The sequence below is a fragment of the Poromitra crassiceps genome (genome assembly GCF_964638095.1).
Source record: "Poromitra crassiceps genome assembly, chromosome: 7".
Taxonomy (NCBI): domain Eukaryota; kingdom Metazoa; phylum Chordata; class Actinopteri; order Beryciformes; family Melamphaidae; genus Poromitra; species Poromitra crassiceps.
Genome location: NC_139628.1, coordinates 35,889,643 through 36,033,821, shown reverse-complemented (window position 1 = coordinate 36,033,821; position 144,179 = coordinate 35,889,643). Strand labels below are relative to the sequence as shown.

Here is a 144,179-nt window from a genome sequence, read left to right as displayed (position 1 = left end):
TCCTTCGGAAAAGACTAAAAACACACCTTTTCAGGCTCCATCTGGGCCCTTCTTGATCTAACTTCTTTCTCTCTTTAAAAAAAAAAAAAAAAAAATCTAAACTAACCTAAGCTAAATTTTTTACCACTATTCCTTCAGAAGTTGAAGGTATCATAGACTGTGTTACATAGATGATTGCTCTATTGCTGACAAAAATGTGTTATTGTAAGTCGCTTTGGATAAAAGCGTCTGCCAAATGACGTAATGTAATGTAATGTAATGTAAAATAACATGAGGGGGAGCCAGAGCACTGAAGTCATGGTGAGATGACAAAGTAACACAAAAGTGACCCTGGATTTAGCAAATGTTTTCACACTGTCTCCAGATTAAAGCTTTAATAAGCAACATTTTCTGACCACTAGAGGGCGAGCGAAACCACAGCACATTTGTAAATACAACACAGCAAAGCCACTGCGCTACAGTGGCCTACCAGGACAAACACTGCAAAGCACCATGCATAAAGGCTAATAGTTAAGCTAACCATAGCTAAGTGTAATCTGTCGAGACAGACTTTCGACTTGCATTGAAACTGTCGGCAAGCTCTGTGAAAAGCTGTGTAACAGCGCTCGTAAGGGGCAGGCTCGTAAGGGGCAGGCTCGTAAGGGGCAGGCTCGTAAGGGGCAGGCTCGCATGCTGCGCTTTACGCAATCAAAATGGAGTGGACGTGACCGAGAGTCGACTGGTGTGTAGTCAAAACCTACAATTTTCAGTGTGTAGCAAGTTGCTACTTGCTACTAGCAACGAGCTAGAGTTGTTATTGTTGTTTCATAGCGACGGAGGGATTTGAGCGCAGGGAGCTGAAAGGAAATCTATAAATGGTCAGAGCCGGTCGGTTGGAGCCAATGGCAGAGCTTGCAGGGAGCGGAAAGGAATTTTGTTCCGCCCCTTGAGTTCTGTTGATTCAAACATTGAAACGAGCCTGCCCCCAGAGGTTTATAGAGATTTTCTTTTTTTTTAACCGAAGGCTATCATCGGGAGCGGGTGCGTCGTGTGTGTATTTGGCATTGCATAATGGTGACTGTGTGTGTGTGTGTGTGTGTGTGTGTGTGCGTGTGTGTGAGAGAGAGAGAGGGGGGGGGGGGGGAGAGACAGCGCGCCACAGCAGCGAAAACCAGTGTATCTGAACAGTGCTCTCTTTCATTAACTATATTTAAGGTGGGCTGAATGATTCACACAGGATCAACTCGTGGCTTGAAGGAAAAGGAAACATTCCACCTTAAAGGATGGGTTTTCCGTGGGGAATATGAATATATATTAAATCTCACGCCCCTAAGGTTTTCGAATCCGTTGAAATTTTTGAAATTGGTGGTTTACTCACAGAGATATCAACCGGAATCCACTCTGTGTGTGGGGGGGGGGGGGTGGTGGGGGGGAGGTGCGGGTGCGGGGACTCGAAATACTACATTTCCCACAATGCACTGGGCTCGCGTGGCCTTCGTTTTCATGCCCACCCCTCAGGCATTTGGCTGATATCAAACTCCAGTAGGTGGCGGTAATGCACATATATGTTTGCCAACCGCCATAAAACTCAAAGAAGAAGAAGAAGAAGGCTTCGACAATAAAAGATACAAAGAAGAAGAAATAAATCGAAAATAAAATTGCCTCCAAATTGCACCAAATGTAAACGGTAGTATATATGTCGGGAGATGTCTTCATAAAAAAAAATTCATGCATTTTCGTAGGAGTTACGCGCATCTGATGTTGTAACTATTTTCTGTAAAAATGTGTAAAAACGGGTACATTGCTCAGCGTTGATTTCGTTACTTCAACCCACCTACTACTAGATGTAAAATTTGACGATCTTTCCAATGCCGCCAGTCCCGTGTCTATTAGTGCTTCCGTTCCCGAGATATGGTCTCTTTGCAAGGAACTATGGGAAGCTAACCTAGCTACAGTAGGCTAGTGGTGGAAAAAGATGGCTGCCTTTTTGTTTTTGTCAAGGCCTCTGAAGGGGCGTGGAGGACCTCTAGAGGCGGGACCATGGCCAACAACAGTTGTAGTTCATAGGTGCACGACTTCCGCAAGGCGGGGGGTGTCGCTCTGACGCGTTTTGCGTCAGAGCGACATGGAAATAATGTGATAGATGCTTGATAGGCATGGCAGTGAATATCCAATTTCAAAAATTTCAACGGATTCGAAAACCTTAGGGGCGTGAGATTTAATATATATTCATATTCCCCACGGAAAACCCATCCTTTAACTAGCTACAGCGCAGGGGAAACCTCAGTTTAATAAAAGCTATACTGAAACATACTGGCTTTTTCAGCATCAAAATATTTTTTTTTCCACCAGTACCTCACTATAACAAGTAAAGATGAAAAAGGCAGCCAAACATCCTTTCATTTTTCGGACCAGCTGCTAAAAAGGTACGTTTACAAGCATGAAAAAATAAGAAACAATGTTAAAAGCGTGTTTCTTTTCAACGCGGTTGAATCAAAAGTTAGCGTTAATCACCCCATTGCAATTTGCATCGCCAGATGCCAGTTGCCTTGTGCAACTTGTGTGATCGCTGGTTGAGAGATTGTTTAGCTGTTTGTGTTGATAACTGACTCTGCTCTGCTGTGCCCATATACGTATTTTAGTTTCAGAGCTGCAAATGTCACGGGCTTCTGCAGTGTTTATAGAGGACACAAGTTAGTCGTGTGTCAGTGACAGTGGTTTGCAGCACTTGAGGTGTGTGTTTGTGTGTGTGTGTGTGTGTGTGTGTGTGTGTGTGTGTGTGTGTGTGTGTGTGTGTGTGTGTTTTGAATTAATTTGCCATTTGCTCAACTGTGATATCTCTTGAGCAACCGTGATCTTATCTTTCATCTTTCTTAGTTAAAATTGACTAAGTGGCGGTGGGCGGTGTCTGGGTGTCTGTCTGTCAGTGTTTAGCCAAGATGAATTTCCTCTGTCTTTCTGAAAGAGGAAAAGGGTGATGGTGTGCACTGCTATGATTTCAGTGAATATTGATTGATTGATGGATTGTTTGATTGATTGATTGATTGATTGATTGATTGATTGATTGATTGATTGATTGATTGATTGATTGATTGATTGATTGATTAGGAATGGCAACATGGATAGAAGGTGGGAGGACTGGATTGCTCCCAGTGGACCACCAGTCTGAAATCTTACCCTGGTCCCTAAAGTGGACCTGGGTTACACTGTAATTGGCATAATGAGATAAACAATATTTGTTTGCATTCCAGATGCATCTTCTTGATCTGATATATGTATCAGATGTTAATCATGCCTTTTTTCTGCGTGGCACATGAAAAAACGGAGACATGACTTTCACATCAGTGAACAAAGATAGCCTACAGAGAGAGCAGGGTTTCAAACAGGAAGTCACATTGTGTTTCTTCCACCGCTCATAATTCAGTTTCCATCTCTATAAACAACATCATCCACTGAAAGAGACGGATGTAGAAAAGGCCCTCTCATAATCAATCAATCAATCAATCAATCAATCAATCAATCATACTGACTGATGAGACCATGCACATCGGAAACACCCACGGGCCGGATGCGAGCCCGCGACCTAAGGATCTGATTGATGTCATGGACTTGACCACCGTAATCGGTGTCACTCCACTGTCAGGCCATTGATGATGTTGCTGCAGCTGTGAGGTCATCAATGATGTCACTGCAACTGTGAGGTCATCGATGATGTCATAAGTGATACATGCCAAGATATAAAATAAGTGATGTTTCACTCTCTACTGTCGCCGATTCCCTGTTGTTCGACTGCCACGTACTTGATCTGCTACCTTACGCCTGTGTTCCTCCAATAAAGCTTGAAGGACATCTCCGTGGTTCTCATCGGTCATCTCTAGTTCCTATTTAAATAATCCAGCACAAAATAAGTGGAAGCTACAACTTCCCTACAACGGATTTGTGCTTTGCTTTTCAGAAGACAGAATGATGAACACGACTTGTGAACCACTTAAGTTGGACTTTCCACAGAAGTTCCTGCCTGCTGTTTACATCTTAGTATTCATCGTGGGCCTGATAGCTAATGGTTTAGGATTGAAGTCGTTGCTCCAGAACTGGAACAAAGTTAAGATCATCAACATTTTTGTTCTCAATCTTGGAATCACAGATATTTTGTATTTGCTCACGCTGCCGTTTCTGGTCGTGTATCATTTATTGCTAAATGAATGGATCTTTGGAGATGTGTTCTGCAAGATAACAAGATTCTTCTTCAACCTGAATCTATATGGCAGCATTGGGTTCCTCACCTGTATCAGTGTGTACAGGTACCTGGCCATTGTCCACCCAATGAGAGTGATGGGAAGAATAACCATCACCCACTCTGTGGTTATCACGATAATGGTTTGGGTCTTGGTGAGCATTCAAATCCTCCCAGACATGTTCTTCACCAAGACATATGGAAACAAACAGAAATGTTACGATAGCACCTCTAAGTTCTACGTTGAGGATTACCTGAACTACAGCCTTGGATGGACCATCACTGGATTTTGCATCCCTTTCCTCATCACACTGGGCTGCTATGGAAATGTTATTGTCATTCTCTGCCGCAGAAACACAATTGATAAGGTACTGAAACAGAGATGCTTGAAGTTGTTGTTCATTTTGATCATACTCTTCTCTGTTTGTTACATTCCGTATCATGTATCGAGGAACCTCAGCCTCAGGGAGAGAATTTTGATCAACCAGGGAGTGTGCCCTGATAATAACAGAGCCTACATTGCTAAACAGATAAGTCGTGGACTTGTGTGTCTGAACAGCGCCCTCAACCCCCTGGTTTACCTGCATGGAAATGAAGACCTTCCAGCTCAGTTCAGACAACTGTTCCAGCAAGCTCGTCAGAAGGTCACGCGATCGTCCATCACTCACAGACAAGTTACAATGGTGGAAAATCACTCAGACTGCAACTTGTGAATGAATAACATTTTGACAGTCCTTCTCTTAATACGCTCATGCATCTTTGTTCAGGTGTCAGAGGAGGTGTCACTCTGTCTCATGCCTTCTGGTTCTGCCCTTCACTGACGGGATTCTGGGCCAAAATATTTGACTGGTACTCTAAGGCCTACAAAATTAGCCTTCAGTCGGAGGCAGAACTCGCCATCTTCGGCTGCTCGGAGACCTCTCTGGACTTCCCCACAGCTGTGCAACAGTCTCTGACACATGGGCCAACTGTTGCCAAAAAACTAATTCTGAAAGAATGGAAGTCCCCCTCTTCACCTTCTTTCCAACTGTGGTTGACGGACATGATCTCTGTTATAAGGATGGAGAGGCTCAGATCCTTGAGAACCAATTCACTTAAAAAGTTTCTAACTATTTGGGAGCCGTTTCTGGCCTACCTCGATGAGGTTAGGGGCGGTGGGTGACTTGCCTGGCTGGTTTCTGTTGGACGCCTTGCGTGGGACCCCATGCGCAACATCTCTTACAAGTATATAAGCACCTTATATGGATAGTAGGACCACATTATGATAACTGCTGATATATGTATGTTTTTTGTTTGTTTGTTGTTGTTTTTTCCGTTACTGTGTCTGAGCTTGTTCATTTTTGTTCATATATATTGTTAAAATATATATATATAAAAAAAAATATGCTCATGCATCTTTGTAATATATATTTCTAATAAATAATACATAATATATTTCTAAACAAGAATACATTAACTGTAGTGGATTTACATTTACCGTACTGGATTTTTGCATTTGGCAGATTGTGGATCATGTGGAAAAAAGCTCAAATAAAAAAATGCATTCAAGTCACAATTCTTGTCACTGATTAATCTCTGAATTCTGACTTTAAACTTTAACTGAAATTAACAATGACTTTTTAACCATTTTAGATCACATCCCTGGTCATAGTTTGCACCCATTTAACAATGTATGTGGGGGGGGGGGAATCACAAAAATCCAATTTCTTTCATTTTTCACATCAAAAGTCAACCATTCATAACAAAATCTACAGTGTGCTTAAATCAGCTAGTAGTAGCTACTATCACATTTCAACCCAATTTCAATCAATAATATTGTAGCGATCCAGGTAATCCAGGTAATTACAGGTAATGTGGTGTTTCCGTGTTTAGCTAGGAACTGATGTGTGGGGGGTGTGTGATGGAAAAATTGCTGCAATGCCCTGCTGATTCATCAATAATGAGATATCCGTTTTAAGTGTTTTTACCAGACCATGCACATCGGAAACACCCACGGGCCGGATGCGAGCCCGCGACCTAAGGATCTGATTGATGTCATGGACTTGACCACCGTAATCGGTGTCACTCCACTGTCAGGCCATTGATGATGTTGCTGCAGCTGTGAGGTCATCAATGATGTCACTGCAACTGTGAGGTCATCGATGATGTCATAAGTGATACATGCCAAGATATAAAATAAGTGATGTTTCACTCTCTACTGTCCCCGATTCCCTGTTGTTCGACTGCCACGTACTTGATCTGCTACCTTACGCCTGTGTTCCTCCAATAAAGCTTGAAGGACATCTCCGTGGTTCTCATCGGTCATCTAGCTAGTTCCTATTTAAATAATCCAGCACAAAATAAGTGGAAGCTACAACTTCCCTACAACGGATTTGTGCTTTGCTTTTCAGAAGACAGAATGATGAACAGTCTTGTGAACCACTTAAGTTGGACTTTCCACAGAAGTTCCTGCCTGCTGTTTACATCTTAGTATTCATCGTAGGCCTGATAGCTAATGGTTTAGGATTGAAGTCGTTGCTCCAGAACTGGAACAAAGTTAAGATCATCAACATTTTTGTTCTCAATCTTGGAATCACAGATATTTTGTATTTGCTCACGCTGCCGTTTCTGGTCGTGTATCATTTATTGCTAAATGAATGGATCTTTGGAGATGTGTTCTGCAAGATAACAAGATTCTTCTTCAACATGAATCTATATGGCAGCATTGGGTTCCTCACCTGTATCAGTGTGTACAGGTACCTGGCCATTGTCCACCCAATGAGAGTGATGGGAAGAATAACCATCACCCACTCTGTGGTTATCACGATAATGGTTTGGGTCTTGGTGAGCATTCAAATCCTCCCAGACATGTTCTTCACCAAGACATATGGAAACAAACAGAAATGTTACGATAGCACCTCTAAGTTCTACGTTGAGGATTACCTGAACTACAGCCTTGGATGGACCATCACTGGATTTTGCATCCCTTTCCTCATCACACTGGGCTGCTATGGAAATGTTATTGTCATTCTCTGCCGCAGAAACACAATTGATAAGGTACTGAAACAGAGATGCTTGAAGTTGTTGTTCATTTTGATCATACTCTTCTCTGTTTGTTACATTCCGTATCATGTATCGAGGAACCTCAGCCTCAGGGAGAGAATTTTGATCAACCAGGGAGTGTGCCCTGATAATAACAGAGCCTACATTGCTAAACAGATAAGTCGTGGACTTGTGTGTCTGAACAGCGCCCTCAACCCCCTGGTTTACCTGCATGGAAATGAAGACCTTCCAGCTCAGTTCAGACAACTGTTCCAGCAAGCTCGTCAGAAGGTCACGCGATCGTCCATCACTCACAGACAAGTTACAATGGTGGAAAATCATTGTTGAAAATGTTGTTGTTTTTTCCGTTACTGTGTCTGAGCTTGTTCATTTTTGTTCATATATATTGTTAAAATTGAAAAATATATATATATAAAAAAAAATATGCTCATGCATCTTTGTAATATATATTTCTAATAAATAATACATAATATATTTCTAAACAAGAATACATTAACTGTAGTGGATTTACATTTACTGGATTTTTGCATTTGGCAGATTGTGGATCATGTGGAAAAAAGATCAAATAAAAAAATGCATTCAAGTCACAATTCTTGTCACTGATTAATCTCTGAATTCTGACTTTTAACTTTAACTGAAATTAACAATGACTTTTTAACCATTTTAGATCACATCCCTGGTCATAGTTTGCACCCATTTAACAATGTATGTGGGGGGGGGGGGAATCACAAAAATCCAATTTCTTTCATTTTTCACATCAAAAGTCAACCATTCATAACAAAATCTACAGTGTGCTTAAATCAGCTAGTATCACTAGTATGTTAACACATTCACTGCCAACAGTTTTTTTTTTACTGTAGGTAGCTTCTGCCAAGGTTTTTTTTTGAGGATTCTGGCTCATCTTTCAAGAGCCGAGGATTATTTTCTGCTAGGAATTTGTGAACACAAAATATCTCAAAAGAACTAATAGAATGTGTGCTTTCTCTCTCTAAAAGAGTTAGTTTGTAGAGTTAGTAGTTATGTAGGCATTAGCAGTTGAATACAGCATGGTTTCAGCATCTGAAAAGGAAAGTTGAGATAAATGCCTTTTTGTGAAATTCGATAGAACAGTCACTTTAACCATTTATTTTTGGCATCAGTAACACATCAGACATCTAAACAATAGTTCTGAACAGTAATTTCCTCCATAACACCACCCCCACCCCCCTCTCCTTCAAACTCCTCCCTCCGTGTGTGTTCTCCTCCTCCCTCCGTGGCTCTGCAGCGGGTGTGTCACAAGCGAGTTTCTGCTGTCTGTGCTGCCTGGCTGCTGGCGGCCGCTCTTTGGGCGAGTCTGGATGGGGCTCGTTCGTTTCTGGGTTTTCGGTTGTGAGCTCAGCTGGAATGAAGCTGCGTGCGATTCTGGGCTTTCTGCTGGTGTTTCAAAGTGTGTTGCACCCAGAATCTATTTTTGGAATGCCCCACCGCCAGCTCCCTGCGCAAAAGCGAAAGCGTTTTCGCCAATCCATTTTCATGAGAATGGCTTCCTCACGCTGCTGTTTTTGCTTGGCTTTCTCTCGTCTGGAGAGCACTGTCGCCACTTATTGGGGCGGTAAAATAGGTTATACACATTCAATAGCTCCCATATTTTTATAGGAGATGTAAAAGGGTTAGATCCACGTCCCACCGTCAAAAAAATAAATAAAAATCCAGACTTGCCCAGCGGCCGCCAGCAGACAGGAGCAGCAGCAAAGCAGCAGCAGAAACGAGCTTGTGACACGCCCGCTGCAGCCAAGAAGAACACACACGGAGGGAGGAGTTTGAAGGAGAGGGGTGTTTCCTGCTGTTATGGAGGAAATTACTGTTCAAAACTATTGTTTAGATGTCTGACATCTTACTGATGCCAAAAATGAATGGTTAAAGTGACTGTTCTATCGAATTTCACAAAAAGCTATTTATCTCAGCTTAAATTTTCAGACGCTGAAACCATGCTGTATTCAAGTGCTAATGCCTACATAACTACTAACTCTACAAACTAACTCTTTTAGACAGAGAAAGCACACATTCTATTAGTTCTTTTGAGATATTTTGTGTTCACAAAATCTTAGCAGAAAAGAATCCTCGGGTCTTGAAAGATGAGCCAGAATCCTCAAAAAAACCCTCTGGCAGAAGCTACCTAAAGTAAAAAAAAAACGGCTGGCAGTGAATGTGTTAACACATTCACTGCCAACAGTTTTTTTTTTTTACTGTAGGTAGCTTCTGCCAAGGTTTTTTTTTGAGGATTCTGGCTCATCTTTCAAGAGCCGAGGATTATTATTATCGTTATTTCGAATCCCACATAGGTTACGCCAAACCCCACATAGGTTACGCTAAAACCACCACCGCAAAGCGTCCTACCTGTCGTTGGCCAGTCGGCAGGAAAGTATCGCGGGACTTCACGAGACTTGGTGACCGAGATCACGTTTGAGGTACGGTAATTTGATCCCTGTGCGACTCCAGGAAATGGCCTGGGGCGAAATATCACTGTGGTGGATGTTGAGGGATCAGATTATGACAATATTTGGGGAAAACAGGAATAAAAATAGCTATTTAGATGCAGGAAAGACAGGCTCACACTTGGCCCCAAATCAGCTCCATTTTACAACTGACTTGGACGCTATTGATCTCAAAACAACGCTAGGACGGCCAGAAACGCCGCGGACATCACCGGGTGAGTGGTCAAATCATAATTAATGCCAGGAGATGGGTCCAGGTTAAAAAAAAACGAAATTCTCCTTTAAAGGAGCATTCCGTACTTTTAACAAGTTACTGTGATGGATGCATTATGGGTTTAGTTGGGATGACTGCTGCACTTTTTGTATTCTGTTTATAGTGTGAATGTTATTTTATATTGAATCTAATTGAAGAGTTTACTGCTAAGTACTTTATTATTTTTGATATTTTATTTAAAGGGACATTTCAAAATTTAAATAGAAACTATTACAGACATTACAGATTATAGATATTCATTTTTGATACAATGTTTATATTAATACTGAATGTATTTTCATGAGTATAAGACCGAATGGTTTATTGAATGGAAAAGTGACAAGTATTCACATTGTGTGTTTTGAACTGTTATAGAGCATTCATGGTTATATCTCTGAAGTCAAAGTCTAAAGTCTGAAGTCAAGTCAAAGTCATTTGTCAATGTCATTAGTTTAAAGTCATGATCAAGAAAATTATACTGTGAAAAAAACATATTGTGTACCGTTGGTAGAATAAATCCTGCGGCAAAGCTGAAACAAGCCAAACAACGTGTCTCTCTGGTTTTATAACTACAGGACAGGATTTATCCGCACTACCCTCCTGGCCACCCCTAGGGCCACGGGGGCAACATGTACCCCATTATTATATCACTGATGACATCATCTGTGTGTGTGTGTGTGTGTGTGTGTGTGTGTGTGTGTGTGTGTGTGCCCCCCTATGACATCACTGATCAGTCTTGTCACAATGCCTCCTTGTGTGTGTGTGTGTGTGTGTGTGTGTGTGTGTGTGTGACATCACTGACCTTGTCATAATGCCTCCTTGCGTGTGTGTGTGTGTGTGTGTGTGTGTGTGTGTGTGTTTGTGTGTGTGTGTGTGTGTGTGTGTGCCCTTATGACATCACTTTTGACATTACATTACATTACATTACATCATTTGGCAGACGCTTTTATCCAAAGCGACTTACAATAACACATTTTTGTCAGCAATAGAGCAATCAACTATGGAGTACAGTCTATGACAACTACAAATTCTGAAGGAACAGTGGTACGAGTTTAGTTTGGGATTTTTTTTTTTTTTTTTATATATAGAAAGAGAGAGAAAGAAGTTAGATCAAGAAGGGCCCAGATGGAGCCTGAAAAGGTGAGTCTTTAGTCTTTTCCGAAAGATCGGCAGTGATTCAGCAGTCCTGACCGAAGGTGGAAGCTCGTTCCACCATTGGGGTGCCAGGGACGAGAAGAGTCGAGATCGGGATGAGCGACTTTTGAGCCCCCGTAGCGAAGGAGGGGTGAGGCAACCTGCACTGGTGGAGGAGCGAAGGGAGCGCTGAGAGGTTTGGAACCTGACCATATATTGCAGGTACTGTACAGGGGAGCTGACTGGTGTACTGCCCTGTAGGCCAGTACCAGTGTCTTGAATTTGATGCGAGCTGAGATGGGAAGCCAGTGGAGGTCCCGGAAGAGGGGAGTGACATGAGAGAATTTGGGTTGGTTGAATACCAGACGGGCTGCAGCGTTCTGAATGAGCTGAAGCGGTCGGATGTCGGTGGCAGGTAGGCCGGCCAGGAGCACGTTGCAGTAGTCCAGGCGAGAGATGATAAGTGACTGGACCAGGAGTTGAGTCGCTTCTCTTGTGAGAAAGGGACAGATTTTGCGGATGTTGTAGAGGGAGAACCTACAGGAGCGTGCTGTCGCAGCTATGTTGGCTGAGCAAGACAGCTGGTTGTCGAGGATCACCCCAAGGTTCTTAGCTGTTTGGGAGGGAAGTACAGTGGTGTTGTCGATGGAGATGGAGAGATCTGCGAGAGGGCAGTCTTTCCCTGGGAGGAAGAGTAGCTCTGTCTTACCAAGGTTGAGCTTGAGGTGGTGGGCAGACATCCAGTCACCAATGTCTTTGAGACATGCAGAGATGCGAGCCTCGATTTGAGTGTCGGAGGGGGGGAAGGAAAGGAAAAGCTGGGTGTCATCAGCATAGCAGTGATAAGAGAAGCCATGAGAAGAGATCACATAGGCAAGAGATCTGATATAGAGAAGGAAAAGTAAGGGGCCCAGGACTGAGCCCTGGGGGACACCGGTGGTAAGAGGGCAGGATCTGGAGACGGACCCTCTCCATAAGACCTGGTATGAGCGGTTCGAGAGATAGGAAGCAAACCAGGATAGTGCAGAACCTGAAATGCCGAGGTCAGACAGAGTGGAAAGAAGGATTTGGTGGTTGACTGTATCGAAGGCAGCAGACAGGTCAAGGAGGACATGAATTAGTTAATGATGATTAGCTAATTCGCCTAATTAAAAAATCCGGCTCTGTCAGGTCACCCGCACTGGTGCCCTTTACACCCCCTGAAAGTTTCAGCCCGATCGCACTTAAAACGGCATAGCTGTGGCCGGATACAGAACTTGAAACAAACAAACATCGCCCACATCATGAGATGACATCATCACTGATTACATCACTGATGACATCATCACTGATGAAATCCTATCCGTTCCTGACTGAATGAATGGGTTTCCTCACCGAAGGCCGTCGAGCAGGAAAGCAGATAATGTGGTGGTCTGCAAAATCCCTTCACATGGTGGGAATTTGACATTTTTATTTTTTGACATTTCCATAAATTAGAAACTCTCTCCTATATAACTTTTTGAATGACTGAGACAATAATAGATGCAAAACTCATTTTCAACCTTGTTTTGCTCATTGCCAACAATGTGCAGCAGCGACATATGAAGGTTTTCTGCTGGCCACCACACATATATAGTATCATTACATCTCAATGAAATCGCCACATAGCACTAGTTCCTTTCAGGATTGGTCAAGGTTTGATATCACTTATTGCAGGTTTAATTTCTCAGGGAAGACATGTTGCCTATTTTGGCAGTGATGATATGATCAGAAGAGCATTATGAGCTAAACATCACTGTTGGCACAGCTACTTCGTGACGCTAAAGACTTCTTTGTGTGTCGTTATCAAAAATTCAAAATACACAAAGCTTACAGTAACAACAGCTGCCAATGCTTAATGACAACTGTCACAGAGTTAGCACACTTTACTCTGCTTTTGCTTCTGCAAGATATTTCTGCTGAAACTTTTTGAGTGCTGGAAAAAGCAGTATGTCAAAAAAATGTATTCCCCATGACAAGAAGCCTCTTCTAGTTTTAGTTTTAATCGGAGAGAACTATGCCATACCCGGGAGCCACATAGCAATGAGGGGAAACGCGTCCTCTGCTTGGGAGACTTTTGCATATCTGCCACTGAATTCACGTCAAAGTGTATCGATACCTCCGAGACCGGGCGCAAAACATATAAATGCCCAATTATAGGAGCTTCAAAGAGAGACGTGTTTAAAAATGTATAACAGGCGGCACCGTTACATAATTCACAATGGTCGGTTATATGTGTGGCACAATTATGGAGAACAGATACGTGTATTGCCTCTTAACCAAAGTGTGTGTGTTTGTGTGTATGTGTGTAAATGGTAAATGGCCTGCATTTATATAGCGCTTTTATCCAAAGCCCTTTACAGTCAGTAGGTACATTCACCCATTCACACACCGATGGCGGCAGGCTACCACGCAGGGTGCTGGCACACCAACGGGAGCAATTTGGGGTTCAGTGTCTTGCCCAAGGACACTTCGACATGCAGACTGGAGGAGCCGGGAATCAAACCACGGACCTCTTTTATCCAAAGCGATTAGTGGACGACCCGCTCTACCTCCTGAGCTACAGCCGCCCCTGTGTGTGTGTGTGTGTGTGTGTATGCGCGAGCGCGCATATGTGTGTGCGTGTGTGCATGCGTGCCTGCGTGCGTGTCTGAGTGTTTGTCTGTTTATGCGTCTTTAGCATACACTTGCTTGCTTCTGCCGGTGTGGAAGCACATATACTGTATAAGTGTGCCTGTTTCTGAAAGGGGGGGGGGGGTGTACAAAGGGGACAAGACAATGTTGAAGCCAGCCAACAGTCTCCCTTCAAGAGCTCTGAGTTGCTCTTATGTCAAGGTGCTTTCAGTTTGCCTCCCTCCCAGTAGATGTCAACCCACTCCTGTCTCCTCGCTTCAATTCAGCATCAAGACTGCGCGCTCTCTGATGTATGAATGGCTGAGGCACGGCGCGGCATTTCCCTCTGAAGCCTATTATACTGTGTAAATAGAGCATATCCCAAACCTTGATGAATTATCCTCCCTGCTCGTGTCTCACTGACGCAGGAGAAGTGAATCCCAGCCTCCAATTTGTGAATGGCCACAGACAGTAAGTAACGTGTGTAGGTGTGTATAGGTTTGAGACTGTCAATACGAGTCCACTTTTTAAACGTATCTCCTGTGTCCCAATGACAAAGGGATCATTTTATACACAGCAGTCTGCATGGCTTCCCACACAAGGAGACAGAGGTGGGAAGTAACTAAGTACAAATACTGTACTTAACGGGATACGCCACTTTTTCGGGAGTTTAGCTCATTTGCCATATCCCCCCCCACATAACCAAGGTACACCATGCCTTTACCGTCACTGTCCAAGCAGTATACAGTGAGCTACAGTCGTGAAGTTAGTAAGTATCGCCATAGAATGGAGGCCAATGGTACACCCGTTCAAAATAACCAAAGACACAGATCTAATAGCGCCAAAATACATGTTGTACTCACCACACAATGAAATACGGTATTCATCCAAATGCAGAGAAATTATATATTTTTTTAAGGTAAATAGATAGCCAGAATTACTTTCTAAACATGGCCGCCAGGCATGCGCGACATACAGTGCATGTGCTGTGTACATTGGAGGCGCTCTTTACAGGCAAACAAGGAAGTAACTCGGTGTGGGGATTTACTCCGAAAATGACGTTTCACGTAACTATGGATTAATATTTCATCTCTTTTGCTTAGAAGGGCATGGGGGTCAATCATGTTGTAGGATTTGGAGTTGTGCGAGTTTATACACTGCTATCTCTTCTAAAACTTGCATGCAAACCCCCCAGACTGCCCCCCCCTCCCTCGTGTTCAAATTTAAAATACACAGTGCTCTCTGAGACTGCTCCCTATTGCCACACTGTCTCGAGGGACGGGTGCTATGCTGCTTGTTGATAGCCCGAGCAACCAGTCCTGACAGTAAGAAAAAGCATGGGGACCTCAGGGTGCAGCATACTCCCTCATGGTAGCTGAAAATATACATTGCTGCAAAGCTCTGACAACACAGCCAAACTAAGTCTTTAAATTAAGCGTGTCCCTTTTATAGTGCCAACTTTTCCCTTAAGAAACAATCCAGATAGGAAATAAAAACAAAGGGCTCTATGCTCTATGAATAAGTTCTTAATTAGTCCAAATAAAAAATGGGTGCATGTGGTGTTCATTGAGGTGCAAGGTGCGCAGCCTGGTGATGTCATCAGTGTTGCCATCAGAGCCAAACTTGGGCTGTTGAAACGGTGATGATGTCATCAGTGATGATGTCATCAGTGCCAAACTTGTGCTGTTGAAAGATGTAGTTTCCTCGAACTTGTTATTGATCTATCTGACTTTATGTGGGAAAGGAGTCTGTCTGTGGTACAACTCTGTTCAGTTAATAGTAGACACCAGCTGATCCAATTTAAAGTTGCTCACCGTCTTCACTAACCTGACGCTGCCAGATGGACGGTTTAGCTCCACATTACATTTCACTAAACCAGTCGATCTGGGAATGCAGTAACCCGAGCCGCTGACGGAGGCGGGCACTTTTTCCAAGCTACTTGGCAGGTGATTGGATGACCCATCTGTCTATCACCGCTGGTGCGTGTTAACTTCAACCAATCAGATCGCCATGCCTCTGACGTCACGTTTGCGACCGGAGGAAGATGCATGGCCTGTGCATGTAAGAGTGATTGAGTCCTCACCGTCCTCATCGTCGTAAAGTTGCCTTCGAAGCATGAGGTTCAATTATAACGAACTAGTTGTGTGGCTTAGCCTTCCCAAATGTTGAGGGTCATTTTTTAGAATTTAATACATAGAATTGGGAACGTTACATTCAATTTCATTCAGACTGCCTGTCACTTCCGTGGCGGCCGCCATGTTGACGAGTGAAAAGAACTACAAAGACCATGTGCGTCACACAGAAAGCCCGCCTAAGGCTGCCGCTGATTCGTCGAGCCGGCCATGGTTCGGCCAATCATCTTAACTGCCTGTGCATGACAAGATGGATTACGTCGAGAGAATCTCTTTTGACCTCGCGAGGTTATCCATCTTGCAAGCAAGGTTATGTCTTCACTAATCCAAGCATAAATTACATAAGATCTTCCCTTCTGTCTCACCACTGTGTGACAGGTGTCAGGTGTCAGAGGGCACGCTATCTCATGCCTTCTGGTTTGCCCTTCATTAACGAGTTTCTGGGCCAAAATATTTGACTGGTATTCTAAGGCCTACAAAATAGCCCTGCAGCCAGAGGCAGAACTCGCCCTCTTCGGCTGCTCTGAGTCCTCTCTGAACTTCCCTACAGCTGTGCAGCAATCTCTGATACTGGGGACAACTGTTGCCAAAATACTTATTTTGAAGGAATGGAAATCCTCCTCTTCACCTTCTTTCCAGGTGTGGCTAATGGACATGTTCTCTGTTATACAGATGGAAAGACTCAGGTCCCTGAGAACCAACTCATTTGGAAAGTTCTCAACTATCTGGGACCCGTTTTTAACCTACTTTGATGAGGTTAAGAATGACTAGTGAGAGGGGTGATGGACAGCTTGCCCAGCTGATTTCCCACAGACCCCTTGTATAAGATCCCATACGCAATATCTCTTAGAAGCACATAAGCACCTTATGCGGCTGGTAGCTCCACGTTACAATGTTAAATGTCAAAGATTTTATATTATTATCGTGTTGTTGTTTTTTTACTTTTTATTATTATTACTTCTTTTCCTGTGTCTGAGCCTGTTTGTCTTGTATGTTTATCGTTCTATAAAAGATTGGGGAAAAAATGTAGTTTCCTCGAATGGGCTTGAGTTGCATGAGGTCGCCTGGTTGCTACATCACGCACACGTGGTCCTGGGCCGAAGTTGCCCTTGTTTTGCGTCAGTTTGCATATTTGCCTTCATTGCATTCCTTGGCTTTGCCCATTTCCGCTGGTTTTGTTTCATTGCTGCCATTGGTCCATTTCTTCATGAATGCTGATGGTAGGTGCGCGTGTGCAAGTGATGAACACCAGTCCACCTACTTTAACTTGAATCATTTGGAAATAGCCTTTAATTCCCACAGATGTCTGCATCTGAATTATGAGCACCTTTGTTTTGACCAAGGGGGGGGGGGGGGGGGATAGCAGAGGGTGTGAATTCAGACAGCTCAGGTCTGACCCAAATCCATTTAAGCTCTTGTCAAGCTAGAAAGGTAAGAAACCAGTTTGATCTTTTGACTAAGGATTACAGACTGACTTTGGAGGGGGGAGATGCGTGGATAGTGCTCTACTTTTGGGGGTAGTTTCTCTTTGAATTGCTTAAAGGTTCTCAGTAGTATGATACAACTCTTAGGTAGTAATTGCGTATATGTTGATGTCTTCACTCCTGGTTTCTTGGAAAATCTCCCATTTAAATTAGCAAAGGACCGTCTCACCTATCTTGGCCTCACCATACCCAGAGATCCTAAATTAATATTTAAGTTGAATTTTGGTGACTTTGTTTTAAGATTTAAACAATGCATAAAAAGCTGGAAAATTCTCCCTTTGTCTATGATTGGCCGCATAAATTCCGTTAAAATGGTGTCCAGGTTCCTCTATTTGTGTCAAAATCTTCCCATTTCCCTCACTTCTGCGTTTTTCAAAGAGTTGGACTCTATCTTACATCTGGAATGATAAGAATCATAGAATCTCGAAAAATCATTTGCAAAAACCCAGGCTTGAAGGCGGTCTGGCCTTACCAATATTCAGGCACTACTACTGGGCTGCTAACGTTAGAGCCTTGATGTTTTGGCGACAGGAGACTCCTGACAGCTTCATTCCTGGGACCCCCTTTGGCTAAAGATGGAAGCCAGCTCTATCACAGACTTCTCCCTGTCAGTTATTCTCTAAACTAGAAACACCAGGGGCTCTCAAGAATTTAAGTTTTGTGGTAAAAACTCAGTCAAAATCCTGAACCAGATCAGAAGAGTTCTTAATATACCAGATGCTTCCAGCTCATATACCAATTCCAATTTGTTTTAATCACACCTTTTTGCCCGCGCGGTCAGACAGAACCTATCGTGCCTGGAGTGAGAAAGGGCTTTGTTCAATCATAGCCTTATACATAGATGGCCATTTTGCCTCTTTTGATCTTCTGAGGAGGACATTTGAGTTACCCAACACGCATTGGTTCAGATATCTACAAATCAGCGATTATGTACGTTCTAAGTTTCGAGACTTTGAAGTTCTCCCAGACGAACACACTTTTTCTGAGGTCTTGTTGAGTCCCCCCCACTCCAGGCACCTTATTTCTAGACTAGTACATTTGTTCGATAACTATAACAGGGCCTCCACTGAGAGGATTAGAGAGGCATGGCAGGACGAACTCGGTGTTGATCTGTCGCAGACTATATGGGATAGGAGTTTGTCTATGGTCCAATTTTGTTCAGTCAACAGCCGACACCAACTGATCCAATTCAAAGTTACTCACCGTCTTCACTATTCCAAATCAAAATTGCACAAGATTTACCCATCTGTCTCACCACTATGCGATAGGTGCCAGGTGTTAGAGGGTAGGCTACACTGTCACACGCTTTCTGGCTTTGCCTTTTAATATCCGGATTCTGGGCTAAAGTTTTCAACTGGTACTCTAAGGCCTACAAAGTAACTCTTAAACCGGAGGGAGAACTTGCCATTTTTGGCTGCTCGGAATCCTCCTTACTTCTCCCCATGGCTGTGCAGCAATCCCTGACACAGGGGATGATTGTCGCCAAAAGACTTATTTTGAAAGACTGGAAGTCCCCCTCTCCACCTTCCTTTCAGCTGTGGCTGACAGACATGGTCTCAGTAGTGCTCATGGAAAGACTCAGGTCTCTGAGGACTAACACAATCAGGAAGTTCTCGATCATCTGGGACCCGTTTCTGGACTACCTGGATGAGGTCAGAGATGAGTAACTTCCACTTCCTCTCATGGACTCCCGGTGCGAGATTTTAGATACAGTGTCTGTTGTAAACAGTAGTTATATTTTACTTTATATTTTAGTAGGTTGGTAGCACCATGTTGTAAAGTTTTTTGTTTGTTTGCTTTTTGTTTACACTCCCCCCCCCCCCCCCCCGTTTGTTTGTTTACTTGTCTTGTCTTGGTTTCTTTTGTTTCTTTTTGAGAAAAAAGAGAAAACAAAAAGTAATTGGGTATATCCTCAGTGACAACAGTATAAAAAAGTACCATAATTTACTTTAAATGAGGATGGAATTGATGTGATAATTGAAATGGTAGCTGCAGTAGTATGGAATGGATGGATGCCATCCATGGATGCCTGTAAACAGCTACATACTGTCCCTTACCTGCTACAGGGAATACTGTAAATATTCTCCTAATCTAAAGGGCATGTCTGTTTGGTAAACAGAAGCTTTTCAGTCAGAAAAAGAAAAACCCTGCAATGGTTGACTTCAGCATGAGAAAACATTTAGCCTGTCTGGTGGAGCGGTAAATCCCCGGTTACTTGCTACATTGACTCTATTGCATTGCAATGAAATCCCCTCTAGCAAGAGGTATACGTTATTATCACATCGACTCATGTTAGGAAAAACTGTAGCGAGCATGGCTTCAGGATTTGGCATGGAAATGACTTGGACCATATGTAGGTCCATAAGAAGTTTGAAACGGCACAAATCACCAAAACGTAACCATGTTGTTGTCCTTACAATATTCACGGTTGTGTCTTATGCTGCGCAGCATGGGCTGCCACTACAGATACACCCTGGATGTAATCGCCTTGTAATTAGGCTTGGTCTGGATATACCTGCATTTAGGTTTTTATCTCACTGCTGAAGTGGACATATGTGTTTTCCTTATCCTTTGCTTATGCTGCAACCATACAGCACCCTGTGGAATATTGCTTATTAAACAGCCCTTTCCAGCACTCAACATTTATGTCATTCAACTTGCAGAAATAACACAACATTCTCTCTCTTTCTTATCATATTCTGAGCTTTAAAAATGTATTTTTTCTTTAAGGGAATTTAGACCCTCCCCTCTGCAAACCTCAGCAAATCCCTGATGGGTCCCAGAGACATCCTCGCCCCCCACCCCTTCCTCCTCCAGAGAGTGACTGTGATTCCAATTATGAAGAAATATGTACAGGAGATGGGCGACTGTCACAGGTCCCATGGAAATCTCATTTTAATTAATCTTGGGCAGAAATTGGCAGCTCGGGCATCACGGCACTCATCAGGGCTCCCTGAAGTAGATCCAATTTTCTGTCTCAATAGGCATTAAATTAGCAAGAACATTTCCACCGTCCTCACCCCCTTTGCACGCATAACAAATGAAATGCATTTGGCCATGTGCATAATGGAGTGCTAACAAATGACTCGCCACCGCGCGGGCAGACGGACGGCGGCGGCAGGTGAGTCACGTTTGCCAGCAGCGCCTCGTCCCGTCTGGGAGTTTAAGAGCAGCAATGTGCAGAGAGGCAGATTTGGGACGGTGGAAATGGGGATGCAGACTTTTCTGCTCTCTGTGTGGATTTCTTCCTGCGCGCACGTTATCAAGGGACATTTCTGGGCTATACTCCTGAGAATGCTGGGAAACACGAGTGAATGATGAGCCTGGCGTGTTTCCTTTGAGATTAGCCCAAATGCCTTGACTCGTCTCGTGCCACGATAGTGGGAACATGCAAAGCTTGACAATGTTTGCCCTCACGTAGCATTTGGTTCCATAATGATAAGCATTATAGCCTCTGAAGTTTATGCATGCGTTTATCTCAGGTACATTTGATCCCATTAGCAAGTCGTCTATGGCTGACTGATCCATATTGCGTTTGATTGCCTTCATAAATTCAATCTGCTTGTGTCTGCCAGTGTTATCCCCCCCCCCCTCCTACACCACCAGCATATCATTATTCCAGAGGAACCATTCATTGTTGTTGTGTTACATGGTTGGACTGTTAATCAAGGTTTCCCTCAGACCCAAAAATGTGTTGCATCAACAGATCATTGCAAATCTATATTGATCTTATATCTATATTATATTATTATCTGGTATATCTATATTGAATCTATATTAATTTCCTTTAGAGAACTTGAAGGTAGGATGCACTTCTATGCGAGAAGAATTATTCACTGTGGGCACTGATTAGCATGTTGCCAAATGCACCTCAGTAAAGTCTGTGAAAAGTTGGCATCAGTCGGAGAACTTTCATCGTCCTCAAAGTGACACGGCACAAAGAGAATATGACAATCTCATACTCTTCAAATATGACTGTAATCAGGAGAGAGAGGGAGTCGGGAACTCGTTTCAAATGGATTATGTGTTTCGCGCATGTGTCTCTCACAGTGACAGGCAGGGGGGGCTGCTTCCATTTCTGAAAACGCCACATCAGGGGCTGGCTCTCATCCACCCACAAGCTGAGGCGATATTGCTCCATATACTCTGAATGACACCACATACAGTACCTGCATCTTAAAAAAGAATCTGTCTCTGGCCAAGAAAGAAAAAGTCTGAAATGTTCGAATAAAGTACATTGTCTATATATTGGTGGTGCCTGGCATGTGTCCGGAACCGGCTCAGTAGAATCCAGGTAAGGGAATTTACAAAGCCTTGTCCAAGGCCTTTGATCTCCTGTCTCTTTCCTCCAATCCCTTTGTTCATGGCGTCTGGGCTTTAGCTAGCTGCCGCGAGAAGCCACCTGTGAGGGGACACCTAATGAGGGTATCAGCAGGACCGGCGGTATCAGGAAAGACAGGCAAGGTGTATATGTTGTTCACCTCAATATAGGGGTCGCGTAAAATGTTTTGCGACAGCAGACAAGTACTTTGTTTGGTAAAAGGCATAAACCTGCAAAAAATGATACGCGTTTGCTGAGATAGTGAGGTAAAATAATGTCTCAGACTATTTTCACTGATGGAAGACTACTTCTCCTAATCAATGTCTGATTAACAAATCTCATTCATTAATCCATTGTTCCTTCCATACATCTCTCTCTCCCCCTGCAGCAACGCCCTGTTCAGGTGACATCACTCATTCATAAATATGCACGCCGTCATTCCTGTCCAATCAATGTCTCCCATGCTTTCCCATGCTCTCCCTCTCTCTGGCCTGCTGGCCAAGCACCTAAGTGGAGTTCTATATCAGTTCCCTCGTATTTTAGAGTGTTGTAAGTCACTTTGTGTGTCTCCCCTCACTCAGTGATGGTCTTCACCATAGCAGTTGCTTCGCCCCACCTCCTCCCCTGAACACCACCAATGTCATGACTCCTGTAGAATTACCTATGGGGGATTCTCTATCCTATAAATCACTGATGTCCTCCTCATGTCTCAGAGGAGCGTCATCATACCATGGAGTCATAGGCCAAATCTAAGTGTTGTTTGTTGCATCATTAAAGTTTATTGTACTTTCCTTCTAGTCTCTCATCATTGAAGCAAGTTCAAGTTAAAAGTTAAAACAACAGACAGAGAGGGATAGAAATTGTTAAAAACAAATTAACCACGAGTTGTAAAACACTTAAAACGCAAAGTGAGATATAAGGTTGAAGCAACGGCACATTTCTGACCCAAACAGCGATCTGTGGCGTAATACAGTGCAATACGGGATGCGTAGGAATACATAAGTTCTACGGTTGAGAAGATGTAGTGCCAAAGGAAAGGGCTGTTTGATGGCAACGTAAAGTGCTGAAAAATTTACGATAAAACACTTAAACTGATATGGATTTGTTTAGGTGGGCCTTCTTTTAGGTGCTGCTAAAATACATTTTGCTACTGGCCTCACTCACAGCAGTTCATTGCTTTGCTTCTCCAAACTGGGAGCGTGCCGACCACAATCTACTGTACCGTAATACCCTGACTATCGATAAGTACGTCATACAACCCCACGTCGACTAATCTGAACTATCCCTTTAAATTCCACTGAGTTATGTTTCTGTTCATTCATCAAATATGACTTTATACTACTGCTGATTGTGGCTCACTGGTCCACTGAGTAACCACAAGTCCCTTAGCTTTCCCCTAACCTTTCCCTTAGCTTAACTTGAGAGCACACTATTTTCCAGCACGGCCTACCTACATCCCTGTCATCACCCTGCTCTGCTCCCTCTGGCTTCTTAATTGGCCATGGCTGGCACAACCTTCCAACCAGTCATTCCCCTAATACATCCTGGAGCAATGCTAATATTGCTCACTAATTATCACGACTGTCTGCAATGATCAGCGAGACAACCGGCTCCCATTGAAATATCCTCACCTCTATCACTTTCCTTATCAATATCCTCCTTCATTTTCATATAGGCTATTGGGGGGGGAATTTACGAGGTCGAGTGAGGGATTGACTAAAAAATGATGCCCTTTCAAGAGGCGCCCGCAAGACTAATGACTGTTAAAAAGCAATCAAGTGCTAGCAGCAGTCTGGGCGGTAGATCTCTGTACTTTATTGCTAACGCCCGGTCATGGCACCTCTGCTGTTTAAATTATTGCTATGTAAATCACCTGAAGTGCTTTGGTATTGGAAAGCTGCAGATTTAAGATGCTTGTGCATGTGCTAAGTAGACAGTATCCCAATAGTCGAGGGGGCTTTCGTTTGAGGGGCTAACTCTCGCTATTCATCAGCGTGTCAGTGGACCTAGAGCTGCCACACTACATTCTGAGAAGTTCCCTGGCGGAACAAATTAAGTTCTCTCTTCCTCACATACTTAAAATGCTTATTCTGAATTTCTGCAAACTGCTGTGAAGTGAAGTGCCTCAAAGTTCTCAACTAGTTAGTGGAGGAAACACTTTTACCTTACCTCGGCCTTATTGCTCATGCTTCCGAATTTCTCATACTTAAAATACTAAAAAAAAAAAAAAACTTTGCTCACTTCTTACGACGAGAAATATTTTTTCTTTTTGACACGTTGGTATTTGCAATGTAAAGAAAGAAAACTGAACATTAATGTGCAAATGAGTCGTTACAGCATTCGTAATGGTGGTGTTGTGTCCTCTGTCCTCTGTGTCCTCGCACTCCGATCTACCGGCTTTGTTTACATAGTGATTTATTGGATTTAAGACATTTTTGAACTCTGCTTAAATGGTTTGTCTGAGCTTTTGGCACAAGTTTTGACAGAATGTATGCTAAACATGAGTTTCCATTTACTTTAAGACTATAAAAGTTGTGTTGACATTCATGATGCTTGTAAACCAGGCCGTAAAACAGGCATATTTTGGATAATAATTGGTTAAGAGAGTTCTTAAAATCCTACCCATTTTCAATTTTTTCATCCACAAGTAAAATTCTTCAACATAATATGTGAATCTAACTAAAACGTATGTGTGTAGTGTGTATGTATAATGTACAGTATGCATAGTGGATGGATCCCTACCCTGGATGGCTGTGAAGTGGGTACAGATCTTTACATAAGCTATCACTGTCCTCTGCTGGTTAAAATATTGTATTACCTTTGGCATCTACATTGTAGAGGTCTGTTTCTTGGTGTGTTCATAATTATGTGTTTCATGTTTCATGTTTTATTTTTTGTTTAGCACCAAATGTTCATTATCTGGGTCTATTTTGATGTATTGTTGGTCCCTCTGCGCTCAGTGTGACAGGATTGTGCAAACCATAGTGCCAACCTGCAACATGATTACCCAGGGGAACTATTTTCTGATGGAACTTGTTACTGTTAATATGCTTATCACAGAAATAAACTCTGAGAATGAATTGTTTTATTGTTCAAATAGCTCTGTTGTCTTGCCTAGCAGACAGGCTCGTCATTTTTCCAAGACAAATGTGTTCCCTTATTCCCCCTGCTTATTACTGCCGTGCCAGATATGCTGTGAAACTTAATGTTGCTTTGGTATTCAAGGAGGCAGACAGATTTCTTATCAGCACAAATATATGGATCAAGCCCATTGCAAAGAAGAAATACTGTCAATATGAATACATACAATATACCTCAGGATAATAGGCAGGAAATATATATATATATATATATATATATATATATATACATACCGTATATATACCGTATATATATATATATATATATATATATACCGTATATATACCGTATATATATATATATATATATATATATATACCGTATATATACCGTATATATATATATATATATATATATATATATATATATATATATACCCCCTTGTTTTTGGCCCACGGTGTAGTCTTCGAGTTCCAATAAAACTTAATTTACGGTATGAACTTCCAACATCAGGCTGGCATGATTGAGTTGTATTTATAGAAAATAGTCTGGCACAATTTCAAGTTATGATATGCATGCAGTTTTGAAATCTCTGCAAATGTGGTATTCACGTTGTGAATGAGTTTTTGGCTCAGTATTAAATGAGATTTCCGATCACCTACGTGTTTTTTGTCTTCTGTATAACCTCCATTCCAAGAAACTTGGGTAAATAGGCTCCCGCCGGACAGATTTCCTCGCGGGCCCACAGTGCGTCGTTGTTATTAATGGTCTTCTGATGACTATTGTCTCTATGCAACCGTGCACTGCAGGGACTTTGGGAGTCATAAAGTGAGGATATGAAACAATAGCATTCTGTGTGCAGGGCAGACAGGGAGATAAGACCTTCTCCCTTCCCCTCAGGGCTTCGGTCATGAGCTTGCTTCATTCCGTCGGCATCCCGCAGGATCGCCCTCCTCCGTTCACTTCCAGCCCCATTAGGAAGTGAACGCTCCTCAGAATTCAAATATTTTCCCATGATAAGCTTTTCATTTTCAGTTCAAAATGGAGTAATTACCAATATGTTATTTGGAACAAGATATCAAGTGGCAGTTTCAAATTGCGTTTGAATTGAGGGAATTGGAAGCGAATGGAGTCCATCTCTGGTACGCTGTCTCAATTTCACAGTGAAACTAATATAGGGTGATCTTTATCTTTACCCATCTTTCAGATCATTACGGTCTGTTTAAATTACATCAGTATTTCATCTGTTTTGCTGTTGTTGTTTTGTTTGTTAGTTTTGTATCTGAATCAAAGTTGTTTATTTATTTCTGATTTCCCCCGCATGAAATAGGCCACGCCCATCACGGGGGAAAGCACTCCATTCACTCCCATACACCAGCATCATTTTCCTTCAATTAAACATAGCTAAAAGCTGTTGTGTGGTGGGCTGCGCAGACAACAAATGTAAAAACAAGGAAGCCATTGAGAATTGGCGAGAAGAAAAATGTGGATCTAGCTGTCAAGGAAGTAAGTTGGAGTGTTCAACATCCGTATATACGATCTTTGTGTGCAACACGCGACCATGCACACGATGTATGGAGAGCGCTAGGATTGGAGGGGGGTTTCTGTTTTCCCCCGTTTTGGGCGTGGTTTCTGAATGATGACGCGCTCCGCAGTGTCTCTATTTTCTCCCCAGTTGTACTTGGCAACTGTCAATTTCCCCCTGCTGCCCCGGTCGCCGCTCCACCCTCTGCCGATCTGGGGGGAGCCGTAGCGCCATGCTTCCTCCGACACATGCGCAGTTGCCAGCCGCTTCTTTTCACCTGACGGCGGGGAGCTTCACCGGCAGGACGTAGCACGTGGGAGGATCACGCTATTCCCAGACCAGTTCCCTTCCGCCCCGAACAGGCGCCCCAACTGACCAGAATCAAAGTTGTTTCAATAATGAGAGACTAGTAGAAAGTATAACAAGCTTTAATGATACAACATTAATTTTGGCGTATGACTCCATGATATGATGACGCTCTCCTGAGATGATGAGAGGGCGTCGTCAGTGAAGAATAGGATAGGAAATCCCCCATAGGGAATTCTTCAATCAGGAGTCATGACCGATGGTGGTGGTCAGGGGAGGAGGTGGGCCGAAAACAACTGCTTCAGCGATGATGATCAGCAACTGAGAATGACACATACACAGCACATAGCAAACAGAGTAAACATGGACCCTGATATACTACGCTGATTAGGTGATTGGGATCAGCTGGAGAGGAATACCTTGGGCTGATTGGTTATTGCCACATGTGTGGTAAACTGTGAATGGGTGAGGAGACAGCATCAGAGAAAGGGGGCGAGCCTAACAATGAATGGGTTATACATCCTCAAAGAAAGGGGGCGTGCACTGTGATATGACGAGACTGGGCGTTGGCTGTTAAGTAGTCTTCATTATTGAAAATAGTCCAAGACTTCATTTATGTATGGCCATTGGCCACATTCTTCTGTTTTGTAGATCATTTTATAGAACAAGTCTTACACATACACCACAAGGTTTTGTCCCCCCCCTCACTTTTACCCACATTTAGTAAGAAGCAAATGCACATGATGATAAGCAGGAAAGTAGTATAAAGATGGACTGCGAATGGAAAGAGAATGGATAGCGACAAGGACTAGCAGGCATGGTCTTAGAGAAGAGGAGAGGAGAGTTGAGGAGAGGAGAGTTGAGGAGAGGAGAGTCATATGAACGGCGCATAGATCTCCCTCCTAATGACTCCCACTGTGCCATTTTGACCAAAGGCAAGGATTACCATTAAGCCCCAGTCACATCTTCTCACATGATCCTCTATCCTGCCCAAGGTTTATTCACATGCATGCATGCGCACAGACACACACACGAGCAGACACACACACACACACACACACACACACACACACACACACACACGAGCAGCCACACACACATACACACACACACACGAGCAGCCACACACACACACACACACACACGAGCAGCCACACACTCACACACATACATACATACATACACACGAGCAGCCACACACTCACACACACACACACACACATACATACATACACACACACACACACACACACACACACACACACACACGAGCACCCGCAGAATAGTAGTGGTGCAGAGCGGGGGGGGGGGGGGGGGGTGAGGGGGTAGCGATGAAGAGAAAGGTTGCTTGCTTGGTCGGTCACGGGACGTATGCATGACATATATACACGAACACGTGTGGGACGCTAGCAGAATAATGCAATAGGTTTCACAGCAAACATGAAGAAAACGTACCTATCTTTGTACATGAGTATACACTAATGTGTGCATTTGTGTGTGTCTGTGTGTTTGCATTTGTGTGTGTGTTTATGCAAGGTAGACTATGAGTATTCTTGTTGGTGTTTTTCACATGTCCACATTCATCCATTAGATTATCATGTGAGAGGACCTGACCACTGACCTTTTAAATGTTGTAGTGTTTACATGGTTGACCTCACCTAACCCTAAGCTTATGTTTAGTTTTGTATTTGACCCAAAATTATCTTTTGGCCAGTGTTTTCACAGACCAAATATATTGCTGAAATCTCACAATCACATGACAACAAAGTTTTTTTTTTAATATATAGCTGTCTATCTCACTGTATTTGCAAAGAGTGCTAGTTGTACAGTAGTGGAATCAAAATAGGTTTGTATTAACTGTATATCATATTAAAGTACACTCATTTGACACATTTATGGCCCAAAGTGAACAAAATGGAAATTTGGCAGGGAGACGGTAAACATAAAAGCTTTGTACAGACATAATCAAAAGATAATCACGAAATAGCATGGCTGCCCCTCTTCTGAATATGTGACCTTACAAAGCCTGCAAATGCATGTTCAGCTCAATAGCACTTTAAATGATTAAATACATCATGCAAGACCATTCCACTGATAAATCATATAAATTGAATTCAAGGCCACTATAGGACTAGAATAGGGCAAATGATTGCTTATGGCAAATATTACAGTATTCCTCATCAAGAAATACATATTACAATAAAATAATTTTTAAATGGATGTAAATTCAAGATAAATGCTGTTTAAATGATCGTAAAAATCTCTTTAAAAGCGTGACAGTCTAATAGGCCTTCCACTGCTCCTCAAGGGGAAGCTGGGAACGTACAAACACCAGGAATGTGGTTGTATTTTCAAATGTATTTCATGAGAATGAGCTTAGGGCTAGCTTTGTGTAAGCCTCATCGTCACGCCCCAATTATGAAGCGATACATCCAGCCTGGTATTATGATATCCAACGTGAAACACATGTGACTGGGTTAACCCATTGATACCTGATGCAGCATTTGCGTGTATGTCCCTCATTTGTGTGCGTATCCCTTTAAGACCGCGAACCGCGTTAACGCGGTTCGCGGTCTTAAAGGGATACACACACAAATGCTGCATCAGGTATCAATGGGTTCAGAGTCCTTCCTTTCCACTATGTGGAAACACAGGTTCGAAAAAGACACATTTTCGTCCAGTAAACTGCTGTGAAACGTATTTTCTGTGATGTGTCTGTGGCGTACAGTTAGATTATAAACATGGATGCCTTTTTACATCCAAATCATTCATATATTGGCCACATCTTTTCGTTTGTGTTCGCCACAGTTTTGTTCCAGAACTAAACTATTCACTTTTAGAGCAAACTGCGCCAAATATATCACAAAACTATATTTCCTCATTTGAGCCGTTTAACTATATTGACATTACTTACTGACATTACATTATTATCCTAGTTCCTGCTTTGCCATGTTTAAGGAATGTCACTTCTCGGCCACTCTGCTCTTTCAGAAATGCCTTGGTCTTTTGAAGTGAAAGCAGACACAAGCAGACACAAAGCTATAAGAAAACCTGACATATTGACCTTTTTCCCTCTCCCACAAGAACTCAACTGTATTTCACCCACCATCGTTTCGAAGATGAAGCAGCTGCAGCCGCTTGCTAATTAATGGGAGCTGATCCCCCTCGAGGATCGTTGGTAGCCTACTGTGCACATCCTCATTGTTATGAAATAATAACGAGCAATTAATGCAAACAAACAACTATCGTTTGTAGCATCAAATGCCCTCGGTGTAACCCACTGTAAAGCTTGCAGCGTATTATGGAATGAATGTAACTGCTATCTCTAAAACTTTGGGGGTTAAAAAAGAGGCTGCTTTGCTGAACCTGCCCTAGATTCTGACCCCTTGGGGTTATATGGTTTGTCAACAATAACAGTGAATCATTATTTGTTTGTTTGTTTATTTATTGGTTGATTGATTGATTGATTGATTGATTGATTGATTGATTGATTGATTGATTTGATTATTTATTTATTTGTTTGTTTGTTTGTTTATTTGTTTATTTACATTTTCACCCGAATCCACCTGAAAAAGGTTGAAGCAAATAAGCAAACAGCACACATGTCTCAGTGTCTGGAGGGAGAATTCAAATGAATGTTGCGCAAGCAGTTCATGTAAAAAGTGAAGCTGACTGGGAACTCTTTTTATATTGTTGTAATTGAAAGCTTTTTTTTTGTCCTGGCTGACTCCACTTCCAACTGACATTCATCACGTTGGATTAACATATTGTAAAATATAAATGTGATTGGATAATGACGATACCGTTAAGTTCACGAGCTTTTTTGAACAATATTAATCCTTCTTAAAAAAAAGTGTCCACTTTGCTAAATATTAAGACTTGCCTTGGCTGATATTGGTGCAGTAACCATAGATAATTTGTAAGATGGAGAACATTCATAAAACACCCTTCATCAGTTTTCTATGTAAATCGACGTACTCAATATGCCTCTAATATTGCTTTAGAGTCCTTTCTGTTGTTCCCCACAGTATGTGTTAAAAACACAGTAGGAAGTACACTGGGACAGTCTACACTGTAGACTGTTCCAGTGTACTTCCTACTGTGTTTCCAGTGTACTTCCTACTGTAGACTCTACAGTATGCAATATGCAAAAAGTTTAATACAGGAGAAGAAACCATAGAAGAAATTCTCCATACCTAGAAGTCCAGTCTCTTTGTGGAACACACACAGCCCCTCCTTGTTTCCAGGCCTCACGTGCCGGGGCAGCACATAGCTTGAGGTTCTTTGCTGCTCACAAGGAGAAAGGATTGGGATGGAGGAGGTGGTGGAGAGAGAGAGAGAGAGAGAGGGGGTACATACTTAAGAAGTCAAATGACCTGAAATATGATCACATGGACCTTGGACGGAAATTCAAGTAGCCTAGATTAAATTCTGGGTATTAAATAAAAAAAAGTGCAAGGAATGACTGTGGACCTTTTTACATTCAGCATGACAGAATATTCACCAATAGCCTACATTGTAAAAGTTTACAGTACTTACAATATGGAATGCTGTACTGTAAACTATTCCCATATTGTGTGGCTGAGTGAGTAGCAATAATTCGATTATTTAAGTGGAACCGACAAACACCTATAGTGTGCCAATTGCCTCACTAGCCTAGGCTATTGGCTACTTCATGAATTTTATTAATGCACTCATGGCATGTTAAAATGTAACAACACAATAGCACACAAATTAAAGTTTATTTATGGATAGGCCTTCTTATTCATGTCTGATTGTATTATATTATAACACAATTCTGTGGCCCAATTGATTACAATTCTTAGAATGTATACATCTATAAATTTGTCAGATTCAGTCCACTACAAACCTCGAGCAACACTGCATGACTGAATCACACTACCTACTGTAGCCCTCTTTCAATTCTTGCCCCCGGTAGGAAATATGATGTTATGAGATGGGATCACGCGGGGGGAGGGAGTCAGAAAATCTGGGTAGTCATGCGCTAATCCGGTATTTAAGCTTGGGGCTTCAGTGGTGTGGCGCAATTAGAACCAGGGGCCCGAGCGCATGAGAGGGGAAGTTTTCTATCCACTGACTTGAAAGAGAAAGTAGCCTAATTAGTGATGTGATTTTAACTGGGGAAAAGGCTTGAGTGTACAGTTGCAGCAGAAATCGCAATTTTGGAAGTGGAACAGTAGAGTGCGTAAATTGCGTGCGTAAAATTTGGCGACTGTTTTGGACACTATGTGGAAGTATGGGTTTCTGGTGGTGCTGGGTGCGGTGGCCGTGAGCGCTCAGTTCCCGCGGGAGTGCGTGGCCCCGGAGAGGCTGCGAAGCGGGGAGTGCTGTCCATCCCCTCTCGGCCTGGACAACGACCCGTGTGGCTCCAGCTCGGGACGCGGACAGTGCGTGTCCTTATCGGTGGATACGCGCCGGCACGGTCCCCAGTACCCCCACGACGGACGCGATGATCGGGAAAGATGGCCCATCCGTTTCTTCAACCGCACCTGCCAGTGCAATGGGAACTTCAGCGGCTTTAACTGCGGTCGGTGCAGACACGGGTGGACGGGGGTGAACTGTGACCAGCGGGTCGCCGTTGGTAAGTGCAGTGCACGTTCTCTTGTGTAGTTTTATTCTTAATGAGTGTGGTTACTGATTAGAACAATCTGTCAAAATTGATCAATTGACACAAGGACATGGCAATAAAACAGCCATAATATGCATAAGTTTAATTGGCATATGGAGGGGTGAGAACCAGGGGCATACAATTGACAGGAGAGTAACAACAAACAAACAAACAAACAAACAAAAAGCGGGCTACTTTGTCCTGACTTTATTGAATTCAATATTTAATATGAGCATTTCACAAACATTAGGATGACAATAGCCAAATTCTGGCATTCAAAAATATTGTTGTTTGTGTTTTATTTGGAAGAAAGTCATCAGTTCATTGTGTTCAGTTTGGTCTTTTGTTTTTTGATGAACAACTCTGGGTTGGTTTAGAATTCACATCTGCCCTTAAGGGCAGTAGAAAGAGCTCATCAAGAGCTTTATTCATTTGATAAATATAACTCATTTTCGCCTAAAATGTCACTTACGCCCCTCTAGTTCCCACTTCCCACCCCTCGATATAGGCCTGTCTTTTCTTCTTCTTCTCCTCCTTCCTTTCCTGTCATTGAAACTCAGCCTTGATTAACGCATGACTGGTTAGTTCATCTCCTTTTTTTCTCCGGTAATCCCCCCAGTAAGGAGAAACGTGATGCTGCTCAGCGCGGATGAGAAGAGGGCGTTCGTGAACGCGCTGGACCGAGCCAAGCGCACGGTGCACCCGGACCTGGTGATCGCTACGCGACGCTACCAGGAGGTCTTCGGGCCCGACGGAAACACTGTGCAATTCGAAAACATCACCATCTACAATTACTTTGTGTGGTCCCACTATTACTCTGTCAGCAAGACGTTCCTGGGCGCGGGGCAGGCCAGTTTCGGGGGAGTGGACTTCTCCCACGAAGGGCCCGGCTTTGTCACCTGGCACAGATTCCACCTGTTGCAGCTGGAGCGAGACATGCAGGTGAGATAGCCAGGGGTGTAGCACCCTATAAGCCATCTCTCTGTGGGTCCCCCTTCCTCTCTTGATCGCATTACAGTCTTTTTGAGGGCACTCCTCGCATTGGGGCCCTGGGTAGTCAGTCCCACTTTTCCGCCCCTGGAGATAGCGCCCTCTAGAGGTGTGGCACTTGCCCTAAAACACCAAACGCCAACTTTTAGTAAACTGAGAAGTGGCCCAGTTTTCAGGTTTACTCACCTTAGGCTGACATAAATTCATAGTATAGCCTACAGTAGTAGCCTATACATCTTAGTATTGTCAAATTGATTTATGTTATATGCAGATAAGTGGAGAAAGAAACGCATAAATAATGCTTTGTCAATCCACTGGTGGCTTCTCTGGCATGTTTGTGTTCTGCCCTGCAGCTGTATTGGCTAGGAAATCATAATTGACCATACAATTTCATGCAATAATATGCAAGCGATGCACAAAATGTGATTTTAATCTTTTTATGCTCTGAGATTTAATCAGCACACCAGAGCGCCTGTTGGCCAATTGTTTTCTCCTGTTGCTGCTGACATATTGTCAAATGCAATTAAAATAACTATAATCCCAAAGAATATTGTTGTAATATGCAGATGCTACATTCCATTTATTTTGAATCTATTTGTGCATGGTGAATTAATCAATCTACTATTGAAATTGACTTTAAAGTGAAAATACAAATATGCTAGTCACTGGATTTCATACATAATGACTGCATTCCTGCATACATTAGGCTACACTTTATGGACACTAAGATTGTAACGTGACTGACGAGGCTATTCTTACTCACAGGAGCACTCAAACAAAGCCCATTTTATGTGTAGAAAACATTCCACCATGTCAGCCTAACACTGTGGAGCAGCTCCAGAAAGTGTTGTTTGCTTGGGTCTCTGGAGTCTAGCTTTGGAAAAGCGCATTCACATTCAAATTCAAATTCAAATTCACAAAAAAGTATTTATTGTAACTGTCATTTGATTTGAAACAACCAGGACATGCTGCAAGAGCCATCCTTTGCCCTGCCCTACTGGAACTTTGCCATCGGGGGAAGCACATGTGACATCTGCACCGACGACCTGATGGGGGCCAGGAGCAGCTTCGACATGAGCGGCCTGAGCTCCAACTCCATCTTCTCCCAGTGGAGGGTCCTCTGTGAGAATGTAGACGACTACGACACTCTGGGAACCATCTGCAACAGTAAGACTATTGTGCCCTCCAGGGGCTAGCAATCCCCTTCACTGGTTTCACAGCAATCCTCCGTGGAATTCCAACCACCAGGGATCCCACCAACATCCGACATGAATGTGAGCCAGAAAAATAGGCAAAATGTGTCCACAGCCCTTTACTCTCCCTCTGGGGCTTCTGGGTAGTGGAGAGGCAAAAGCACTCACCTAAGACCGCGGAGGCCCGGGTTCAATTCCCGCCAGCGGCACCTCCGGCTTGGTCAGATGCTCCTACAGACACAATTGGCCCTGTGTGTGGGTGGGAAACCACAGTGGGGTATGAGTCCTATGAGTATGTGGTCGGTCGACGCGCCTGTTAAGGGGAGAGGGCAACTGGGGGGAACAGCATGACCCACCAATGCGCTTCCTGCCGGTGAAACTCCTTGCTGTCAGGTGAAACTCCTTGCTGTCAGGTGAAAAGAAGCGGCTGGTGACTGCACATGTATCGGAGGAAGCATGTGTTAGTCTACGGCTCTCCCCAGATCAGCAGAGGGGGTGGAGCAACGACCGGGACAGCAGGGGGAATTGGCCAAGTACAATTGGGGAGAAAATGGGAGAAAAATCAGGGGGGAAAAATCTTGATCTTCAGATAGTGAATTGTATTATTTTAATTTTCAGCTGAAGATACACTGCACTATGAAGCCTTATCCAATATTTTGATTTCTCCCGCTGTCTGCTCCCAGGCACTGAGACGTCTGCTATCAGGAGGAACCCAGCAGGAAACGTCAACAGGCCCATGGTGCAGCGTCTCCCGGAGCCCCAGGACGTGGCAGACTGCCTGCAGGTCAACACCTTCGACACGCCACCCTACTACTCCACCTCCTCTGAAAGCTTCAGGAACACCATTGAAGGTGCGTGTGTGCATTTATTTCACGAGTGATAGGCTGACAAGTAGGCTGTCTCTCTATTATATCACACGCATTCAATACACACTTCTCATATTGTGTCTGCAGGCTACAGCGCCCCCCAGGGGAACTATGACCCTGTGGTGAGGAGCCTCCACAACCTGGCCCATCTGTTCCTGAACGGGACGGGGGGACAGACTCACCTCTCCCCCAACGACCCCATCTTCGTCCTGCTCCACACCTACACTGACGCCATCTTTGACGAGTGGCTGAGGAGACACAGTCCAGGTATTTCAGCCGAGGGCTGGACAATATGGACCAAAAATCATATCTCGGTATTGTTAGGCTGAATGACGATACACAATATACTCAGTATTTTCTACGAAGTAGGCTAAATGTTCAGTTGTAAGTCAAAGCCACATGTGAGATGTAGGGCTAGGCGATATGGAGTAAAAATCAATATATAATATATAATATTTTTTTACCAAATACCCTGATATCATTATTGTGACAATATTGTAGGGATGACTCTGGTGCTTTCACAAAATATTTACACAATGAGATTTGACATGAATAATCGTCAGTAATGTGGATATAATGAGTAAGTGGGTAAAGTATAAAGTAAAGTAAAGGTATAGAACAGCTAGAACAGTCTGGTAAATCACATCACTTTGCTGTAATGCAAACAGGGATAGGCAACAAATATGCCATATCACAATAGTACGACATCCAAAATCTAAGGCGATGTAGTCGCATATGACAATATATTGCCCAGTCCTATTTAAGCCACCAAATCTAACTTTTCCCTATATGTTCCAAGTCATACTTGGTCAATGTATTTGCCTCCCTAATAGATTTTTACATATACTCGCCAAAATATACACTGAAGAATGAGGTCAATTATAGCAATCGCAGGCACTGTTGTTGTTTTTTTGCTAATGCTGTATTGTTTGCTGTCAAGCTAACTCTACGTTCCCAATATTTTACAGATTCAGTTGTGTACCCCGAAGAAAATGCCCCCATTGGTCACAACAGGGGCTACAACATGGTGCCTTTCTGGCCGCCTGTCACTAACGCTGAGATGTTTGTGACTGCCCCGGAGAACCTTGGCTACTCTTATGATGCTGTATGGCCAGGTAAGGGTGCCGGATTACTAATTAGAGTCTCATATTCTGTCACTGTCTTTGAATAAGTCCAGATGATGATGATGATAGGATAATTAATCGCCGACTTCTGCCTTTCTATAGGCCAAGCTTTGACTGTGACTGAGATCATCACCATCGCAATTGTCGCCGGCCTTCTGATTGTCGCGGCCATTTTCGCTGCCACCACGTGTGCCATGCGCGCCAAGTCTCACAAGATGGAGGGGCGCCAGCCTCTGCTCGGAGATCAGTACCAGCGCTACGACGATGACAAAAGCCAATCTGTAGTCTAGGATCGGCCTTCAAACATCAGCCTCGGCTACACGCCCCTTCTCTTTCCTGAATCTGGGGGTTTCATATCAATAAAGAACATATGTTGTTGAATGGTACAAGGTGCTGATAGAAAGTAATCTTTTTTCAACATTCATATCCCACTTTGACTCCAAATGCAGGGTAGACTAAGGCCTTATACTTATACGTTTATATTACAAATGTGAACAAACTATTCTCTTCAGTATAGTAGTCAATCCTTGTGTTAAGCGCTAGGAAAGCAATTAAGAACTATTTCCTCAGTACAATGAAGATGTACAATATCGCCTGCCAAGATACAGGTTTTTCAGAGTAAAGGTATGCTGTACATCCTTTAAGGGTGCATCTTTACGATGGAAGATAATCCCTCTGCAATTGCCATAGCGCACCTGTCAGTCCAATGGAATGTGTCGTCAATCCAATAAAATTATGACATGAACAAAGGGTGGGTGTTGGGCCATATTGGTGCAACAGGTGGCGCTGTATTGGTGCCAGAGCTGGTGCTGTATTGGTGCCACAGGTGGTGCTGTAGCCGGGAAATGCATGTTCAACCATTTGAAATTGAGCTTTTGGTACCATCCAATGTTGCATTGCATCCAGTCTTGCAGGCCATTATACAGTATGTTGTGCCTTTTAGTTTGTTTGTTGTATACGTTAGCTGTACTTACACAGTGCCTTGATGTAAGAAATGTAGACATTCTGACAGGGATTCAAGATGTTATATTGTAAATTTGTAAACACAGTTCAAAGTGACAGACTTATTTGAAATGAGGTAATACATGCAAAATAATTAAAATCGTAATCTCAAAATCTAGCAATCCTGCCATGTTTATATCACACGCTTTAAGTGTTTTTACCATCTTTAGTTTAGTTTAGTCTAACTGCACAGTCAAAAAACTTGTGAAGCAATAGAATTGTGACAAAATACAAAGATATTGTCCATGTAACGACTAATATTATATTGTAAATACTGTATTTAACTGTCCCCTTCCAGCAAATATGGAGCTGTGTTACCCACAAGGGGGTGCAATAGTTCAATCTCTGAAACTGCCCCATTCCTTGTGGAAAGCTGCACTTGTTGAGTATATGAAAAGTTAGTAATATGCTTTTTTATTATTATTATTAATATGCATTTAGATTGATCTGAACTGTTTAATTGTTTAATGAAGATGAAGGTTAAACAGGGGAAATCCAATCCATCATGGTGACTCAGAAGAAACGAAGCTGCAGACATCCAGAATACTGAGGAGCCTGCAGTCCTGTGACCTCATTGAACTCTGTAGCCTACTCACACAATAACTTATAATATAAATAACATATTTTTTTTTTAAATGAGTTATTAACCTGTGCTATTTTTACATGTATACATTTGCCAAAATGCTGCTGTGTCTGGATGCAGTGGATTAAACTTTTTTCTCCAACTCATGCACAGGTTTATTCTGCTTTTACGCACAGATGTTGAGATGCAAGTATTATCTTGATGTGACAAAACCCAGAATAAGAACAAAAATACATTCATATACATTTCAACAGCATAGGTGTACATGTGTTGTGTAATGTACTTTTTTTTGTTGCTATTTTCATGTAGGTTCATTGTGTTTTTACATGTAAATTTTATGGAATATATTTTCCCTATTAGCCTATATAAAAAAAACATTTAAAATAATATTTGCTGATGTTTTAAAATACAGTATCTGATAGTCCCAGGGTACATTAATGCATTTAGCCTAATTACATTGTTGAAATAGCCTGACATGATATAAAAAAAAAAACACTCATGTCATCGTGCATTCCTTTATAACTGGGGACTGGTAATCTTACGACTTCAAAGGTCATGAGCTGGGCGGTGACGTCATCAGAGCTGGTATGTCCCATTCCAAACTCGTAGGAGTCTCAGCAGCCCCAACCTCAAAAATCCAAGATGGCTGCGCCGCGCAACAACAGTAGTAGTATAATCGTAGTAATGTTGTTTAGCACTTCTGTTTTGTTTGTGTCTCATTAAATCAGCTGTACACACAGCACTGCCTAACTTCTATCTGTGTGGACATGAGGCTGCAGTGTTTGTATGCGCAAATTGCCGCGAAATGCCATGTTGTCAATTTTATTGCTAACAATGGCTAACAATGGCTAGCCTGGCTAGCGACTGGATCTGACCAATGAACAGTGAACTTCCCAGCTCAAGTTTTCTGCAAATGGAACGCTAACAAAACGGATGTGATGTCATTTAGCCTCCACATCCCAGTTATTTTGCGATAAAGGAATGCGCCATCAGTCTCCATCATTGGCCACGCCCATATGGTTTATGGTTTACTTGGCTTAACGTTATTCCTTTATATAAATTTGTATGGATGCTATTTGGCCAGGTGGTGAATATGATCTCCCGGTGTTGAGCCAAAGTTTGCATCTCCAAAATGTTTTTCCTGACTTAACTTTTGTCCCACCTCACCTGGCCTGGTGTCTGGTTACAGGGGAAGCTCCGCTTGGGAGGGTCTAGCGGGCAGCAAAGCACGCTGTCATTAAACTGTCTGTCCCATCTACTGGCCAGACGCTTCAATGAGCGCTCCAACTGAAACACTGTAGCGCTGTAGTGGACCCGTGATCATTTCAAGTGTCTTTACCTGATACAGTGTTGCCGTGCCGTGGACTGACTGAACACTTTGAAGTTGGGAGTAGAGCGTGTTCGGGGCGCAACCTCTCCCAACAACTTGGCTTCTTTGCTCGGTCACTTTTGAAGCTGGTCGTCGCTGGCTGGATACAACGAACGAACGTCTCCGTCCGTCGTCCCCAGCAAGTCCTGGGAGCATTTCCCTCTGCCATGGACGAGGACAGCGTCGTGCACGATTTTAAGGATATTGAGACAAAGTTGGGTCGCAAAGTCCCCGATAGCCTCATACGTTCTCTCGCGGGAGGAAAACATCACGAGAAGTCTGCTGCAGCGGCACCGCATCTCGCGAAGAACCGTGCGAGCTCTGCTGACTTGAAAAGGCTGGAGAGCAAAATGTTATTCTTGAAGCAAGAGATGGTGAGTGGTCTTCTTTCTGATAGACGATCTCACTTAATTGAAGGAGCAGTTAAGAAAAGGTCACAGACAGTAGCTGCTGGTTTTAGGGGATCTAAGCTGCCAACACTGGTCCCAGAGTCATAAATCTGCACTGTATGCTATAACCATATGGCTTATTATATGGGGCGCCGCCAAGAAATAATGTTTATGTTCATTTTCAGCTTTCTATTCAAAGTTCGCCGACTTGTAATTTGAAGGGAGGTCACTGCATGTGAAGAGACTCGCTCTCTCAACTGTCCACGCTGTACTTTGCCTTAAAGCCAAGATACACAAGTAAGGCCTCAAATAAACAGACTAAACTATCATTATTATTTAGTGTAGTTTTATTTCTGGTTGCTTCAAAGTGACCTTCTTGTACTGTAATATATTGCATTCACTGGCAGCCTAACCCTGGGTGCACTGGGCATGCCTAGCTCAATGCAAAACAGGTCTTTGTGTCAACATGTGATAGTAAAATGTAAACATCCAGTGTGGTAAGTGTTCTCCCATAAAGTACTGTGAAACCACCCAGTTGGTGAGAGCCATTCACACCTGCTCACTACAACAGTTCTTTGTTGATGACCCGTCCTCGCCTCAGTGAACCCACCCCCTCTTTCCCTTGTGATTCAAATGCATCTGTGATCATGTTCTGCCTCTATGTTGTGTTCGCCCTTTTCATGATTACATATTTTTATTTTCTAACACACACTATTCAATATTCCACAAATTGTTACATAGCTGAGATCACAGCCTCATTTGACCCATAGTCACAGCCTGACCTGACCCCCATTTCAAGTCTAAAGGTCACTAAAAGGTATTAGGATTCCTGAGCAGATGGCCAAGTTGACCGAGTTTCGCAGACTATAGGAGTGCAGTTTAGTGGCCGACTAACCAACTGAGGACAACCACAGGCCTGAGTCAGACTTTTTGTTATTGTGTTTAGTTTTATATAGTTTTTTATATCAATGTAAGCGCTGAGTGAGACATGAGATGTGGTCACACATCTGGAAGACGCACATTTAGTTTTTGAAGATATAAGAACAGCCTTTGCTTTGATCAGCTAATCTTATTACAGTTTTCATCTTAGAAAAACCCTCAGATCGGATTCGGAGTGTAATTTCCATTATCGGTCTCCTGACGCTGCGCATTGTTGATGTCTAATTTGGGCCATCTTGGGCTTTTGTGCTGCTGTCACTCCTTAAACCTACGTCTTAATCTCTAATCCCACCAGACAGCCTCTCCTCCTCTGGTGTGCATGGTCAGCTTTGGCCCGCTGCCAGACGATCACACCCATAGCAACACTGTGTTGCTATAAGTGCCATGCAAATAATCTGTAGCCTGTCAAATAAGCAAACATAAAATGAATACATTTGATTGAATAAAGTAGTGCAGGCAGCGTCGAACGATATTAGGAAACAACCTTTATTACTTTATATTACCGGATAATAAAGGGATAATCCTAAATAATAAAACATGTCATCTTGGAGGTTCAATATCATTGCCCAGTAGGCGACACTCATATTGACGCAGCACTAATCATGTTTGCTAAGCTCATCTTGTGATCTAGCCACCCACCGGTTCCCTCCTATGAATATGAGACGGCTATTTGGAGAAAGAGTCCAGTTTGGCTCCATCTGCTTGGCTTGCATATGTGCATAAAAAGCGGGTGGCCACGCTCACAAAACAAACACACACTGCCAGGCAGCGCTATGAGGCAAACGGAGGCCGCTTGCAAATCCACTTCCAAGAAAGGCTGTTTTATGTTTGATCATCAAGCCAGCTGTCCGGAACATTATATACTACTGCCCTGTCGTCCCCCATCTGCCTGGTGTGTTTTGACTGCGTTTGGCTGTTGCTACTGTACGTTTTGACAATGGCACCATAGGCTGACCACTTCCACCCTGAATCAATGGCATAGTTGTCATGGTAGGGAGGGAGTTCACTCAATGGCCTTTCTGTCTATAGTGGGCATATCATTCAGCGCCATGGAAACCCTTTACTGGCCATGCCGTTACATGAGGAGTACAAGATGCTAGTCTTTTTCCAGGGCCATATAGTTGTGTGTCTCTTCCTTCCACAGGCAGGCTTGATAGTGTCAGTGAAAAAGAGCATAGGCTGCTGCTGTCCATGAGTGGAATGCAAACAGCACCTTATCTCTTGTCTTCATAAATATTTAAGACTCATTTTCGAGTGGTTGACGACTGCGGTTCTTGGCTGTTACTACTGTCCATTTCCGACACATTTCCTGGGGGTGTTTGCCACTGGCTAGAGTGTTTTCATTCAGTGGCGTCATAGGCTGACCACTCCATCCTCAATCAATGGCGTAGTTGTCATGGGAGTTGGAGCAATGGCCGTTCTGTCTATAGTAGGGCATATCATTTATCACCATGGAAACCCTTTTGCTGGCCATGCCAAGAAGGACAAGATACAAGTCTTTTTCCAGGGCCATATAAATTAGTGATGTCTCTGTCTTCCACAAGCAGGCTTGATAGCGTCAATGGAGAGAGCATATATAGCTCTGCTGCTGTCCATGAGCGGAACGCAAAAAGCAGCTTATCTCTTTTTCTTCATAAATATTTAAGACTCATTTCCGAGTGGTAGAGGTGAACCGACTATGCCTCGCTCGTGCACTTGTCTCCGCAATGACAATAAAGAACCATGATGTTTTTTATGAATGCCTTGGATTCCACTTATAGGGGTTTTGATATGAGAACTTAGTATGTGACCTAATGGAAGTAGCAGATGTGTTAAAAACACTTGATCATCATGCCCTGTCCTGATGTGAGCGTGTGTTCTCTCTCCAACGCCCAGGCGCATCTGCGAGCCATCGACGTCAAGCTGATGCAGCAGCTGCTGTCGATCAACGAGGGCATCGAGTCCATCCGCTGGATGATCGAAGACAAAGGAGGGGCGGCCAGCCAGGAGGGCAGCCTGACGGGCAGCCTGTACAGCCTCTCCGACAGCCAGGAGGACGGCGCGTCACTGCGAGGCAGCTTCAACAGCCTGAACGATGCGAACAGCGACGGCCTGGATGGTATATCTGTCGGCAGCTATCTGGATACGCTAGCGGAGGATCTCCCAGACCAGCCGTCGCCCACCACGGACCTCGACTGTTTTGTGGATCAAAACGTAATCGACGGCGGCGACACTTTCAGCAAATCGCCGCTGAAACTCAGGGTGGAATCGGACGAATACTACTGCTTTGGATAGCGACGATCGGCTCAATGTGGTCGGCGATTGCCGATACTACTGAGATATTTTCCGATGAAAGATTTACGACACGCCTTCACTTTGGCAAATTAACACACTTGACTGTTTTTTGTGTGTTTTGTTTTGTTTTTGTTCGCCACATGCTCCACATTTTTTTCTGTCATTTCACTTTGACACCAAAGTGGGCCGGCAACACTTGCTGAATGACTCGCAGAACTTTATAACTTGAAACCAATTTCCTTAATGTTCCTCATCAAACCATTGCCACTTAATGTCACACCAAATGCAAGGGAAAAACACCTTAATCTTAATGATGTCTTAATAATGTGTTATTGTGCAGATTGATTAAACTGAACAAAAGATGCTCTACGATGCACTAATATGATATTTATTGCTAGGACATTCTTACTCTCCTCCAATACTGTAACGTTTTTCACAATTACTTGTTGGCTTAAAAACATTTAACGAAGAATGGGTTCATGAAAGCATCCATTTCAGTAGTAATAAGTATCACTACAGTGAGATCGTTCCTGCAAACTGCTCCTCTCCTCTCATCCTCTCACACCAGTTCTGCAATGTCAACATCTGTGTGGGACTGCAGGTTCCTTCCTTTATCTCAGATCATCTGTGGCAAATTGAACGTGGACTTTGTAGTGTGGCTCAGCCACAGTCACAATCATCTGATCTCAGTAAAGGATTGGGATTTTTAATTAAGGATAATTAGGATTTAGCAGCCATTTGGAAAATTACAAAAAAAAATCATAGCTACTGTGTTAATCTCCAGGACGAGCTCTTTTAAGTAGCAGAACAAAGTGGTTTTATAGTGAAGTGTTTTACAGCAAGTGCAATTTTGTTTCCATGCCAAATTCAGAGCACCACCTCTGTCTGCAGCTTTTAATTTCTCACTTTAACGTTTTGACTGACGGCATTAAATGTTATACCTCGGTCAACACGACTAGAATTTTTACGACATGTAGTTTTAACTACAAGAGATTAGTTGCTTATTGAAAGCACAGATACTTGATGGATGGAATACCAAAGCAATTTGATTGTATGACAGATAATTTAGGCCTGAGGCAACGCGCGTTGACACCAGATGGAAGATTTGTTTAAGGTGGATGTATGTCAAACACATGTTTGCTGCTTATAGGGGGCACATTTTAAAGCTAGTTCACTGTTGTCAAATGTTTGACTGAAGTTTTAACAAAATCTATTTCTGTACAAAAAAAACAGTTATTTTAAACTTTAAACTCCATTGATGTGTATAGGGAGCCAAAGTGAACGTCACTTCCTGTTTCTCTCAGCGTACCAGCGTCTGAAAAAATATGAATGGTGGTGAACGGAGACAGATGTGACTCTTTTTGATGTGTGTGCCACGGGAGTACACATATCATGTTTGTCAATGTAAACTATAACTTTGCAAATCAAGAAAGTCGCAGTTTGTGGTAAAACTGTGGCACTATGACTTATAAATCAGTTATAAAAAAGTGACGTCTCTCCTGCCAGTCATGTTGTTGATGGTGTGACGTATATTGTGTGATGCAAGAGATGTAGTCGATTGACAAAACTAAACCTTACGTTTCAGTTTCAGGACAAACTGCGACTTTCTTGACATGCATAGTTATCTTTTAAATTGACAAAATGTACATGTGTACCCCGTGGCACAATTCAAACAGAATAAAAAGGGTCACGTCTCTCTCCGTTCACCACCATTCCTATTTATATAGAGGCAGGAAGTGACGTTCACTTTGGCTCCCTATGCCATGTGTGTTGTGTATATGCTGCCTACCTAAAAAAAAAACATGTCAATAATTGCTGAATGGTATGTTGTGGAATGAAATAATATATTGTGACTTTCTTCTTTCTCACGTTGTGTAATTATTTTTTCTTTTGTTCCCAAAAAACACCTACACGTAGTCTTAGCTGTCGGGCAATTGTCAATTTGTGGATATAAAAACGCATTTTTCACTGACGTCATTATGGACTCCTAATGGGACGGAACGTGGACATTGTGGTGCTTTCCTGTCTTGGTGCATTTAAGCTAGAATAATCTTGTAATAATGGAGTTGCAACTTGCGGTGCCTTGTCTAATGTAGCATGGAAAAGTGCCCTCATTATCCCACATCACATCACTGAGAAAACACAGAGCTGGGAAGGTTATTACGAATTCTAAATTCAGAAAATGACTGCTTATTTCACCCTATAAAAATCCCACAAACTATTAGCAGAGGAACGCCTGCACGTCGGCTACTATTTGGGAGGTTTGAGACTTATCACAGATGAGGAATCTGGTTACCGTGTAAAAACCCTTGAGAATCTCTCCTCTGAGTGTGATGCTTGGACCAAGTCAATTAAAACTAACACCAATGAAAAATGAGCAACAGTAGGAGTAGACATAGAGCTCAACAGTCATGTGACATGTCTTGCCCCGGAAGTGAGTTTCCCATTCATTTTCTCTAGATATTAAAAAAAAAAAAAACGTTTTTTTAAAAGGTTTTTCTGGATTTCAGTTTCCTTTAAAATATTTCACTTGGAGCAAAAACAAAAAATAAAGACTGAAGGGGGAAGGGGGGGGGGGGGGGTCAAATCGGAAAATGTGTTTCCCCTTGATGTAATTTTTTATTTTTGCTCCAACTGAAATGTTTGATGGTCACTCACGATTCAGTCGGTCACGGGTTGGCTTGGTTCCTGCCTTAAAACTGGTTATATAAGGATTTTTCTAAATGTCTATGGAGAAAATGAATGTGGGAAACTCACGTCCGTCCGGGGCAACAGATGTCACGTGACTGTTGAGCTCTATAGCAGCCACACAGCCTATTTTATTGGATGCTATTTTAGTTTTGATTCATCTCACTTCCTTCTCTCAGTGTTTCCGGGGATAATTGAAGTTCCAGACAGACCGTTTAAAGGGAAAGTCATTATTGGAAAGTTGAGACCCCCGGTTTCTATGGCCGGCAGACTAACGAGTGGCCATGGGGCGTAGGCTACTGCAGCAGTTCCCAGAGTAGGATGACACCCTCTCTTAGTCAGCCTGACTCGTTAGATTAGCCAGGATTTATCCACCTCTTAATGAGACCTCCTTTTAAAGCTCTCTCGCCTCAGGCTCTCACACAGCAGTTGAGATTGGTATCAGTCAACACACGAATGGATGATTTTGTGTTGTGGCAGACTTCTCGCATAAGATGGAATGCATAAAATACCCACACTTTACTAGTAATGGGCAGACTGGACACAAAAGGACGCTTTATATTATTCATCAGTCCCACGCAGATACGATCATTCTGTTTATCCGGGCGCATTTAGCATACTTGTAACCTTGTCTCACTTGGAAGTGTATAGGAGCTTGATTTGGTTTATGTTGCCTTGCCTTATCTCTCCCTCGCAGAGTCTTTGGCAGGCAGGCTTAAGCTCCCTGTCAAGCTAAACCGAGCCAAAGGCACTATAAAGCAGAGAGCATTGTTGAGTGGCAGCATGACCTCCGTGTCAGCCATTCAATTAAAGGCACCGAAAGTTGTCTCAAAATACTCACAATTCCATGTTTTCACTAATTTAACCATGTAACCGCTGATTATAGCATTGAATCCCCGGAGGAGAAATGTTGAGACTAGACCTACTGGCCCGTGAAGTAATTGGACATCGAGAACAGGTTCTGCGAGTTGATGTTGTAATAACTTTGAGAGTCAGAATTCCTCAGAGCTCCATGGTACGCTACACATGAACAAGAAGCTGCCTCTTGGGTCTTCCTTAGTCTTGGTCTTTTATGCATAAAGAGCAAATACTAAGGCAAATCCATTTAACATCTCTCATATAGTCTTTGTGATGAATGCAAGACCAGATGATCCACTGTCAAGTTTGAAAATATACAGACAGCTTAACAGTGCGTCAGCTGCTAGCTTACTCCAAGCATGGAGTCTCTCTTTTCCCCCCTAAATTGTATTTTCTCCCCAATTTCCCCCCAGCTGCCCCGGTCGCGCTGCTCCACACTCTGCCGATCTGGGGAGAGTCGTAGACTAGCATCCATGCTTCCACCGACACATGCGCCAGCCACTTCTTTTCACCTGACAGCGGGGAGCTTCACCGACAGGATGTAGCACGTGTGTTAAGAATAACATTTATGATTCAAATGTTCACCTTAATATGTCACATTAAATCAGGGGTTCCCAAACCTTTTTGACTTGTGACCCTATTTTGACGTCACAAAAAAATCTAGGGACCCGAGAGATTTCAAATTCAAGTAGACCATCGATAATATCATCAGTGACATCATCAGTGATGTCAAATATGCTTCTTTTTCCCTGCAAAATTCGGACTTTTTTTCTCAAAATTCTGACAGTAACTTTGAATTCTGACTTTAATCTCAGAATTCTGACTTTATTTTCAGAATGCTGATTTTAAGTTATAATCTAAAAGATTTTCACTCACAATGTTGATTGAGGCTATGTCCATTTGGATGAAGCCTTTGCAGTAGTGACATAGAGAGCCAAAGTGAAACGTCACTTTCTGCTTTCTCCCTGTACCAGTGCTGTGAAAAATATGAATGGCGGTGGACGGAGAATAAGGTTACTTTTTTGATCCCGTTTGAATTGTGCCACGGGGTGCCAACGCTAATTTTGTCAATTTAAAACATAACTTTGCATGTCAAGAAAGTCACAGTTTGTCATCAAACTGAAACGTAGGAGTTAGTTTCGTATAAAAACTACAGAGCTCGTGGAAGCTTGTGGCATGTCGCCGGTCTTCAGCTTTGCCGGTAGAGAAAGTGAGGTCACTTAGGCGACAGTGTATGTAGTCTTTCTGATTTATAACTTCTAGTGCAACAGTTTGGCGACAAACTGCGACTTTCTTATGCAACGTTTTGTTTTAAATTGACAAAACTGGCGTTGGCACCCCCTGTGGCACAATTCAAACGGGATCAAAAAAGTAACCTTATTCTCCGTCCACCGCCATTCATATTTTTCACAGCGCTGGTACAGGGAGAAAGCAGGAAGTGACGTTTCACTTTGGCTCTCTATTATGTGACATTAGACTGTTTGGATCTCACCTGCAATTACCACCCACCGCCATAGGTGTCACCCAAGAGAACAAAACTGAAATCTTAGCGATTATCACTTTAAACTCAAAACTTTAAAAAACGGGAAAAAACCACAAGTGTGGTGTAATTTATTCATTTTATTTATTTATTTATTTTAGAAATTTCAGGCGACCCTATTTGAATTCCAGACGACCCCACTTAGGGTCGTGACCATAAGTTTGGGAACCACAGCCTTAAATCTAACATTAAAAAAGTAAACTACAGTATCTTACTAACACCTATACAGCCTCGAGATGAATTACCCAGCTGAACCTGTAGCCAAATCCTCTTCAATCAACATTCTATTCAAATCACCTATCTTGTTGGTCGAGGAATTTTGCCACTGGCGTTGCTGATGTCATTTCAGAGATGCTGACAGAAAAGTCGATGACTCCAAGCAGTTATCTACTGGTATTCCTATCCTCCTGGAAAGCTGACATGTCTGTATCTCATTAACTTTTACAGCGCACATAATTACATTACACATTTTCTGAAATCTTTCTGCCACCAATTATAGTTGGCCTATTCTGAGGGGGAATGACATGCAGGCCTTGTGGAGAGCAAAACAAAGTCGGAGTCGGGCTGCAGACGGTCCCTGGAGTTCAGGTGCAGGGTGCAAAACAATGATTTATTCATCCACATAGTTAGTCCCCAGTTTCTCCCCTTGAGCGCAAATAACTACACTGCCATAAGATTGGCGAGAGGGGCTTCCAGCAGGGATCCATTAGCAAATTAGACACTGCATGGGGTTTGGCCTGGGCCACCAGATGAAGGGAAACCAATACCGTGTGGTATCTGGGAAACTGTCACCATGCTACCCCAGCGAGCACACACAGGATACAGGATATGGGTTACTGGAGTCGATTTTGGGGGGGATCAAAAGAGCCATAGACACAGTGGACCCCTCAGACAGGAAGCCACGAAGTAAATAGACACAATTGTCAAGTTAATTTGGACGGGTCTAATTATGTTCTTCTCTGCGGGCCTGAGGTTTAGCTGGGGGAATTCCGTCTGCTTAAGCTTATGTTGTTTGTGTTCGGTTTCCAACAACTTTTCGACTAAATTAAGATCACACTCGGATGGAAGAGATTGAATTTCCTATACAAGTCATTGCAGGCCTCGAAATGAACGTGGTTGCTATCCGGTCGGTCGTGACAGTTCCGACTAAACGCTGTGCTGTCGTGATAGATGTAGCACATTAGATCCACACTGTGTCAACCTTTATTACATTCCAAGACATGGGCTATAGCTCCATGTTGGGAGATTTATGGAGCCATGGAAAACTTAATAAGGCCTGTCGCCTAGCGCCAAGACCTTGTTGCGTCTTGGAAAAAATACTTAATGAATGTCGAGGTTAGCGCGTGCTGCTAGCTAATGTTGTGGTTCTCGGGAGATTTTCTGCACCGCCGGGGCGATGAGAGCCCCGCCAAAATACTTCACTCCCATTACATTACTACATAAGTGGAAATCCTGCGTACGTCTGCCTCATACGTGAGGAGAACATCCCATTTCGGGAGCTAAACGTCTCTCACATAAGCTCTCAGTTGGCCTCATGCCAGGCTGTAGACCCATCACTCTGTGGACCACCGCTAAACTGCCTCATGAAACCTTGTTGGTCTTGGGGAGCACTAACCAAATATGGCATAAGAAGGCTTTTCTTCCTTTCTTTCTTTTTTGTTCGGTGCAAATAGTGATTAACAACGGTGGTCTCTCGTCTCTTCGATTCCTCCGCTGAGATTTACAAGAACCCCTTGTAAGCTTCTGTATTAAAAGAAGAAGAAGGGGGAGGGGGAAACCTCTGAGAAACCCAGATAGAGAACGGGCCAATCTGACAGTTCAGCCCTCCAATCAGGTCATGCTGCATTCCATTCATAGTTATTTTTGGGAGGGTACAATAAATATACACAGCCAACACTTGATTGATGCAGTGATTATTTAACAGATGCAGTCTCGTCTATTATCAGAAGTAGGCTATTACAAATCATCCCATGAGACTTCTGGGTCTGTTTTCTCTGGTATTTGGGAACTTAATTAAAATGAATCACATTAGAATGACATCAGAATTGTTAAGTGCGCTGGCGCACTGAGCTTCAAGTATGCATGTTCATTGTAAAGTGTACGAAATGTATAAACAAAGTGTACATGTAGAGTAGACATGTACTGTATGTTACAGCTCATGTTTTTAATTCAATTTGACTGTCAAGTAGTAGAGTGTTTTCACTCAAAGGAACAGTTCACCCCAAAAGTAAAATAATGCTGTCATCACATACTCACCCTCATGCCAGTTGAGCAAACTGAATTAGACCAGTCTAACAAAGGGAGTCACCATTGACTTCAGTTGTGCTGTACTGAAGTCAATGGTGACTGGTTTTGCTCTCGGGTTGTTGGCCTGCAACCTCCCTGTGTGTTATGCGGACAAGCTTCACCTGTGTTTCAACTGGCATGCGGGTGAGTGAGTAGATGATGACAAAATTTTCATTTTTGGCCGAACTGTCCCTTTAAAGTCAATGACCAATATTGGCTACCCCTATCTGTGGGAAAAGGGGCTAGAGAAAAGGGGCTATAGGGATAGGAAGGTCGTAGAGAGTCAAGTTCGAGGGGTGGATTGGGGGAGTGGCTGGGGGGATGTGGGTGGGTCAGGGTTTCTATCGGACTCACGGAATTTGCATGTCATAGCAGCCTGGAGTATTGGCCTTGGCGGAGGTCTGCATTCTCCAAGTGTACTTTTAGTTTGGGTCCAACTTTTCAAGAATTCATTTTGCCAGTGTGCAGCTATCTTTAAAGAAAGAAGGGACAAGACAGCAAACTGTCTCCATGAGCTCATATCTAAGTATGGTGTTCCAAAATTTAATTGCTTCCCGAGAGTGAATTATCATTTTAATGATGCATTTTTTCACTTCCTGAACACATCCTAGATTCAGCTGCCAAAACAATTGGTGGTTTTGCAGTGACACAGTCTTTCTATTGAATGCTCTAACTGGTGGAACCAGTATACAGTGTGTGATCAATGCTAATGTCAACATATTTCTCAACTGCTTGAAGTTCTGCCTTTACTAAGGAACTAAGGATCGGCTAATTACTCACTATTAGTCACACACTAGGATGCGACCTTTACCCTCAAGATCAGCGAGTGAACTTTAGTCCACTTTGCTGTCAAAGGTTAAGGGCTAGACCAGTGGTTCTCAAATTGGGGTGCGGGGACCACCGGGGGTCCCTGAGGGGGTTCCGGGGGGTCCCCAGCAAAATGAAGAATCGTCAAACTTCAGCATTATTTCATTTACAAAACGTTTTTTTTTTTAATCTGTTTTGATCATAGTTTCACTGTTATCTCATTATCTACAATACAGACATTCATGGAATTCTAGACAAAATCATATAACAGTAAAAAAAAAAAAAAAACTCAGATTTGGGTCCTTGATATGAAAAAGGTTGAGAATCACTGGGCGAGATGATTCAACACTGATTTATGAGCACTCATATGTTGAATTATAACAGCAGGCTTTAGTGCTTTATATAGTCTTTCTTGATGCACCAGATATCAGGGATCTAACGTACATTATCAGCACATCACATCACACACATGCCATCTATTTTCAAACCCTCTCTGCTATTCTCTTTGTTGCTCTCATCCCTGTTCCATCCCTCGCACCTCTCACCTTGTTGTCTATGGGTTTGTCCTATAATGGCACGGTGGGCAGTGTGTTTGATGTGTGTCGGGAGGGTGGCCTCCCTCCCCTCCCTCCCTCACCACGCTACCACGGGCCGACCCACTGAGCTTCAACAGCAGGCTCCATCAGCCAGGAAGCGTGGACTGTCAGCGAGGAGAGAACAAAACAAGCCTCTATCCCATTTGATCTCCTTTTTCACTCCCTCTTTCTCTGTCTATCCGGGCCTGGAAGCCTTTCCGTGGCTATATTAGGAATCAAAGGGGCCTTCTACATAAGGCGCTGACCCCAGCAGGGCTTTTGAACTCCTGCTGGGCTATTTGACAGTCAACTTGTGAATCATGAGAGAGGGAGAGAGAGAGAGAGAGAGAGAGAGAGAGAGAGAGAGAGAGAGAGAGAGAGAGAGAGAGAAAGAGAGAGAGAGAGAGAGAGAGAAGCATGTGTTATCTGCGTTGCTTTGAAGTATGTTGAAGTTGTGGCTTCCTCAGATTATTTCAACCGCTGCCAATGTGTCTTTGTGGTTATCATGCCATCCTCGAGGTGTGTGTGTATGTGTGTGTGTGTGTGTGTGTGTGTGTGTGTGTGTGTGTGTGTGTGTGTGTGTGTGTGTGTGTTTGTTCGTGCGGTGTGAGACTGGACCGTTTTTACAAAAACGAGAGATAAACAGTCTTCTAAGACTTTCTCACACTTTGTGATTCATCACTGGCCCGGCAAAGTGGATGGGGAAGGTTCCCAGCATATCAGGGCAAAACAAGCAAGAGAAAAGGTCACAAATCTTTTCCCATGTTTCCTGGCATTAAAGCAACAGTGCTGACGCGGCTGTTTGGTCGGCAATCATGGCTGACCCCTGTGGGTCACTGCCGTATGGTATGATCCCCCTAGACACTGACCCAGGGCAAATAAGGGCAGTTGGGGGTCAACAGGCAAACGTAATGACCGACTGACCCAGAGAGGTCAGGAAACTCTGAGTGCCCATGAGCGATCTCTTCTCCTTCTATATCAGTTTGTTCACCATGCTCTGCCTGGAGGTACACTACCAGTCAAAAGTTTGGGGGCGCCACATTTTTTTATATGGAATTCTGCAGTGACCAAAAAAAGTGTTAAAACGAAACTATCTACCTTTGCCTCGATGGTAAGACTAATGCTTTGGAAAGAAATTCACACATAGGTCTACTATTTATATTTCATTTGTCTAAAAAAAACAATAATTTAAGCCTATAAATCACAATGGCTTTAAAATAATAAAAACATAGTACATTCAGTCATGAGTGTCAAAATGTTTGACTGGTAGTATGGATTCCATATTGTTTTATGTTTAAGGGAAGGATTTTCTTTCAATAAACGATATTGAAATTCAAGGATATAGCAAAAAAAAGACCTTCATCTGTGCACATTTGCATTTGTTCACACGTAAACCATCTTTCCCCTAATACATATTTACATTTTGTTTACAGTGAAACAATGCCAGGAGGAAATAATATCCGAGTAGCTGTCAAAGTTCAAATTTCATGTTTACTCCCGGCATTTCCTCTAACGCTTTCAGGCTTTATGAAGAAGCTGCTGCGGAGGAACTGAATCCTTCAGTTAGTGTTGCCTCAAGCTGTGGGATCACAACAAGACTGTGCAGTGCTCTCCTTCAATCTGTCCTTTTCTGTCTCCTCAGTCCTGGATCTCACTGTCTGTCCTCATTAACGGATTAACAGTCCCACCAGAGTCTTGCAGCCAAAAGCCCCGTCTGCTCTCCCTCGCAGACTGTCATCCTTCCTGCCAATGAGATGTGATCCTCTTGGGAACTGCACTCCTCCATCACTGTCCTTCCCAGCCAGAGCCCCCCCCCCCCCCCCCCCCCCTTCCCCAGTCCCCTCATGAGTGACACAGCATTATTTGAAGTGGGAACTTTTTTTCTTTTTTTGCATTGGTTGAGAAATTAGTCTTCTAATCTCTGACATCTCTTCATATTTCTAGCCGTGTGCAGAAAAGCCCCACAGCTGTGCTTGTCTTAATCATATTACTACCTTCTGCTGGCGCTGAGATTGTTATTAGAATTACCAGCAGCAGCCATCTTTATAATCCTGCTGTGGCTTATCAAGACACCTTTTTTGTGTGTGTGCTGTCGACCAGTGTGATAGTGTAATTCCCCCCTGCATCAGTGGTGTCTCGCTCTTTCTAAACCCTCGAGATGTTTCTGTCTGATCTACATGAGATGTGTGTTTCAGTGGGCCCCCTGGTTTGAAGATTCAACACTACCAGAGCAGACAAAGATGTGGTTGTCCGTCCCCTTGTCAGACGTGACAGAAAATTGGGATTCACTGTTTGATTCTGACGCTGGACCACAATGAAATCCCCTTTGTTCGGCCCAGGTAGAAGGTTGAGACTGGGGATGGTTGCAACAGGGGACGGTTGCAACAAGTCTTATTCCTCCAATCAGAAATCATGCTAGGGGGGAAAAAAGGTTGGTCTAGTAGTCCATATACTCTCTGACTCTATAACTGGGAGAAATGCCAAACGTGTTGCAACTGTCCCCAGTCTCCCCTAATGACGGATGGTGCTTCCAGGGCCGTCCAGGTTCAAATCTCAAAACCTGCCAGTGAAACAACTCTTGAAGAAAAAGATGGTGAAACAGAAGCTTGAAGATCTCCCCTCAAGTGCTTTGGTTCAAGAGGTAAAGGACCTCTAATATCCGGGGGGATTAGGAAGCAAACCTGGCAACGTCTCCCTGGCACCCTCTTAAAGCCCCCTCATTCAAATCCAGAGCTTCAATGAAAACACAAGATAATTTCTACTCGAGCGGGATGGATCTGGATGGTGTCCACTGCTGCGGCGCTGTAATTTTGGGAGGTTTGAATTACCGTCAGGCCCCATCTAGCTACCGGAAAGTTTGCACGGCAAAAAAAAGAGAAGTAGATTTGGGGTTTGTTGGCTAGAGTTACCTCTTTATTTTGACATACGAACCATATGATTTTTGAGTTTGATCCATAACCAAGAGAAATAGTAAGCAATATTGAGTAGTTCCCCAGGTATCTTCCTGACATCATCATTTGTCATTGCCTATAGCTGCGTATCAGAGATTGTATTTCTCAGAGGCAATTGTTTGAATATATCCCAGATTTCTAGAAGCATCTACTGTACTGTATCTACAGTCACTTGAAACCACATAATGTGAATTACACACTAGAAACGTATGAACAAAATTGTAGCAGTTGAACATTTTTGAAGTTTAAATAACTGTTCCGGGAAAGTTTTTGAGTTGTACAGCATCATAGCCATTCTGAACGGACCATATACCCGGTATATAACCAGTATTTCTGCAGTATACAGTTTGATTCATTTAATATGAATTATCGTCACGCTCTTACTTTTTTCTTGCTCTCCAGAGGCACTCGGCACACAAAACACTTCGCCCGGCCACTGAACAGTTGGAAACCCACACCAGTGAAATAACACCATGCTTTTGTCTCCGACTTGTCTCTGATTACCCTGGCAGTCAACCTCCCAGCCCCCACATACATTCCCTGTGGGCATAGCCACCTGTCCTGGCTGACTCCTGGGATGCCCCCCTGGCCTAACAGACAGCTCTTTGTGCTGGGGGGGGGGGGGGGGGGGGAGTAAAGCCTCTTAACAGCCTGTTACTGATAGCACTCAGGAGACTTCTTCTGTCAAAGACGAGTTACAGCGCTGTATTCCTAGACTTTACAGAAAAAACAATGCTGATTTATTTTTGCACATACCCGAAAACTGTCAACAGTTTTGCAGGCATTCATTTCGTTTGGCGGTTATTGAGAGTTGATGCCAGTGATGTAACTCATGCGCAAAAATGACATCACTGGCATCAACTTTAACTCAACTCAACTCTCAATAACTGTCAAACTAAAAGAATGCCTGCAAAACTGTTTACAGTTTTCGGATATACAGTATGTGTGAGATCATGTGCAAAATAAATCTGCATTGTTTTTCAGTGTTCTCCTTGAAGAGTATTTTCAAGGTGTACATTCATATAGTATATTTGTTATACTTCAGCTTTGGGGAATCATGAATGCCAAACAGAAAGGCCAACTGAATTTCAGTTATGTGTTAGAGCAGTGAGGTAGACAAGTGTTTCACTGGCACACTCATTTGACCACAAAACTTTTACAGCGCTGTCCAATAAAAAAAAAGGTACAACCAGTGAGAATGACCTCAGCTTGAAAGCACGCGACATATATACTGCCATTAACTGCAGCTTGACCAGGCTGTGCCTCACAGGAGCAGCCGACAGTTGAGGTAATTGCGGTCAGGTGGTCTGTTAATGGTTACCTCTGTACAGGATCATCATTTGCATCACTGGTGCGCTACTCACAGACAGCTTGTCTGCTTATGTAGATGGATCACCTGATTGCCTCTACTTTCAATGCCTATTGTGGGGGTCAGAGGTCAGCTGTACGTTTGCTAACACTAATTAAGACAAATGGCCATGTGGATTGCTGATGTGGTGTAAGTGCTAATAGAGCAGGCTTTCCTAGCCCTAAAACTATGAATCGATTTGGTTAGCGATTACTCCACACACTTGGTTGTAAATTAAGGTTACACTAACATTTCCTGGTCCATTTCCATCTTCCTGGTCCATTTATTAAGAAAAACTCTCAAACCTTCAACTAGATGATTATAACCTTACAGGTATGGTTAAATTAATGAGATGCGATACCTCCCAAATAGCCTATGGGTACATAGGACTTTACTGACCATTTGTGACCAGTCTTTGCAAAAACCTGCACTATATATGATCCTCTTTCTATTCCATCACATCTAGATGGGAAGACTCATGAGATATTGTACTTCAGAAGAATATAGACAGGGCGCTGCCAAAAGTCGATCGAAGCTATTCCCTTTGAGACCCAAAAATGAAAGCTTTTTTCATTGTGTATCAAAACCATTGAGCTTTGAAGCCTAACCCTTCCTGTTGGATTTGAGTGACAAAGCACATGGCAGTGAGGTGAATTTATTGCAATTCTCAATTTGAGATAATATATTGTTAATGTGCTCATGGACTGTAGCTCCTGTGTAAAGAAATGTTGGAATATGAAAAGCATGTGAAATCTCTGAGAGTCTTGGCCAGCAAGGTTACATAGCAGGAATTCCACCAGCCCACTTATGAAAACAGTAGGGGGATAGATGCATGGCTACATGGGTTTGCTAACGGGTTTCTCTGTGTGTCCTATTGAATTATGGAGTATTTCATTTCTATAGAATATACTGTATAGGCTACTTATACTTTTGACATGAGTGACTTGTACTGTTCTACTCGTTCATAGTTGTGATATATTCTTGTTTAGCTCATCCTCTCATCAGATTCATTCAATTGTTTTAATTCAGTTAAGCTCATTACAAGAAAAAGCATTCTGCAAGTTTAATGTGTTGCCTGTACTTGTTAACCTGTAGAAAGCTTCTACCCCGAGCATAGGCTGACAAGCATTTTTAGCTGACCCATAACAGCGGGACATGTGCAAATGTCCATGAGTGACTGAGTGACTGATGAAGTTCCACCATTGATCGGCCGGGAACACGTGATCAGCGGCATTGCATTCAAGTGCGCCTGGGAAATTTGGGCACTTGGTGATGTCAAGGTGTCTTGAATTTTCCATTCAGGCTAGGAATCCAGTTTTTGGCAGAGTGCTGCCTACAGCAGCACTACAGCACTACTGCTGTGTTGCTGATGATTAGACTAGTTACATCTCTGTGTGTGTGTGTGTGTGTGTGTGTGTGTGTGTGTGTGTGTGTGTGTGTGTGTGTGTGTGTGTGTGTGTGTGTGTGTGTGTGTGTGTGTGTGTGTGTGTGCGCACGCACAAAATTCTGAAACTGCTGGAAACCACCTCTCAGTCTAGTGACTTTCTGAGCAGCCAATAGCTACTTTCCTTGGAAAAGAGTGGGCGACACGGCGGGTCAGCTGGGTTTTACCTAGTTTTTTTCCTCTCTAACGGGCTAAATACATTTCAATGGCATTGGCGGAAAAAAGGCCTGGAAATACAAAGAACACTCTTAAAAACAACTCACGATTAAAAACAACACGGAAGACTATCCATTATGTCAGTTACTTGTCGCAAGTCATTACTCACAGTAGTCCTCAACAAGATTTGGCACAATTAGTTTCCTTTTCTGGAGTGGTCCTGTGCATCGGCTTAATTTTACTGTGAAGCATTGACGATTATTTGGTTTGGGTCTCCCGAATGCGAGTGCTACAGTCTGGACCGCAGCTTTGTCAAGTCTGAACAAGAGTCCACGTCTAGACTGAGACCACAGAACGTCAGATACCACTGGAAATCAATACCAAAATTGTGGGAAAATCTTTAAAAAATGGCTATAATAATCATTCTCTTGAGGAGTTTTTCCCCACCTAAGAAAATAATGCATTCTGCAGAAAGTAGTAGGCTACAGTGAGTGTGAGTAGTAGAGTCTGAGGAAGCACTATGATGTGCATGGTGTCACTATGTTGAAATGGAGCCAAAGTCATGTGAAAATGTCCCCTATAATGATGCCATGCGACGCCCTGCAGCCACGTCTTTCAACAAGTACAAATGTGCTGACTTTATTGTTTTCACAACGACCAAAACGACTTGGCCAGCGACCGTATGGATTCAAGAAGCCATTGAAGAGATCCTCCAGGCCGAAGAGCGATGTCGTTTTGGTTCATCTGATTTTATCGTTAGCAAATGATGATGAACGCTGATGCGTCTGTCGTATAGTTTTGCCTGTAGGAAACTACCGCCACATGGCATGACGAAGTCGATCACCCCTGCTGCTGCAAAGTAACAGGCTCGTGCAAGTCTGATGGAAACTTTATTGTGAAGTGAAGTCCTTGAATAGCCTACAGGTTCCATGTGATGAATGCACTGTGGGCCATTGACAGTGATGTGTCCTCATTTCTTCTGACATTTTCCCAAGGATATGCTGAGCAAATCTGCTCCTATAATAAAATGACTCCGAGTGTTTTATCGCACAGCAGAGTGAAGACTATCTTTGTACCTGCACGCAGAGAAGGGCACAATTGTATACACACACTTGGGCATCCGGGTAGTGCAGCAGTAGATTCCCTGGCCTGCCAACACTTGGGTCACAGGTTCGAGCCCCCGTGCTACCTCAAGCTTGGTCAGGCATCCAGGCACAATTGCCTGTGTCTGTGGGTGGGAGGAATTGAGGGTATGTGTCCTGGTCACTAGTGCCTCCGCTGGGTGCCTGTGGGGGAGGGGGACTGGGGGGAATAACGTAATCCTGCCATGCGCTATGTCCTGCCGGTGAAATTCCTCGCTGCGAAAAGAAGGAGCTGGCGACTGCACATGTATCGGAGGAGGCAGGTGCTAGTTTACAACTCTCCCCAGCCCCCAGATCGGCAAAGGGGGTGGAGCAACGACCGGGACATAAAAAAATACCGTTGCATGCGTTTCATGCCTGGTGTAACTTTCCGTTGGTGCGAGGCGGTTCACACTTTGAAATTCCAATCATTGCCTTTCAGTGTTATTGGCATGCCAAACATGCATTCTTTTCCCCTTAGGTGCCTTGGCAGGAGCCGAACCAGACTCAAGCATGTAGACTTATCTATGGAGGCTCCATCACCCAGTGACATTTCTGTCTTTATTACAAATATGACAGACGTCACACACACACACAGACATTTCAGGAAGCTGTTGATGGAATTCAGTGTGAGAGTTTACACATGGATGGATACACTTCTGGCTTTCTTTGCTGTTGTCCTGTCCTTCACTTGGCTTTGATGTGTTGGCAGCAGGCTGCATGCCAGCGAATGCAAGGGACGTGTTGCGCCAGTTTCAACCACTCAATTCCTTCTATGGAGCAGAATCCACTTACACAACACAACGCAACACAACGCAACGCAACACAACACAACACAACGCAACACAACACAACACAACACAACACAACGCAACACAACACAACACAACACAACGCAACGCAACGCAACGCAACACAACACAACGCAACGCAACGCAACGCAACACAACGCAACGCAACGCAACGCAACACAACACAACGCAACGCAACGCAACGCAACGCAACGCAACGCAACGCAACGCAACGCAACGCAACGCAACGCAACGCAACGCAACGCAACGCAACGCAACGCAACGCAACGCAACGCAACGCAACGCAACGCAACACAACACAACACAAGACAACACAACACAACACAACACAACACAACACAACACAACACAACACATGTGATCTTGAGCAGGGGTTTTCAAAGTCTGGGACTGGAGGCCTATTGGATCATGATTATGTTATTTGATCCCATAGACACTCAACAATTGAGCCAAGATAGCCTGATATTGCTGTTTGACATACTTCAGACTACACCAAATACATAGAAATAAATGTGTCTGTCTGGTGGGAGTTATTAGTTTCTACCTCTGGGAAGATGGGAAAAACAGTCAAATTCCCCAAAACGACTGTATCTCTGAACTATCTTTAACCAAATCACACACACTACGCTATTTACGCTATTCTATGTGATCTCCTTTTGATAACCAATGTAATAACTAAAGTCATATTTTTTCACTTTTATTCACTGAGCCTCCCCTGAAACTGCTTGGAGCCCTTCCCCCCTGCGGAGGCCTGCCTCCCACTTTGAAAACCTCTGATCTCGAGGAATATCTGCTAAAATGTGTCATTGGCAGGAAACTTTCGAAGAGCACATCACTAAAGCGGGCCTGAACCAGGAGGACACATTCACCTGTCCAGGAGCATGTAAACATGTTGTAAATCACTCTGAGGCCTGTCTGTGTACAGACAGACTGCTGTTGTCTACAGAACTTTAGAGGCAAGTAGAAGATACCCCGAGCCCTGCGGGGCATCCTCATAAATCAAGCGGAGGAACTGGATCTAAAGTCATGAAAGTGCCAGGTCTTGCAAAGAACAGCCAAAACAGCCATGTTTATAGCTACTGTTGAATGAAAGAAATTGCCTGTTCAAAAATCAACTTTGAAAGTAGTCGGTAGTAGTAGTAGTAGTAGTAGTAGTATTGTAGTTATTTTCTTCTTCTGTAAGGTCATGACATTTGCTCAACCTTTAAAGGACTCTGCAACTCGTCAAAACGAGCTGAAAATCAGCTAAACTTTAGTTACAATGTTATATATTCTATGACAGAAAGGACTTAGATCATTCAATATAGTCCTGTTTCCACCAACACACACACACACACACACACACACACACACACACACACACACACACACACACACACACACACACACACAATCTACAAAGCATCGAAAATGCACCCCAGTGAATTGCGCCAAACTTGAATTCCACAACTTGGTTCGAAATGGCTAAAATAACGGTGCCGTTATTGATTGATTTAGGGGCTTTCTTGGAGTGTGGGAACTTAACTATTTGCTCCAGACCGTTCTTTCTTTTTATGGGTCCGTCTGTGTGAGAACACAGCCCTGTCTGGCATCTTCAAACTATCACTGGAACTCTGCCCAGCAGATACGGCCGTAATAACAGAGTTGTGCAAACGCAAATACCTCGTGGGCTTTTAAGTGCTGAGCCATTCGATTACGTGACAAGCTGAATTTGATGACTCACGATCAGGTCTTTGTTATAAGGCCGATTAGGGGTTAGGGCGAAACATTTTATATGGAAGTAATGGTTACATTATGCAAATAATGACATACAAAATTCAGTAATATGCTACATCAAAGACTATGATAAACTCCATCTGGAATTTTGTCATCAACAATAGCTTTGAACATGACATGGCTTGCTTTCAAGTGTGCTGTCAACTCAAGTCAACTTGCAGTCTCGCCCCGTCGCAGCTCCCATCCTCCGCCACACTTGAACATTTTGCTACAATCGTAACCCGGTCTTAAGTAGAGGTTGTAATTCTGGGATTGATAATAGGCCTTATTAAGGTGTCATTCTTAAAATGATAAATGGGAACACAGCATGAGTCAAAAGTTTGACATTCAAATCCGAGGCGGGGCGTTTGGCCCTTTCAGAAAAGGTTAAGCATTTAAAATTTAAAATTTGACTCTCATTTTTGGTGAAATGGATGGCATGGGCACGTCGCGGCATGAGGATGAACAATGGGCAAAAAGCAGCAGAGAGGCCAGAAGCATTCACTGGCTTGCATCACTGGCTTTTCCATCACGCTGTCAAAAATCAATCGGAGCGGTACAGAGAGATGCCCGTCAATAATACAGCCAATTAACAAGCAACAAGTGGAGCAGAAACACATTGCTGTCTCTAAAAATAGAGCCAGGCCTCTGGTATGCCACAGCGGTTATGCATAGAAGTACTTCTAACTTTGTGTAGAAGAACTTTGTGACTTGCCAGTGGTCAATGTAAACCGAATATTTCAACAATGAAAAAAATAAATAATAATAATAATTTATATATTATATATATTATATATATATATATATGCACAGCACTTGGATTTGATAATACAAACAGTTCAATGAGTCATGAAATGTGGGGAAAAGCGGCTGTAGCTAAGGATAGGAAGGTTGGAGAGAGTCGGGATTCGGGGGGGTGGGTAGGTGGAAGTGGCTGGGGGAGATGTTGGTGGGTCAGGGTCAGGGTTCTGAGCCGACTCACAAAATGTGCATATCATAGCAGACTGGATTATTGGCCTTGGCGGAGGTCTGCCCTCTGAGTGCCCTCCTAACTGTGACTGCATGAAAAAATGGTCTTCTGTTTGTGTTCAACGATTCCTCCAGCCCATACGACCCACACAGGTCATTTTGTTCCTACCCTTCTACTACGACCCGCAGGCGCGGTTCCAATCATGCTGGTTCTGCGTCCTTCCACAAGGTTACGTGTGTGCTCTTATCGCAGCCAGTGCAGGTCTGACTCTCCCACCCTCAGCTCTGCAAACATTTCCCAGGGGCCATTGCTCCCAAAGCAACGACTACACAGCCTTATCGGGGCCTCCGCCACGGTGATGTCATGAGTTGGACACTGTCTCTAAAATGCAAACATGCCAAGGGAAATACGCAAGGTGTGTTTTTAAAGCTTCCGGCTCCCTGCCAGAGAAGCGGCTACCTGTTATCAGCCTGTGGTCAGAGGTTTATAGGGGGAGCGGTAGACTGCGCTTTATGGGATGGGTCATTTACAACTGCCTTCTTTGCTGTGTTGTTAGGGCCCGAGCAGGCACTTTGTTTGTGTTGCAAACATGTAATAACCCCCCATGCTAAAGGTGCGTTTGCGACAACACCAAACATTTATAATCCAAGTGTTTGCTGTTTCCTCATTGAGTGTGGGCTTTTGTTGGCATTGTAAACTCCATCCTCACACTCCACTTTGGGCAAACGTACCGACGACGGTGAGAGAGGAAATCCGATCCCCGGTGATGTCACCGCCGCTTTGGTTACCACCTCGCAGCTTCATTTGACAAGTCAAGGAAGGCTTGGAAAGCTGGGTGAGCTGGAGCCTCTCCCCACGAAGAAGAAAACCTCACTGTAAATCAGCATACCATCCCACTTCCTGCTTGTCAAGTATGGCTCGAACATAATTCTGGGTTGTGGAGTGAAAACAAAGTATTTGTTTGTGATTGTTTACTCTGAAAAATAATGGTTATGCTCTAAATAGAGAAGCATAGTTATATATCTTTATGTTTGTTTGTGCTGGAAACAAGACGCCAGAGTGAGCAAATGGGGACTTGTGCACATTGTACTATAGACGCAGGTGTAGGTAAAAATTGCCTTTTGTTTGAGTAAGATAACTTTTGGATCCTTTCCCATCTGTATTTATCATTAATCATTACATTCATTACAAGTTTGATCACAATCTTGTTAAAAGAAAACAAGGCACGGTCCTAACGAGCAGCACAAGAACAGACGTTCCAATGTTTATTGCTGATTTCATAACATTGATTTGCTATTTATCAAATCAAGATTGAGGTCATTGCTCATTGTCTGCCACAATCATATCAGATGTTTAGGTTTTTCTGACATTGCCAGTTTTGTTTTGTCACCACCCAATTTGTCTATACAGTAACACCATTGTGCTTTGAAGAGCAACTAATATATGCTGATTTAAACAATGCAGAGAGGATTACACCCGCCTGTGATATTACTCTTTTTGACAGCTCAGTGAAGACTAAAGCCTCAAGGCAACACAGTCACCATGCAAAAATCTCAACATATTACTTCAGAAACTTTCCTAAATACTCCTCTGAAGACATTATGTAATCTTCAACACAGCACCCTGTTTAAACTAGGACTTTGACACCGCCTCCACTGTGGAAACTGAATTATGTTTCTGTATAAGCACACGTCATTGTGAGCCCAGTCTTGGAGGGATGACCTTCCCCGACCTTTTCTTCTCTAGACAGAGGGTGAAACCTGATCAACCGGTCATCGTCATGTGTGTGTGATGGTGCATGTGAGACTCTTTCATGTCAAAGAGAAGTCTGATCCATGCGGAAGATAGCACTCATTCCATGACGGTGTCCATGTAAAAGAAGATTCCACAAGACTGATCAGGTTGATGTGGAGACATGATGTTTGAGGCATTTGTTTAACCCGCAGTGTTCACACGCTCAGTACAGATACGCTATAATGTTCTTCTTTGACAGGCATGTTGGGGCAAGTTTGAGAATGGAAGAACGACTTAAAACGCTAGCGATGAAAATTCACTTTGACTGAATCGGGACTGTTGGAGCATTATGCACTGCGTCAGTTTCAAGTGACGACATGCCTATATGAAATGGCTGTAGTGAGCCAGCCACTTTCCAAATGTTATGCTGGCTTATTGTCAGTCATGCAGGAAAAGGATCAAAATCTATCATCAATTAGGAAACTTTTCTGTCTGCTCTGCGCTGCTTGGATAAACAGACTTAAGTTCTCATATTTCAGAGTGATACATTTTCAACTTAAACTGAGCGCAAACGCATTGTATGAAGCCCGTTGACACAATACAGATTCAGAATTAACATAAACAACTTTTGACTTTTTTTCAGACTCATGGCAAATCATTGAATAGTATGTGCCAATAATAATAATAGGTAACACTTTACAATAAGGTACAATAAGTACATTAAGATTAGGGTTAACTAAGTTAGTTAATGCTTAAGCATGAACTAACTCTTAATTAACAGTTAACTAATGTCTCTAGTAATCATTTACTAATGGTGTTCATGTTAACTCAGTATTGATTTATGCATTATTTGATAGTTAATGGTTATAGTTAATAAACATTAACTAGCGGTTACTTAATGCTTAGTAAGCATTGACTAATGCTCATAAATGCTTATTAATGCTTAACCGACCCTTATTGTAAAGTGTTACCTAATAATAATAATAATAATAATAATAATAAAACATTTGCCATAATTTCTTCGATACATTGATCTAGTGGGTGGCCAAATTTCTCTATACTGACGCCATGTCGGGTAACAAGTTGTTTAATTCAAATAAATCCACTGCCAACCCCGAACAAAAGACTACAGTGCTTATCTGTGCTTTGAGTTCTCTGTTCAGAATTCAAATAATTCCCTCCTTCTTCTGTGGTATTCAAACAATGCAGCAAAACCTCTACTTGCAGTCAGTTGGGCACACGCGTTGGGCCAAGGTGGCATGACGTATCCCAGCATGTTGGATGACTCATGGAGGCCCACTCATTGGCTACAGGTTTGTGTTTGCTTAACCCCTCGATAGGCAGCGTGTAGTTAAACTCAGCCATGATGGTTTGTGTTTGCTTAACCCCTCGATAGGCAGCATGTAGTTAAACTCAGCCATGATGAATCGGATGATGGGAAATGTTTGGACAGGCGGCGACAGCTTGCTTCACAGGCCGCGTCTAGAGCCCGTGGGGTCAAACACATTAGTTATGGGGCTGACATTTTGTGCGCGACAGGACATAAAAGAGTGTCATTGTTATAACTCTGCTTTACGAGGCTCTTGGCCATGGGAAAATCCATCTAAAGTGTCCATAGATCCCCGATTGACGTCTCGATAATTCAACCCCTTTAAGTTGATTTTCGCGTCGCGGCGCCATTGTCCCTGAAACGTTACACCATCCGCCTGCAGTCAGTCAAGCACGACCCAGTGGCAACATCTGAGCTCACATCTAAAAGACTTGTGCAGACAAGCCTTCTGTAAACCAACCAAGCAGTGTCTGCTGAACCTGGAAAGAGGCTGCATGGTAACCCACACAACCCAACAGACCAATTAAAACAACAGGTGCCTGGGATAACTCAGCTGTCTCGTGCATGTGGTATCTAGCATGTGCTGTAGCAGCTGTAGGCTAACAATGCTGCCCACATGGAGGAAAGTCAGCGGGTGCAATATATGACCCTGAGGCACGCCGCACTGTTAATACACAGATTTAAGCCGCTGTTGCTGGGAAGTGTTCTGTTATTCCTGGGGAGCTTTTGGTTGCACAGGCATTGGATGCGATACTGTACCCACCACTCCACAGGGTGGTGGGTACATGGGGGTCACTGCTTGCCGACACAGGGGCTTGAGTCAGGCTAAGCCACCCTCTTGTCCTCCTCCATTCCAGCATGCTGCGGCCCCACACTAACTTGTCCCTCCGAAGTTCTTTAAAGAATCATTTATGCGGAGCTCTTGGTTATTTATGCTTTTAACTAATAATTAAGAACCTTTTAATATCACAAAGAACCATATGTTCCTTATTAAAAGCGTCAGAAATCATTCTCAGGAGCATCACTCCGAAGAACCATTTTTGGTTCCAGTTTGCACCTATATTTTTCCTGTGTAATTTCTACTTCTAAGTAGATGCCTATGAACACACTGGACACTTTAGGTTAGCTTCTTTAGGTTTGCATCTGTACAATAGTCCACTGAATCTGCACAAACGCTGGATCTCATTAGTAGGGATGTCACAATATATCATCCCACAATATATCGCGATATCAAAAAACGTGACAATATGTATCGTTGAGATGAAATCTCATATTGTGAGAAAAAGAAGCTGAACATGGTGGCACTGATCTGCATCTGATTGCATGCTCGCTCTCCTTTTCATTGCTTTGTTTGAACAGACGAGGGACGTTACAGACGTGGAGGATGAAAATGGTGAAATTAGTCAAATTAGCGTGGAGGATGCCCCCTCAACTTACAAATCGATCGCAAAAAATGATTGTTAAAATATCGTATCGTATCGTTATCGTGAACCCAATATCGTGTATCGTTTCGTATCGTGAACTGAGTGTATCGTGACACCCCTACTCATTAGTAGTCAAAAGGACTTGCCCTTTTGAACGCCTTGCTTGACTTGTGCGAATAATTGGTAGCCCCTAAGTTTAGCTGTAAACGCACTGGAGAAACACACTTCATGCATGGGACTTCACACAAACCATGTGATAGTCTGTGAAACAGCTGCGCTTGTCATCATACAGACAGATGGGATGCCATATATTAACAGAGAGCTCTCTCTCTACCCAACCTTCATTGAGTCTCAAATGACAACAGAGAGTCTATTCAAGCAAGACCATACGTGCTGCACCGCATGGCCTTATTATCCCACATCTAGCTGACGATAAATCTCAATTCATTTACATTTGAGCTCAAAAGTCGTTTCAACTTGTATGTGACTCAGAGACCCATTGCTTTTCCTCCAGCGACATTAAACATTACATTCATCTGAGACCTCTCCCTCATAAACCAGGAATCTAGATAATATAGCACACATGATGTATCCTGTACATGTACAGTATATGCCCCTGAGCCTTCAGTAACTAGTGGTTAGCATCAACACCAGTTGGCACATGGGAGACTGTGTTGTATTTTACAATGCAATATTTGCTGGACTTTAACCATCTGATTTTGTTGGTGTGATTTAATTGTGGGTAGTCATGTTTTAGTGTCGACGTGCGTATTTGGCCATTTACTATCAACTACACGGTGTAAGCAAAAAGAGAAGATGCTAACTGCTTTGAGCATGCAGTGAATGATAAGATATTTAAAGAGAGTAAAACATCAATTAAGACTCAATAGTGAGTTTGAAGGTCACTTTTATTCAATTCAGTGGGTGAACAAATTCAATACGGTCACTTGGACAGTACGAGGGCCACATTGTCGCTGATAAGAATGGAAACAGAGCCTTTTTTGTGAAACTAGATGATATGATACCTGTCTAATCATTCGGATCACACACACTGAAGAGGACTTTGTAATCAGTCCTCAGGCCCGTACTATAATCCATAGGACAAGTTGAGCAATTAGGACAAACAAGTTGTCGGGTGAAAGAGTGAAACAGGTCCTTCCTTTAGTTCTCTGTACACTTTCATGAAGTGAACATTAAATAATACTTAAAAATGTCAAAAAATACTGTGACATAATACCTCATACATCTGCTTTAGCAGCACTACATTTCAGTGAGTAGCTCATGAACACACTTATTGGTCTAACGACCAAGACATCAACGATTTAACACCTTTCCCTTCGGAGAAGTTTTAACATATTATCACACTTCAAGTCTTTTAGACTTTCAATTGCTCGTTGTCTCATGGCTACCTTTGCTAAAACAACAGTGACGTTACAATCTCGATCAACAGCAGTTACAGCAGCATCAGCTTTCCAGGAAAATACGTATGGTGAATTGTCGACAATAGCGCCACATGAAAGACAGAAAATGTTCTTGTCCGCTAATATAGCCCTTAGCTAAATCATAATATAGCCCATAGCTAAATCATAATATAGCCCTTAACTAAATCATAATATAGCCCTTAGCTAAATCGTGCTAATCTGTTAATTGCCTCAAGGACATTTTCTTGCCCTTTAATAATGCTCTGAATGTAATGGAAGTCAATATGTAGATTTCAGACTGTAATACATGTTGAAAAAGTAGGCCTTGCCTCTCTAAAAAAAAACATTTTCTGATACTGCCTAAAATCGCTCTCAATCGCAAAATAATCCTTCAAATAATGATAACACAACCCATACATCTGAGTATAGAAAACTACAATATTAAATATTTGAGCCACAGTGTCCAGTGAATACTTCAGTCAAGGAGCCATGGAATGTAGGGATGAGTTTCCCCAAGTTCCGTCCAGAACTATTTACAAACTACTTCATAAAACACCTAATCAACACTATTAAAAACTCTAGGACAAACTATTGGAGTATGCGTACATCTACCTTAGATACTGCTTTAGTGATATAAGCCCTTTTATCCTATGGCTCTTCTTCAGTCTAGTGGGCTTGCGTGGTACGAATATGGATCACAGTGTTCAAAGATATGATGAGCAACAAGCTTATTCATAAATATCAGTGTATGGTTGTTCATATTATTTCAGTGTGCATATTTTTCACAGATGTACGTCTGGTGAGTTCAACATAATTATCCAAGTGTGACATAGACGTGATCACACACACATGCAAACTGAACTGCTAGTATGCAGTATCTGTGTTTGTATCTACGGGTTGACTTGGGGTGTAGTGGAAGGAGTGCTTGAATGTGCACGAAAAGTAGTGACTGGATATGCGTGTGTGTGTGTGTGTGTGTGCGCGTGCATTTGTGTGAGTACGTGTGTCTATGACAGCACAGTGAGTGTGACAGTTCCTTTGGTCCTTTTCAGGATGCCCACCGCCTCTTCGTGGGTAACGTTCTCCAGAGTCTGCCCGTTCACAGCCATGATCTGGTCCCCTCGCTTCAGACGCCCGTCCTCTGCAGCTGCCCCCTACACACGCACGCACGCACGCACGCACGCACGCACGCACGCACGCACGCACGCACGCACGCACGCACGCACGCACGCGCACACACACACACATACACACACACACACACACACGCACACACAAACACACACGCACACACAAACACAAACACACACAAAGGATGTCTGTCAATGCATGATAATAATGTACGCAACACTCTAAAAGATGTGTTTTCTCAACAATGAAAAAAGAGGAATTCATGTAAACTCACTGCCTATTTAACTCTGACTGTAAATTCACGTAAATTAATATTTTATGCCTACTGAACACTCCTCCACTCGTGTATATGTTGTATATATTGGACTGCACTTGCAATGTTGTGATTGTTTTTTTGTTATTTTTCCTTTTTCTTTATCTCTGAATGTTGACATGACCGCTACGCTGCATAATGACATCAAGACAAATTCCTCATTATGTAATCTTGCATACTGTGGCAATGAAAGTGATTCTGATTCTGAACTATTGAGGCCCAAAATGCTTCCAGTAAAGTTGCAAATTAAGAAACGGTGAATGCCTCTAAGACCCCTTTTACACCAAGCGTCCAACCAGGGTTATTTCCAGGTTGATTTTGGTATGAAAGGGTTAACCCGGTTTGCCCTACGCGGCTTAGGGTTGATTTCGGTGTGAATGGCACCACCCAGGTTGCTATGTGTTATGCTAATAGCCTATGCTAATAGTTCTGCATCTCTCTCAGGTTGTGACCCGGGTCCTATCTGAATTGTCATGACCAGAGATGAACCCATGTTGACTAACTTGGTGTGAATTGACAAAAGCAGGGTTGAACATGAGTCAAGTAACCCTGGTGGTTCGTCGTTGGTATGAAAGTGGTATAAGATGAGCCACATGCTCACCTTCCCGAAGACGGTTTTTACATAGATGGGCAAGTCTCCGTGTGGGCTGCCGTACCCTCCAACTATACTGAAGCCCAGTCCGTCTGGTCCTCTGTCCAGGGTGATGGTCTTATACTGAGGTGGGCTGGTGGACAGACGGAGGCAGACAGTTAGACCGGCTCTGACATTGGAGTGAGTAACGCACAGATGTTACGGCACAACTGGATATGGTCTTGGCAAGGTAACCAGTCCGTACCCCAGCTCATCTTGGAAGATGCAGCTGGCTGTGAGACCTCCAGGCGCCTGCTCCGGAGGGGGACCAGTCACCGTGGTGTCACCGCCTGCTACTACCTGCACGCACGCACGCACGCACATACACACACACACACACACACACACACACACACACACACACACACACACACACACACACACACACACACACACACACACACACAGAGTTATAGTCAATGTCATATTGAAGACTTGATATGCTGTCAAGATGAAGCGGATTGCTTCGCGAAGAGCGGTAGCGTCATAATCTGCCCCTTGATAAATGGCTTCTACTGTTGTGCTGGGAGAGCAGTTTACATATTTCAAAGTCTAGGACTTTGTCTTTCAACTGTTCTTTTCAGGTGAAAACTGTGTACACAGATAACATAAACAATAGCATTTTCCTTTTGAATACAGATTATCAAATAAATCCGTATGCTTATATGATAGTGTGTGTGTATGTGAGAAAGAGAGAGACAGACAGAGAGAGAGAACGAGTGTGTGTGTGTGTGTGTGTGTGTGTGTGTGTGTGTGCGTGCGTGCGTGAGAGACCTGCAGCTCTATGGTGCCAGTGGCGTTCTTGAGCAAAGTGACAGCCTGTGTGTGGCTCATGCCTTCGGTAGTTGTACCACAGATGCTGACGATCCGGTCCCCTATCTGGAGAAGTCACAGGATAATACAATTGAAAAGGTGACATACTAGAGAAATGACTTGGCACACTCTGAAGCTGCCTTACCAGGGATCATCTTAGCCATTAGTGGGGTAATGGCAGAAGTGGCTCAATGCCGGGTTACTTTGCCCGGCTGCACTTAGCTCAGGTTTGTGATACATCAGTGTTTGGACTGGGAACATAGCAACAGCAATAGAAAATAGCAAAACACTGCAAAAGAAAACCTTGTGAAGTTACTGTAGCTCTGCTCCCTCTTTTGGTACACTATTAGAATCTTTTTGTAAGGAAAAAGTTTTCAAAGTTTTTCCCCCCATTACAGCAGTAGACATTTTTTGTAAGTTCTTGCTGATCTCCTCTTGAAATGTGGCTCCACAGGGTTGGGAGAATCCTGCCGTATAACCCAATCATCCACATCTACAAACAATGGCCGCCACTGTAGCTGAGACATTCATTCACTAATACAAATGCAAAGCTATGCATGTGTTGAACCGAGTTAAGTCATTATGTGACGTTCTCATCGCTCATTCTCTCTGCACATGATAAAGCATCATGCATATATACTATTCAAGAGTCCCCCTATTCACTTCAATGAGCCCTTCTATTCTGTTGGCTTAATGATCTGAATGCAAGAGTGGGAGATTTATTGTCCAAGTTGGCGATGGCTATTGTCCTCCTCCAGTCTGTCTCACACAGAGCTTCGGTTGTCGGTTTATCTGTGGTTTTACTGGGGGCTGGAGGTCACTGCTAAAGGCTGCACACTCTTGACCTACGGAAGGACTCGAGATTCACCAACTGAGTAAAGTTGAGTGGGACGAGCTGGCTTGTAAATAATTCTGACGTGCATGAAATCCCACACAAGCATTATTTGCATGCTGAACTTTATGCTTTGCATTCTGTTGGATGCAAACAGAAGGTTGGTGAGGGGGAGGACGGCTGAGATGAAAAGCGGTGAAGGCCCACCTTGAGCTTCTGCGTCTGGGCAGCGAGGCCGGTGGGGTTCATCATGGCGATGAAGATGGGCACGTCGCCCAGAGGGCTGCCCACCCCGCCGGCTATACTGATGCCCAGAGAGTCCGTGGGGCCTTTGCTGAACTCGACCGTTCTGACGGCCTGCTGGTCCAGCGCTGTTTGAGAAGCAAACGCACAACAAGGTTACGACATCTCCTTCCATCTTGTTGACTGCTTAGCCTGGTCAAAAGCATCCTGATCATGTGATCTCACGTTCTGTTTCGCTTGCTTCGGGCAGCCGCCACACTGCTTTTGCCAGTGGCGTACCCGATTGGCCGGTTACGCTGTCAACTACGAGACAGGTCCCTGATTGGCCCCCGAGTTCATGTGATCAGAATGGTTTACCAGGCTAGTATTGATTGTTACCTATGCTGGTCTAAATCAATACATGCGTGTTCTACCTGGCTATGAGTTACTCAACAGTTGGATGATACTTACATTCCTGACTCCTGCTTTGTTGGTCAAAGTCGCCGTGAAGGTTTCCGGATGCTGAGCGTGAGTGAGGAGCCAACTTGGAGCTGCTGCCCGTCTCACTCATCTGAAACAAAGCCATTCAATCCTGTCACATCAAAGGAAGTCATATTCCAGATTAGAGCGATAGGGTGAGAAACCAGACACAGGTTGGTTGGTTACCTGACTGCTCTGAGACAGTCTTCTTTCGGAGTGGAACGGTCCGGCTTTAAACCTTCCCACTTCCATGTTTATGGGCCCCACGCAGCACTAAAACCAAAATACACAACATTATCAACAGTGTTCAACTTGTTGCCTCAACAAAGACAGTGTTTAATTAGGCTGCAAGTAGTCTCGCTGGCCAGCCTCCCCTCCCTACCGTGAGACGAGTCTGGCGGCGCAGGTCTCCATTGTGGGGTTGCGATGGGCGGCGCTTGGCGGCAGTGGCCTTGGAAAATAGTTTCCAACAATCCAACTTGCCATTTTCAGCGTGTAGCAACGAGCTAGCGTGTAGGTTTCTGCCGTTGGTTTGCTAGCTAGTTAGCGTTGCTGTTTTCACTGAGGCGGCAGGGGACTATTTACAGCGACACACAGGGAGGAGGGAGCGGAAGCCGCTCTGATTGACATGGGTCGGAGCCAATGACAGAGTTTGTAATAAGCGGGGAGCGGACATCCGGCAGCGACTGAAACAGTCGCTCCAATGGGAGAGCAGCTGTAGAGCAGGGGAGGGTTTATCCCAGTTGCCTGTTTCCGTGCCGCCAGACACTTCCCAGTGCTGGCCAGCGAGACTAGGCTGCAAGGCACAGAGGGCAAACATACATTTTCCAACAGCTAAGGAGCTCTGCCTGTACATTTGCTTTCAAACCGTCTGCGACCAGCTCAACTTGTGACACTGTGTGTGGGGATGGGAAGATGTACCTTAAGCAGAGCGGCCACGGCCTCCTGCGTGGCCGAGCGGACGTCCTCGCCGTTGACCGAGAGGATCTGGTCTCCCTGCATCAACCTGGCGTCGGCGTCCACCACGCCTCCCTTCACTATATCGGACACAAACACGCCCGTGTCGTTCCTGTGAGGGGAGGTGGAGTGAAAAAGGTTATGAGCGTGTGCACGACATGGAGTCATGAAGAGGAGGTCACATGGAGTGACAAAGGTTATGAGCGTGTGCACGACATGGAGTCATGAAGAGGAGGGTCACAGTTTTAGAGAGCATGTATATGATATTATTTACTGTATGCGTGTCTGTCTCTCATGCTGGCAAGTAGTAGTAGTAGTCGTCGTCCTTGACAGGCCGCTCTCAAACTCTCTGAGCTCGAGTTTTGGACGCGCGTGACTGATGGGTGCAGTATTGATCGTGCCATTTGAAAAAAAAAAAACTGTCTGCTCAGTTAGGTAACTGTAACCTCACAAATCCATCTCTTTCCGCCTCTCTCTCTCTCTCTCTCTCTCTCACTTTTTTTGGACTTTGCAATAGCGATGTCCCTAAGGAGAGATTAGGGCAAAATTGCACTTTGCCACTAGACTCCTGTGAAGGACACACTGCAGGGAAAATAATTATACATTTTTCAAGCAAGCTACTGCAGTAGATACGTAATTGTCCCTTACTTCTATATGCAGAACACAGATTTGTGTTGTCAGCGCAGTTCTCTGGACAGGGTTTCTAAATAACCTTGCATGGTATAATTATACTCAGGGTGTTTGGGCACAGGTGTGAGTCTTGCTCTTTAAAAACAGCTGATCAACAGATGTGATATATAATATACGGAGTGTATTTGCCGCACGGCTGTTACTCCATTACCCGGGTTTTCCATCTTGCATCCTGCATGTGCTTACTGTTGCTGCCTTTTTCCAACTGTACATCACTATTGTGCAGTCTGCATTTGTGAGGTGCCAAATCTCCACGTGGATCAAGACCAACACAAGTTGAAGTGACGAGGCGTGGCAACGTGATCCCCGCCCGATCCCCAAAGCGCCAGAGATACTTGGCTGTCACAACTCCTCACCACTAACTGCTAGCTTGCACGTTCCATTTTAGCCACGGGTTTGGCTTTTCTGTTATGTTACTGTCTGTTCCCTCCGAGAGCGCTCCCAGTTGTTTTTCCGCTTGTGTGGCAAACCATTGTGATATATACCGAGACAGAGCCAAAAGGTTAAAAGTTAATCTACCTACTCTTGGACAAAGTGTACCAAAACTCAGCTCCAACCCGCAGAATAGACACAGTAGTGCAAATATTGCTCTATCTTCAGATTCTTCTGATAGATATTCACTCAGCCTCACAAGAGCAAACACAGACACTCCAAGATGGGGAACAAACGTCTAAATTTACACACTTGCACAAACCCAGACAGCAGAAAAAGACATTGTTTGTACAGCTATCATAGTGAGGACATTCATTGACATAATGCATTCCCTAGCCCCTAACCCTAACCATCGCAACTAAATGCCTAACCCTTACCCCGAACCTAAACTTATTTCTAACCTAACCTTTAAACCAAGTCTTAACCTTCAAACAGCCCTTTGAAGGTGTGTGAGAACATGTCCTCACTTCCCAGGTATAAAACTCATATTGGTCCTCACTAAGATAGCTATACACAAACAGCAGTGTACAGTATGTGTATGTACTGTATGGCGCTGGGTGTATCACTCATTCCTGAGGGTTATCCCAGGGGTCAGATCACCCACCATGCTCCACACACAGACTGGTCCAGTCTGGTGACTGACAGCACCAGACGGGACCAGAGGAGCAGGAGGACAAACAGAGACGGGGAAAACATGTGCAGGGAAGTCCCTGTGGGCTACATATGGTTTTGTATGCGTTTGGACTCTGTAAGCCCTATGTGGCAGTTGGAGCACTGGTATGTGTGTGTGTATGGGTGTGTATGTATGGGTAGTGGGTAATTCTGTTTGTTTTTTTGGGTGGAACTGTGTGCAACTCCATTCCTCTGAAACCTACATGAAAGGGTTTTTGAGCACTATTTACCTGTGGTCCCGTGATCTGCATTAAAAAAAGGAACACAGACATTATATACAATCTCTAAAGGACAATCGCACTGAGCATTACTGTTAGCATACTGTTAGCATACCGTTAGCATACTGTTCAGCAAGAGACTAATGTCATCCAAAGTCTCGAACAAGTGACTTGCACAGCCAACTGCAAGCGTGTCTTTATTGAAAGAGCACACTGCTGTACAACTAACTACACGTGTAAAACACATTTAGGGAGCTACTACATTTGATGTTAGCGCCCAGATTTCTAGATCTATCTACTCCATGCTAACCTATGTGACAGGAAAAGGAACTGGTGTTTTAGGGTAACGAGTAGGCCCAAGGTCATTTTTCAGTTTTTACAGATTATTAAAGTCCTTTCAAATGATATGTCATACATTGAAATCTGAAAATAATTGAAGAAGATAAACTTATTTTAATGTTTGTACTCCTAAAAGCAACATTCAGAGAAAATAGCCCTGAATGTTGGTGAACACGGCTTGGCTTGCCCTGAACAAGCTTAATTTGCTTACTAATCATAAGTATTTAGTGATCCTACACCTGTTGTTTTTATATTGAGTGCGTTCTTCAACATCTAAACTTGCGTAATATGGGGGGGGGGGATCTTGATTTGTGCGGTTTCACATTTGTCTAAGTATTCCTCCTTTTACCAGGCCGTGTCACATATTGTATACTCATTTCCTATGTAGGATGTGAGTCAGCTGTATGCATGGTGAAGACAGTGCAGTGAGATCCCTGTAACCCCTGGTGCACACTATAGCTTTGAGCGTGATGGTAGACCTCCCTCACCTCCTCCCTACAATGCTGAGGCCCAGGCCCTGGCCGGGCTTCTTGTGGAGCTCCACAGTGAAGGCGTCCCACAGGTCCTCCTCCTTGTACTGGGCCTCGTCCCTGTACACGCTCAGCCGGACGCTCTGCGGCGTCTGCCGCAGCACGTTGATGGCCTCGTCGTGAGTGGCTGCACGCAGGTCCATGTCGTTCACCTGGGAAGAGAGAGGGAGACGGAGATGTCTTGTATGGGTTTTGCTTCGGCAATATCAGGTCGTCCTATTGCGCTAATTAATCACTTTGTGAAATAAGCGAGAGCAACGTGGAAAAATGTACTCAGAGAAGATGAGGTGAAGAAAGAAGCAGGGATATTTGCTTAGTTTCTGGCACCACGATGATTGTGTTCGAGATGTCATCGTTTACTTCGCCATCACCTACCACATGGACCTCTAGTTTGAAGAGAGCGCTGTTATCCAATACACATCCAGAGCGCCAATGCAAACAGTCCAACCCAACGAGTGAATAAAATATGCCCTTTCAACACAATAACACCCACAATGCAATGGGGCCTGCCTACATACACTTTTCCAATTACCACTGCCTGAAACTTGCGTTTATATATATATATATATATGCGGTTACATTTCTCCTTTAGAAACTCAATCTGTTGAGGCGTGTAGATATAGGACGGCACTAGGAGAACCACAGAGCGATGTTAGAAGACTTGGATTGTAGCAAAGGGAAGTAGCTCCCACCAAAGTGTGTGAGAGGAAGCTCTACTGGTCCACGTTAGCTTGAGGCTTGTTGTCCAGCTTTGGTCCACATTAGAGGAGGGAAATCGCCCTTTAGCTTTAGCCATGGACACGTAGTGGCTTTCTCCCATAGCGGGGAGAATGGCTTCCTAATGGCATTGGTTCTGCTATAGGCGCTTTCACTTTTCCTCTCTGACCCTAGTGAATAGTAGAGGGCAATTAAGTCGTGTGTGTGTGTGTGTGTGTGTGTGTGTGTGTGTGTGTGTGTGTGTGTGTGTGTGTGTGTGTATTCAGATCCGTTGATTGAGCTACCGTAACCGACCTCCTGCGCTCCACCCCTGCCCTCCCTCTATGACAAAGCCAAGAGGTGAAAAGTTCAAAGTTGAGCTGGGCTACTTGAGGTGTCACTCAACAGATCACAGTCTGGATGCAAACCACTGGTGTCTTCACACTATTCATTCTCGCCGCCAACAAGTCGTTGGTTTGCAACATCCACAAGTGTGTCGTAGCGTTGACCTTGTAAACCTCGCATGTAGCTACAAATACATTTGGAAAAGGTTTCAACTCTTTGAACTACTTCAAGTCGCCGTGTTTGAACTTGACTGAACAAATAGCTTCAAAAGTGGAACTGTTGCTTTCATGTCAAGCTAAACCCCCTCAGGCACCCCTCGGTTATTTGAAACGCGCTCAACCCCTTTTTATCTGGGTCATATGTGATGCTGATGATGACACTGTGATGCTGAGGACACTGCAGCACACCTCCAGGATTTGGTCTCCCGCCCACAGCCTGCCGTCTTTGGAGGCTGCTCCTTCTTCATAAACCTCATGGATAATGATGGCCCCCTGGGGAGAGAGAGAGAGAGAGAGAGAGAGAGAGAGAGAGAGAGAGAGAGAGAGAGAGAGAAAGACAGAGAGAGAGAGAGAGAGAGAGAAAGACAGAGAGAGAGAGAGAGAGAGAGAGAGTGAGTAATGGACAGGGGGGACAAGGGAGAGGGGAATTGCGTGTGAGACAAAGTGAGGAAAGCTCTAGCCTGGCGAGGGAGAGGAATGGAGATGGAAGGTAAAAAGGGACAATAACAGGTTATGATGGAAGAGACGACTGAGGTCACTGGAGAGGGAAGTGGGGGAAGACGGCGAGTAGTGGAGAAGAACGCCATTGAAAAACGATGATGAAGTAATGGCACAAGTGGTCTGCTGGGAGAGGAAATCACACCGGGGGCAGAGACAGATCTAGAGGGGGGTTAAGGTGGGAGGTTAAAGAAGTGTGTGTGTGTGAGGGCATCTGGGTAGTGCAGCGGTAGATTCCCTGCTGACCAACACACGAGGGTCGCAGGTTCGACCCCCTCGCGTTGCCTCCGGCTTGGTCGGGCGGCCATACAGGCACAATTGGCCCTGTCTGCGGGTGGCAAGCCAGATTAAGGGTATGCGTCCTGGTCGCTGCACTAGTGCCTCCTCTGGTCGTTCTGGGCGCCTGTTCGGGGGGGAGGGGAACTGGGGGGAATAGCGTGATCCACCCATGCGCTACGTCCTGCGGGGGAAACTCCTCGATGTCAGGTGAAAAGTGGCACATGTATCGGAGGAAGCATGTGCAAGTCTACAACCCTCTCCAGATCGGCAGAGGGGGTGGAGCAATGACCGAGACAGCAGGGTAATTGGCCAAGTACAATTGGGAAGAAAAACAGAGGAAAAATCCATAAAAACAACAACAAAAGTGTGTGTGTGTGTGTGTGTGTGTGTGTGTGTGTGTACGTACGTACGTACACACACACACACACACACACCCGTACACACGTACGTACATACGCGTGGACAAGTGTGCGCGCATACTTGCCCACTTCAAATGTGTTTACGTGACTGGGTATATGTGTGTATGTTGCTGTTTCTGGCTTCCAGTGCACATGTCTCTGCGTTCCAGTGTGAGTGTCATTTGGGGTTCAGAGGTTACATTCCAGGGCTGGATATTGTCTGCTGCGGCCGAGGCCAGACAAAGAGCGACTCCCCCCAAGCCTGACTGAGCAGACAGAATAGATGGGCTGAGGAGATGAGAGGGGGAGGAGAGAGGAGGAGGAGAAAGACTCTGACAACATCATTTCCTACATTCCTGAGCCTCCACGGCTATTTCAGAGCCGCGTTATACCACCACCACAGATTCCAAGTGGGTGGCATAGCCTTGTGGCTTGTGTTATCATGTCAAGTGTCAACTTTTCAGGCAAATGGTACCTTGAGCCCACATGAGGTGACTTATGTTACAATCACATACACTACCAGGCAAACGTTTGGACACACCTGATTGAATGATCATTGATCTTAAAACCATTTTGATCTAAAGGCGTATGTTTAAATGCTTGAAATTTGCTTGCTAGACAAAATAAAAAATTAATGCCTGTGTGTGTGTGTGGGGGGGGGGGGGGGGGGGGGTTTCTGAGTGAATCTGGTTGTGTATGTGGTTGTATAGGTTTTATGTAAATGTTTATGTTTTGTTTTTTGTATTTTTCTTTCTTGTAATTTTTTTTGACTTAATACAAAATTTATAAAGAAAATGTAATGCCTGTGTCTGACACTTTTTTGGTCACTGCATGGTTCCATTGTCTTATTTATATAGTTTACTATTATTCTAAAATGTGGAAAATAGTAAAGAAAATAAAGAGCAATGTCCAAACTTTTGACTCGTAGTGTAAATGATATAAATGACTACTTCAAGTATATATTTTTGCAAGCAAGATTAGAGATTGTAAAAAGTGCAAACATTTTCTTTACGATAAGCTAATTTAATACGCGTTGTTGAGTCGAGGTCATACACCTCAACCAGCACAATGTGTTTAGTGACTACTAGTGACAGTAAGCCCCTTTACTCAGAGCAGCCCTTTGATCCAGTGGGGCAGCCCCATTAGTGGCTTGTATATTCTTTGTCTCCTACCAGCAGGGTGTCACAGCCCCCCACGATGCTGAGGCCCAGGCCCGTGCGGCCCTTGGAGATGTCGATGGTGGTCTCACAGCCGGGGATGATGGGGCAGGTCGTGGGGTCGGAGGCCAGGGTGGCCGGGGTGGACGAGCGGCTCAGGCCTAGAAGAGAGGCAGCGAAGGGAGTGAGATGTAACTACTATACAACACAGTGTATTCACTTCTATAGTCACTACTGTGCAACACAGTCTGTTCACTTCTGTAGTCACTACTGTACAACATAGTCTGTTCACTTCTGTAGTCACTACTGTACAACACAGTCTGTTCACTACTATACAACACAGTCTATTGACTTCTGTGTTCACTACTGTACAACAGTCTGTTCACTTATGTGTTCACTACTGTACAACACAGTCTGTTCACTTATGTGTTCACTACTGTACAACACAGTCTGTTCACTTCTGTAGTCACTACTGTACAACACAGTCTGTTCACTTCTGTAGTCACTACTGTACAACACAGTCTGTTCACTTCTGTAGTCACTACTGTACAACACAGTCTGTTCACTTCTGTAGTCACTACTGTACAACACAGTCTGTTCACTTCTGTAGTCACTACTGTACAACACAGTCTGTTCACTACTGTACAACACAGTCTGTTCACTACTGTACAACACAGTCTATTGACTTATGTGTTCACTACTGTACAACACAGTTGGCTGTGTCTGCCGATGGGAAGCCAGATTAAGGTTATGTGTCCTGGTCGCTGCACTAGTGCCTCCTCTGGCCGGTTGGGGGGCCCCTGTTCGGGGGGAGGGGAACTGGGAGGAATAGCATGATCCTCCCATACGCTACGTTCTGCCAGTGAAACGCCTCGCTGGCAGGTGAAAAGAAGTGGCTGGCGACTGGACATGTGTCGGAGGAAGCATGTGCTAGTCTATGGCTCTCCCCAGATCGTCAGAGGGTGTGGAGCAGGGGGAATTGGCCAAGTACAATTAGGGAGAAAACGTGGGGGAAATCAAAAACAACTTCATAAAAAAAGAACAAGCCAGTATAGATCACAATACTTACATCAATCATTTAAAATGAATGTTAACGTGTTTACATGCTACCAGTTCTTACAGTTAACCGCATGATTTTAAGTCGACTTACTCCTGATTGGCTCTGCCTCCGGCTGGCCCTGGGTAGCCGTGGCAGTGGTAGGCATGCTGGGTAGGCCTCCATCAGAGCCTCTTCTGTCCTGGCTGGTGAACTGGGGGGAGGAGGAGACGGAGGTTTCTTCTGAGACGGAGGTTTCATCTGTAGAGAAGGCTAGCATCACTTCACCTGTGGCCTTCCTCAGTAGAGAATTGACCTGCAGTAAAAGACGTTGGAATATCATTACCTATCTTTGGGGAGTGGTTGTTATTCTTCCTAAGAGCAACAAATGTCCATTACGATGCACAGACTCTTTGATCATTTGAACTCCTAGCATTTGAAGGGAACAAAAGATGGCGAGTAGAATTGATTTCCAAAGACAGACTGTACCTTTTCCACAGAGTAGCCCAGCACTGATTCACCATTCACAGATAAGAGTTTGTCCCCTGCTTTCATGCATCCCTCCTGCATGGAGAGGATCATAACTTTGATTAACAAACTGACGTGTAATGTACTGTACTTGTAAGGGCCAGTATTTCTTTGTTTCTATGCAGTGTATCTACATACTTTGTTTCTATGCAGTGAAGGCGACATACTTTGTTTCTATGCAGTGTAGACGACATACTTTGTTTCGATGCAGTGTATACTAGATACTTTGTTTCTATGCAGTGTATACTAGATACTTTGTTTCTATGCAGTGTATACTAGATACTTTGTTTCTATGCAGTGTATACTAGATACTTTGTTTCGATGCAGTGTATACTAGATACTTTATTTCGATGCAGTGTATACTAGATACTTTGTTTCTATGCAGTGTATACTAGATACTTTGTTTCTCTGCAGTGTAGATGACATACTTTGTTTCTATGCAGTGTATACTAGATACTTTGTTTCTATGCAGTGTAGATGACATACTTTGTTTCTATGCAGTGTATACTAGATACTTTGTTTCTCTGCAGTGTAGATGACATACTTTGTTTCTATGCAGTGTATACTAGATACTTTGTTTCTATGCAGTGTAGATGACATACTTTGTTTCTATGCAGTGTATACTAGATACTTTGTTTCGATGCAGTGTATGTATAGTACATACTTTGTTGGTGTGTCCTTTCAGCTCAGATATGCTGTGAATTTCTACTCCGCTCTCCGTGTCCCCATCGGCAAAGGTGATGCCGAGTCCACCACCCTCCTTATGGAGAAAAACGTCATTGGACAAATATGATTTACACCGCTTCCATGTCGTCAAATACAACTGATCAACTGTGAAGAGCAAAAATGTGCATGCATTTTGTTCTCATTCTAAACATGTCCTAGCGTTAACGTGCTAAATGACAGACCTACACCAGTTACCCACAAGTCAATGAAGACAATGAATCTGTGGAAAGGTAATTAGCCTCAGGTTTACCTAGCATCCTGCTGGGTCTGATCTTTTGCTCCAGGAGAGGAGGTCCTGTGCGTATGTGTATGTAACCTTGGGCTAACCAGATGTGCTACCTTTATACTGTCATCCCCTGTTGCTTTAGCAACCATATGGATAGTCCCAGACTGGGGCTCCCATCCAGGTACTATGACTTTTGAAGCTAGGATGTTTTCTTTTTTTCTTTCTTTCTTTCCTTACTATTAAAGGCATCACTTTATGCACTACTTTTCTAGTTAATAGTTTCTCTCTTTCACAGCTTGACAGATTTGACTGCTTCTGTGTGCTCTCTCTCTCTTTTTCCAGAAAATGTCCTGTGTGCATGTACGTGTGTGTGTGTGTGTGTGTGTGTGTGTGTGTGTGTGCGTGTGTGTGTGTGTGTGTGTGTGGGGGGGGGGGGGGGGGTGTGGGGACTTGAATGTGGGTGTCAGTGTATCTTACCTTCAGCTGTATGATGTGATGCACATATTTCGACGTGTCGGCGTCGCCATTTGAAGCATTTGATTCTAGCTGTGAGGAAATAGAGGGTTGGTATGATGCAATAAACCCACTAGTTTTGTGTGTGTGTGTGTGTGTGTGTGTGTGTGTGTGTGTGTGTGTGTGTGTGTGTGTGTGTGTGTGTGTGTGTGTGTGTGTGTGTGTGCGTGCGTGCGTGCACACACATGTGCGTGCATGTGCGTGTGTCAGTGGCTGGATGCACAACCACTGTCTGTGGTTTTCTCTAGCTTTTGAAGTGGCTTGGGTGGCAGCATCACTCACAGGTTGAGTTACACACAGGAATGGGAAGTTGAGAACTCTAGGACCACACAAAGCGACTTTTAGGAGCCAACATAAAGTGACTGGAAACTATTCAAGAGCGCCATGCAGGGTGAAGACATATCAAGGAGCCCTAATTTAGTATGGCCCCCTCTTTGTTGAGATTTTATCTCTCGGACCCAAATCTGAGAATATCTTTATTGTTAGATTTGATTTAACAATTTTAACAATTCATCAAATTGCTGGGGACGCCCTGGAACCATCTCAAGGACCACAGGTGGTCCTCGGACCCCACGTTGAGAACCACTGCACTAGATATGACTTTAGGTGGCCGAAATAATATTTAGTTTAGCAAACAAAAACATAGTGTTGGCAAACCCTCCCTCGGAAAGTTGCTGAAGAGTTTCCAGAGTTATTATCAACAATCAAGACTTGAGTTAGTGTGTAAATGAGCAATTGTGCCAGATGTCACTTTTGCTTTGTGCGCACACACGTGCTAAACGTAGCGCTGAAGAAAACAGGGCTGGGTTTGTGGATTTCTTGCTATGCAGTTGGACCCTTGACTCCTACTGTGTGAGTGTGCAGGAGTTCATCCGTACCTCAGACTGGGGCTCCTCTGTGTCTCCCTCCTGCTCTCTCACCGGTCCCACAGCCATCTGGTTCAGTGCCTCTGTGTTCCTGCTCCAAAGAGTCATAACTCACATAAGCCTTCGCTTCAGCATGACGCCTCAGCTGTGTCTGTGTGCGTCTGGGGGATGGGGGGTCGTAACTCACAGGAAAAACTGTGCTGATCGCCACTTTCAGGGTGTCAAAGGAGGAGGAGGGGGGGTACGAGTTAAGTAGAGGGTTAAGTGGTGAGATCTCCTGACAAAGATGGTCTCTAGAGAAGAGATGGGTCAAGGGCTCAAGGTTCATACATGTCCGACTCTTGGTTGATATGCCAGAGTGTGAGATATGGTTGTGGGATATCACAGTATAATTACCCATTTAGGGTTTAAAATATTTTTTTCTTATAGGCAAATCATTGATATAAAGTTGGAAGAGGACTTAATAAATCACTGGAGTAAATGTGGTGGATGAGTGATTTTTAAGCTATTGAATACGATCTTTCTTTGTTGACGTGTAAGGGACACAGGCTTTAGGTCTGCACTGGATATGGGCTGTACTGTAATGCTTCCTTTATGTTAAGTGCTTCTTCTTCTTTTTTCTTGAAAGACAACAGCTCCCTCTACTGGACGTTGTGCAACATTACAATAGACTTGAGCGTTTCCCTCCATAGGTCAGTTTTCATTTCACAAGCACTCACAAATTCAATGTTTTATGACAATAGAAGGTTAGGTTGCCTTGACATTTTGCTGTAAGAAGCCATTAAAGGAAGGAACAGTATGTTAGAAGGTATCTTCTGTACCTGACAAAGATGATTTTGACTTTGGATGGGGAGCTCTTGATGATGGAGGATGCGTTCTGGTGACTGTGGCCATAGAGGATCTGCCCATTGATCTGACAGGATACAAAAACAGCCTTATTGCTCAACTGGACACAATTCATCACCAAGGGCAAACATGTGATGTGACATGAACCACTAATGCAAAAATCACACCTGAGAAAGCATTGATCTAATATGGTTAAACCTTTAGCTGCCTATATGGCCTTAGATCAGGGGTTCTCAAAGTGCGGCCTGTGGGCTAATCGCTAGTAGGGATGAAACGATAACCGGTTTGAATGATAACCGTGATAAAATTCCTTACGATAACAGTACCATTTCAATCATTAAAACCGTGGTACCGTGATTACCGTGTTACCATGATTAAAGGGCTTTGAAAAACATGGTAATAAATACTGTTCATCATCATCAACCATAGTTGGAGAAATTATTTCAGTGAGTGTATCAGTCCTTTTTGGGTCGTAGCTTTCAATATAAAACTTGGTCAAATGATTTCTGTGAATGTATTAGTACTTTTTGAACATTTTCAGCACATTTTAACAATAGCGTGATAATACTGATAACCGTGATAATTTTGGTCACTATAATCGTGATATGAAATCTTTATATCGTTTCATCTCTCATTTCTAGTCTCTCAATGCAGACTGTCTCTTCTACATTCTGTGAACGCAGCTTAAACAGTCTGTAATTCACGCGCACAGAACATGGACAAAGGAAGTTGGGGGGAAAAAATGCTTCAGACCGAAGGAAGTTCAAACCGATGCAGGTGATTGGAGAAATACGAGCGGATGTTGGGACATCCCCCTATCATCGCTCATTATTTTCCCTGAGTTTCGCTTTCCGTTTTGACCAGGTTTTCCCATCTCGTAGTACAGACGGAAGCATTTGAAAGTTGCGAGAGCCAACCGTCTGTTTTAAGAGACTAGCTAATCGCAGCCCTCGTGAACATTTCTGGTGGCCCGCCATTAGTTAGGTGATATGATGGTATTTGGTGCGATTCTCTATAGGTTTACTGTCTTTCAGAGTAGCTCTAGATCTGTAACTGTCTCAGTTTTAAAGCCAGACTCCAGAGTGACGTTTCATATGAAACTAGAAGACCGAAGCTATCCATCCATGTACCAACCATTTCATGCTAGCTTGTCATGAAGGTAACGCTCCAAAGTTAGGCAACATTTTGGCGAGGGAAAAAAACGTTTTCAAATGGGTCCTCTTTTTCACAGCCCAACGTTGGCAGGTATGGTCCGTATGTGCGTGCGTGCATGCGTGTGTGTGTGTGTGTGTGTGTGTGTGTGTGTGTGTGCGTGCACACGCACAAGTGTGTGTTAAAACATCTACAAATGGACAAAATGATTTTTTTCCTTCTTGCAGAGAACACAACATACATTTCTCACATGATTCACAATTGGCTTAAATGTTGACTTTTAGTCTAGAATAGGCTATTCAAGAAAAGATTTGTTTTGGATTTTGTGCTCCTTTTTTCCCTCACACCAATGTTGGGTCCCGAAATCAGCCCTTAGTCTTCAAAACTTTGAGAAGCCCTGCCTTAGATGAACAAAGGAATGGTTATCCATCCCATCTTCTACCGTTATGTCTCAGAGTGCCATGCTACGTTTGTTTTTTGTTTTTTTGTATTTCTTTATTATAATTTTTTTCTGATTTCCCCCAATTTTCTCCCCAATTATACTTGGCCAATTTATCCCCATGCTGCACTATTGGCTGCCCCGGTCGCTGCTCCACCCTCTGCCGATCTGGGAAGAGCCAAGACTAGCACCATGCTTCCTCCGACACATGCGCAGTTGCCAGCCGCTTCTTTTCACCCGACAGGGGGAGCTTCACCGGTAGGACGTAGCACGTGGGAGGATCACGCTATTCCCACCAGTTCCCTTCCACCCTAACCAGTAGCCCCGACCGACCAGCACAGCCAATGGTGCCTGTTTGGACGCCCAACCAAGCCGGAGGTAGCACGTGGATACGAACCTGCGACCCTCGTGTAGTGCCATGCTAAGTTAACCTAAAAAACCCACTTGAATTGAGAAGCGCACCGTCAATAAACAGCTCACCTCTAGCAGTTCATCCCCCACGACCATGCGTCCGTCCCTGCCAGCGGCCCCGTTGGGGTCTATCCCCACCACGAACACGCTCATGCGGGAGCGGTCCCTGTTCCCCGCCAGGCTGAGGCCCAGCCCCGTCTTGCCCTTCTCCAGCTCGATCACGTGCAGGACCCCCGGGAGGCTGCCGTAACGCTGGACTATCTTCTCTGGAAGAGGAGTGGACATATTGGTAGACAGAAGATGAGTCTGGAGACTGACAGTGGCAGGCTTGCCTTGAGCCTGGGCTTCCATCTCAATTCATTTCATGTTGCTCCATTGAGCACTGAAAATAGCGAAAGGTACTCAGAATTGATTATGCACAGGCATGGAAAGCAAATGGTAAGACAAACAATGTTGAAATGTCACATGGCTGAGTTTGTGTTGGCAAACGGTTCGTTCTCTCCCCGCCCTTCGCTTGCACCATCTATCTCTTTTGTCTCAATCTCTCCATTGTTGTGCCTCCCCTTCTCAATGCATCCCATTCTCTCCCTCTCTCGTTCCATCCTCCCCTCCATCTCTCCTGTCTCTGCTGTGTTAGATGGCCAGTGTTCAGACTCAGAGCAACCGGCTCCTGTTGTTCTGGGCTCCATGCCACCGACCAACCATCAGTCCTCTACTAATCTACACAACTCACCTCCCCGGGCCCAACCTCATCAATCTTATCCCTGCAGGACGGACTCACGCGCACACACACACAGACGCACGCACACGCACACGCACACACACACACACACACACACACACACACACACACACACACACACACGCCACAGTCCCAGGTGTTTGGAGGCTGGAAGTCTGTCCTTTATGCTGGCTGCCTGAGTGGAGTGGAGAGGGGCATATTGAATTTGACTCATTCTCCTTGAAGCGATCAGTTCACTCTACAGTTCACACTCCAGCGTCTACATGATGCTGTGCGCGTGTGTGTGTGTGTGTGTGTGCGCGTGTGTGTGCACGTGTGCGTGTTAGATGAGTTAACTCTACAGTTCACACTGCAGCGTCTACATGATGCTGTGTGTGTGTGTGTGTGTGTGTGCGCGCGCGCGTGTGCTAAAAGCTTCAAAGGGAAATGGAGTCCTTCAGGTTTTGATGAGGAGCAGCTACCTTGAGCATGCCTGTGTATATCAGAGCAGTTTTATTGCCGGCTTTAGATGGACTTATGGGGCAGGCAAGTCAAACAAGTGGCGTGGAGGACCTCTAGTGGCAATTAGGTAGTGATGCAGGCTGAAGCAAGGGAAAACAGCGGAAATGTACTAGTTTGTCTCCACTGATTGCTTGATTCTATTCGGTTGAACCTTCCTGGACTGTGCGCTGTCAGCACTGAACCCATCACCTGCTATACTCACACCTTACAAAACAGCACCTGCTATACTCACACCTTACAAATCAGCTTGGAATAGTTACATTGAATTCAGGCATTCTGCTTGACTTTAGTACAGTTTGTTTGGGCAGATAAGAACAATGGCAAGGCAACAGAAACTGTGACCAATAAACAATCGTGTAGGTCCACCTGACTTTTGTTGACAAGCCCTGGTTTGCTTGTAATGGGGCCGTATCAAACTGAATGAATCGAATACAAATACATAACAAAGACAAACGTTCCACTATGTTTTGGAGCAAAGAGAATTTGAACTCTGTATATTGCCATCTTAAATATTGTTTTTATGTGGTCTCTCTCTCTCTCTCTCTCTCTTTAGCTCCCTCTATTTAGATGGTGCCCTTGAACTTGTATTTTTACATTTGCTTTGGAGAACATCTTAATAAACAAGGTAAAAAAATAATCCATGATGATAAAAGACAAGAAGAAAAGAAGAGAATTTGAACTCACTCCAGCTGTATCCAAACTGGTCGTCCTCCTCGTCCTCGTCAGTCTCAGCAGGTCTGTCGGGGATCTCAGTCAGGGTGTCTGTATCTGTCTCTCCCACATGGGGCACCACAGGCAGCAGGATGGGGATGCTGGCGGGGGACACCTTCCCAGCTTCCCGCTTCGCCGGCTGTTGCGCCACGGATGGAGGCGGAAAATTGTTGTTGTTTTTTTTAGTGAAAAGCAAAGAATAGAGCAAGGTTTTGCCTCTGGATGAAAGACTGAATCAAGTTGTTGTGAGATAAGCTCATTGAGATAGGGAGGCATACGAGCGCCATTTATGTAATCAATATGAGTACTGTGCTCTATTTGCACCAACTGCGTGACCAATTTTGTCTGAAGATGTTAGTTGTGGGTTGAAAAATTGATCGGCAGTTATGTAATATGGTTTCACACAGAGGCTGGAGCTTCAAAGCCGAATTACATCATGAATAAACCTAAAGCCAATCAAACTATATTTACAGTTAAAATGAGGCTTACAGAGTCTAAAAAAAATTACATAGCCTAACTCTTCAAATCAAATATTTGCCCATCAGACATTCATACAGATACTTACCGTGAAAGCAAAAGTAGCATAATCAAAAGAACACTTTTGATTACTTTGATTATCTTTTTGATCTCACCTCACAAAAAACCCTGTTTTGATTCAATGCGAAGAATATATATAAGCCACTGAATTGAGTATTGATTCTCATCCATTTTGAGAAAGCGAGAAAATTGTTCTGAAGACACAAAAACACAAAGAAGCCAAGACAGATGGAAGGGGGTGTTGTTAAGACATCATGTGTGCATGTACAACATGTTGTAGAGTATATTCGATATATGAACTATATCGTCATATACTGTATATCTCATAACATATCCACATATGCATACACTGATGGGGAAAGTGGATAGCATGACAACACAGAGTAACCTGCTAAAAACCATCCTGATCATGTGACCTCACATTCTGTTTCGCTCTACGTAGCAGTCTGGACTCCCAACCGCCCACATCGATTTCAGTGGGCGGGAATACTTGCCTTGACAGACAACTCCTTCAGCCAATCAGCATCGCCAAATCCAATCCAAATCCGCTCGGAAGAACGGTGAAAATGTCTTTCACGCAGAGAAACTCTGCTACGGCATCCTCTCGTTATGCTATTTTTTAATTGTTGTTATTGAGTCTATTTCTGCAATAACTGCTGTGTTTAGTTACGTTAACGTTACCGCTCGTTGCTTCGGGAGCTGCCATTACCGTTTTGCCAGCGGCGTCCTCGATTGGCCGGTTACGTTGTCAATTACGAGGCAGGTGCCTGATTGGCCCCTGTGAACTTTGTGATTTTCTGGAAAATCGCAGAGGGCGGGAGGGAGCACAGACTGAGCCGCTGAACCAAACAGAATGTGAGACCACGTGATCGGGGTGGTTTTACCAGGCTAAACACAGAGACCCACAAACCTTAAACGGAGTAGGAGTGAAAGGGTTAGTTGGGGAGAGGCGGAGGAAAAGTCTACTGTGACTGTCACCCTCCTACAGAGAAGAGACAAACGGCAACAACTTTAAAAGACAGCACATTTATTCAACATTTACTTTGAATCCATTCACGTCGCGCTCACACCTCTGGCAGCGCTGCCGAGGCTGTGATGCCCGTGTCAACGTAGCTCGCCGTTACCGTGAAAAGTGAAGCCGTCTACTCGGAGGATGCACATTTGTTGGTGTGAATTTGATTTGAAATGTACTTATCAAAACCCTATTATTAAACGCTCGCTATTGAGTGGTTGAGTAACACGTTGTTTTGTTGACCCATATGCAACCTCCCACGTCATGTTTTGTGACTGATTGTTGATTGTTACCGAGATGAAAGTCCTTTGCTTTTGCGATGAAGGGCTGTGTAAATAAAGCTGACTTGACGTGACTTTACCAACACCTTCCCAAAAGTTGACTTTGACACTACAACAAACACAACGAACGCAGTCTGGAGGGTAATTGGAAATACCAACCTTGTCCTTGTTTTCCCTGGCTATAGCCGCAGCTCTCTCCTCATTGGAGTCTGTTGTCGATGACTGTTGTGTACAAGAGAGACACAAAAGGTAAACCACTCCAGTCTAGAGCAAACAATCACAGAAATGCATTTCAGACGATTTTCTGTCCTATCTAGAGAGCAAATTCATATTAATTTCCATGTAAACGGACAATGAATGATGCTGCATCATATCATAGCTTAATGCAAAAACTGTAATCCTATAAATATGAATGATTCTAAGTTTAAGCAAAGTCACAAGTCTTCTGAATAACTGAAATCAGTCCCATGCACCGCATGCCTGCAATGGCATCCATAAAAATAAAAAAACCTAAATTGATGGTTTAAAAGAGTTTTTTTTTTTATTATTATTTTAAATAAAGACAAACTTTACAAGTAATGGTATCTATCTAATGGTATCTAACTTTTAAGCTCGGCAAGACGAGACTATGGATTGCCCTTGGTCAGGCACGCGCACACACACACACACGCACACACACACACACGCACACGCACACGCACGCACACACACGCATGCCAAAACACTGATGTACTGAGTGAAAGAGGCTGCCCGGCGCCATATTTCAATCAAAGCTTGACCATTTGTCCCCTAAAAACAGGCTTTAAAAGTTCTAGCAGAAAACTCTGGCACTGTGAAACAGATCTTGTAGTTTATAGATCTTCACATAATAGTATTTATTTAGTCTGTTTTCCCATCTCATTTAGTTGTCTCTTTAAATTGGCAGCGAGAGCCTTGAGACCGTGTTTCAGGGATAATTGGGAAAAATAGGCCTTCAAAGCTGGGGACAGAAGCAGAAAAAAAGCAGTTAAAAGCCTCGACTATGGATTATATGCTTTGCTTGGTACAACAGAGAGATGCAGGCAAGCCCTGAAGTAGAGATAAACATAATGGCAAAATATGCTGCTAGACCAGGAACAGTATTTGCAAAAAGTAGGCAAGAAGGACGCAAGCACACGAGCAGAAATGGGACAAATAGGCTGTCAATATTTTTCATGCTTGGAGGCAGGGGTTTGCCACATAGGACAATACAATGAGTATTATATTGTAAACTTAAGTATAATTGTCTGTGACTGATGGCTAGTCAGGCACTAAATTAATTGCTCTGATGTGGTAAACCTGAATGCAGATTATTATTATTATTATTTCCATCTGTAAATACTGGTTGACCCAGGTCTACAAACACACACATGCAGATTCTCTTTCATATGGTCTTCTTCACTCACTTACGGCAGTTCATAGTTAACACAATTAGCATAGGTCAAAGCACACACAGACACAGACACAGACACAGACACAGACACAGACACAGACACAGACACAGACACGGGGAAGCTTGCTAACCTGGGGGAGGGCAGGTGCTAAGCAGGTCTGATTAGCGCGGCACAGGCTCGACCCGGGGCCGCTATTGAGCTGCAGAAAGGGCAGGGGCGGCTTCTACAAAGCAACACACAGGACCAACAGCTGACAACATGAAGGATATTTAACATGGCGGCTTAACATTGAATCGGAAACCCATCCGGCGGGCGATTGGAGGACGGAAACACCTCGGGTTTTATTCAAATGAGCAGCCATTAAAGCGAGCAGTTTGCTTGCGGAGAGCCGTTAAAAAAGAAAAAAAGAAAAGCAAATCAAAGCACTGGCTCTTTCTCTGAAATAGTTTAACAAAATGTTTCAAAAATCCCTTCGGGCTACCGTGAGATTATTCACTGCTTACAAGGGAAGTATTTGAAACTCTTACAGGGAATCAGCACGGAGGTGTTATTATACTCGCTAGGTGGCCCCCAGTGGCTATATTTAAAAAGAGGCATTACTGACCTGCCTATAGCACTTAAAACGGTATTATACAATCACAATAATATTTCCCAGCTTATTCAGTCCGTTGTGATGAATTCGGGTTGAAAGAAGTGGGCAAAGAAGAGAGTGAGCAAAATACAGATATGGCTATAGGCTATTCAATGGCAGTGAATTTATAGCAAAGTGAAAAGCTGTCCTGTCTGCCTCAAGCACTGCTTTTTATTTTTATTTATTTGTTTTGCCTGCTCCTCTTCTTTGGGTAAACCTCGTCTGTAGCACATTTTGATAAGCCCACTGGCCACTGAGGTGTGAATGCTTTGCTAACTTGCTTTCCTATTGTTCAGCTAATGATGGAGATATTTCTAAGAGAAAGAGCTGAGAAATGAAACTTTAATAAACCCCCTGGTTAAACTGCATAAAAGACCTTTTAGTGTAGGGGAGTGTTGGATGTGTGTGTGTGTTTGGATGTGCGTGTGCGTGCGTGTGTGTGTGTGTGTGTGTGTGTGTGTGTGTGTGTGTGTGTGTGTGTGTGTGTGTGTATATATATATATATACCGGTAGCTGTTTTATGATTGAACAGTAGGGGGTGGTAGAAAAAAAGCCAGAAAAACAGTACAATGATGAAATTGCATGAAATGTGGTATGCATGTCCAGGGAGGCTGTAAGAAGTTTTGTCAACACCTGTGAAAGTGGGCGGGGCCTATGGTGTAATAGCCATGTAAACAGCCGTTACATTACAGAATTTGACGTTATCAACACCAAATGTTGTATAGGCGTCGCTCGCGGGCCTGCCCTGCACAGGATCTGTACTTGTTCATTCCCGGATGGGTCTCCGATCCTAGATTGTCTTTGTTTGCCTCTATACACACAATGATCTGCGGCTGCGTTCCGATCAGGCTGGTAGTTCCCAGCGAAGCGGACTGCACAGGATCCTCGGCTACGTCAAGTCATATGGCTGAATAATACCCCTGTGCAGTCCACTTCGCTGGGAACTACTAGCCGATCGGAACACAGCCAAAGTCTCAGAATGTGTCTAAAAGAAGGAAGGCTCGGCTAGTACTGTGAGAGAAAGACAAACGGGTCAGGACAGGGATGGGCCCGAGAACTACAATACATGATAGATAGCTGATGGAATAAGGGTAAGAGGGAAAGAAACAGAAGGAGTGATTACCTGCCGTGTGCGATGTGGCGTGCACGCTAAAGCAGTGCAGTGTTTCTCTACAACAGGCGAGGAGGCGGGACTATAGACTGACTCAGGCTGAGAAAGCAGTGTATAGGAAGAGAGATGGACGCTTCAGGCAACTCATAATGCAATAACGTCGCATAATGTAATAAAAATGCAATGCCAACTAAGTTATTCCACTGTATGTTGGTTATTACATTAGACAGTGGGCTGCAGTTTTATTCCATAATGTAATCACTTCAACGTGTAATATAATAAGGCACCAGAATCCTTAATAAGTACCTGGGAACTTTATTTTAAGCAGCATATTATTATTTGAGTACCATATCATTAGAAACATTTGATCACATGACCTTGGCCTAACCTAAGTGAAGAAAACATCAGACCGTGTCGATTTAATTGGGTGTGCAGAAGTGCTGCTATCTTAAGGTTAAGTTGGTTAGAATTAAGATACCGTAATTAACTCCTACCCGTCCTCCTGTCTCAGGTGTTCCTCTAGTGATTGGCAATGATGTGGTGTAAATGATTTGTCCCTAAGTAAGGCAGCTAGAGGCATAGACATTTCTTTTGTGTTTTCTTAAAATCAACTCTTGCTTGGTTTCATTTTTTCAAATATTATTCTTTGGTTTTCAAAAGGAATATTAGTTTGTCTGTGTATTATGGCAGTGGGTGCATCAATGAATTCCTAAAAGCAGAATGAATGTACCGTAATCATTTCACTTGAAGATGCTAAGATGCAATCATTTGTAACTTTCGAACTAAACAGGATAAAAACATGGGTTTGGATCATTGCTTCTCAAATTAAATCCTCTATAATTTAAGATGTTTTATTAAATAAAATAAGGGATACATAATAGATATTGATTGACTATATGGCTGCTAGAGTTCTAAGGGGGCTTAATCCTCTGTTGAGGACATACAGTAACGCTAGGTACACCTTGCTATTTGTATGCTGATTGCTGTAATTGGTGATTAGATTTTTCATTGGTACATTTTCATTTGCCAAGAGTCTCTCGCAGCTGGCAAGCATGTTGCAAATAGCTATTTTCACTTGTTTTTAAGTCGCATTATGTGCAGTTATGGCAATACTGTATATGCAGTTCTTACAGTATGAGTGAGCAGAATGTTGAGAAAAGCATGTGGGAATATCTCATAGATGACAACTCATGGAAAATGATTGACTATGAGAGATCTGACACTGGAGCTAGGCCACTGGCAGCCCCAGGCCAGGGGCAGCCCCAGGCCACTGGCAGCCCCAGCAGGAAACTACTTGGTCCTGCTTTGAAGCCTGAGGTACACATTCAAACAACAAGAGATGCGGCCAATAGAGGGATGTTCAAGAGTCACACTTGGATAAAGGTTCAATCCTGCTAATATTTTTCATATGCCACACAAGATAGTTACTGTCATTCTTATAAATAAAGAATTCAAAATTTCCTCTCTTTCTCTAGTTTCAAAAGCAGAACAGCTTGAGCGTTATGTTGCATAATGTCATTTTGAGTTTTGAACGTGCCGTAAGGGGCATGAGCAGGCCCACTAAACCACCTTAGTGAAGACAACTCACCGAGGAGTGAGGAGAGTCACTACTACTACATTACGAGGAAGTTCTTAGCACATGATGCAGTCTCACCCTGGGCCTGTGGATAATACTCTGGACCAAGAAGGAGACAGGGTTTCCGGCCCTGCGTATGGCCTCCACTGCCTCCTCATGACTGGCATCTCTCAGGTCCACTCCATCCACCTGACAGAGAGAGAAGAACAGAAGAAGAAGATCCGGTCAAAGGTGAGAGGAATCTCAATGACGTAGCTTGAACAGTAAATGTCTACATAGTGTTTCTAAATGCCTCTTGGGAGGCTCGCGCATAGTGTCCGACACATGTTACGTCGTAGCCCTGCACGGCCTGCCGCGGCTCAGACAGCGGGAGGAGCCTCGGTGTTCAGGAAATGCAGTTTTCGTTCCAGGCCGAACAGTACCGCTTTTGTCCACAGGCGCCGCAACAATAAACACAAAGTGAGAGTTCCCCCCCTTAGCTGCTTTAAAACTGTTTTACAATATGCACTTTGATATTTGAAGTTTGTTACTCACGGCTTAAATAAGCCTTCGGTCCTTTCGACTCGATCAGAAAATGAGTTTTCTCAAAGGCTTTATTACGGTAAGTTCAAAATGACCTCAAAACCCAAACTCAAAGTTTTCTGAGAAGAACTCCCTGCAGAGCCTGTGGTGGGAAATGTTCCTTACCTCTACGATCCTGTCTCCAGTCTTCAGGGTGCCGTTGCGCCCGGCGGGACTGTCCTCCAGGATGTGCTTGATGAAGATGCCCCTCATCACCTCTCCGTTGCTCAGCCGGCTGCCCATCCCCCGGCCCCCCACGATACTGATGCCCAGGGACTTGCCTGCCTCTCTGAAGAGCTCCACTCTGAAAAGGGTGCCATCATCAGCATACTAGATTTGTACATTTTCCACGTGTGTGTGTGCCTGCGTGCGTGTGTGTGTGCGTGCCTGCGTGCGTGCGTGCGTGTCAAATCTACTGTTCTCATAAGCTTCTTTGAGTCAGTGATTCATGCTTGTGGCCTAGTTGTTTGCTTAAGTTCTCTACAACAGATCTAAAATAATAGGACTGGAATAAAGAAAATTTTGGAACGTCTTTTTATTTGTTGCTTAGACAGAGCCATTGATTTTAAAGTGGCATAAACATGTTGACAAAATCAGATTGGAAGGAGAAGAATACTGGAGATACTGGAACTGTGTCAACTTATTAGCTGTAGTACTCACTTCCTGGGTTGGTTCCAGTTGCTATAAGAGGCACTCTCCTCTCCCTCTCCGTCTTCGCGCTCGGGGAGGTTGGGAATATCTCTAATGAAAGTGAAAAAAGGCCTTGGTTAAACTAGCACATTGAAAAGTTGTGAATCATTCAAAAAAAATTGTCAAGGGGTCATTAAATCAAACTGCTCTTATAAGAAAGCTTCCAATTAATACTCATCCAAGGATTTGGATTTGGACACTTGCTGATATAAAATCAAAAAAGAAGAAGACATTATTGAGGTCATTTTGTCATCTTGGCAAGAACTTATATTACTTATATTAAAAAAGTTATATATTACTGTAAAAGTTATATTACATAAAACGTGGTGACTATGTCCCTCGTCAGTGTCATCCCTTTTAAACAAGGTATCTTCAGGTCAGAAAGCCACATTTCAGACTTTTCAACACCTGTTTAATGCTACCTGGAATTCAATTCATTTAAACCAATATGAAGAAATAAACTTGATAAAAATTGGGAAACACTACCCTGAGCCCATTTCACCCTGAACTAATGAAAGTTGTGATCGAGACTCTGAAATGAATGGACATAAATTATGTTTAGTAAAGCACATAGAATACATTTGTCCTTCTAACCCTGTTCTGTATTATCATAAGTATGATGATCAAAATCTAAGTCTAATAAGTGGAACTAAGGCACTGTAATACTTAAAATTCAACAATTTATATACTTTATTATTTTATTTATTGATATTTTCTCAGACTTTTTAAGGACCTGTGGATACTCTGTTACAAAATGCAGGTTACGGTGGTAGAGTGTGGGGACATACTGAAGGTCTGGGGCAGCTTCTTCAGAGAAGACTTCCAGGCTGGCCTTGTACTCCTCCAGATACTCTGCTGGCACATATGTAATACTGAACACGCACATGCACACGCACACACACACACACACACACACGCACACACACACACACACACACACACACACACACGCACGCATATAAATGGGCCTCAAAGAATCTTCCCGCTGACAGCACTTAGACCATAAGATTTGTCATCATCACTGCTTCTTACCAAAATGTATCCCCCGTTTCTACAAACTCATGACACAGGCGTCAGTTCACCTTGCAAGCAGATATGCCAGTATTCATTATCAAATAATGACACCATCACTTACTAACACATTACAGCAGAAGATAATGCATTCATAAGGAACCAGATATGACAGCGTCAAGACCCTGTTTTTTTTTTACAAAGGAGCCCCTTTTATAGCCGTCTCATTTACATTCCGAAGCTCTCCTGTTTTTCTCCACCCATCCAATTTTGAGTCTATTTCTCAAGCAAATGCATTCTGTCTATCAACGGCCCAAGATGAGACGCCAATGAATTATATATAGGCTCTCAATGTCTAACTATTCAAACCAGATGTTTGTCGTGTTCATAAATGTCAGAGCAAATTATGTTTTCTGCCACCAAATGTGCAACGAATATTTTCTTTTTGGAAAAAAAAAAGAATGCGTTGGAACATTTAGAAGGGCATGTCAATTATGAATTCCTGAGTAGTTCACCAATACAAAATTAAGAAAAGCTGGTTGACAAAATGTGATGTTGACTTGGTAGGCCTATTTGCAAGCAGTTTGTGATTGAGTTGATTGGGAGGAGCACACCAGGACATTTGAGTGAAGCTGACAGATCGTAAACAGATGTCTTGATTTGGTTTTTAAACATGACGGCATGCAGACAGAGGGACATAAATCCCAGTCAAGTGATGAAATGGATGAAGCAATCCATTTGGAATGTCACAACCGTCACAACATGCAGTGTGGGACAACATGCAGAACTTAAAGGAGAAGTTCACCCAAAAATGAAAATAGTCATTATCTACTCACCCCCATGCCGATGGAAGGACAGGTGAAGTTTTTTAGTCCACAAACCCTTCGTGTAGTTTCACAGAAAATAACATAGTTGCAGAATTCTCCTAAACAATTGAATTGGATGGTAAAAAAAAACAAAAAAAAACAGCTAAAACCAGGGTGTAAATTACGCCTTTTCAAGTCAACTTGGAATCTCGGGGCTTCTGGAGACTTGGATTATGCCGGGTGAACAGTATGGAGGCACTTTTTTTCTTAAGTTTGAAAGTTGGTCACCAGCCACTTCAATTATTTAGGAGAATTCTGCAACGGTGTTTTGCTGTGAAACTCCACAAATGTTTTGTGGAGAAAAAACTTCCCCCGTCCTTCCATCAGCATGGGGGTGAGTAGATGATGACTGATTTTTTTTTTGTGTGTGAATTTATCTTTTAAATACTGGTGATTAATATAAAAAAAGTGTTAGTGAGTTAGTCAGTTGATGGTGGGATAGGTAAAAAAAAAATTAAATTCAATCAGGTATTCACTAAAGTAGGCTGTCAAGCCTCAATCACAGAACTTAAAGGGAAAGACAAGAGTGAGTGAGTGAGTGAGTGAGTGAGTGAGTGATGCAGTCAGTTGAGATTTATCCAGATATTATTTTGAACCTGTGTTAAAATGTGCATCTAACCCTTACTGCAAGACAAATTTAAGATATTGTTAATACTAAATCAAATCATATTGAAAATGTTAATAAAACATTTTTCGTTTAAAATGCTACTCCTACAGCACCTTCATCAGCTGTGCTCCAGTGTGAACTGAATAAAATTGCAAATTATCTTTTTTCTGGATAAAACCCTTTTTTTTATCAGACTGCAAGAAAGCCCGGCTGCGGGTGGAGAAAATGACAGGTGGGAAACCAAGATGGCAGCTTTTCACGAGCGCACCACCAGCGTGGAGGTTAGCCATACTCACACATAAAAGGGGCACAGATCATCCTCAGGAGCACAAGCAGATCTAGAATGTGAAGAGTTGGGCTTTTATGAACTGAAGCTAACAAACTGAAGATTAGCTCAGGAAGCAGTTACTTGTAAAATACTATGTCAAATTCTGCCTTTGAGGTAATTTCCCTCAAAGGCAGTTTCTTTATTGATTTATTCTAAATGACTCCTGTTGAAATAACGCAACCAAAAGATAGAAGTTGTTTGCATTGCTTTTATGGATAACTCATTTAGCTATTTCCTATGTGATTATTTGGGTTAACAAAAGCCTGAATAAATTTGAAGTTAATTTGCGAGTTAAACAATTTCCTGCACATCACCCAGCTTGTAGAGAAAGGATGGGGGGGAGAGATCACTATGAGTTCACGTGCATATAAAATAATAAAATTAAACGATTTTCATTAACATGTATTGTTTGCAAGGCTTATAGATTAGCCTCAGTTCAATTAGGCTGGACAACTGTACTAGCTTCTTCGAACAGTAATAGTACAGAAGTGCAAAATATCACTCCATCATTAATTTTTCATGATATCAAAGAAGGACAATCACAAGGCATCTGTCACTACAGGTAGTGCTTGTTTTCCTGCCTCCCTTGATGCTGCCAAAGTCTTTGTACAAAAGAAAATCTCTTTGACTTGAAACGATGGGATGACGGCGGCTCACCCCAGGTCCGGGCCGATGAGAGAGTGCCTGCGGAGCATGGCACGGGCCTGGGCGTTGGACAGCTTGGTGGTGGGCTCCCCGTTGATGGCCAGCATGAGGTCGCCCACCCCCAGACGCCCGTCGCGGCTGATGGAGCCACCGTGGATGATGCTGCGGATCAGCATTCCCAAGCCATCTTTCACAGCGCTCACCGTCATCCCTTTCCGGGTAGATCACAAGGAATTGTCACACATTAACCAGCATTTTGTTTTTTTAAGTTTTAAGTAATCTTTTAGAGGAATCACCGGTGAGTTAATGCTAGGAAGAACCCCTAGTCCTGTTCAATATTTCTTTCTTTGTTGTATTATTATTATTTTGTTATTAGCAGATTTTTCCCCATTTTCTCCCCAATTATACTTGGCCAATTTATCCCCATGCTGCCCTATTGGCTGCCCCGGTCGCTGCTCCACCCTCCGCCGATCTGGGGAGAGCCGAGACTAGCACCATACTTCCTCCGACACATGCGCATTTGCCAGCCGCTTCTCCGGTAGGAAGTAGCACGTGGGAGGATCACGCTATTCCCACCAGTTCCCTTCCACCCGGACCAGAGGCCCCGAGCAACCAGAGGAGGCGCTAGTGCAGCGACCAGTACACATACCCCCAATCCGGCATCCCACCCCTGTATGGACGCCCGACCAAGCCAGAGGTAACACGTGGATACGAACCTGCGACCCTCATGTTGGTAGGCAGGGAATCTACCGATACACTACCCGGACGCCCGTCCTGTTCAATATTTCTAAATTAAACATCTCTCCAATTGTTATACTCTATTTTCAGAAAGCCAAACGTCTATTTTGGCCATTTAGAGACACTTTCAGCAGCTGTTCCAAAAAACCCAATGAGAACAAATGGCACACTGGCACTGCAGAACTACACAGAGTTTCCTTGATCATTTACACCAAAGGGAGCCCGTTTTCATAGGAGAGGTTAGAATTGTGAAACTATCGCTGTGTCAACAAAGTCATCTCCAATTCATTCTCAATGGAGCAACTTGAGAGTGTGACACGATATAGGGTATTTAGAGACTTGCTCATATACATACACCCAAAACAACAACATAACAATAATATACGGTAAGTGTTTGGTTAAAGAGAATATTCTGAACTACTTACATTTGGTGTGTGTGTATGTGTGTGTGTGTGTGTGTATATATATATGTATACACACACACACACACACACACATACACGCACACACACACACACACACACACACACACACACACACACACACACACACACACACACACACACACACACACACATATATATACACACATACATATATATATACACACATACATACATATATATATACCGGTATATACATATACATATATATATACCTATACATTCGACAAGCGAGTAGAAAACAGTACTAAAAATCTGAAATCAGATATTTTCAGCAAGTTTTCAGACAATTTAAAAGTGACAATTTTGTATTCTCCGACCCGGGAGAAGCCCCTTGGGCAGGTTTTTGAAATGCAAATCCCCCCGTAGGCTTTCCAGCAGTGGTATGACCCTTTCAGAGTGGAAAATAGCCAAGATCCTTTCAATCACTTGGCATCAAATCTGCCATTGATGAAACATGACTGAAAGGAAAGGCTGAACTCATTGGCACTTCTGTGAAGGGGAAAATAAATACGACAGTAAAGAAAAGAATGTGAACAATTTAACACAAACCCAGGCTGGAGTTGCCCTTGACAACCGTGATGGTCCTTTCAAAATTGCTCCCCGGGGTGACTGCTTCCTTGCCGTCGTCGTCTTCCGCTGATTCATTCACACCGGCCTCTCCATCCTTGAGGGTGATCATTCAATAGTTATTCATGAAAACAAATTAAAATCTTTAGGCTGCATTCCAAACAATGCATGGCTCTCTAGAGGCAAGTTAGGTTGCAGAGGATTGGCGGGGACGAGGGAATTGATTCATCTAATGTTTAAAATGAGTCTCATATCTGAGTTTAGACCTTCCTTGGGTGGATTTATGAAAGTTAATTTAAAAGAAGGTCAAGGATGATTATTTTGTAGTCTGTTAAAATGCACCTTGAAAGATCTGTGAAGTTGAATACATTTGCAGTTAGTTTACTCAGCCATCAATCAAAACTGAATACTAATTAAATCCTTCCCTTCCAATTGATAGGTTCTAATGAGATGCTTTTACCTTCATCGAGACCTTTATTTCTCCATCGTCTCCAAAAGAGATGGTGGGCTCCATCTGGAAGTGGAGCGACTCCAGTGGTTCCTCCTCAACATTAGATTGCGCCCCTATTTCAGCAAATGGGCTGTAGGAGTTTGCGCAATCCACTGGTTCCGCCTGGCTCGAGTGCTGCACGAGGTACTGATCATCAGAACTGCTTAGTATCGTATTAACTGCTCGGGCGTGACCTCTTAAACTGGAAGGGGTGAAAGGGGCCGACTTCTCCGGAGAAAAGGGTTCGGTGTCGTCCAGAAATCCCGACGCCACTCCGAAGCCGGCGTGCTCGTCCAACAAGTCCAGGCGAGATGCCAGCTAGGATCAAAACAAACCACAGCAAACAAACTCATGTCACACTCTGTTAGGTCCACAATTGCCCAACTGGGGGGGGGGGGGGGGGGGGGGGGGGGATTTCATCTCGCACACTCACCCTTCTGCACCCCTTGTGAGCCCCAGGAGGTCCCAGAAGATCATCAAGGACACAAACCACCCGCATAACAGCCTGTTCTCCCTGCTGACCTCAGGGAGAAGATACAGGGTCCCGAAAGCACGCACAAGCCGCTTGCAGGACGGTTTCTTTCGACGGGTAGGAGAGCTGCATAATTTTTTTGTTTTGCAGATTTCCCTTTTAAGAGGGAAGCCTGCCTCCAGTATTCCATAATTAATAAGCCCCCATCAAATGCCCCAGGTTTATGACCTGTCCTGCATTTGTCCCTCTATGCTACCTCCACTAAGTATAAAACTTTAGGGTGGCTCTTACATTTTAAATTATGCAAGTTGTGAGTTTTGGGCAAAAAGTAAAGCATAGAAATACCCTTAGTGGAACAGTTTGATTGCCCTTTGTCCACGCTCCTCATAATTTAATATCCTCTTGGAAAGTTGTGCTCAATCTGAAGCATTTTCCTGCACGCAGAGCGACGACAAGGTCTGTAGCAATTTCGCCTGTCATGTAGCAACAAAGTCAGTGATGTTGTTCCTGCCTTAAAATAGCATTCCCCATGACATTTAGGGTCACTACAAAAGTAATCAAAGATTAATGATCACATGCTGGATCCTGTATATTTATATTTCATTGTGACAAAGGGCAAGAGCTGTTGATGTGACATTTATGAAGTGAGGGAATAATTTCCAATCGTGCTTTTGATTTCAATTGTCCGTGTGTCGGTCTATTATGGTACATACATAACATGGTTGCCTACCTTAGGCGTGGATGAGTGCAGGTAATCCAGGTCTGCGCTGCAGGCGCTACCATGGAGAGCGATCATGGATGCCTGGAAAGTGTCGTCGTCGAGCCCAGAGTAACTATGCTCCAGCACCTTCTCGTCAGACAGGTCTGCTTCATTGCTGTCAATCTGTGACAAGGGATGCAAGTATAAGCAAGTAGGATACCAAACTGTCCTTCTTATCACTGGGCATTGAGGTGCACTATCCAATCACGGATAGCTGTACTGATGCGATGCTCTGACACCAATGTCACTATTAATGTTGAATTTAGAACAAGAGAGGATTGGTCAAGGAAAGAAACCACGTTCCATGTGTTTATGGGGAGGAGCAAAGAGAGCAGTGAAAAGGAGGGGCAACTGAGAATTACTTGCTATCTGCAATCCTATACAAAATGTTGACTAGCAGGCAACATTTTAGAGATATAAGAGCTAACACCATTTAGAAGTCATTACTTTATGTCGGTGATGGAAGAAAAATCAGGAAATGCTAATTTTATTTTGCACCTAAAGTACTCTCTAGTCATAAATAATTGCATTTGTTTCTGTATGAAGTGTATTTTCAGATTGCTCACTTGTATCTGAAACGCTCCCTTGTTGCCAGTAAACAAAGAAAAGGGAAAGAATGGCGTCTCTCTTGGTATATTAATACAGTATGAATGTCCCTGACACCGAATTCCCGTCAAGAATAGATTAATCAAAGACAGACCATTTTCAATGATTTGCCTACAGGGAGGGGGGCAGTGTGGTGGATAGTGGCAAGGTTGGTGAAAACAACGTGCTGTCATGTACAACTCTGTTGGAACTTTTAGCAGAGTTGGGAGCAGGGTAAACAAAAATGAGACATACCGGTAATTACTCAAAGAATAAACCATGATGATTCTGTGGGCCCAACCAATAAATAATTGATACTTGTCAGATTACTGTCCAATCTGAATTTTAAATGCCCTCTCGCTACCCGATATTAGTGACCAGTCCTCTCTTGGTGACAATAAGGCAAAAAGAAGCAATGATTAACGATCCCCCCCCCCCCCCATCCCCCCAATCTCAAATGATGTTCTGACCCCCAGATTGATTGGTCTGTTTCCCCCAAAGGCTAACTGACCAATGCAGGCTCTGCTCGGTAAAGGATGGCCTCGGTCACTCCTTCCTCCTCTCTTTCTCCAACCAACATATTGGTGAAGAGAAGTGAATGCATGGCTGCTGCTGCTGATGATGGACTTTCCTGCTCATCATATGGGTGTGCAGAGAGGGAATATCCACATATTGCCTAGGAAAGTGGAGAAATTCCTTCAGTGCCTCCAGGTAGGACTTAACATATATTATTTTATTCGATTTATTTATAATTTTTTTAGTGGACTAAATCAAGTAAAGATTTGTTAAGTAGGGAACAAGGAGATTTGATCATTTCTTTCCGAATCTTTTCAACTAGTGTTGCGTAATGAGCTTGGTACATCCGGTCTCAAGTAAAGAAACGATCTTGAAAAGTATCACATATTTCTCAGTATGGAAACTAACTCCCAACAGAAAGGCGCTCGCGGTTCCAAATGTATGCTTTGGAAAAGGACGCTCTGATATTGATTTCATGTAGCATGCAGTCCAAACAGATCATCGGGGAAGCAAGCGGCGGGTTACACTTGTCGGACTCCATTTTGAAAGGTGATAGGACTAAATCCCCCCTCAGAAGCACCTTCCACATCCTGCAGGTGAGTGGGATAACTCCACAGAGGCTTTCCTACAACTCACTAATACAAACCGCTAACCTCGGCAGCCATGAGGTCTCACTGTGTAATCCAATGGCCGATCCAATCCGAGAGAAACGCCGCTCGAAAAAGATGAACAAACGCAAGCGTTTTTTTCTACCAGAAAAGACATTTCTTCTCACAAAGAGTACAGATGCCCGGAGGAAGGAACACGCTGTCGGACACACCCGATATCTTCTCGACAGGTGCCCCGATGTGTTTAAATGTGCAAGGAAGGTCTACGCTCTCTGAAACTTCAATGATGAAGTCATACCAAACAAAGGCCAGCGAGTATTCTCGGCTGCTAGCCTCTGGGTGAAGAATGGTGAGTGGAATGCTAAACCATGCCACCTAACTGCACTGTCTTTCCTGCATAAAAAATTCAAGCCCTTGTAAGATGAACCCTCATTATGGACACAAGGTTGCGTCGTATAAAGACTGCTCCAGCCAGCCCACACCCACACACACACACACACACACATGCAATATGCACAAACACACACGAAAGAACACACAGCATTAACAAAAGCAATACATATAAAAACTACGTAAGCACAATAGAAATGCACACAGTCATCACTCTACCCCCCTAGTCCCATTACACCGCACATCCAGACTCACACACACGAGCAAAGATAGAAAAATAAACACCCTCTGCACCCCCCCCCGACGAAAATAATGATAATAATAATCTGTGCTTACAGGCAGCGGTTTGGACACTCCTATCTGGACCGTGCCGAGCTGGGCCCCCTTCAGGGCCTGCACGGCATCCTCCAGGCTGGCGTTCTGCAGGTTAGTGGTGTTGACGAACATGAGACGGTCTCCTGGCAGCAGCCCGCCGTCCACCTCCGCCACGCCGCCGGGAACCAGAGAGCGAATCACGATCACCGTCTTGGCAGGGTCCATCGGATCCTGCGGCGGAGCGGAGTCAGTGAGGTTAGCGCGCAGAACTGAGGAGGCCAGCGGGTAAACGGAATGACACAGCCTTAAACCCAAGTGAAATTTGGCACTTTGGTGTGCGTGGTATGTCTCTTTCTGGGTGAACTTATTTTATGAATGTAAAAAAACAAAAAGCTATTATGCACAATACTTTCTGATAAAAGCCTACCAGAATTCCCCAGTCAAAATTCCCACCTGATAGTCCAGAATGCTGAATCCCAATCCCCCTTCTCCCTTCTCCAGCTCGATATTCTGGATCTCCGACTCCCACATGGCCAAAGGAGATCCGAGTGCTTCCTCTGTCACATTATCCTGCGCCACCGCTGCCGTTTGCACATCGGAGTCTTCGGGAACCAGGAAACTGCCAAGGTCTATTTGTTTCTGCAGAGTCAAAGCCCCAAACCTCAGTGTTGCAGCATGCATTCCTCATTTTATTCCCAACCCCATAGACTGCTCCCCTCTCGGTGTGTTTCATACGTTCCTGGCAGGAGATAAAAGGCAAACGTCTGTGGGATGCGAGGGCCTCAGTATGTTATCACAGATGAAACCCTTCTACATTGGGACGCTGCGTTTGAAGTCTTGTATCTCTTGTAAAAAAAAGATGCCTTTCTTTCTCTCCCAATTGTACTTAGCCAATTTACCCTGGCTAAGCGGGCCATCTGACGATCTGTGGAGGGTGTAGACTCTCACGTGCCTCCTCCGGTACATGTGGAGTCGCCAGCCGTTTCTTTTCACCTGACAGTGAGGAGTTTCACTGGCAGGACATAGTGCGTGCAGAGGGACATGTTATGCGCCCGGACCGACCAGAGGAGGTGCTAGTGCAGCGACCAGGACCCAAAACCTTGTCCGGCTTCCCACCCGCAGACACGGCCAATTGTGTCTGTACTGTAGGGATGCCCGACTATTAGCCGGCATTAGGGGGCGCGAACCTGCAGCCCTCGTGTTGGTAGGCGAGGGAATAGAGCGCTACATCACCCGGGCGCTCATCTCTTGTAAATGTTGTAGGTTACTGCTGTTGAGGTATTACTAGCTGGATAGGTGTTAATACACTTTCAGCCTCTCTGCTTATCACTAAGACTTAATCCATCATGTTTGACAATGTGGAAAGCCAAAGGAGCGACTGACAGCCTGGGCTCAGCTAATAATGGTTGATGTTGTGATGCAGGAGGAGGAGGGCTTAATAATATTTCTCTCCAATCATATCCACTGGCTGATATGCAGGGGCGGGGAAACATTTTCCATGATGCATTACCGCATGTCAAGGAGATGCAGGGAATTTCCCGCTGTAATTGTATGCAACATCTGCTGCAATGCTGTGCGAGCAATGCCCCGCCTGCATAATTAGCCATAAGAACCTAATTATTCAAGCACTTTTACTGGATTTTCACTTTGTTTCAAACATATCAAGCAATCATCTTTAAATACGCTGTAGCCCAATTCTCAGGGATTGAGTTATGAAAATTCTACCATGTCCCAATAATTTTTTTTTAAATCTCTGTAATCATTTTGCAGAACTTTGTGTATCAATGAGGTACCTTCACTGCAGCGCTTGTGGACAAATCTTCCGACTCTGGTTGGGCAGCATCCATGTCAGTCTGCAGGTGAGGGGCGGGCCTACAGCAAGCCATGTACACACACAGCGGAAGCTCCTTTAAGATGCTCACTACTTCCTTGTGGCTCTCACCAATCAGGGATATGCCATTGACCTGAGAGGGGAGAAAGGTATACTTCAATCATAAATGTAGGTATCTTTGTGTGGTATATGCATGTGCAATATCAAATTTATTATTCTTTTTTATTTTCCAATAAGAAGAGAAGTACAGAAAAAACAGCAGTAACATTGCAATACAAGTTCCAGCAGTACACATCTGTCTCTGTCTCTGTCTCTGTCTCTGTCTCTGTCTCTGTCCCCACCCCCCCCCCCCACACACACTTCATCTAATTACCCTCCCCCCTAAGTGGCGGCTGACCACCTCCCCACCCCACCCTAATAAGATCTTAATGTTGTAGGATTATAGATTACACAGGTGGTTACACAGATATGCAGGTGAGTACACAGAATACAATGGTCCAAAATAAAAGAAGAAATAATAAACAATAGATGGATGACAGTGAACTTGGATTGAACATAGTTCCCTAGTCAATCACTCACGATAGATTCTTAATCACTGGAGCAGTAGAGGCCCAAGCTTGTAGTGTTTTCTGACTAGCGCAGTGCATTCTGGCTACAGACAGCTCCATGTAGAGCATACTCAAAAATAATTGTAGTAGCCACTGGGTACCAGTGAGGGTGTGTGGAGGCTTCCAACGCAGAGCTAGCATTTTTTTAATTTTAGCTGCTGTTAGCCCAACAAGTAAACTGCAAGTATGGGAAGATGATAAGTTTACTGAAGAGGTATCATTTAAAAGTGGCATCCTGGGACAACAAGGAATGTCTGTTTCCAATATATCAGATAACGTGGAAGCTACCAGACTCGGAGTAGGATACCCTCTGTGTAGGAGTTTGATCAAATTAATTATTCTTAAGCATGATTGTCCAATGAACAAATTATATTCTAAAGAGATTGAGATGCAGTGCAGGTGGGCTTCCTCTGATTGCCTCCTTGGCTGTGGGTGCTCAGTTACAATAGATACTTGTAATAATAATAATAATAATAATAATAATTGATTGGATTTATATAGCGCCTTTCTAGATACTCAAAGTGCTTCACATATCAGGGGAGGGAGGGGGGGGGGAACTCAACTCATCCACCACCGAAAAGAGCCACTCTATGATGCCATTTCCACTTAATGAGCTGCTCTTTTCTACATAATTTTCTAAATACATTTAGAAAATCTAACTTCTGCAAATATGAACGGCAAATGAAATCAACATTTTTTGGGGTGATTTCTTCTTAGTGACCTCAAGCAGTTCGTCTCCGCTGAAGAGCTTGCCACAGCGACCGACGGGTCCTTCGGGCAGGACGGAGCGGATGTAATGATGTCCGCTGTTGGCTTCCAGACTGATCCCCAGGCCACTGTTCTCACTGAACTTCTCCACCTGAGCCACCTGGCATGAGGACGAGGGGTCACATCAGGTCAAGGGGTCACGTCAGTTGGCACGTGAAAAGGAATGTTTTGTCAAGTGTTATTGCGGTATTTTAACTACTAATCTGCTGATGACTCAAGCCGTTCTGCTCATGCTACTCTTCCCTTTAAGATACCAGATTTGTGTCATCTCATTATCAGTTGACAGGTTTACCATCATGAAACCGTTGCCTGGCAACTAAGCTCTCATGAACGCAATTTGCGGCATGAGAAAATAGGAAATCATTTTTGAAAAGAAGACTTACTACAACTTCATTACTGGGACCCAGAATCTCCTGCCACTTCTCCATTAGTTCTTGCTCTTCAAAGGCTGTTACTTTGATCCCTTGAAAAACACAAGATACAGCAATCACTTCAAAACACAAAATAATGTAAATTATGTGATAAACCCCCCTCGCTGCCTGTAATGCAACCTAACCTAACTTCCTAACTATTGGAAAAGTACTTAAGATGTTGAGGGGTGCGATGGCCCACATCAAAGAAGCATTCATCTGCCCATATTTCAAATAAAGAAATCACTGCGATGTCTGGAAGACTACAAACCATCTCAGCATTTCATGCCTTTTCTCAGGGTGTGGTGGTCTGATCCTGACAACAATCGCCCGTATCTGTCAGATTTGTACCCGGTATCTCTGCTGGTGTGCTTAATAATAAAGGAGCCCAGGCTCTTACCATCTCTGTCCTCTGCGAGATGATCCTTGACATCAGATCCTTCACTATTTGACTGGAGCTGCTTCTCTGTAAATGGGATGAACAGTTAAGACAGACAGAAGCATGCAGTGACACAGACAGAGATGAACAGTTAAGACAGACAGAAGCATGCAGTGACACAGACACAAATGTGCACCAACAAATACATGCAGACTGCATGTCCACCTCCACCACACACACACACATGCTGACAGAACATACATCATAACATACATCAAAGCTTTGAGTACATACTGTACATACGCTATCGGAAAACACTCTCCAATGCCAGCGCTACTGTGGGTATTATGTGTTCTGCTAAGCACCGCATCACGTGTGTAGATGTAATTACTGCTGGCTCAATTACAGACTTCATTGAGTTCAACATCTCAACTAGGGATGCAAATTTGAATTTCCTTAATTGATTAATTGGCCATATAACGATCAATTAATCATTCTATAAAAAACTGCTTTTGACATACAAAATACCTGTCTTTAGGCCTATACTACTCAATAAGTAAATCTATGAACCAAACGTCCTGTACTAGCTGTCATTGTGCTTGTAAACGTGCTGTATTTCAACATTGTATTACAATGTTTACAGTGAATACTGTCGTCTTTTTGGGTGTAATGCTCCTACCCTGGACTTTTTGTCACCCATATCTGGCACATTGAAGTCAGGACACTATCTGTGCTGATTTGATGGCATGGCCCCACCCCATTATAACTGCGTTCAATGGCATCATAGTTCTGATGCCATATTGGACACTATTTGTAAGCAATACTGGATGTGAGTGGAGTGGAATTGGTTTAATATGTGAGTGGAGAAGCTTTACTTTCCCAAACAGCATCATACACAAACACCTCTTTTACTACGCCGATTAAGATTGATTTAAATTTGTCGTTTGGAGTCATATTTATCTCCCTTCACTGCGTCTCTGAGGCCCGTGTTTGAGCTACAGTCACACATCAAATGGTGCGATTTCTGACAGGACGACGAGTTAGCGAGGGATGCTCCATCCTCCATCCTCATTAGATACACTCTCTGCTTTATCCTGATTACCTTGAGCAGCCTCCTCGCTCTTCTCGCTCTCCAGCTCCAGCTCTGTCAAGACAGGAGTGGCGGCGGTGGGGATGGGGATGGGGATGGCGGTGTCGGGGGGTAGGAGGGCGATGGCGGGGGCCGCGGCGGGGGCGACCTCCTCGGGCCGGAAGCCCCGTCGGACCAGCTTGAGGTGAACCACCTGGCCCGTGTGTCGGAGGACTTCCACCGCCTGCTGGTTGGTGTAGCCCTGGATGTTTACACCGTCGACCTGCAGGGGGCGACCATTGTGTGTGTGTGTGTGTGCTGCTGGATTAAACGGGTGGGGGCGGAACAGCTTGCGTAGACATTCTGAGAGTGCTGAATTGCTATCTATATTCATGGTTGACAGAGGTGAAATTGAAATTAGATTGATCTAAGTGATTATAAACAACTGAGAGAAACACTAGCAGGCATACACAGAAACAGAGTGCAGCATGTGTGCATTCCCATCTGTTTTCACTTGTGTTGACTTGTATAGGAACTGCATATGTTTGAATAATTCAGATTAATGTCGACAGTCCATTAAGTGTTGTATTAAGTTCTTACGTTTCGTCCTGAAGTCACATTAGCATTTAAAAGTCTCAGTATTATGTCTAGCACAGAAGCTCAAGCACACACTCTCTCTCTCACACACACACACACACGCAGCCTGAGTCAAATAAAGAGTTTATAAGAAGTTTATAAAACACAGAACAAGATGTAATCAAGTTCCAAAAGATGCAAGGATTACACAAGTTTTAACTTCATTGCAAATGTGCTGCAGTAATGAAACAAATAAGTAAATTGCAGTGTTTTAATTCCCATTTTTACGCACACGGTCACATGTAAAACCCCTTCATGAACTGTCAGCTCATTCTGAATGATTCAAAATGATGCGTCTTATAATTGAGCCAATGGCTGAATGAATAAATGGGATTTCTAAAATAGATCGTATGAAACACACTTGACTTTACGCCACTTAAGAGATATGCAGTAGTGATAGCTTAAGAGAGATGCAGTAGTGATAGCTTAAGAGAGATGCAGTAGTGATAGCTTAAGAGAGATACAGTAGTGATAGTTTAAGAGAGATGCAGTAGTGATAGTTTAAGAGAGATGCAGTAGTGATAGCTTAAGAGAGATGCAGTAGTGATAGCTTAAGAGAGATGCAGTAGTGATAGTTTATGAGAGATGCAGTAGTGATAGTTTAAGAGATACAGTAGTGATAGCTTAAGAGAGATGCAGTAGTGATAGTTTAAGAGATACAGTAGTGATAGCTTAAGAGAGATGCAGTAGTGATAGTTTAAGAGAGATGCAGTAGTGATATCTTAAGAGAGATGCAGTAGTGATAGCTTAAGAGAGATACAGTAGTGATAGCTTAAGAGAGATGCAGTAGTGTTAGTTTAAGAGAGATGCAGTAGTGATAGCTTAAGAGAGATGCAGTAGTGATAGCTTAAGAGAGATACAGTAGTGATAGTTTAAGAGAGATACAGTAGTGATAGTTTAAGAGAGATGCAGTAGTGATAGTTTAAGAGAGATGCAGTAGTGATAGCTTAAGAGAGATGCAGTAGTGATAGCTTAAGAGAGATGCAGTAGTGATAGCTTAAGAGAGATGCAGTAGTGATAGCTTAAGAGAGATGCAGTAGTGATAGCTTAAGAGAGATGCAGTAGTGATAGTTTAAGAGAGATGCAGTAGTGATAGCTTAAGAGAGATGCAGTAGTGATATCTTAAGAGAGATGCAGTAGTGATAGCTTAAGAGAGATGCAGTAGTGATAGCTTAAGAGAGATGCAGTAGTGATAGCTTAAGAGAGATGCAGTAGTGATAGCTTAAGAGAGACGCAGTAGTAATAGCTTAAGAGAGATGCAGTAGTGATAGCTTAAGAGAGATGCAGTAGTGATAGCTTAAGAGAGATGCAGTAGTGATAGCTTAAGAGAGATGCAGTAGTGATAGTTTAAGAGAGATGCAGTAGTGATAGCTTAAGAGAGATGCAGTAGTGATAGCTTAAGAGAGATGCAGTAGTGATAGCTTAAGAGAGATACAGTAGTGATAGTTTAAGAGAGATGCAGTAGTGATAACTTAAGAGAGATACAGTAGTGATAGTTTAAGAGAGATGCAGTAGTGATAGCTTTAGAGAGATGCAGTAGTGATAGTTTAAGAGAGATGCAGTAGTGATAGCTTAAGAGAGATGCAGTAGTGTTAGTTTAAGAGAGATGCAGTAGTGATAGTTTAAGAGAGATGCAGTAGTGGTAGCTTAAGAGAGATGCAGTAGTGATAGTTTAAGAGAGATGCAGTAGTGATAGTTTAAGAGAGATGCAGTAGTGGTAGTTTAAGAGAGATGCAGTAGTGATAGTTTAAGAGAGATGCAGTAGTGATAGTTTAAGAGAGATGCAGTAGTGATAGCTTAACAGAGATGCAGTAGTGATAGCAAAAATTGAGCGTAATTGAAGGCACTCACAGCGATGATCTGATCTCCCACGTGAATACGGCCGTCTTGCTCCACAGCACTATCTTTGGTTATGCTCTTAACGAAAATACCTGACGGCTCTGAAAAGTAAGAAGACAAATTTAAAGAAAGACAGCCATGAAATGAGACATCAAACGAGACATAATATTCTTGATGTCAAAAAAATGCTTTCATTTGACATTAAAACGGGTTAAGCATGTTTCAAATGTCACATAATTCATAAACAATAATTTGCCAAGCTTGAATAATAAAGAGGCGTTCGACTTTGAATTCAGAATATAGAATACTTCTCAGAAAGAACATGTGTGTGTGGAGTGCAGATTTAAGAGGACTCCAGTATGTTGAATTGTCATAAGAAGTATTCTACGTTATATTATTATATTATATAATATTATATTATATATATATATATATATATATATATATATATATATATATATATATATATATATATTAGAAGCCATGCCCATAGTTTCATAGCAGGATGAAGCATGAATGAAGTGTCACAGTTTAAAAACCTACAAAGTTAAAACATATTCCGAAGTTAACATAAACGTACTGTATATTTTGTGGATTGATCGAAATACATGCGAAACACAACTCGTGCTCTATAATGGCTGATGCAGCACATTACAGGACACATGCATTCATGTAACACATGATTTGGAACTTTTCATTTGATGCTGATCTAATCGTACTAGGGGCAGATCTGTTATCGCTCACCTAGATTCTTATCTCCAACGTAGCCGGCAATGGTGATGCCCAATCCCTGGGCGTTCTTGGTCAGCCTCACCTCAAAGGCTTCAGCCTCCTCTTCCTCATAGTCCTCATAAAGAGAGAGACATGGGAATGACAGGTAAACATCAACCGATTACCAAGTCACAGTAAAGGCTGGCTGATATGGCAAATAAAATAAAATAAAAGACAAGTGATAGCCACTTGTGTTACCAAACTTCCCCACATGATCATCACACTCATTCCCAAACTTTATATGTCCCCTGAATACTATGATTAAAGGAACAGTTCACCCAAAAATAAAAAATGATGTCATTATCTACTCATGGATGGAAGGTCGGGTGAAGTTTTTTAGTCCAGAAAACAGTCCTGGAGTTTCACAGGAAGAGAGTCACACATTTTCCTAAACAATTGAAGAGGATGGTGACTAGCTTTCAAACAAAACAAAGAGAGATAGAGAGAGAGGGGGGGGAGGGGAGGATGCTCCATACTGCTCGTCTGGCATAATCCAAGTCTCCACAAGCCCCGAGATCCCAAGTTGACTGGAAAAGACGTCATTTACACCCTGTTTTGTGAAAGTGAAAACGTGACTTTCAGCTCAGGGCTACAGTGAAGATTTTGGCTAAAAACAGGGTATAAATGACGAGCAGTATGGAGCCTTGTTGTAACATTTGACAGCTAGTCACATCCACTTCATATGTTTAGGAGAATGCTACAGCGGTGTTTTGCTGTGAAACTACAGGACTGTTTTGTGGTCTAAAAAAAAAAACCCACCCGTCCTTCCATTGACATGGGGGCGAGTAGTACCGGTAGATAATGACTGAACTTTCATTTTTGGGTGAACCGTTCCTTTAATGAGCACTTTGAACATGTCAGCCACCGAAAATGCAGCTAATGTGCGTGATGATTATGAAAGGCTATAATGTGAGTCACTCAGAAGAAAAGAGTCAATGGAATGCATTCATGTGGAAATAGGGTTGAGTGGTGGTGATAATATCCGTGGCATGAAATTGCTGCTTGTAAGGAAGTCAAGCCGTCACCGCTCTCCAAAGTCTGAGTCGCAGGTGATGTAACCTGCTCTTCTACTTTCCTTTCGCCTTTATTTCAGACCTGGGCTGTCCAAAGAAATAAAACAGACAGAAATGGAGATGGACTTCAGGTCTGATGCGTTTCTGATGTAAGTGTATATTACGTGTGATCTCAGAGTGTGTGATGTGTTTCTGATGTAAGTGTATATTACGTGTGATCTCAGAGTGTGTTTCTGATGTGAGTGTATATTACGTGTGATCTCAGAGTGTGTGATGTGTTTCTGATGTAAGTGTATATTACGTGTGATCTCAGAGTGTGTTTCTGATGTAAGTGTATATTACGTGTGATCTCAGAGTGTGTGATGTGTTTCTGATGTAAGTGTATATTACGTGTGATCTCAGAGTGTGTTTCTGATGTGAGTGTATATTACGTGTGATCTCAGAGTGTGTTTCTGATGTAAGTGTATATTACGTGTGATCTCAGAGTGTGTTTCTGATGTGAGTGTATATTACGTGTGATCTCAGAGTGTGTTTCTGATGTGAGTGTATATTACGTGTGATCTCAGAGTGTGTTTCTGATGTAAGTGTATATTACGTGTGATCTCAGAGTGTGTTTCTGATGTAAGTGTATATTACGTGTGATCTCAGAGTGTGTTTCTGATGTGAGTGTATATTACGTGTGATCTCAGAGTGTGTTTCTGATGTGAGTGTATATTACGTGTGATCTCAGTGTGTGTTTCTGATGTAAGTGTATATTACGTGTGATCTCAGAGTGTGTTTCTGATGTGAGTGTATATTACGTGTGATCTCAGAGTGTGTTTCTGATGTAAGTGTATATTACGTGTGATCTCAGAGTGTGTTTCTGATGTAAGTGTATATTACGTGTGATCTCAGAGTGTGTTTCTGATGTGAGTGTATATTACGTGTGATCTCAGAGTGTGTTTCTGATGTAAGTGTATATTACGTGTGATCTCAGAGTGTGTTTCTGATGTAAGTGTATATTACGTGTGATCTCAGAGTGTGTGATGTGTTTCTGATGTGAGTGTATATTACGTGTGATCTCAGAGTGTGTGTTTCTGATGTAAGTGTATATTACGTGTGATCTCAGTGTGTGTTTCTGATGTAAGTGTATATTACGTGTGATCTCAGTGTGTGTTTCTGATGTAAGTGTGTATTACGTGTGATCTCAGTGTGTGTTTCTGATGTAAGTGTATATTACGTGTGATCTCAGTGTGTGTTTCTGATGTAAGTGTATATTACGTGTGATCTCAGTGTGTGTTTCTGATGTAAGTGTATATTACGTGTGATCTCAGAGTGTGTTTCTGATGTAAGTGTGTATTACGTGTGATCTCAGTGTGTGTTTCTGATGTAAGTGTATATTACGTGTGATCTCAGAGTGTGTGATGTGTTTCTGATGTAAGTGTATATTACGTGTGATCTCAGAGTGTGTTTCTGATGTAAGTGTATATTACGTGTGATCTCAGAGTGTGTTTCTGATGTAAGTGTATATTACGTGTGATCTCAGTGTGTGTTTCTGATGTAAGTGTATATTACGTGTGATCTCAGAGTGTGTTTCTGATGTAAGTGTATATTACGTGTGATCTCAGTGTGTGTTTCTGATGTAAGTGTATATTACGTGTGATCTCAGTGTGTGTTTCTGATGTAAGTGTGTATTACGTGTGATCTCAGAGTGTGTTTCTGATGTAAGTGTATATTACGTGTGATCTCAGAGTGTGTGATGTGTTTCTGATGTAAGTGTATATTACGTGTGATCTCAGTGTGTGTTTCTGATGTAAGTGTATATTACGTGTGATCTCAGAGTGTGTTTCTGATGTAAGTGTATATTACGTGTGATCTCAGAGTGTGTGTTTCTGATGTAAGTGTATATTACGTGTGATCTCAGAGTGTGTTTCTGATGTAAGTGTATATTACGTGTGATCTCAGAGTGTGTGTTCAGAGTGTGTGTTCAGAGTGTGTGTTCAGGTCTGATGTGTTCTGATGTAAGTGTATATTACGTGTGATCTCAGAGTGTGTGTTCAGAGTGTGTGTTCAGGTCTGATGTGTTTCTGATGTAAGTGTATATTACGTGTGATCTCAGAGTGTGTGTTTCTGATGTAAGTGTGTATTACGTGTGATCTCAGAGTGTGTGCCATCTCTCCGCTATAATCAATCACCATCTTGCCAAGTGGGTTATAGACAATGGGCTTTTCTCTCGGGATACTCCGACTCCTGATATCAAATTGAATGCGACACAGTGCCTGATTCCCAGATCGATAGAGGGAAGGTACTTCAGTCATCAGGTGAGAAACTATTACACATTACAGAACACATTCATGAGAAAATTAGATCTGTCACATTCGAATGATGTCATCTATCTATCTGGCCACAATGAAAGAGTCCCCCCCCCCCCCCCCCCCCCCTTCCTCTCTCTTACCAGTTGTTCGCTGACAGTGGGCAGCACCACAGGCATGGCAGCAGTGACGGGGGGGTTTTCCTCCACGGGGCCCCTGGTGATGACCAGCTTGACCCTGTTGCCACACTGCCTGAGGACCTGGGCCACCTGCTCGCTGCCCATGCCGTACAGGTCCGTGTCGCCGATCTTCAGGATGTGGTCGCCGCTGTGCAGCCGGCCGTCCTGCCGGCGGACAAAGGTACGTTACAGTGAGATGAATAATGGATGATTGTATTCAAAGTCTTATGAAAGGCTCGGTGACGCTCGGCTTCAAAACCCCTAATGATGACAGCGTGCTATGATACCGTGATGATACCGTGCTATTCATCATGTGTTGCAGTCACGGAATGTTTTTGGTTGTGGGGCCCAATTTTACGCCCTCTATTTGCTGCGCAATTGGAAATAGAGAGGAACACGAGCTCGTATCTCCAAAACTATATATCGCATCGCTTATATTTTGACATTGTGAGTGAGAGCAGAAGTAGCTGAAGAGTTTGATGTATTTGCATGTATGTGCTGTAGTGTTAAAGTTGTGTGAACTGTCACACTTTTAAAATGTGTGAATTTAGTGAAAAGTGCAGCGTGGAAAGTCCGCCAGAGTGAATTATGACACCACACACTCTAGAGTGAATGATGACACCACACACTCTAGGCTGGCTCCATAGACTCCCATTATAAAGGTTGAAAAAAAGTACAAAAGGTATCAAAAAGCTGTGTAAAAGTGGTGACTCGTTTAAAGTTTGAATGGAGTTTGTCGTACAAAATATGCAAGGGTCATTTGAGGTCAAAGAGGGCATGGTTTGAAGAGTCCTCTCATAAGTAAGTTAAGTTATCCTTTATTTATCCCCATGGGGAAATTCATCCTCTGCATTTGACCCATCCTCTACTAGGAACCTTCCTAGAACTAGGAGCAGTGGGCAGCCGCAGTGCAGCGCCCGGGGACCAACTCAAGTTCTTTTGCCATGGCCTTGGTCAGGGGCACTGACAGGAGTCTTAACCCTAACATACATGTCTTTGATGGTGGGAGGAAACCGGAGCAACCGGAGGAAACCCACACGAACACGGGGAGAACATGCAAACTCCACACATAAAGGACCTGGGACGGACCGGGGTTGGAACCCGGGACCTTCTTGCTGTGAGGCAACAGTGTTAACCACGGAGCCACCGACATAGACTTAAACAGGTACTAAAAAGTTGTGTGCTGCGTTCGGGCCTCAAGATGGCCGACACAACAAAAACATTCTGTGACTGCAACCCATGAATAGGGTACTCATTGAACACTAGTTCCAGGATCCAGAAGTGTGGAACCAGGCTATCACCCTACAGAAAATGCTGAAGTCCCCTGAACGCCCAAACCCAAGCCCAGAGAGGGTAAAGATGCCTCCATGCGGTCACCTGATCAGCGATGCCTCCAGGAAGGATGGTTTTGACGATAACCCCAGTGGTCTTTCCTCCCACGATGCCAAAGCCGAGGCCGGTGCCATCGTTCACCAGCTCAATGGTCTCCAAATGCTGCCACTAGGTGAATAAGAGAGAGAAGAACCAATATTGTGAAGACATCTCACAAACTTTGCCCTGATTTTTATGCAATGAACTTCTGGGGCTGTATTATGTACAGTAGATTAAAAGCCAACAGTCATTTGAGGATCATTTTAAAATCAAGCTATTATAGCCAACTTTGGTTCTCTGCTGTATTGATAATTTGTGTGTGTGTGTGTGTGTGTGTGTGTGTGTGTGTGTGTGTGTGTGTGTGTGTGTGTGTGTGTGTGTGTGTGTATTCTCACTGCATTACTACACATGTAAATTGTGTTGCTGTAGCGTCTACATAAGAAAGACTTGCCAGATCGTGAACCATGTAGGCTATGCTTCTCCACTTCTCCACTACAATATCAACACACTGCAATATTGTAGTAGAAGTGGAGACGCATAGCCTACATGCTTCACAATCTGGCAAGCCTTTCTTATGTAGATTCATTATGGGAGTCATTTGTGCTCTCTAAATTAGCATGTGTGCACATAGATGTGCTAACGTTCATTCACTTGGGTGCGATTTCATATATACATTCTCGGGATTGGTGTGTGTGTGTGAATGTATTTATATACCGCGCTGGAGTTGGCCGACAGTGTGCTGGCAGCAGACGGGGTGCGGGACACCACGGGGCTGGCCAGCTGAGGTATCGCTCCCCTGGCCACCGTGAGCTGGACCCTCTCCGACGCCCTCTGCAGGATGCCGATGGCCTGCTGGTGGGTCACTGACTGGTCCAGGGGCTGGCCGTTTATGGCCAAGATCTGGTCGGCTTCTCTCAGCTTCCCATCGCTGTACGGGGAGCGAGTGTGCAGTGAGTTGTTGAGGGAGGGGGCTACAATGAATAATTACATCTTTGAGAGTTTAACTAAATCTGACTTTAATGTAAATACTGTAAGTGATTAACCTCGTTTGTGACATTTGAGATTTAGTATGTACCATAAACATTGTCTGTGACTATCAGTGATATTGTAGCTTCAGCGTTACTACTCTTGCTTTAAGTATCGCCGCCAGATTTGGTCAAATCCTTCTCAAATTGGGATATACAGTAGATGAAAATAGTACATTCTTTTTTTAGGGTTGTCACCATGGCCCATAACTTTTCCATGACGTTCCAAAATTAAGTTGGGACACTTTAGTGACCTAAAAATGTTATCCCTTCCTGGTTTGTTAATGTTAATGTTGCTTTTGAGCCCAGAAAAGTTCTGAAAGTTTGCAGTCTGGTTTCCTCTACATAATTCAGTTGGAACACTTTAGTGACCTAAAAATGTTATTCCTTTCATGGTTTGTTAATTTTGCTTTTGAGCTCAGGAAGGTTCTGAAGGTACGCAGAATCTGGTCTGGTTTCCTCTAAATTTGGGCTTGCTGTGGAGAAGTGGCAATGCAATGAATAAAAATAGCTGAAAACCACCATCTAATGCAATGAATGTGTGAAAAAAGTAAAAAAAAAAAACATTCTGTTATATTCCTGTAAATTGGCCTATTTGTAAAGTTCTCGGATATTCCTCGACTTCTCCACAGAATTCCATGACATGATGAGATGTTTGAGTGACGGCTTGTTGGTGCGTCTGTACCAGTGAGCCACACTTCCTGGTTGAATCTCCTGGATGAAGATGCCGAGCTCCCCGCGGTTCTCGCTTTTCAGGCCCACCACGCTGAAGCCCAAACCCCCCGACACCGGCTTCAGCAGCTCCACGTTTGTCACGTAGCGTCCCTGTGTCATATACACACATTGAAACACACGCATACGCACAGACACACGCACACAAAAACACACCCACTTCAGCCCCATGCTGCTTCACTGTAGCATCAAAGCTATAAGCAGCCCTTGGAAGTCTATTTGAAGTGCCTCAAGAGAGAAGCGCGCAGTGTGCAGCCGGGGGTTCTCGTCTTTGAACGTCTTTGGGTATTTACTTTGAGTTAAACAAGACCTGCTCAAGGTCATCACGAGATGTTTGCAGATGAGGTGCTGAATTTGATGTGGGTGAAGATGATCAAAACATTTAAAAACAGCGGTAATAAATCTGCTGGGACGTCGGGCATAGACTTCAGGAGAGCAAAAAGTCCTCATATTAGCCAACACAGCGATGTGTTGATGTTTAACACAGACAGAGTGTACAAGCAGCACCAGTGACACTTCCTGTTTCGCAACTGACCATACCTGTGCCATCGAGTGAATAATGTGCTCCAATTCTTCAGCTGACGGCTTGCCACTGATGTGTGGAACGGTTGAGATGTCGGGGTAGGAAAGATGGCCGCCATTGGGCTTTACTGCTGTGACGTGGTCGCCAAGGTCTCCCCCAAGTGATGATGGGATACTTCCCTGGAAAGACATTCAGTTGGTGTTGTAAGAAAATGGCATATATTTCACTAAAGGACAGTGCCACTATATAGCTTTTTAAAGAGTAATTCTGTCCTTGATGAGGGGTACTTTACATTGTCAAGTACATGAGTAAAACCTTGCCTAACAGCAGTTGGACATAATAACCCTCAAATCAAATGAAGCACCATATAAGATCCACATCTCTATTTGTTTAGGTTTCCAGTTTGCAATGCTGCATAACAGCTATGGGTTTTTGCAAAGTGCACAGAGCAACAATCACTGGAGATAAACCAAGCAAAGTTTAAACTAAAAGCGGCATGACTCATATTTACCCCTGCTGTGAACATAAACATTTAGCAAGTTTAATTTTGGATACCAAAACCTGGGGAGTGTGGGTGTCTGAAAGCATCGGGATGCCAGATAGTTTGTTATCCCGCATGATTAACTGGATCTATGGTAGCCTAATCCTTCAGGAGATAATGGCTCCCAGCTGATGTTCCAACAATGACTCCGCTCCAAATACAATATTTCTATAATGGTGGGAGAGGAAAAGCATCTCTGGCCATCTGGAAGCTCGGCTTTTAATTACCGCAATGACTTTACTTGTGTGACAGATGAATTACATGAATGAGACGACTCTATAAAAGAGTGTTTTTCGATTTCATTAGCCAAAGGGTGTCATGTTTTTACGGCCGCCTGGATTTGATTCTAAAGGACAGACATAATGCATAACAAACAATCCTTTCACAAACACTCCATTTGGCATATGGCATCGTCAAGCTAAAGTTGTCCTTTTGAACTTGTGCATTTGTATCGGTAACTTGACTGTACAACTTTATAACTTTCAGAGTTTTAAGAAACATAATTTATGCCCGGCTTCTTTATATACGATTCAAGCTTAGTCCTTGTAATCAAATCCCTGCTGGCCAGGATACGTTAGCGCGGCTGCCGGCATGTGAAAAACAAACCCCCTATGGGCTAGGCTAAGTTAGTATAGCATGCTGCTAAGTTGCTGTGCTCATGCATGAGCTTTGTTAGCCGGGGCCTGCCTGGCTAAGAGGATTAAAGTTCCAGTTTGGTTCTCGCACATTTAAGAAATTGTTTCTGCTCCACTTCACACGGCGGCGGCGGCCTCTTTCTCATTGGAGAGCGGGCCTCATCGCCATAGCGACGTGGGCTACACAAGGCCTGACTAGCCGAGCCACGAGCCGGAGTGTGTGTGTGTGTGTGTGTGTGTTTACATGTCTGGCTCTTGTTTCACAACAAAACACAAAAGGCCTCCTCCCGCCAAATTGGTTCAGCTTAAGGTGGCCAAGTGTACTGTTGGGTTTGGAAGCTCTACAGAACATCGTCGAAAACCCAAATCTCAAATGCATCGTTTTACCATCGCTGCAAAGTGGAAGAGATTTTTGAGAGAGATCTGAGGAGAATTTATGATTAATGGTTCCTTGAAGCGTTTTGTTTTTCGCAAAACATACACACACACACACACACACGCACGCACACACGCACACACACACACACACACACACACGCACGCGTACACACACACACACACACACACACACACACACACACACACACACACACACACACGGCTCTTGATATAGCTACAATCCATATGGGAATGTAGCACTTCTGAAATAAGCGAAATCGCCGACACACCACAATGCCAGCAGGGTTTTTCTAATCTGAATTCCACAAGGGGGGGGGGGGGGGGGGGGAGAAAAGCTGGAGCATCCCCTGCCTCCCACTGCATAGCTCACATACTTTCCCCTCCGTGTCTGAAACACTTAGGCCGGCCCCTCTGCACATATACCCACTGTGACTTAAGAGCTCTTTTGTGCAGTTCTCAAGAGGGGTGAATCAGCCCGAGAAGAGTTCCCGACGTGACCAACTATCTCTGCTCACGTAACCGTATTGTATCTGACCAGGATGAACCCTGGCAGCCATGTGGCCGCAGCAGCAACACTACTGGGGATGGGGATTGACGGGGTGAGGGCGAGGGCTCTCTGGACACAAGCCCAAAACAGAGACTCAAATCGATGAGGTCAGGAAAGTGGAAAGGACTGGAAAGCAACGGGCAGCAGGAGCAGTGCCGGACAGAAACGCTTCCATACAATATGGAGACTACTCAGAGCTTTACGGAGATATACTGTAGGTCAGGGGTGGCCAAACTTTTTTAGGATGAGAGAGCTACTTACAAAAAATAAAACTAGTCGTGAGCTACCGGTACTTCCCCTTGTCCCCCCCCCCCCCAAGTACATATTTGGACATTTTAACAGTATTATATTATTTATTTACCATTATTTTATAGTGTTATAATGTAAAATACTGTAGATATTGAGTTAGCTATACATGAGTGGGATTTAGTTTATGCATTAATAAAATATATACCGTATGTATTAGGGATGGGGCCGATCCGATCCAATATCGGTATCGGGTGCCGATATTGGCACGAATCGGATCGTTGTTTTTTTGTTTTTTTTTGCAATTCACACTGCTGGCCGTAATTTGCCAATGTATAATAGTATCCTTCTTTGCCTTGTATATTTTCTTAATTTTGTCTGCTTTTTGCAAGGTATATTTAAAAAAAATCTTTAATTGGCTAAATCTTTGCCTATACTGTATATTCAAGAAATCGGCATACAATATCGGTATCGGCAGATATCCAAATTCAGGTATCGGAATCGGATCGGAAGTGAAAAAATGTGGATCGGTGCATCCCTAATATGTGTATATATATATATATATATATATATATATATATATTATTTTTCATGTATATATACGGTATACATTTTGGATTTCTTTGGTGGCGAGCTACTCATTGATGGCCTGATATCTACTGGTAGATCATGAGACCTATTGGGCACCCCTGCTAGTAGGTGATGCAGGCATTTCTATTGACCTCTGGGCTATTAGGTGATGTTGTAGGTATAATGCAACCAACTGATATTAAAACGCTGCAGAAGAATGCCATTGAATTGTATCTGTCAAATATGTTCTTCCTGTGCTCTCTAGGACATTGTGGTCTGCATTAGTGAATGTTCAGTATCAGTCATACTGTTGATCTCACCCCTTCTCATCTTTAAATAAACACACTGATACACAGTACACTTGAAAATGGATAATGGGGATTCGAGTACAATTTCTCAATTCAAAGTGTTTTTTTGCGTGATTGATTATAATACATTTTAACAAGTCTTTTGGTCTAGTATTCAGTCTTAATTTCTTGTTTTCCTTAAGTAAAATAAATTGCCAATAGGGTGAAATTAACTGTATTCCCGTTGAGTTTCACCTGTTGTGATATATCAATATCTTGAAACGAAGTGGATCATTCCACTAATATCAAGATTTGTTTTTGCATTGGAAATAAATTATCTCCCCCCTTTGGCAGTTTCCCCCCACTTGTTAAAAAAAAACACATTAAGATGAATATGCAGTGAATTCAAAATGTATGTGGTGTTCCACTTTATGTTTCAGAGCTGGCTCAGGAGAATCCTAAGTGAGAGCAAAGGTTAAGTTTACTCACATTCTAACCCCTTGCACCCTCATTAACACATTGACTGCCAGACGTTTTTCTTTGCTGTAGTTAGCTTCTGCCAAGCCGTTTTTTGAGGATTATGGCTCATTTTATAAGAGCCGAGGATTCGTTTCAGCTTGGAGTTTGTGAACATACAATATCTCAAAAGTACTAATAGAATGTGTACTTTCTCTGTCTAAAAGAGTTAGTTTGTAGAGTTAGTAGTTATGTAAGCATTAGCAGTTGAATACAGCATGGTTTTAGCGTGAAAAATAATATTCAGAGATAAACGGCTTTTTGTGAAATTGGATGGAAGGGTCACTTTAACCATTCATTTTTGGCTCTCTCTCTCTCTCTCTCCCTCCCCCTCTCGCTCTCTCTCTCTCTCTCCCTCCCTCTCGCTCTCCCTCCCTCTCTCTCTCTCTCTCTCTCTCTCTCTCTCTCTCCCTCCCTCTCGAGTTGCTTCAACTCCGCCCTCCGTGGGCGGACAAGCTTGTCACCAGTCAGTGCTTTGCTGTGCCTGCATGTCTGGGCCGCTGTTTGAGGAAGTCGGGAGGGACTCGCTCGTTTGGAGTTTTGGTTGAGAGAAGCTTTTGCGATTCTGGTCATATTTATGCTGCGTGTTTCAAAGTGTGTTCCTGCACCTGTAATCTATCACCCGATCATAGTAGATCGGCTGAATCTATTATGTAAATTTGCAATCCCGCATCGCCAGCAATCAGCGCGAAAAGGAGAATGGCTGGGCTGAGAATGGCTTGACAAGTTAAAAAAATGCTTTCCTTCCTCTAGCAAGGAGAGCACTGTTGCCACTTAGTGGGTCGGTGGAATGGGTTGTAAACGTTCGGTGGCTCCAATAATTATATAAGAGATGTAAAAGGCTTAGATGCACAACCCACCGTCAAAAAAAAAAAATCGATGCCAAAAACGTGTAAACACGTTGTTGGCAGGGAACAGCTGGATTCTGAAAACGTGTTCATACGTTGTTGGCAGTGAATGAGTTAAGACGTTCCATGATGCCTTAGCGAGCTGCAAACGCATACGCCACTCATTCATATTCAGCAAAGAGAGCATCCTCATATGCTAACTGTAACACATATTTAAATTGTTCCAAGTAAAAAGAACATAGTGTGAATGCTTGAGCAAGAATGTATCGTTAGGTTATAGTGTGGTGGGAATTGGCCGTTGTTAGAACAAAAAGCTTTCAAATGGATAAAATGGCCTTTTCATTTTCTTTAGCACATCATCACAGTTACCTGAAAAGTGTGCTGTTCTGGGATCAGTAACATCATCACGTATGCAATCGCCGTGCATTCTAAAATATTAAGGGCCAAGGCTGTAAAAGGAGTCAATACAATCATGTGCTAGCATAAGGCTACCTGCTCTTTGAGGTGCTGGACGGACTTCTGCAGGGCCAGGATCTGGTGGAAGAGGGGGCTCTGGAGCACCGACTTCAGCAGGCTGAGCTTCTCCTCTGTGGGCACCTCCCCCCGCTCCTTCAGCCTGGCCTGGAGACGCTCCACCGCCTGCAAGGCACGCTGTGTGTCTGCAGGCCGCCGCATAGTTCAGTGACAGCGCCGGCCGGAGGGAGGGAGGGGGAGGGAGGAGGTGAGAGAGTGGATAGGGGGAGGGAGGGGGAGAGGTGAGAGAGTGGATAGGGGGAGGGGGGGAGATGAGAGAGTAGATAGGGGGAGGGAGAGAGAGAAAGGGGGAGAGATAAGAGAGTGCATGGGGGAGGGAGAGGTGAGAGAGTGCATATGGGGAGGGAGGGAGAGGTGAGAGAGTGGAGAGGGGGAGGGAGGGAGAGGAAGGGGGAGAGATGAGAGAGTGAAAGGGGGAGGGAGAGGTGAGAGAGTGCATATGGGGAGGGAGGGAGAGGAAGGGGGAGAGATGAGAGAATGCATGGGGGAGGGAGGGGGAGAGGTGAGAGTGGATAGGGGGAGGAAAGGAGAAGGAGGGGGAGAGATGAGAGAGTGGATAGGGGGAGGGAGGGAGGGAGGGAGTGGATAGGGGGAGGGAGGGAGAAGGAGGGGGAGAGATGAGAGAGTGGATAGGGGGAGGGAGGGAGGGAGTGGATAGGGGGAGGGAGGGGGAGAGGTGAAAGTGGATAGGGGGAGGAAAGGAGAAAGAGGGGGAGAGATGAGAGAGTGGATAGGGGGAGGGAGGGAGGGAGTGGATAGGGGGAGGGAGGGAGAAGGAGGGGGAGAGATGAGAGAGTGGATAGGGGGAGGAGGGAGGGAGAGAGGTGAGAGGTGGAGAGATGAGGACAGGAGCATATCAGTGCGTGGGCAGAGACACAGGGGGAGGAGGGCTGTTTGGAAATGCCCTCGTTTAATGTAGCCCAGTTGTCGGTTAAATGCTAAAAAAATGGAAATATATTCCAAAAGCATCATATGCCTTCTCCTTGTAGGAAAGACATTCCGTGAATGATTAAAAATGTTTGTGTGAATAAGGCAGAGAGAGAGAGAGAGAGAGAGCGAGAGACACCGAAAGCAAACCACACCTCGTCACCCCCGTAGGCTTAGCTAAGGTTGACTGGTGCTCAGCAGAGCTTACAATATCGGAATCATGTAGCTCCAGGTGAGAGAAAAACACCATTTTCAATGCACTGTTCGCTTTCAGAATAGCAATGTTTCCTTTTCTGCCTTTGGGTCAATGGTAGGTGGCAAAGAATGGGTATCGGGAGGGGGGGGTGGGGGGGATAGGGCCGTCCACAGTTTGCCTGCTGGACCCTGCATAAGCCCCCCACAATCAAGCAAGTGAAGCCTGCCGTCCACAGAGCGGCTTGTTAGTGAGGATGGGCCGGCCCGATGTCGTTTGGACACAAACGAAGCAATTTCAGAGGCTCATCAGCTGTGACTAACACCTAATAGGGCTCGCACAAGGTCCAAAGCACTTTCTGCACTGAGAGAAGCCTGCTTGTTTGAACAAACAAGCCAATAACACTGGATATCTCGGCAGACATATTTTTCTCTTCGCCGCTTTGTGTGCTGTGTGTGTGTGTGTGTGTGTGTGTGTGTGTGTGTGTGTGTGTGTGTGTGTGTGTGTGTGTGTAAGGCGGTTTTGGAGCAGAGCAGAACATGGCACAGATAACTGCATGCCTTGACCCCATAACAGGGCCTGTTTCAGATGGGGGGGGGTACCTAGAGAATAAAATTGCCTTTCTGTAGATACAAGAGAAACCTATGGGGCAAACACACACTGTTCAAACTGAATGTATCATTAGAATCTTCATACATAACGTCATCATGAAACATGTTGTAAAACATGCAGACAGCATATATAGGCCAACAACAACAGATGTCTCTCAGTAGAATCTCAATATCTCAGTAATGACATTAATAAAATAACAGGTGACTTACCCATTGTTTCAATCATTTTGAGAATTGGAGGTGAACGCGACTGTTGCCCATTAACAACAGATGATTGCTCTTCCCTTCCTCAAGGCCTGCAAAGTAAAATACAGTGTGTCATGTGTTTGACAAACACACTGGGGAGGAAACGGCACAGACTCTATTAGTGGATCCTAGGGCTGCACAATATTGACAAATAAGCATAACACCATTATTTTTGCTGGATACTGCAAATGCCATATAAATTGCTATGACACCAATTTTCTAATATTTTGATTTTTCCGTAAACAAGAAACACCTTTAATAATAATAATAAAAAAACAAAACAAGATGCAGTTCCTTAATATTTGCTGTTTTTTTTTTAAATACAATGGAAGTTTTTCTTTTATAATGCGCTATTTGAATTATAGGCCAGAAATAGTTGATTGTTCACTGTGCAGCCCTAGCAGTCATCCACAATTTAATTAACGTCACAACACAATCTGGATATACTGGAAGTTAGAAGAAGACGACAACAAAAAGAAGCCCAAAACCTCCTTTGAGGCCAACTTCTTAAATGTCCTCTATTCTAAAGGTCAGTATGAAATGGATTCATTTCCTTTCTGGCAGGCCCATATTAATCTCTAAGAATGCTTCACCAAAATATCAGAGAAATCAGTGTACTGTTGAACTGTGGGCTATTCGCTGCCGAGTCCCAGTGCAGCCATACAGACAGTGCACCTTTACAAGCAGGCTATTATTGGGCACAACAAGGTTGTTCAGTCCCTTATCATTTGACTAATCATCTTATTGATGGATTAAAACCTGGCAATTTACATTGATTGATTGATAGATTGAGTGGGGTGGAGCTTCTGGGGTCACGCTGGTGCAGAAGTCTTGAAGAGGGGCTTCCGGGTCAGGGCGAGCTCTCTCTAGTCTCTCTCATGGTCTCTTTCTCTCTAGACCCGGCTGCAAAGATGGCGTTTGCTAAGTGTTGTTGTGACCAACTAATGGAGTATCAAGTTTTGCCCTCTCATAATAACAGATTTGTTTCAAGTATTGTCTGTGTGCTATATGTCTACAAATGAGCTGTCAATGGAACGCTGAAGCGGAGGCTGGTGAACCACGAGCTGGCAAGAGACAAGTAGTTGTATCGGCGCCAGAAGCTTCCAGCTGACACAGGTAAGCTCAAGATGTTAAGTTTGATCATGTTTTTCTCAAATCTTTCTCTCGAATTGTACTTTTCCAATTCCCCCTGTTGCCCCGGTCGTTGCTCTCACCCCCTCTGCTGATCTGGGGAGAGTTTGTAGACATGCTTCCTCCGATACATGTGCCTTCGCCAGCCGCTTCTTTTCACCTGACAGCGAGGTGTTTCACCGGCAGGACGAAGCACATGGGAGGATCACGCTATTCCCTGCAAGTCCCCACCCCCCCTCGAACGGGCACCCCGACCGACCAGAGGAGGCACTAGTGCAGCGACCAGGACTCCTACCCCACGGCCCACCCACAGACACGGCCAATTGTGTCTGTAGGAACGTCTGACCGAGCCGGAAGTATCGCTACCGGGACTTGAACCCGGGTCTCCACGGTGGTAGGCGAGTGCTTTAAACTCTACACTACCCAGCTTAGCCCAGTAAGCTCTATATTTCCCTACCCAGCCTGGCAGCTCTTCTTAAAATGATATGCTGACGGCGACCACAGCTGGAAGCCTAGACAACGAGTGAATGACCCGATAATAACGAGATGTTCCCCAGGGGTGTATTTTTGCCATGCCACTGGTCATCATCATGTACAAGATAACCACCTTCATTACACGGTAGGCATGGGTCGATTTCCGGTTTTACCGGTTCGGTTCGGTATACGAGCCCAAACCGGTTTGATCACGTGCAAACCGAAAAAACCTAAAAAAAAAAAAAAAAAAAAAAAAAAAATTTTAGTTTTTTTTTTTTAGTTTTTTGCCAGTTTATTCTGATTGCACTATTGTTCGTATTAGCCTCTTCTCAAGTTGCACTAGTAGGCAAAAGTCTTATTTTGTTTATTATGTTGATGTTTGAAGAAAAGTTAAGCTGAATAGTTATGAGAAATAAAAACAGTGTGTTGTTACAGTTAAAAGGTTCTGCTTATTTGTATTCAGTGTTCGTGCTGGTTGGCAGCATACCAGCTTAGAGGTGCATTATCGCCACCAACTGCAGCCGCTTTGATACGTTTTTTTGGGGAATATCGAACCGGTTTCAAAATGTTCAAACCGACCCATGCCTAGGCCCTATATTGTGTGAATTTGTGAGTTTTGAAGTTTAGAAGGCAGCTCAGCTGTAAGCCAATCCATTCTGATTGCACTGCTTGTGTTTTTATTAGCCTTTTTCTCAAGTTGCACTATAGGCAAAAGTCTTATTTCATTTATTATTTTGATGTTTAGAAGAAAAGTTGAGCTGAATAGTTATGAGAAATAAATACAGGGTGTGTTTGTTACACAGGTGTCCTGCTTCTTTTTATTCAGTATCATTGCTGGTTGACAATACCAGCTTAGAGGTGTATTATCGCTATCAGGTGGACTGAAGTTGCACTACAGACAGTTATGGGCCACACTCAGGAGCCCTGCTTGAAAAAAAAAAAAAAAAAAAAAAATTTTTTTTTTTTTTTTTTTAAATTACAAAAAAAATCGGTATACCGGTTCGATCCGGTTTAGATGGCAATATCGAACCGGTTTTAAAATTTTCAAACCGACCCAGCCCTATTACACGGCCTTGTTGAATACTCGATTCTGATTGGTCAATCACGGCATTCAGCTGTGGTAGATCAGACCGTTGCTATGCACAGAAGCCACGTCCAGCAGTGGCGCTGGAAGTACTTTTAGGTAGGGGGTGCTGTAAGGAAGGAAGGAAAATTTGACGTTTTTTGGACTTTTACCCATATTTAGAGGAATATTTAATTTTAAATTAACATTAGGATTATACTGTTATATGTCATTATTCAGTATCTTCTCCTTTTCTCACTCACTTTCATGTAAGCACCTGCTCTCCCTTTAGTCGTTTTACACCAGGGGCGTATCTACGGGTGGGCCTGGGTAGGCACACGCCCACCCACTTCTGCCCTGGCCCACCCAAAAAAAAAAAAATTTTTTTTTTTTTTTTTTTTTAATTGGTTGTTTTCTAGAGGCAAACTTGCTGCTGCATTGCTAGCCAATGGTTTTGTTACTTTTGTAAAAACGCAGGGCACATCATCTCCAGAGTCTAATGCATGACAACTTCATGACATCTAGGAATTTTGTTCTCTCTGTGGATAAATAAACCAGAGGGCATCTTGTTCAAACTTGAAGCAGCCTCAGTGTTGTTATTTTTTAAACTCACAACAGTATATGGATCAGTGGTTCTAATTTCTGTATAAAGTAACAGTATACACACAAGTATAAGCATTCATGTATGCAACATTTGGCACCTATATGTAACCTTTTAAGGTTGAGATAATTGTATTATCATTATATGGTCCAAATATTTCAGTAAAGCACTTGGAACACTTGAAATATTCTTGCTTGGGTGGTATCATTCTACTTGAAATGATGGTCAAATGCATTATTTTTAGTAAAATAACACGTCATCTGCACCCCTTCCTATCCAGGCCCACCCAATTTGATCCAGGCCCACCTATAATTCAATTTCTGCATACGCCCCTGTTTTACACTACAACAGACAGCAACACAGGCATAAACACTGAACTTATTATTATTATTATGGAAAACCAGATTATGATGAAAATCAAACACTTTTGAAGAGAGAGCGTATGAAATAAGATTAGAGCTGGGAAGCACACACTGTTTTTAATGCATTTTGTTGGTGGTATAAACACAAGACAGCCAAATCCAACAATTTTGAAAATCCCATCTCTTGCCACCAGGGGGTGCTGCAGCACCCTCAGCACCCACCTTCCAGCTCCCTTGACGTCCAGTCATATCAATCCACAGAAAGAACGTCCGGTAAATTTAACAATGTCAGCTCATTTGCGACACCCTGTGGCAAAAAAAAAAAAAAGTGAAGTTCTCTTGAACGAAAAGTTTACATGGACTTTTATTTGCGGAGTACTTTAGAGACTGTTTGGCTCATGAAGCCCAGTCAATATCATTATATTTGAAAAATGAACTGGTGTCTATGGGAAAATGAGGCTATTTTTCTTCCATTTTGAAGCACTGACTTTTAGATATTGTAGTTTTTCATCCACAGCAAATGTGTGTATACGATTTTAGAAACTTTCGTAACCCATCATTACTCAGTCAAAATATATCTGCATTAATAATGTGTCTTTTTTTTTTTTTTTTTACAAATATGAATATACTGAATATATAAGTGCAAACCTTTAAGCCCACGGTGCCAGTCCCCCTACGGCCCCTCCCCCCTTCCTTGTCCCCCCTCCCCCCTCCCACCACCCATATCCCCCTAGCCACTCCGCCTACCCACCCCTCGAATCCCTAGCCTGGTAAACCAGCCGGTCACGTGAACTCACATTTCATTTCATTCTACCAGACCGCTTTCACGCAGTGTCTGCAGCGGGCTGGAGTTGGGCGGGTGTACTTGCCTTGACAGACAACTCCTTCAGCCAATCAGGGTTGGATCCAGTCAAACCCAAATCCACTCGGGAGAACGGCAAAAACATCTTTTCCGCCGAGAAACTCAGCTGTTGCATACTCCTGTACTTATTGAGTCGATTTCAGCAAAAACTGCACGTTATGGCTGTTTAAACCCGACGAACATTTTACATTACTCCTCGAGGCGGGCAGACAAGGAGGAAGCCATTATTGTTTTCCCAGTGGCGTTCCTGATTGGCCGGATATGATGTCAACTACGAGGCGGGTCGCTGATTGGCTCGTACGCTTTGCAGTTTCTGCAGAAGCCCTCCCAGGGCTTGAGGCCAGACGGTCTGGTAGAATGAAATGAAATGTGAGTTCACGTGACCGGCTGGTTTACCATGGCTATCGAATCCCGACTCTCTACCACCTTCCTATCACTAGCTAGTAGCTACGGACCCTTTTTCCACTAAACTCAATAAACGTCCATGATTGACTGAGTGCCCTGACCCCAGCGGGGCTGCTGGCCCAGCGCCGTGGGATAAAACACATTTTAAAGCCTCAGGATACATCTAAAACTCAGGTTTACTGCCGCATGCTGCTAGTCCCTGTATCGAAAGGTCAGACAATACATTTCAACATGAAAACGTCTCATCCGTCTCCAATAAAACACTAACAAAGCCAGTAATTGAGTGACAGTAGTCCACATGAAGGACCATACTACTGTTATGGAGTGGGCCTTTCCAAACTAATAGAAACATATCAAGGTGGTTATGTCCTTTGTATTAGACTAATGCAATTATGAATAGATTGATATCTGCCTATTGGCATTCCCAGCACATCATGATTGACTTTAGAAGCATGACATGTCCCAGGCAGACATACACCATTAAAGGAGATTGGTAAGATAATTAAACTCTTGGCTAATATAATAGCACTACTTGTGTCACTAGGATCACCTGGTTTGTTTGTTTATGATTATTTCACTGACATGCTTATGTCAATGTTAAACATTTTTCTAGGGGGGCACGGTTAGCGCTGTTGCCTCACAGCTAGAAGGTCCTGGGTTCGATTCCCGCCTGGGACGCCGTGAGCGCTGAAGGAGTGCATGCCCGTCCACATGTCCTGGAGTGCCCACCGCCCGGGTGGGGTCGTCAAAAGGGCCTTTTTGTGGGGAGTTTGCATGTTCTCCCCGTGCCCCCTGGGGGTTTCCTTCATATATAGGAACCCCTCACCAAAAACATGCAATATCCTGGTCACCGAAGTGGTGCCTCCTCTGGTCGTTCGCGGCGCATGTTCGAAGGGAGGGGAACTCGTTGAAATAACGTGATCCTCCCACGTGCTACAGTATGTCCTACCAGTGAAGCCTCCCCTGTCAGGTGAAAAGAAGCGGCTGGCCACTGCCCATGTCTCGGAGGAAGCATGGAGCCAGCTTCGGCTCTCCCCAGATCGGCAGAGGGTGGAGCAGCAACCAGGATAAAAAAATAGCACTAATGGGGGATAAAAATGGGATATTTTTCTAGGTTCACTTCCCGGTAGCGGTACTTCCGGCTTGGTCAGACGTTCCTACAGACACAATTGGCCACGCCTGCGGGTGGGAAGCCGGTGGGGTATGAGTCCTGGTCGCTGCTCTAACGTCTCCCCTCGTCTGTTCGGGGGATCCCGAGGCGTTCCCAGGCCAGGGCGGCTCTACTCCGAGTGTAGACCATGTTCAATTTAACTACTCTCGTTGAATCGCTGAATCTGCATGTTCAACCAGGACATGATGCAAATTACTGGACTTCAGCTCCAGTGGGAGACTATAAATAACACATCCCCAATGACAAATCACAGATATGCAAATGCCTATAATATCCCCAAAGGAACTTGTAGTGTGTCATTTTAGTCTGTTAGAGGCTATATCACTATCATTTTAGGCTTACTATAATATTATTATAGTTTTGCAGTGATATTTGTACAGACTCCCTTCTAAAATGTTAGCCTAGCCTTACTAGAGTTATTTTTATGGGAGGGAAGGTCACAGATGATTCACTTCTTTTCATCAAGTGCATTCAGCATTCATTAGTGGCTATGATTCACAGTAGACCTATTCTAGCTAGAACAAAAAATACACTCTTTTTTTAGTCAGTAACGGTCAACTTCCCCAAAACACATGCTATATAGTATAGCCTAATGTTACAAGTGGAACCTTTATAAAATATTTATTTTTTGTGTGAGCTTTTTTGAACGTGACCACAAATAAAAGAGGTTGTTGTCATGTCAATACCCTTTTGTCATGCAGCTATTCCAGTCCACAACAGTGTCGGTCGAACAAGTCCCTCATCAGTAAGCTGTCAATGTGACTCGGGTATTGGTCGGTTATATCAACAAAGCGAAATATTCACGTATGCTTGGTCTGCACGTAAATATTGATTAAGTATTGATTATACACGCTATTATTGAACGTTAAAGGCACTTGGGACAATCCGCTTTTCTTAACTCCTCCTCCTTCCCCATCTCATCCATGGAGCAGAGAAGCAACAGGCTTGTTCCGACCGAGGAGGCGACAAAATAAGTTAATAACACGGGTTTGTAATCGAAAACACCTACGGCATCTGTTTATAGTCAACAGTAAACACTTTATACTTGACAAGAGACGTTTAAAACAATGTCCCCTTTTGTTATGTTAACGTTTAGCGACCCACTGCGACGCAGGCGTCTCGGAATATAGGTTCATATTGCCTTCTTCCCCACATTAGCGACATTAGCTCGCAAAAGACACGCTGTACTTTTCTACACGTTTTGCTAAGCCTTCATTAGCATTTACCCTAGCGAAACTTGCCCAAAAAGAGTCCAGACTTACATAGGCGTTGACCCTTGCTTCCCCCGGCAGACAGTATCCTATCCTACCGTGTTGTCCCCCGGCTAACGGCGCACAGACTCGGGTTTAAAGATGGGGCGTAGTGTAACCTGATCCTCTGTCTGTGGACATGTTCAGCGGTAGCAGCTCTGAGAGTTGAGCTGGGGCTAAAGCGCCGCTTGCTGGATGCCATGACAACTAGGCCTGAGGAGGGCATCCTCATCAGCTCCTCCAACCTCCATCGGTAAGAAACCCATTCAAGACCAAAACAAAATAAATGTCAAAATAAATTGGAGTTTTGAAGGAGCAGACAACAGATTACGATGTAGAAGGCCAGTGATTCCCTTTTCCACCAAGCCACTTCCAGGGCCGGGGACCCTCAGGGGTCCTTGAGGGGTTCCAAGGGGACCCCAGCAAAAAGGGTAATCATTTATTTTCACTATAATTCCATTCATAATAATTAACACAATGTATACATGTATGAGTGTTTTGATCATGGCTTTCATACATTTTCTGTAATAAAACATCTAAAAGCAAAAAATCTCATCAGATGGGGGACCTGGTTCCATGTCATTGGTCTGACCACCTCATTAGTCTGACAGCTCAATAGTCAGAAAAATTTCCCATTGGCCGATCCCCTGGCCTGGTGGCTTTGCCGTGGAGCTGGCCCTGCTGGTGGCCCAGCTGGACGTGGAGCTTCTGTCCTATAACCTTCACCCATATCCAAACCCTAACCCCAACCAAGTGGCTAGTGCTAGTACCAGTGCCTAACCCCAACCACCAGGGGGCCACTGACCATTGCCTAAGTACTCCCAACCCCATACCCTGCTCGAAGTATTTAGGTGTTGGACTAACAAGGTATTGGACTAATGAATGGGCAGTCCCCGGGGGCAGCCTGGGACAAAATCTTATCAAATGGGTGTCTGTGGTCTAATTTGTGTCAGTTTAGGGGTTCTTGACATGAAACAGTTTGAGAACCACTGACATATTCAATAGTGAATACCAAAACAAAATAAATGTCAAAACAATTAGGAGTTTTTAAGGAGCAGACTACAGATGTCGATGTAGCTGCGGAAGCTCTATAGCCTACTATACACTTCAACATTCTAAATTTCAAAATGCAGGATGGCAGAGGCAGAAGGCTGAAATTTGACGTGTGTGTGATGGTGTGTGTTTGTGTTCATGCCAAGTGGCTAAAAGGTGGGTAGTGGGGGGGGGGCAGGGCAGAGTAGGGTGGGCTGCTCCTACCATCCTGCATTTAGCCAAATTTGCATATGTGGTCGCAGTTATTGCGAAGTCCCTCTTGTTTCACTATTATGTTGTACACAAGAACTTAGAGAATGTGTAAAAATACTATTCGGATCAGTTTGACCATTGTTCTTACATCGTCCCTCAGAAAAACGTCAATTAAGGTTGTAATTTGGTCCTTGACTTTTTCCAACATTTGGAAACACCTGGCCTAACCCCTACCAAATGTAATGTAAATGAGAAACAGCATAATTTTATGGCATCATGCCAAGGGCTTTTTTGGAGTTATCATAGGAAATAAGCATTCAGGAAGGAAGTGGGCCAGAATATCTCGACGTGTAAACAATGCTGCAATCTCCATTCTTAGCAAAACCGACTCAAACCTGTGATTCATGTTCAAACTATGATTCACTTTCATCTGCATTAGATTATGACAGCTCTCTCTTTGCTATTGTAGAAATACTGTGATTTGTGAACAATTTGTTCATTTTAGTGCAGTGTCTGTCTCTCACACAAGGAAGCACATCAGTACGCTTACACACACACACACACACACAAACACAAGCATACAAAAAAATTAATGTATTAGCTAATGGGCATTCAAGTGTATTTGGCATTGCATGGTGTGATTTTGATTGGAAGGGGAAAGTAACATGATTTTAGGCCTTAGGAGCACCTTGGAAAAGGACACCGCATGCTGATAAAAACCAAGATCATCTGGCCGTGTCCTGTTTATAGGATTATGCACTCCATTTCAGCCGACAATGTGCCAGGCTTATCAAATTTGATATGAGCTAGTTACTCGAAATGAATTGTATCAAAATGCCCACTGGGACAAATTCCCTGTTGCCTGTTAACTTCTGTCTCAGATCTAACAGTACCGGAATAGCACTAGGCTACTCTGATTGCATTGTTTTCTCCTGTTTTCAGTGAAACGGAAGTACTGCGTCTCATGGATGGGCTCGTCACGTAGCCGCTAGCAAGCTGCTGCTGACCACCATCTGCCCTTTGGCTCCAATGCTACCAAGCAAGACCACGTTGAAGAGCAAGAAGGTGCATTTTGCATAACAGGAGATGGACTATGGTCCGCGTTAACTAGATTGGCCTTGCCTGCTATTGCACTATGATGCAGGCTTATGGGCTGGACATCTACAACCCCCCCCCCTTTATCTCTATTATCCCGCATCTCCACCCTTTCTAAATCCCTTCAGCTTTTATACCTTTCTCCTGCCTGTAGGGCTGCAACTAACGATTATTTTCATTGTCGATTAAACTATCGATTATTTTCTTGATTTCATTATTATCCCATATGATTGCGTGCACCGAGATGGGATTCAATAAAGTGTCATACCTGAGTAGTGGCTTATTCTTGCAGCACCAGCAATTTTATAGAAGAGATGGATGTTTTTGTTATTATTAAATCAGTTTCACCTTGAAGAAGCACTTTCACCATTCATATCTAGGCTGAATTGCAATCAAAACTAAAGCAAGCTACATTATAAAGCAGCCAATCGCATCATCAACACTCCATCATTTTCAACTCCACTCTTCACAAGTGAACGGTAAACACATTTGTCATCAGCATGTTTCAAGGCTGTGTCCAGTCTAAGCATGGAATTATAGAATTCTAACATTGCTAGACTTGCAATAATACTGTGTTTGAATAACGTGGGAGAGAGGGACAGCATCACATCGTTGTCTCTTATATTGACAACAGAGACTAATTTAATTCGTGTGGGCTATGGGTCACTGAAATGTGTCTGGTAAACACAAATTAACACCACAACATCAATAAAATAAAATAAATCTTTGGTAGTTGCGATATTTCAAAGTCCCTTATGAGTAAATGCCGTTAGATAATTAAACAGCTTTTTATTTCACCCTTAGGGGGAGTTGAGCTTCTCCGGCACAAAATACACCAATTACTGTAACTGACTGACTAGGTACTATTAGCTTAGACTATGCTGAAATGCCTTCGGTTTTAATTGTACGTGATTGACACTGGCTTAAAACAAAACAGCAATAGAGGTCCCTTTAAACAGATCAGCTGAAATGAACAGATGAAATGATTAGTTGACTCAATCTTTCTCCCAAATCACAAGTAGTACTTAAAAAAAAGATTACTCGAACCGATTAATTGATTATCAAAATAGTTGGTGATTAATTTAATAGTTGAAACTAACTAACAAATCGATAATCATTGCAGCTCTACCTGCCATGCTCTATCATGTGGAGAAGCACTCTGATTCTGTAGTAGGACTGCGACAGTAGTCGGATCCCAATTCTTTTACTGTTTTTCTTTTTTGTTGATTTATTTTTTAGTGGTTTTGTTGTATACCCTTCTCCTCTCATTGGCCTCTATGTGTAAATGAGCCTCTCATTTCACCTGTTCAGCTAATATAATAATAATATAATCTGTTTAAATCGACCTCTATTCTGTGCTGTTTTGTTCTCAGCCAGTGTCAATCACGTACAAATTAAAACCAAAGCCATTGCAGCATAGTCCAAGCTAATACCTAGTAAGTTACGGTAATTGGCGTATTTTGTGCCACAGAAGCTTAATTCCCCCTAAGGGTGAAATAAAAAGCTGTTTACCGATTTAATACCATTTACTCTGAAGGGATTAAAAGAAATGGCAAATAGCAGAGTGAATTGTTTCATTGAAAATGCGCTGTTAATTTGTGTTTACCAGACACATTTCAGTGACCCATAGCGCACAAGAATTACATTCCTCTCTGCTGTCAATATAAGAGACAACAATGTGATGCTGTCCCTCTCGCCCACGTTATTCAAACACAGTGTTATTGCAGGTCTAGTAAATGCTAGAATTCTATAATTCCATGCTTAGACTGGACACAGGACATAGTGGTTTGATGCCTTGAAACACACTGATTACAAACGTGTTTACCTTTCACTTGTGAAGATGGAGTTGAAAACGATGGAGTGATGACGATTTGTTTGGCTGCTTTATAATGCAATTAGGTTTAGTTTTGATTGCAATTTAGCCTAGATGTTAATGGCAAAAGTGATTATTCAAGGTGAAACTGATTTAATAATAACAAGACATCCATCTCGTTTATAAAATTGCTGGCGCAGCAAGAATAAGCCACTACTCAGATCTGACACTTTATTGAATCTCATCTCAGTGCATGAAATCATATGGGATAATAATGAAATGCCCTGAAGGAACAATAAACTGTCATGGCTGAACCGCTTAACTATGTATATAATACATCATATTTGATAGGCTGCTATTGGCAAAGTGAAAGCTCGCATTGTCCTTTGTCTCGTTTTATCACCAGTAAATCTATTACCATACAAAAAGCTTCAGAAAACGGCATATACAATCCCGAAAGATTGATCAAATCAGGTGTCAGTGGCTTACTTTCCACTACAGGCCAGAGATTATTCATTCATTTTTTAGTCTCCACATTTATTTGAAACAATTTGTGGATTTCCTATTAATATGGCATCTGCCATTTGTAAGATAGGCTGTACACGTTCACATGATGAAATGGTGTTTTTGATGTTGTAAGCAATGCATACAAGTTGTTCCTACTCAGACTGATCAACACAACCTGCAACCTCTCGACAGGTCAGCCAACAAATCATCAGGTAAAAAATTAAAATCTAAAAAGAGCAATGTGACTTTGAGAGGAGTACATCAGGCGGTCATGATGTGCCATCAACATGATTAGTAACCATAATGCCCCCCCCCCCCCCACACACACACACACACATTTGAGATGGTGTTTATGCAAAAGTTACACATCCTACAAAAAAAAAAGCAACATAATGGAAGATATATCAAATTAAAATGTACCTATGAGTAGCTATCTTAAGCCTGGCTGTTTAGCCAATTACCTTGATTGTGTGTAAAAATCAGGAGGAGTGTGTGTCTTCTTCGGTGGTGGTGTTCAGTGCATGCCTGTCACGATGACAAAGAATGCCATGTTATTTCTGGGAATACTTCTAATTGCCGAGGAAATAACTCATGCTGTGTGACAGGGTGGAAACAAAGTGTCTCTTGTTAAGATGATCTGTTAAGACGACTGTCTGCTCATCGAATGAGCTCCCGTCTAGTGACGCACATGGCCACCTGCATACTTGTGGGCAGACACAGCATTGCTACAAGTCTTCATGTCAGTTAACAGTACAGAGTCACTGATTCTTTCCATTTTACTATCCGTTACTATACTATCTGTTATATGTTCAGAGTTGATACAGCTAACACCATGACAGGCCAACAAAATAGATGTGAAATTTGTGTTTTATTATCGTGAGGACCGTGAGGTTGTCACTATGGGGGACAGACCCCCCTCTGTACCCGTGTCAGAAGCGCTATTTTTATTTCTACACCAATATCCTCATATACATCGGTGCTGTTGCTAGCTAGCGTCACTGTTCACAGTGGTTTTAGCGACCGCGTCGGGCATTAGTTAGTGACAGAGCCTACACCTCTCTCAACGTTTGAGAAACTATCCTCGACGGTGAACAAGCCACAAGTCACTCACCTTATTCATAAAACTGGGGTTATATTCATAACCTTGTGTTTTTGTTGTTGGTTAATCTGAAAATATGTGGGTTTGCATGGGATTTTACTTAAGACGTTGCTGTTTTGAGCTCCACCCAAACCATAACTATCTTTATCAGTTACTGTAGGTCTTTTTCTTACCCGTTTGTTATGCATTTAGCCATTATTTGAGCACAGTAGCCTACTATTTGAGAGACAGATTTAGACGAACAAAAGGGGCTTATGACGGGGGATTGAGGGAAGACTGGAACAGTACAGTGGGGGAAAACAAGACCTTTCGTTGAAATCTACTTTCGTTTTGATAATCTCCTTGTGAGTTTGCCTTCCCTTTGATGAACTTTGGTTGAACTATTGTAGGCGCAAGAACAAATAATATGAAACAATGTTTGAGTTAGGGCTCTCCAATTCAATCTGAAAGGGCATTACTGTTTACCTGCTGCTTTTCTGCTCAGGTCGAGTTCCTGGTGGCATCGCAACCCACTTTGATTCTGCAAATACTTCCTCCACACTTCAGACCCTCCAAAGGTAAAGTTCCCGACCACTCATGACATCACAGCATATTTGCGTAACCTTACATATTTATGAGAAAAGCCTTTTCTTATATTAATGAAAGTGCACTTCAAAGTAAACAATTGCCTGAACTCCCATGAGTTTCATTTGATAGACCATTATTTACCAGTTCATCACACCACATGACCATTCACTGCATCATTTCAGTGCCAATGAAACACACCGCTTATTCGTGTGACTAAATATAATTTCCAAGCAATCACATTCGCAGCTATTCTGTTTTTGTAGGTCAGCTTTGTAGGCCAAGACCATTAACTTCCATAATGTTCTAATGATCTATCGGCTCAGCTGGTTTGCAATGCTCATTCTAGTGCTGCATAATGTTTTAGTTTTGAGTTTGAAGAAAGGACTGCGGCTTGAAACAGGCAGGGACAGACTTTGTGATTGGATGGCCCTGGGGCCTACTGAATCCCAACCTTCACCTTATTAAATCCATACTTTCTATACATTGCTTTGAAGTTGGGTCTATTTCTAATACTTACTTGGCTCTGAGCATCGGTTGGCACAGCGGCACACTCTGTTACTGTTGGTGTCGCCAGAGGAGCAGACGTTTGCTCCACTAGAGCTCGTACAGAGCTTGGAGGCAGTGGTGCTCGCAGCACTTCATTCTTTGGTGAAAACGTTGTCAAGAAAACTTCCCCTCTCTTTGGTTTGTTTTTCTGTGCCACTTGGGTAGCTTTGTCTCATTTCTATTTGTACTTCCCCTGCAGTAACCGGTGCAGTGGCAATCAGAATGAGCTTACTTAAGTGCTAATGTCGCAAAGTTAAGTAGAAAGGGCCGCTATTTCCTGACTGAGTGGGGTGGGGTGGGTTGGGGGGGCATGAATAAAGACATAAAGATATAATTTAGTGTAAAACCAGGGTTGTTTTTCAAAGGTACATTTATTTAAAAATGATGAGGAATAAGTGATATTTATTTTGCTTGTCTTTTGTGGAGGCACCTGGCAGGCACCTACCTTTACACAATGGTATGGCAACACAGACACACACACACACACACACACACACACACACACACACACACACACACACACACACACACACAGTACACACACAACTATCACTATCATTGACTGACTACACCGCATGTGTAAACTGCCAGCCGTGTATGCTTACCTGTCGCAGTATGAGATGAGCAGATGGACTTAGATTGCACTTATATATTGTGTGTTGTAAAGAAATGGCCTCTTTTGCAATTGTTTTCAGTGCAGTTTGGAATGTTTTTTCCCTCCATTTTAGCTTTTTGTGTAATTTGAATTACTCCTCCCTCTCCTTCCCCCATTTTCACCCCCCCCCCCCCCCCCACACAATCCTCCCCTTGCTTGCACTGCTCCCAACCAATTGGTCGAATGCATGCAATTCAACACTGCACTTTATCGGGTCCCCAGCAGCGCACCCGCCAAGTTTGAAGTCGATTGGACGAACGGTTCTCGAGAGATAAACCATTTTTTGTGTTGCCAGTAGGTGGTGGTATGACTTTACGCGTGTCCGAATTGCGAAACACAAACTTTGCAGTGAATGCATATTTCCTTTTCTTTGCAAAAGAAAGACGGAAGGGAAAAAAAGCACAATTCATTTTTCATTTCACCGATTTGAATCTTCACACATTTGTATCGGTTTTTAACTGTCTCGCGATGTATTCTTACATCCCTAATAACAATAAATGATAAGTGTATATTATAACAACATCAGTGCAGCTAATGAAAAACAATACTGCATGACCAGGTCATAAGTAGCGCACTGCCAATCCCCCCTTGTTTATGTAGTCTTACGTCTCAACATTGATAATACTTTGTTCCGTAGCCTATACTTTGCTTGCTTAAACCAAACCCATATTTCCACACGCACAGCTGAAGGAGAGGAGTCGTGTAAGTACTTTGAGCACTGCTGCACATCTAAGTGTCAGCACTGAGTCAGCGCAGGAAATATCATCACTGTCTGTCTGATGAGATTATCTGGGCTTGCTAGCGCAGATAAACAGGCAAATGACTCGCACGTTATATTGGATTCACTTTGCACAACAACTGTCCCCCCCATAAGCCTTCATTTTCTTCAACAGCTTTGTGTTTGGCAGCTT

The 144,179-nt window shown here is 43.5% G+C and overlaps 3 protein-coding genes and 2 pseudogenes across 5 annotated transcripts; 4 read left to right on the top strand and 1 right to left on the bottom strand.

Moving 5' to 3' along the window:
* Positions 1-3,942: 3,942 nt before the first annotated feature.
* Positions 3,943-4,926, top strand: LOC310779577 (P2Y purinoceptor 1 pseudogene; annotated as a pseudogene). The gene has a single exon. The product of its transcript is annotated as a P2Y purinoceptor 1 pseudogene (transcript).
* Positions 4,927-6,186: 1,260 nt separating this feature from the next.
* Positions 6,187-7,582, top strand: LOC310779576 (P2Y purinoceptor 1 pseudogene; annotated as a pseudogene). Its single transcript has 2 exons — positions 6,187-6,284; positions 6,604-7,582. The product of its transcript is annotated as a P2Y purinoceptor 1 pseudogene (transcript).
* A 24,078-nt stretch (positions 7,583-31,660) lies between these two features.
* On the top strand, positions 31,661-38,127 carry tyrp1a (tyrosinase-related protein 1a). The gene is made up of 7 exons (XM_083640747.1): positions 31,661-32,198; positions 32,845-33,167; positions 34,178-34,382; positions 35,092-35,259; positions 35,362-35,541; positions 36,243-36,389; positions 36,501-38,127. Exons 1-7 carry the CDS (start codon positions 31,844-31,846, stop codon positions 36,686-36,688), a joined length of 1,566 nt encoding a protein of 521 aa, XP_083496873.1. The 5' UTR covers positions 31,661-31,843; the 3' UTR covers positions 36,689-38,127.
* Positions 38,128-39,243: 1,116 nt separating this feature from the next.
* Positions 39,244-44,818, top strand: lurap1l (leucine rich adaptor protein 1 like). The gene is made up of 2 exons (XM_083640875.1): positions 39,244-39,726; positions 42,556-44,818. Exons 1-2 carry the CDS (start codon positions 39,520-39,522, stop codon positions 42,952-42,954), a joined length of 606 nt encoding a protein of 201 aa, XP_083497001.1. The 5' UTR covers positions 39,244-39,519; the 3' UTR covers positions 42,955-44,818.
* A 22,844-nt stretch (positions 44,819-67,662) lies between these two features.
* LOC310779575 (multiple PDZ domain protein-like) lies at positions 67,663-135,806 on the bottom strand. The gene is given in 51 exon segments (XM_083640101.1): positions 67,663-69,328; positions 70,220-70,343; positions 70,455-70,549; positions 71,024-71,128; positions 72,102-72,265; positions 72,588-72,687; positions 72,783-72,869; positions 73,518-73,665; positions 75,578-75,592; positions 76,393-76,586; positions 77,883-77,966; positions 80,041-80,186; positions 81,176-81,377; positions 81,551-81,625; positions 82,254-82,349; positions 83,019-83,087; positions 83,933-84,011; positions 84,742-84,833; positions 86,838-87,034; positions 88,696-88,861; positions 90,170-90,241; positions 90,712-90,774; positions 93,719-93,805; positions 95,361-95,471; positions 95,970-96,147; positions 96,504-96,584; positions 97,299-97,323; positions 97,326-97,405; positions 99,314-99,355; positions 100,003-100,201; positions 101,724-101,838; positions 102,202-102,549; positions 103,434-103,586; positions 104,560-104,724; positions 105,899-106,108; positions 106,331-106,516; positions 107,671-107,841; positions 109,038-109,184; positions 109,468-109,547; positions 109,895-109,960; positions 110,955-111,225; positions 113,430-113,518; positions 114,162-114,264; positions 117,636-117,836; positions 119,049-119,171; positions 119,757-119,970; positions 120,753-120,892; positions 121,340-121,501; positions 126,404-126,570; positions 128,387-128,472; positions 135,754-135,806. Coding segments are annotated over 50 exon segments (6,450 nt in total). The 5' UTR covers positions 128,403-128,472; positions 135,754-135,806; the 3' UTR covers positions 67,663-69,181.
* Between the last annotated feature and the right edge of the window lie 8,373 nt (positions 135,807-144,179).

Excerpts from the sequence above, each read along its gene's own strand:
- tyrp1a (XM_083640747.1), top strand. The coding sequence starts at position 31,844 with ATGTGGAAGTATGGGTTTCTGGTGGTGCTGGGTGCGGTGGCCGTGAGC. Across the intron at positions 32,199-32,844 it reads TGACCAGCGGGTCGCCGTTG|TAAGGAGAAACGTGATGCTG; the intron begins GTAAGTGCAGTG and ends TAATCCCCCCAG. Across the intron at positions 34,383-35,091 it reads TCTGGGAACCATCTGCAACA|GCACTGAGACGTCTGCTATC; the intron begins GTAAGACTATTG and ends GTCTGCTCCCAG.
- lurap1l (XM_083640875.1), top strand. The coding sequence starts at position 39,520 with ATGGACGAGGACAGCGTCGTGCACGATTTTAAGGATATTGAGACAAAG. Across the intron at positions 39,727-42,555 it reads TATTCTTGAAGCAAGAGATG|GCGCATCTGCGAGCCATCGA; the intron begins GTGAGTGGTCTT and ends TCCAACGCCCAG.